This window comes from Lepisma saccharinum, chromosome 10 (genome assembly GCF_977018435.1).
Source record: "Lepisma saccharinum chromosome 10, izLepSacc3.1, whole genome shotgun sequence".
Taxonomy (NCBI): Eukaryota; Metazoa; Arthropoda; class Insecta; order Zygentoma; family Lepismatidae; genus Lepisma; species Lepisma saccharinum.
The window spans coordinates 36,030-158,525 of record NC_139238.1 but is presented as its reverse complement, the minus strand read 5'-3'; the positions used below and the strand labels follow the sequence as shown (position 1 = coordinate 158,525).

The 122,496-nt window shown below is 38.1% G+C and overlaps 1 protein-coding gene across 1 annotated transcript; it reads left to right on the top strand.

The window, feature by feature from the left end:
- The first annotated feature begins 2,860 nt into the window (after positions 1-2,860).
- Positions 2,861-85,728, top strand: LOC145993727 (putative cytosolic Fe-S cluster assembly factor GJ13047). The gene is made up of 9 exons (XM_083129463.1): positions 2,861-3,233; positions 9,622-9,717; positions 13,794-13,949; positions 16,630-16,744; positions 21,081-21,233; positions 33,120-33,368; positions 53,880-54,087; positions 77,775-77,932; positions 85,416-85,728. The coding sequence occupies exons 1-9, from the start codon at positions 3,168-3,170 to the stop codon at positions 85,655-85,657; spliced, it is 1,443 nt and encodes a 480-aa protein (XP_082985589.1). The 5' UTR covers positions 2,861-3,167; the 3' UTR covers positions 85,658-85,728.
- The last annotated feature ends 36,768 nt before the right edge of the window (positions 85,729-122,496 follow it).

Sequence of the window (122,496 nt, the reverse complement as noted above, 5' to 3'; positions counted from 1 at the left end):
TGCGAGCGAAGCGAGATGAAAATTTTATGAAATTTATTTTTATTTGCATAAAATTAGAAGTCGAGTGCCGTCAATGTTTGCCCTTCTCCCCTAGAATTGACTTCCATAGAAGGTGATAATGCCCCCCCCCCCCCGTGGTTGCGCCACTATGCACAGTAAGGCTAATCGGTACTATTTGCCTGCACCTGGTATCGAACCCTTGATTACAAAGCGATGACGTTACAACTAATGATTACCACTGTGGGGGGGGGGGTGGTATCTTCTGGATACTGAATTGAGTAGCAGGGAGCAACAGCTGAGAGACTTCGAAAGTTATATTAATATATGCAAGTAACTACTAAAAATTTTATATACTGTATTTATGGAGGCTATTCACCGGATGTTTACATTTCTGTGCTTCCTTGGCGCGGGCGGGAACTTTGCTTTCGGTTTTCAATAGAGTAACATGGAGTTCAAAGGTGTAAAGGCAGTGTCTTAATAAAAGGCGACAATCATTGCGTGGCTTTTGGTTACAACACGAGGTTGGGAACAAATATTTTTTTCTCGGGTATCCATACATAGTTTTCAGACTGATCCTATACGGAAAATTCAGTGAATTCAGGCAGTAAAGCGAAAAAACTGGATACATACACGAGGGAATAGGCTCTACAGTCGACACTACATCACCGGATTAAATCAAATGAAAATATTTTACGTGAATCGAAAATCATAATTGTCTAACGCACATGTGTTGAATATTTTTAAAAATTTGAAACTGTTTATAATCATCCAGAATTCCAAAAAAATATAATTTAATGTAATCAGTGTAAACTTTATTAGTAAAATTTGTACGAACTTCTAAACTCTTTATTTGAACGACACTCGCAAAAGTTAATAATAAAATACAATAACTGTGTGCTATTATGCACTGGAATAGCACTAATAAATAAATAATAATAATAAATTTACAATAAAGTTTATTTAATTCATTAGTTTAGTAATTTTTTATTGTATAACATATATAACAGTTATAATAATTACTATTATTTCTACTATTCTACTTTTATTACTAGCCTTTACCCCCTACAAAAATTTGACTACACAATGTCGAAAATTATACATTTTACTGTTGTAAAATTGAAGTATTTCTATGTTTATAATTTATGTAAGCTTCATTTCAAGTTGAAGAAGTCTTAACACGAAACTATTTGTAGAAGATCAATATTGTCTTGGACAAAACTACTATTTTTCCGTAAATCTTCACCCAAAGTATCCGGGAAATTGCCAATCTTTTCTAGACCTAACCTTTGATTCTCTATATCACTCAAAAATTTTAAGTGATCTATTTTGTATCTGATCTTTTTTAAGGAAATATGCTCAGTGGCGATCTGTATTCCACTTGTTTACATTGGTAAATTGCCCAAACCGGAAGTTCTATCCCCACCATTTATAATCGAATTATCTCATCGATTATTTTTTTGTTTACTCAGGAATAACCCCCATACAATTATGTATCCGTTAAAAGGTGCTTAGCACAATGCCATGAAGGCGTATAGGGGGTGTGGGGGTAACGCCCCATACTTTCTTGATCCGCTCGTCAGTGGGGGTGATGTGGGCGCCTGGGCTGCTTCCAACGTTAGAAAAGTTCCCGGACTTGAACCGGCCGGGGATTGAACTTGGGACCTTTAGCACGGTAGTCAGACGCGTTACCGACTGATACAACCGTTGATGACTTTAAACAGAAGTAGCAGGTAGCGCGTGAAGTCGATGCTGGTTGAACAGGTAGCACGTCACTCCAGTGGTCTTGCTACCTTGGTTTGCGTCCAATGCTGAGCGTTACTGGAGGCGCACAAAACTTCCGCGTGAAACAGCCCTGATTGTTGTAATTGTCCCATATTGTACAGCAAATAAAAAAAAAAAGTTTTTTAGATGAGTATTAACGCATGCAATATAAAGTAAGTAAAATAATAATGCAATATACCAATTCAAGCAACCAAAATAATATTGTTGTTACGTGTCTGCTTGTTCTGCAATGTGTGACATGTGGTAGAACCATAGGGTAGAACCAATGGTACAGTGGGATCCATGAGTATTACCTTGCAAATTGTCCATCACCATGTTCGTGCTCTTTATTTGACCCAATAACAGCTTCAAGAATTAAAAAAAAGCTCAAAACAAACTGTTGACAACTTCTGCAACAGCATACAAAAATATCCATCGCTTACAAACACATAGGGCCGTGTCCGGATTGGCAAGCGCTCCGCCCCGTACTCTCCCGTTGCTCTCGCCTGCCGTCGAAGTCACGTCCAAGTCGTCCGAATCTAGATGTCCCTTGTAGTACGGTTGTCACTTTTCTCGCCAGGTGTCATCCCGAACTTCACCAACAGCGCTCTGGGGCGCAGGCGCAATGCACGTAAGCAGAAGGCAGACGCCAAACATACATCCCAATTATTTCCACCTATTTACTACTCATATAAAAATGTAACATGCTATTTCATCATTTACAATTTTTCTACATTCAGTATTATCGATAAAATGTTAAAGTATCACTGAGTTTTACATCGTCTAATCAGAAAATGTTGGCTGGACAAAGTGAAAGTTGGAATATGGCTGCCAAGCGCAGTGCACCTGTCGCGCCTCTCTGCTCTCCCCTCCGACTCCACGTCTGCCGCGAATTCGGACAACGGAGGTTGGCTGAGTCCCCGGATGGAACGGAGCTCTATGTGACATCTGCTGGCAATTCGGACGCGGCCTAGGATGTAAGAGAAAAATCAATGAAAATAGTCATGGACAATTTGCACGGTAATACTCAAGGATCCCACTGTACAAAGAATAGAACTGTTTTGCGGGGGGCCTCCCTTATCGCATAACATTTGAGCAATTTTTCGTCTATGCTTTCGTTCTGCCATGAGGCGAGGAATGCCTACGTTGTTAGGATAGGTCTGAAAAATTATTATTTATGCTAAGATAACTAAACATAGCTAGTCTAACCTAACAATATAGGCATTTATCGCCTAGTATTACAAGCTTTCTCCCGTGACATCAGAACAGAACACAAGGTTGCTCAAGTGTTGTACGATAAGGGAGGGCTTGTTTTGTGTCATCTGTGTTTTGTGTGGACTGTAATCTGTGCTGAAGTCTGTTCTGTTGATATAAAAATGGAAGTGGAGTATCTCTTATCGTAGACTATGGCATCAAGATTTAGCGGTGTTTTACAGTTAACTGATTTAGATGATTTTATAACCCCTTCGCAGGTAGGTTTGTTCACAAGATAGTTTCCGTTACCACCAACCAACGTAGGATGGTATGTTTGAATATGGGATACAGGGTTGAAGGTTACACCATCACACATAACATATATGGCAATATGAATTCTTACGGTCCAGTACACACTACCCGACCACGTCCAATTTCCATCGATTATCATGTTAGATTTCACTACTGTAACAAAATTCATAATGTAGTATCGGCAATTATATACTGAATTAACGGAATTTGGAGGGCGTATTTTTTTTTTTACAACCTACCATCCTTCAGACAGTTTTCTTCATTTCTACAGAAGAAACTACTTAGTGTAATAAGTTCCTTTAGTATTGTCTAACATCGGGAAGGTGTTTTGTGTGAAATTCAGGTAAGTTTTCCGTATCCTGGAAACCGATTTCTTCAAATTTAAAAGTTTGGGGCTCATTTGGGGGCAGGTGACTGGCCAATTTCGAACATGCCTGTAACAGGGAGTCTATAGAGAAAGCCAGGGAGCTGGAGTGGAGGCAGGGCCGCATTAGCAGTTGGGGGCGGTAGGTCAATTATCCCAGGGGCGGAGCTCGGAACCGGTGGGAAATTTTGACTCAAAATTTTCAAACTAGAATAATGTTTTAGTTTAAATTTCCCACCAATTCCAGGATGGATAGCCCCAAAAACCATTCACGGAATGTTCCGCGAAGCAGATGGGTAAGTACGAATGTCAAAAATTGATAAGGTAAAAGTTTACTATCCTTCGGACACACATAAGTTCTTCGTTTCGTCAATTTTTGACATTTGTACTTACCTATCTTCTTCGCGGAACATTCCTTAAGGTGTATTGATGTTTTTTTCATCAAAGTATTTACAATTTTTCAGATTACGAGTACTCTTTCTCGTAGTCTTTTCACTTGCCTGAGAAACAATATGACAGCATACAAAGTACACCTTCCCACATAATCGTGCGTCATGCCTGTTTTTTGTCGATTTTCATTTGTTACGCAGTGTTTCAACCTTCGGAACCCAATAAATACCCGTGAACAAAGCTCATCTGCTCCATTTTTTTCCCCCGCATTGTTTTACGAAGAAAATTGTAATGTTTCGTTGTGCTATCCATGAATGGTTTTTGGGGCTATCCGCTCCAGGGGTAATTGACCTACCACCCCCAACCACTAATACAGCCCCACCTCCACTCTGCTCCGGCTTCCTCTATTGAGTCCCTGTTAAAGGCATGTTGGAAATTGGCCGGAATCACCTGCCCCCAAATGAGCCCCAAACTTTTAAATTTGTAGAAATCCGTTTCCAGGATACGGAAAACGTGACTGAATTTCACCACACATCCACAACACGTCATATTAGGCATATACCCACAGCACATTCCTTCTAACATTACATTCACTGCCACATTTTCTACATTCCTTTCTGTTCTTCACGATCCCCTGTTCAATTAAATTAAAAAATCCACTGGATCTTCCACACCCGGTACAAATTTCACCATGCATCCACAACATGTCATGTTTCTAACTTTCGTTGCAAACACAGACAGTTTGGAACACTAGATACCCAATGAACATGAACAAAACACAATCACGACGCGTGATGATGTATGAAGGTGTACGTGCCAAAGGCTATTGTCTGTCGGATAATTAATTTTCAACAATGAACATGAATTTCTCCTATCATACATCCCCACATCACACAAAACACCATCCCGATGTTAGACAATACTACAGGAACTTATTACGGTAAGTAGTTTCTTCTGTAGAAATGAAGAAATCTGTCCGAACAATAGTAAACTAGTACCGGAAACACTGGCGAGACCGCGTGACTTTCGACGCTTGCGCCATATGCAGGTACATAATGGAAGTAACAGCATAATGTTGCCGCTCTACAGAAAATGCAAGTTCCTTACATAAAAAGTGATTATTTCTTGTTCTGCAGCATTCTATGGTGAAGTTTTCAGTTTCCGTGAAAGAAAATACCTCAAAGAACTTCGACAATGCTACGGAACCTGATTTCAGTAAGTAGTTTCTCCTGTAAATTTGAAGAAATCCGTTCGGGCGATATCGCATATTTACCATGTTTCCAAACGTGCCTTTTTTTACGAGAATTTTTCTTCTTTTTCTTTTAACTATGCTTACCTAACCTAACCTAACCTTGCTGGAAATGGTCCGTGGGGCTATCATGAATGGTTTTTGGGGCTATCGTGAATGGTTTTTGGAGCTATCCATCATTGGTTCGTGGGGCTATCATGAATATTTTTTGGGGCTATCCGTCAATGGTTTGTGGGGCTATCAGTCAATGGTTCGTGATGACATGTAATAAACATGAAAGTAGGTATTTTTCGGTTAAGAAGGTTGAAACACTGCATACCCACTCCAAATCGACAAAACACAAGCACGACGCGCACGAGTGACCCAACCGGAACAAGGAAGACAAATAATGACTCGTAACATGAAAAGTTGACACTATTTTATGGAAAAAGGCATAACTTCACCTTAAAAAATCTTCCGCAATGTAGAATAGGCAAGGGTATAATTTAACAATACAGGGAAGTTATCCAATTTGTTTGAAATTTGGGCCTCGTAATCACGAATCTGCACTTAAAATTTGGCGCTTATTTGGAGGCAGGTGAATCTGGCCAATTTCTAACATGCCTTTAACAGGGACTCTATAGAGAAAGCCGGGGAGCCGGAGCAGAGCGGAGGCGGGGCCGCGTTAGCAGTTGGGGGTGGTAGGTCAATTACCCCAGGGGCGGAGACCGGAATCGGTGGGAAATTTGGACTCAAAAATTTCAAACGGCAATATGTGACCTTCAGTTGGCTATAAATTGGTAAATAGTTCTTTCTGCGCTCCAGATTTATGTTCTTCACAATTAGCATTACATAATGTTCACAAAGACAAAAACAAATTCCGAAACCGAGGGTGTAGAAATAAGAACTTAAATTAGATTATTTTGTTATTTCCACGTGTGAGCGCCAAATTTGAACTGCAGATTCGTGATTAGGGGGCCAAAATTAGTGAGTATGCCGAATTTCAAACAAAATGGAGAAATTCCCGGTATTGTAAAATTGCTCCTTAGTAAAATTTTCGGTAAATTTCTCGTAAGGGACAGATGGATCTCATTAAATTTACAGGAGAAATTACTTACCGAATGCAGTTTCGGTTAACTTGTGATAGGTCGTACAAGTGTTCTCTCTCATCGGTCAAGTTATTTCACCGTTAATTCATGTTTGTATGTGAGTGCTAATGGAACCTAACCTAACCTGTTAGGCATACCTCGTCCCCTTGATGGTTCGTGGGGCTATCGTGAATTTTTGCGGCTACCCATGGTTGGTTTTTTGGGCTAACATCAATGGTTTGTGGGGCTACCCGTGGATGGTTTTTGGGGCTAATGTCAACCATCCACAGGTAGCCCCACGAACCATCACGGGAACGAGGTATGCCTACGAGGTTAGGTTAGGTACCATTAGCACTCATTTTCACCAAAAAATACCTAGGGAAGGGGAAAAACAAGGAAGATTAATTACCCGATATCTCGAAAATGGCAATTATTTTTCAATAAAAAAAGCTAAATCCCTTGTTAAACAATCTTTCGCAATGCAGAATAGGTAAGTACGAATGTCAACAATTACAAAATAAACGACTTACAGACATTTTCCGGCTTTGAAAATTTTACCGATGATTTTTAGAATAACAGGGTGTCTACCCACGGACCATTTCCGGCAAGGATAGGTTAGGTTAGCATAGTTAATAAAAAAAAGAATCGTAAAAAAAAGGCATGTTTGGAAACACTGGGTGACTTTCGACGCTCGCGCCATCTGCAGGTACATAATGGAAACAACGGCATAATGTTGTCGCTTTACAGAAATGCAAGTTCCTTACATAAAAAGTGATTATTTCTTGTTCTGCAGCATTCTATGGTGAAGTTTTCAGTTTCCGAGGAAAGAAAATACCTCAATGAACTTCGACAATGCTACAGATGTTTTCAGTAAGTAGTTTCTCCTGTAAATTTGAAGAAATCCGTTTGGGCGTTATCACATATTTACTTCCCAACCTTTTGATACGAGAGTTTCATTACATAAACTATATTTTATTTTCTTATTTGCTAATTACCAACTTTACCTAAGTAGAAATCTTAAGAAAAAGTCATGAAAGTGTCAAGAATTTTGGATTTGTTATTTTGGTATACACCCTGAATAAGGATCAGAAACTAACTGCCTAACCTACCCACATACAATTAACTACCTTGACGAGTATTTTTACACAGAGAGAGAGAGCCATTAAATCTATCTGCCTGATCTAACAAGAACCCAAAATGAAAAATGGTTGAAAATATTTTCTGCATTGCAAATTATTTTCTCATGATTGGTAGTAGGGTGAGGAATACAATTCAATTTTGAAATGAATATGGATTAGTGATTGATGTTTGTAAAATGGTTTCGTATGATGTGTGAAGCAGTAAGTGTGCAGGAATTGGTTCCAAAGAGCAAGTTGCATCATGTTCTTCTTAAAGGTTTGCATAACCACTATTTATAGATGCAAAATAATCTAACTCAGTTATTTTTAGTAGCTATTATTTTATTTTATCTGCTGTTTTGTCCTGGTTTCACATGGCTAGTCACTCTACACTGAGGTTGTGTTTTTGTATGTGTATATTAGTATAGTGCGAGAAAGTTCTGGGAAACCAGAACAAAATGTTGCAAATAACATAAGATAATAACCACTAAAAATAACTGTGTTAGATTATTTTGCAAGTTGCATCATTCTAGTAATTATTGGCTGCTGGATTTGCGAATATATTTAACAAGATAACAGAACTTCATAAATACTAAGGTTGTCTGACTCAATCTACCTAACGTATGTAATGTATTTCTTCAGGTGGTGAGATTAATGAAATTGTGTTACATGATGCTTTAGATGTGTAGCATATTTTGACTTTATTTGTCTATGAAGCATACAAGTTACAAATGCTAATAATTTTTGTTGGTGAAACATGCAAATTATATGCATTCTCAAATATTTAAACCTTAATGCAATTAAAAACAATAATAATTTCCATGTTGATTCATTTTGTTATTTGCATGGAATATGACCACTTTTCGTGGGATGCCCCATGCAGGGCACGGTGAAAATAGCAGAAAGTGCCATAGACCAGAAATAACATGGTCAGGTAAATACCTGGAAAGACAAGCGCTGATGCTGGGCCGGTTGCTGCTGAGTCTCGTAGCGAATGTCAGGGAATTATCTGTAGTAATGTGTATTATTTATTGTGAATGTTTTGTGTCCTACATTTTGACACGGTGTCCTACATTTTAGGACAGCATGTCGTACATTTCCCTCATAGCGATCTGGTAACCCTATGTATTCAAAGGTCACAATTTAAAGCCTGGTGAAAATAGCATAAATGTGTTCTCCAGTCCACCAAGCACTTTACTTATCTAGGTTTCTACCACATTTCAAAATTATAAGCTTTGTTCAACTATGCTGCATCAATCAATACAAACGTTTTATCCAAAAATTTTGAATACTTTTTCTATTTTGTTTCTTGGATATATGTTCTTTTTTTGTTAAATATCAATTTCTAGAATGATTTGAGAAAAATATTCTGAAAAATCCCCACTGTGTTATAAGCTGTGCTAAGCCTTTTCTTTACAAGTTTCCTGAAAGTTTTGACAATTGTAGAACCTCACAAGCATTTAAAGCAATAATTTGGAACATTTTCTGAAAAACAACACTTTTTTACTTTTTTCGGTTGATTTTTCTTGAAAAAGAAAATGTGGGAAAAACATGACTGGGCCAACCTAGTTGTTCATGTACTTTCTCTCTCTCTCTCTCTCTCTCTCTCTTTTTCTCTCTCTATGGCAAGAATTTTGAAATGAGGAATATTCCAGCCTCCTTGGTGAAGTGGTTAGCACAGCATGATGCAATGGCAGTCATCCCAAGTTTGAATCCCAGCCTGGTCATAGGCGTTCTTTGTCCCTTCATCAATTTCATCATATCATCACTCATTCTCATCTTCATAATTAGCCAAAAGTGGCAGGAAAGCAAAGTCAAATAAGACAAATCAACAAGAAATGAGGAATATGACAATTGGGGTAGGCAGCGGGTTTGTGTTTGAATTTATTTATATATTGGCTAATCAGAACTGGACCTACAGTTTAAAGTGGAATCTGCATCGGGTATTGATCCTTGGACACCTTGATTGCAAGGCAAAGCATTGCCACTACACCATTGATTATTCACTGGGAGGTAGTGGGGGATATGCCTTTCTTATCCTCTTTTCCTCAGGAGAATTGGGACAATATAATCAAAATAGGTCTTGCAATTGTGGTGAAAAATAATGGACCGATTAAAATTTATTAGATAATTCTACAAAACCTATTCTATTTTATTTTATTGCAGGAATGCATCAAGCCAGTGAAGATTCAGAAGACATCACATGGGACAGGTGCAAAAATAAAAATTCAAGATGATGGATCATATATGCAGATAAGGGAGGTGAGTAGTAGTGTCTTAATGTGTGACAATTTTTTCTAAGTGGTACCCTAACTGTAACCAAGCAACTTAGTGCACCATTCACATGTTGAGGTGTTTATATTTTCTAGAATAACAAACCAAGTTTGATATTTGTATCTATTTATGATTGGTCACATATCTGCAACATTTACTATAATTAACGTTCTTGTCCAAGTTGAAGACACAGACCTTGGGCATAGTCCATATAAATTCAGGCTTGGGAGGTTACCTTCATAGTCTCAGATGTTATTGAATTAAACAAAAAAAAAAAAAGGTAAAGCGGTCCTCTGCATAGCACCACGCCATGAAGGCATATAGGGGGTGTGGGAGTAACGCCCCACACTTTCTTGATCCGGTCGTGAGTGGGGGTGATGTGATCAGCATCACGCCCTTGACCGCCTTTGCCCCCCAGGGTTTCCCCCAGGTACCCATGTTATTCGATGCTGGGTGGGTGCCGGGGCCGTTTCCATCGTTAGAAAAGTTCCCGGATTTGAACCGGCCGGGGATCGAACCCGGGACCTTTAGCATGGTAGTCAGACACATTACTGACTGAGCCACCGTGGCCCATTAAACATATGTTATAATTCATGACAAAGTAAGAAACCCGTATTTTTTTGTTTTGTCCAAAAAAAAAAAATCCTGGCCTGAGATACAGGCCGCCAAAGATGGCACCTTGGGCATCATTTCTCACATGCGATTTTCGGCAAAATATTAAAATGCTCTATATCTGGAATGGTTCAAGATATTTTGTTGCTGTTTTTGTATTTGAAAGAGAATAAGTTTCTGATTAAAATTATAACCTTCGTTTGGGAATATGTGTCCAAGTTCTCTTGCTGTAGGCTTCTGATTTTTTTTTAAAAAAATCAAAAATAATATTTTTTAAAAAAAATGCCAATCCCAAAAATTTTAATTTTTTTACTGTTGATCAGTACCATACAGTACTATATTCTCTGAAAAGGAGAACTTCCACTTTTGAGTTTAACAGGTTTTATAAACAATTGAAAATTTTGGCATACATTAAACCAGTTTCCATTACCACATTCTCACATATTGGTCTCATGAAATCAAAATCTAGTCTTATTTTACATGGCTTTTTAATTCTTCATAAAGATAAGTAACAGACACAGCTTTGAAAACATATTAAAGCTTCCAAAGCATACCACTTCTATGCACTCTGCTTAGAACTGAAATTAGCAATTCAATGAACTAAAAATTTGTTCAACTGCATCAGTATCTTCCGTTGATATTGAGTGATGCCTTCCTCTTGAACCAATAGGAACTCGGGCACCCAAAATCTTTAAAACATCGCAAATTGGAAGTGATTTCTGATGGTGCCCCTAGTCACTTCAAAAATCGTTACCAACTGTTTGATTTGACTAAGTCACTTGTGCCAATGGAGTGGGTATACAGTGCTACTGGTCATGGGAAGGGGCCTTGCGATGGTGTAGGAGGCCTGCTGAAGCACCATGCTACAAAACATAATCTTTCCAGCCCAAGTACAGCTGCAATTCAGAATGCCGAGGATTTTACAAGAGTGGTGAAGTCATACCCATCAACAGCCCTCATCCTGTTGCCCAAAGAGGAAGTTGAAGAATTCCACCAGCAGAAAATAGAAGAATGGTCCAACCAAACTACCTCTGTGAAAGAAATTCAGAAGACACATGTCTGGACTCACAGTGATGGGCGAACCTACATTGCACGAACTTCAAAGAGCAAGAAAGAAGAAATTTCATTTGTCCAACCAAGATCTCAGAAACGACAGGATCATAATCAGATTCACAACCTACAAAGAGGGATGTTTGTGGCCTGTGACTGGTGGATTGCAGAGGTTATAGATATCAGTTGTGAGTTAAATGAAATTGTCGTAAACTTTATGCTACCACATTGACCAGCTGCTGTATATAGATTTCCAGCTGCAAGACAGCAACACCACCACCAGTGCTCACTTCCAATTTGCGATGTTTTAAAGATTGTGGGTGCCTCAGTTCTTATTGGTTCAACAGGAAGGCATCACTCAATATCAATGCAGTTGAACAAATTTTTAGTTCATTGAATTGCTAATTTCAGTTCTAAGCAGAGTGCACAGAAGTGGTATGCTTTGGAACTTGCACATATATTTTGGAAGCTTTTGCTTTGCCTGCCTGAATTGATATGGACTGTGCCGTAGTAAATATGTACAAAGTCTTTTACAAGCAATTATTTGGGTGATTGTTGTGTGATGTGCATTACTTTTTAGTTGATGAAACTAAACTATTGTATTCTAAAATTTTGTAATTGCTTTTTGGAGTGAAAATCATGAAGAAAGTCAGAACAGATGAAAAACAATGGAAATGTAGGGAAAAAAATTCTTTTCATTCTAGTCTCAGTATGTAGTAAGTTCAATTTCATTCACAATTGGAATTTTTCTGTGCTCATTTTTATATTCTAAATTTAATCACCTCCGACAGGACATTTGCGAACAAAAAACATACGCTCTTTAAGTAGAGCATAATAATTGTTAGTGTTTTCTTCAAAAATTGACATTAAAAGGTAAAATACTCTTGTTTTAGATTGACCTGATATCACTACCTTGTCAGACCTTCCTTTCAGCAAGGTGCTGTCAATAATGGGGAAAGTTGTTTTAATTTCAAAAGCAGCAAGGCCCAGAATTCTTGGGTACAAATGGTTAAAAATTGCAAGTACAATGCCAAAAATGGTGAATACAAGACTAGTATCTAAAACAGAATTTTTTCCAATTGGGGGAAAGGGGGGGGGGGGGTTGAACAAAAGACCCATACAAGCGCAGTCGCGAACACACACACACACACACCTTGATGCACGGATGTAGTTAATACTTCATCCATGTAAAACTGAACTATTATTTCCATAGATTCCATAACTATGATATAAATGAACCGATTATAATATTAAATATCTGGATGACATTGACAGGAAACAATTATTTTATTACAAAATTAAATAATATGACAAATGCACACATTAAACAAACACTGTGAGGCTTATTTGCTGCTATCAATCAGTGGAATCTTCTTACTAGAATATGACAGATTGTTTACAACGTATTTGTGATGCTAGGAGTTGATTTCATAAGTAATTATTGGACTACCACAGCATAACAGAGTTTGCATTTGTTCTTACACAGATTTGATTAAAAAAACATACCAGCAAAATTAAGGAATACAAGTAATCAATGTTAAATGTAAATAATGCACAAAAAATTTCAGCCATTTATTGAACTGTCGATTTAAAAAATTAACTTCTGTCAGGGCAACATGATCTATAAAAATTATTCCATTTCAAAAATGCATGAGGGGCAATTGTCCCATAATACACACACACAACAATGAGAATTCAGTTCTCACATCCTAGCTTTTGGCTTTAAAAAAAGTTTCAAATTTGCATTGATTTGTTAACACACATGAAAACTGAAAACGATCAGCATTTGGTGCATCCAAATTACACTCAAAGCACCATCAACAAACATACTAAAGTTACTCTGTAAATCTTCCAATGCCTCCTGCACACTCACATTTTGTTTTCAGCATGCAATGCTTCTTCAAGAAGTGTGTCTTAGTGTTAACACTTTCAAAAAGAGATGCTGAAGATTGTTTTCACCGCCTGTTGCAGTAACACTTCCTTTCTTTCGAACAGTTTTGATGCAGTTCTTAGCTTAACAACAAGTCTCTTTGCAGGATCATTCAGCATTTTTGCAATTTCACACATTTCAAGTGAACACTTACATAGTCATTGAACTCTCCATATCTCGTTAATTGAAGTTTTTTGTTTAAGGTGCACAGTTGGGGATAGAGGTTTTTTTATTGTTTCAAGCTTAGCAATCAAATGTTTATTGACTGCTACCACCAGCTTTATGAAAATTATCTTATTTCATGAGATGTACTCAAAAGTCTTGAATAGGATCAACATTTTGTAAGTTAAAAATTGTATTATTTAGCTATCTCTATTTATAAACATTTGAGGCAAGTTTTTTTTATAGAGGCATAAACAGCATATTACCACTGTGCCATTTTTCTTAAAACTAAGTATTTTTCTCATTCCAGGGAGGCCAAGAGGAGAAATTGCAGAAAGTGGAAATAACACTGAGTGATTGCTTAGCGTGTAGTGGTTGTATAACGTCAGCCGAAAGTGTCCTCATTACACAGCAAAGCCAAGAAGAGCTATTGAGAGTTCTCAAGGAAAATAAGGAACTTGCAGAGGTAATGCCCATATTTTCAAATTTTCTGTTTTATGTCACGAGTAGAAAGTGGATTTTTAGGTGCTAGAAAACTTAAAATATTTATATCTTCTAAAAACACCGGAAAATTCAAAGTAAAAAAGATTTTCATTAAAAAAAATAACTAAATACTCACAAGTGAAAAAAAGGCTTTATGCATTCTGTTTATTACAATGAACAACAAATCATATTTCCATATTATTAATTGAAAATGCATGCCAATTTCTGAACGACCTTTCCACATCACAGTTGGGGATACACATACATATTTGAAGTAAGGGATGCCATGCTCACATCAAATATCGTCAATATCACATAAATGTTTACACAGGTTTTTGCCGTACTCTGTTTTTTTGTTCATTTCTTTACTTTTTATATTTATATATATATTTTTTTTTTTGGAATTTGTCTCTCAGCACTTGAATGCATGTCTCTTCCCTGATACGAGTTCAATAACATCCATCCTTCACTCTTTTGCAAAGCAGCAGTGTGGAAGTTTTTAGTTTTTTTCTGTCACGCCACACAGAAACCTTAGATTTGCAGATCCATCTTTCAATATATCTTGAAATATCGCAGTGGACGACATTCACAACACTGACAAAAGCTTGGAAATTATTTGTTGCGGAATTCCGAATAGGATAGTAATTTACTAATTTACCACTTATTTCATCTATTCAAGCATTAATTCCAAAATATACATTTACACAAATAATTTTGAAACCTTTTTTTGTTTGGAATGTCTAAAATTTGTACATTTTGTGTTCTTCGTTCCCTAGAAATACACAGTCTGACAATGAAGTAATGAGACTGATTTTATATTGTCCCACGTGTGCATTCTATCTGTGAAGTAACGCGTTCATGATGTAGTATGGTCCACAACCTGGCAATACCTCATGAACTTGCGATGTGCATGCTGGGAATTATGCCGCCATGTTGTGAGGAAATGTAAGGGTGTCGTCTCGTAATAGCTATGGAGCAGCAAGCGAACATCAAGTTTCATGAAAGACATTCTGAAAACTGCTGCGGGGATAAACATTTCTTGAATTCTATTGTTGTGGAGGACAAAACAGAGCATTTTCGTGTTAGAACCGACAAATCGCTGAATAGAAGTCACCAAATTTACCAAGAGGCAAGAAAATGCAGCAAAGGCATGTAATTGTTCCAGAGGGTGAAAGTGTAATTGGTTGTTACTATCGTAGTGCTCTGACCTTAGTAAACTGAACCGGACAGTTGGTTCCTGCTCCACGATAATGCACGGTCCCACAGAACAGTGGTTGTCTTATGTATTCCTAGTCCAAAAACAAGTGAGAGTGATTTATCCCCCTGCGATTAATTCCTGTTCCCGGAAGTGAAGCTGCTGCTGAAATTACACGGGTTGTGATGTCAAATCTTCAAGTCATACCACGAAGACTTGCAGATGTCATATCGTTGGCCAACCGTGCCAATTGCTGTATTGATGCAGAAGGGATGTTGTGTAATAAACAGACAATGTTCAATTATTTTGTTTCCTTTTCATCTGATAGAGCTGTCTCATTACTTAATTGTTGGACTGTGTATGTGTTTTATGTGCTAGAGGTAAAACTGTGCCTTTTTATGTGAAATAAGACTTCGCAGATTACATTGCAACCAAATGGTAGGCACTCCTGCTGAGTCTGTCCGACTTCCAAAGAACCGAAAGAAATGTTCTAACCTAAGAATCCGCTCCTTAGTCATGGGTATGCTTGATTTATTAGCCAACACTTTGTTGGCATATCAGTACATTGGTAAAATTGATAAGGAATTTTACTTACTTTATATTTTGTAAACCTTTCAATGAAGACACCTGTTATTGACCAGCACCATCCTTCAGCTGCCTTTACCCCCTCCCCCCCAGGAACCAATTAATTACAGGCTAGATCACCCCTGAATGCAGGGGCACTGTTAATAAAAATTGAGTCTACTCTGTTTATCTGTTTTGTAAACATTTAATAAGATGTAAAATTTCATATTTGTGCCATTTTGTTTTTTGTACAACTACAACATTTTCGGAACTTATCATGTTTATGCTGTATGAGTCGATATGGAACTTGTGTTGCTTGTTATTAATATTTTAATTTATAGAAGCATTATTTAAAGTATTTATGTACTTTGCAGATACAAATAAATAGGTACTGATTATGTTGTACCTAAACTTGTGTATTTGCTCAACAATTCTGTAGTCTTAACAAGTAAAGAACATACATGAACAATTTGCAAAGACTCAATAAATAATATTACAGAAATAACATATTCTTACTTTGTACCTTAGGTAGATATGCTTTTTCTCTCAAACTCTCCTTCAGTTATTGAACATAGTGTACAAATGACATAATTTCTCTGTGTGAGTACTTTGCTCATCTCGCTTGTGTCAGATATTATCTCAAACTTTCTCACCATATAAGTAGAGTGCAAGGGATGCATAATGCTGTATCCTCCACACTGCTTGTTGCATTGATTTTTTGGAATTGTAGGATATTCAGTGCTTGAAGTTTTGATTTATATTTTCAGATTCTTGAGGGTATGTGTGTGCTATTTAGAAAGTTCATGAAATCTTTTTGTAATGTTTACAACACTTCAGGTGCAGTTTATTACATGTTTGTAGAGAAATATGTTAGATTCTTTATTTTTTGTGTGTTTTATTCTAGGCTGGTAATTGTGAACAAGCAAAAAGTATTGTGGTATCTTTGTCGATTCAACCTGTACTGTCTTTGGCTGTCAGATATGGACTAACACCAGAAGATACAGCTACAAAATTAGCAGGTATAGTTCTGTAATGATTACGTAAATGTTCTTGGTTTGTTCTGAGAACTTTTACATTAGGGCTTGGTGCAAACTTTCATTTCTGGATGTATTTAATAGCTAAAACAGCACATTATTTCTCATTACAAGTGACATTTCTTCAACTTCTTGTTTGTATCACCTCCCCCCCCCCCCAACTAAAATATTTTGGATCGTAAGTGAAAAGAAAATGAGAATTCTTAATATATGTAGATGTGTGGACAGTCATACAGTATAAAGCAACCACAAACAAAAGAACCTTCGGCTAAAATCATTTACGCACCTTTCCCTTGATCCGTTCAGCTTGGACCTTGCCCCTCCCCACCTCAAGGGAGTACGGTGCACAGGAGTTGTGGATCTGCACAGATTTTTTTGCCTGTTGTTCCACTATAGTAACTAGCCCCCTCCCCCCTTTCCTACCCTGCTGTTAACATTTTAAACAAGAAATTAACTTTTACCCCAAATATGCTAAATATGCTCCACATCTTTTGTAGTTTCAAGAAACCTACTCAGAATGATATGAATCTCTTGACAAATGATTGGAAGAGTAAATTGTCAATATTAGCTTTTACTTGAAAGCAGTGGTGCAGCCAGGATTCTTTCTTGGAGAGCTTGGGAGGCTTGTGCATGAGCTTTTGTATTTGTTGGTTGATACAATTTAATAAGATAGACATACAAAAATACTATTTTGGACAATTGCTTATAGGTCTCATGGTTGAAATGTACCTCTGAATTGTCGGTGTTGACAAAGCATCACAAAGTCAATTTCAATCTACTCGAGAGAAATAGGGAACTTAATTCACTGATCAACTGTCATTCAATGAAAATGTGATTCAAAAAACTTGGTTCTCGAAAAGTTGTTGCCATACAGACACATGTTAATGGGCCTGGATATAATATTTATTTTTAAAAGAACTGAACGTAACATTTCTTAGGACTTTTTCACTACAGAACCTTAATCAAAACACTCACAACAAAACTGGCTTGGCAGGAATGTCCACACGACTCCAAAATGGAGGAATGAGTCCCAAGAGTCCCAAAATAATGGTGACATTGTGACAGAAGAAAACTATAATACAATGAGATTCTCTTATTTGCCTTTATAGCTTTGTCCTTTAATTTTTTAACAAAGAGGCCTTGAGTGAACATTGCAGCCCCCCCTACACGTTGCATTTTAGGGGTTGCGGGAACAGCTGCTGATTCATTGGTGTCAGGTCTCTGTAATCATATGTTTATCTTTTGTCTCTAGAGGTTATGGTATGTTTTCGTTTCTGAAAATACATCATCACTCATTCAAACACAGGATTTGTTTTGTGATTATCTTTCAAATTGCCTTTTGCAGAGCATTTTTGTGATTAGTCTAAATTTCATTTTATTTTCGAATACAAATTCTGTCATGGAACTAGTGCAATGAAGACAGCTCGAAACATCACAGTATGCCGATGGAAAGTTCCATTCAGGCGATTTTAATCTTGAAAATGAACAATGTTGCCAACCAGAGACCAATATGGATATTAGTTGAAGCAGATACAACTTAAACTACATGTGACTTAGAAGCAACATTTGATGTTTGTATTCCAACAATATTGAATCATTTGAAGCAAATTGACAAGGTAAAGCTGGATAATTGGTTTCCGCATACATTCAACAAGCACCTGTATAGAGGAATAGTTTCGAAACTTTCCTTTCTTTGCTGTCACAGCGTAAAGGCATTGCATCGTATTGTTATGAGTGATGAAAAATGGATTATTTTAGACAGTCGTAAGCATTCAGCACAATGGTTGGATTGCACCAAAAGGAAGCTAATTCCGTCTGCTTGGTGGTCAAGGGCTGCCATTATTACAGCTTCTTGAAACTTTGTCAAGCGATTCCTGCATATGCTTGCTACTACCATTTGGATGAAAAGATAAAGGAGTCTGCAATTAATCAACCAAGATTGGTCAATAGAGACAAGGTTTAACTTCTGGAACACAATACTCCACCATGTGTTGCGCAAACAACACAGGGGCTGGACCTGAAAACTCTCTGTCACACACCGTATTTACCAGACCTTGCATAACTGACTATCATATCTTCCAGGCAAGGAAAAACATTCAATTCTCAACAAGCTGTGTAAAATGCCTTTCGTAATTTCATTGCCACGTATTCTACAGGTTTTTTATACTTGAGATGGTAGAATTGCATCAGCAGTTTATGTGGATTCTTTGATGCTTCTGCCTCTGTTTGGGATATACTAAACCAAACTTTTTAATCAAATTCAGAGATTTCATATTTAATAACCTAATCATCCTGTTTTTTTTAACATTTCTTTTTAATCTTCACAGTTATTGTGTCTTGCCATTTCCATAGAATTTCCTGTTGTAGTTACACATTCTTCACTACATTTTTTTTTTGATCAAACTTATTTTTCTGCCCTAATGACCACTTCCTCAGAATTGGCTTAATTTTTATGGTAAATTTTAGGGATGGGCCGATATGAAATTTTGGCCGATACCGATAAAGTACCGATATAAAATTTACCGATACCGATAACCGATATTCTACCGATCCGATATAAAATTAGAAATGGTCCTTGAAGAACCTGAAATGATCATTGATCTCCTTAATAAATGCATGTTTCAAGGTGACTGCAGTGCAAAAGAAGTTGAATATTTAGACATTTACTTTTTTAGAAAGAAGGGCATGGAGATTATCCATGAAAATTACAACAAAATATTAGAATTTTGCACTAAATTATAAGATATTTATCGATATATCGGATCGGTAAAATAATCGGTAATTTTACCGATAAACCGATACACAGATATGCCTATATCGGCCGATACCGATAGAGTACCGATTAATCGGTCCCATCCCTAGTAAATTTAATTAAGAGTTTTCAAACTTTTTGTGAAATTGCACTTCAGATTAATTTTTGGTGGCTGCCAATCTCTATTTGTTTCAATTTTTTAATTTGCATTAGAAGATAACAGGTTGATGCTGGGATTTTGAATTCAGATGTGTGTTTGTTTTCTTTGGATAATTTTTGGGTTGAAAGGCATTATTTTGTTCTTTATTCTAGTCCATTCATTTGTAATGTACGTTGATTTTCTCACAAATCTCATTCATTAATTTTGTGTTGATTAATATTCATCCAGGGTATCTACTCACCGGGAATTATGTGTGAATTATTGGCTCCAGGAATTATGCGTGACTTCTACTTGAATTTTTCTCCGTATATGTGAAAAATTGCAACTTTTATTAATCCAAGTCCCATTGAATTTATACATATTCATATTCTCTGAGGCAAGTTTTCACAGTTAAGTTTTTTTATCAAGGAAATAAAAGAAAAGAAAGTTGCTTGGAAAATAAAACTCAATTCTCTCAGTTCGTTTGCTTTATTAGTTAGTGTCCTTTGCAGAACAATCAAGGTGACAGCCAGAAGATTATTGCAAGATATCTTGGAGTTGATAGGTAAATTTGAGTTTGAAATTCTTATACAATTAACAATTTTTTGTAGGTTAGTATATCCTGTAACATTTGTGACTTGTGTTTGAGATGTATTTGAGTCTGAGTTTGTGAAATGGCAAATGTAAACTCTGCACCTTAAATTAAATATTTTAAATATATATAACATAATTGAATTTGAATTTTTGGATAAATTGGAATTGCACAGACCCTTTATATTGTGGGAGGAGGTAATACGTAAGGCTGAAATTGAGAAAACATCTGCTTGTACCGTTGAATTTTTAGAAAATTCACCTTGAATGCAGGGAATTATACTTGAGCAGCTACCCTGTCATCTAAGTAAAATATTTAAAGTTCAACCTCAAAAGTTATTTATTTTATTATTTTGACATTCTTTGTGTTTTCCGTACATGTAATTCTGCAGTGTTTTTTTTCTTTCTTCTAAAACTGCAGCCAGTGGCTTGTTTGGCATGGCAAAGGGGAGGAGCTCAGCCGTGAGGTGATTAGGGGACAATCTAAACTGGTAGTTATGTGGAAGTTTCTATGTACATAATTAATTGTAAAAAATATCTCTCTCGCCTCCCTGATGGCGCAGTGGTAGCGTCGTCGCCTTGTAATAAAGGGGTCCTGGGTTCGATACCCGGTGGAGGCACAAGTGGTTCGGATCCCACTTTAAACTGTAGGTCCAGTCCCGATTAGCCTTACTGTGCATAAAGTGGACTTAAAACACCAAATCAATCCAAAATAGCTCTCTCCCATCCTTCATTGTGCATCACATATGGCTAATTCAGCAACAAACACATCCAGTTGCAGTAGAGATTTTCTTGCATCTTTTACTTTCAATCATAATGAGTAAATTTAATTATTTCAGGATATTTTAAGAGCCTTGGCGCTTCCATGGTGATTGAGATGAAAGTAGCTGAGGACATGTCCTTGATAGAAACGCAGAGAGAGTTTGTCGATCGTTATAGATCAAGGAATGGAGAGCCAGGAAGGATTCCAATGTTTGCCTCATCCTGCCCAGGTAGTGCTTTGCTGCTTTATTAATCTAAGGTTGCATACTTTAGAACAACAAGTGAAATTTATTATGGATATGGCTGATCTGATAGTGATCACTGTTATTCATTTGCTTCTAATCACTGATACTTTTGAGGGTGGTATGCTAAGGGTACTGGGGAAGGCACTGATGTTTCATTGTGTTTGTACCAAGACTCCTTCATTAATTCATCATTTATCATCATTGCTGATTAACCTAGAGAAGTAGGCAAGAGACATGAATAAGATATTTTTGTTTTAGATTACAGTACCACATAGTATGCAAAACATTCATTAATTCTTCACCAATGGGTCGTGTATGCACACACATAAAGATTAATACGAGGATACAAAATAACAAGACCATTTGTAAGATGGCTGAACGCACAATCTCGTAATAAACAACTTTACATCATGCTAAGTATGGTTAAAATTGCCTCATAGTTCTTTGAAAAAGTTTTGAAAACTAAAAAAAATATAAAAAAGAAATCCCGTTCCCAAAAGTAATTTTATAAAAACTTTTGTTTCTCCCTATTTGAATCCTATTTACCACACAGTGAAGAAAGTTGTTTCCTACAGTAGGAGATAAATATATATGCATAACAACTAAAATAAAACTATATTTACTTAGCTCACCACCTTGGCCTCCCTGATGGCGCAGTTGTCGCGTCATCGCCTTGTAATCAAGAGGTACCGGGTTCGATACCCGGTGGAGGCACATAGTGGTTCGGATCACACTTTAAACTGTAGGTCCAGTTCCGATTAACTTTACTGGACTTAAAACACCAAATCAATCAAATTTGCTCACCACCAGACTGTGGTACTTACTGACATCTATCATGCTTCTTTTTAAGTGCTGTATAATCCAGTTAAATTTTGTTTGCAATGCACAGTTGTAGAGCCATAACAGTACTTCATTTTAAATAATTTTTTTTATTCACATCAGTTTATTGTGGGGGCCACAGAGACTCTTCAAATATTTTTTTTCTTCCCCTAATTGTTTTTCTTTTCTTTGGGGGACAAGGTACCATAATTTGCCTTCCTACAAGAGCCGAGTCCTTTGAAGGAAAAGAAGACAACTGCAACTGTTTGTGGTAAATAGTTTCCACTCTATGAAATGTTTTGTGCTGTACTGCACATTTGAGAAGTGCATGATTGCAAACGTTAAAGGTCAGAATGACCCCCATTAGATAAAGGTTAATTTCCTTCCATAATTATAATAATAAAAGATGTGTAAATAACAGAAAATGCAAAAGGACCAAGGCTCAAACTCAGGTCTTTGGCCTTGCTGTACCAACTGAGCTGTGAATGAGGGTTTTTTTTGCCCGGGTTTTTTCGAAAAACCCAACCTGGGTGGGTTTTTCAGATAAAACCCGATAAAACCTGGGCAAAACTGGGTTTTATTAGGTTTTTCAGGTTATGTTAATAAATATATATATTTTATAAATGAAATACATTTTTCCCTGATAGTAATATATTGAACATTCAATTTGTATTGTTTTAGTTCACTGAATTAGACACTATTTAATATTTTCTATTAACATAGTTAAGAATTGACAATCAGGGTCTCACACCTTGAAATGATCAAACTAAAAACATACATAACCCGTGCAGCAACAGACCACTGAGGGCCTAGACGTACCTACCGACTGTCGGCCGCACTCCGTCCTGATCCTATTCTTACGGGGTGACGGGTGGTCAGCATAACCAGGTTATGCTACTCATTCGTAGCTACCCAATTTAATAATGATGGTGAGTGTTCACTAGTCTCATACATAGGCCGAAATCTCAGGAGAAATGCTGTTACATTTTCCCAAGGAGACTTAAACCTGCACACATCCCATAGATGGAGCCCAAAGCATGACCGCACAGCCACAGTGCGGGACAAATGAGTAAATTATCTAAAATACTATGTTCTGAAAAATTTGACCAACAGTTTGGTTCTACTCTTGCTGGATGGCGTAACAGTTAATATATCTATGACCAGTTCCCAGGGTTGCGCATTGCAATACTATACTATAGTGCAGGAGGCCTTAGAAAGAGCATTTCGCGGGCTAACAGCAGACGTCGGTCGCACACTATTGCCGATACTCTCGTGTCGTCTGCTCCTCAGCCGAACAAACAGTCAGAGGTAGCAAGAGCAGAGGTCATTCACCCTTCCAGCAGCGAGCTAGCTGTGGCAACCAGGCTCACTCATTTGGTTCTCGCAGACACACCCCCATATTGTCGTCTGCTGTAAGCCTGCGAAGCGATCTTTCTAAGGCCTCCTGCACTATAATACTTGATATCTGTGGTGGTTTAGTCAACCTCTGTGGTGGAGTGGTTAGCACAGCATGCTGCAATGCCAGGGGTTCCAGGTTTGAATACTTGTTTGGACATGGATGTTTGTGTTTGTTCCAATGATAATACAGAGAGCTGGCCCTGTGGCGGAGTGGTTAGCACATCGCGCTATGACAACAGGGGTACCGGGTTCGAATCCCGGCCTGGATATTTGTGAGCCTTCATTCATCAATTTCATCATATCATCACTCATCCCCATCTTCGCAAATTAGCCAAAAGTATCACAAAAAGCAAAGTAAAATAAAGCAAATCAATCAGTCAATAATATAGAGAAAATTGATGTGTGTGAAAATTGAGAAAATATAGGGAAGAGGGATACTCCTGCTTATGGGTATTACTTTTATTACAAATGTAACAAATGTAAAAAAAGAAAAAGTAGGCTGGCTGATTGTCATGCAGAAGACCCGGGTTTGAATCTTGGAATGGGTGATCTAAGGTCGGAATTTTTCTGGTCTTGTCCCTGCATGAAGCAACTCTGGAACTCATCCAGCCTCAAATCAATGGGTCGTGTGGGGTAAAGGCAGCCGGAGTTTGGTTGTGATCACATCACCTCCAAAATCGAAGAGATCAAGAATATGTTGGGCCCTATCCCCATATATGCCTTCATGGCACGGTGCTCTATGCATGGGGAACTTTACCTTTACCTACTATACAACATACAGTTGCTGCACACACACTTTTAAATCTGCTACAATACAGTTTGTTCACTGTTGTGTTTTCCGATTATTTTTGTGGATGTTTCAAGTTTAAATATCTCCTCTGTGTATTAACCATGCCAAAATTATAAGGCTGACATATTTGACTGATTTCATCCAAATGGAATACCGTATCCATCCTCCAAAATATCTGGTTGCTATGAAACTAACAGTTCCCATGGATAAAACATTAGTGGCCCCCATTTGGATCCCAACATATGCACTAAATTGTTTAAAAAATTATTTGTCAAGCCATAGCTTATGAAATGCCCTAAAGTATTTGTCTCCATTCTTTATGTCCAATAATGTAGTTTAGGCAGATATTTGAAAGTGGCATCAGAATTGGAGCTACCTCAGAATATGAAAAATTGAATTTTCATCCATCTTCATGAATTGCTTTCAACAAATTCAGATGCAAATTAAAATCATTCCCTGGGTGTATTTATTTGCGTCATGAATTTCTGCTTCAATACTCATTGGTGACTTTCCTCCACCCTTCCTAAACCACACACTATATTACAGAGTTTTTTATTAAAAACTTTAAGCTCAAGTAATGTTCTAACGTAGCTGAGACTTGGTTTTTTAATCTACGAAAATCTAACCTCAAATATTTGCATAACTTAAAGCTCTGGCGACATGGTAAATCAGTCTGTCGTCTACCATCTTTAAACATGGTGACAAATTTTTCTCAAATACAATATGACACCAATCCTTTAAGTTATCTTGTAACTCTAAAAATTGCAACTCAAAAGATTACATTTATGGCAAAATGTATGTTTGCGATTTTACCACCACTCCTCTCCTAAACTATGAAATTTAATTTTAAAAGTTTTACTGCAAAATTGTGGACCGACGAATTATCTACAATGACCGAGTTTAGTTCCTTATGCTCCGAAAATGCAGTTTTGGGGAGATAGAGAGCATGGTGTAGAGCATGCATGCAACATGAGGAAAATCAGTTTTTCATTCACCATCTTGAAACACATTGTTCAATTTCACTCACATGTAATACCATTGCAGTCTGTCAAGTTTTCTAGCTGCAGAGACATGTTATCATGGTCACTAAATAGATGACTTGTCTTTTTTTGCCCATCCTCCTCCTGAATCGTGCATTATGTTTCGATAATTTTATTGTGAATTTACAGTGCAAGTAATGTCACAATGCTCCTGAAAGTTTTATGCACAATGTTCGAAATTGTAGTCTCTAAGAAGGTTTGAAAATGTCAGAAATGGTCAAAATATGAAAGTATACGTATGCATTGTATTTACTTGAGTACCCCATACCCCCTATTTTTAAGAAGAAAAAAATGAAATTGTGGTAGATTATGAGAGTGCTCGACTTCTTGGGTATAGAGCTCCTAACCACAAATAACATTTATCCTACATAGACAAGGAATCCATTACGTTCAATCAATGCACTGAACTGGAGGGAGGGGTCACGGTCTCAGGCATTGGAAAGAAAACAGAACATTTGCACACATACTAAATTTTGAGAAATGGAATGAATCATTTGGAAAGTGTTAGGTTTAATTATACCACAGTTAACTTGATATGTTCTATTAAAGGTCTGCCGAATTACCTCAGACGTCGTATTATTTTACTATTAATATTAACTTAATAATACTCAGCAGTGAACGATGAGACTCGGTGAAGTACACAGACTCCTCTCAGGTACAGGGATAGTGTTAGGCAAAGACAATATTCACAGCACAGAGAAATAAAACCACATTACTGCCGTATATATAAATTGAAAAGTTTTATTTTTATTTAATGCAATTATAATGCAACTATACTTGAGACGAAGGCGAGGATTTCGCTTTGTCGATGAATTGACTCAATTAAAATGCATAAAACTCAATGCGTGGCTATCGGCAAGCCTATGATTGCATAGACCTAGCTTGCGCCCCGAACTACCACACCAAGAGATATGCAATGATAACTGAGCCAATATTTACTCTTTAACCTTATATTTCTAGATTAATCTTTAGGCTATCTTTATTATTTGATGTGGAATGGTTGCAGTATTGTGCATATCATCAATGCATGGCTATCGGCGTACCTATGTTCACATAGGCCTAGCTTGCGCCCCGAACTACCATACCAGGATGTATGCACAACACCGAGGAGTTCTTTTTAAGTTTAAAAGCTTCGTCGATCCGTGGCGAAAGTGTGTTGATTCTTATGCGACATCCTCGCTTTTATACTATTTTCGAGAACACAGATTAAAGTACAGATGAATCACTCACTATCTACAAAAGGATACTATCAACAAGACTGACATCTATACATCTTTAGAAATACAAATTCGTATAGAGCACTCTTGCAAACAAAGATACATTAAATTACTCATAACAGAGCATAAAATACAATAAACATTAAACAAAAGATATATATTACAAACAAGGTGCATTATTACCTTTAATAACAAAGAGATTACGCTTTCTTTTACAAAAATAAATACATTAGTGACATATCTTCTACTGATGACGTCACATAACAATGTGGATCATATCATCTGCCCCTTCCTTTCGGAAACTAAGTTTCAGGAAGGAAGTTATCTACCTGGAGGAAACTTAGTTTTAAATTACAAATTCTTTCTTTTTATCCTCCGAAAAACGCACCAGTTTTACGTTATCCAAGTTAACCTTACCATATAATTCTTTAGTCCTTGGAATTAGCAATGTCACAACATTATTTTCCACTTTGTCCACTAGATAAGGTCCTATCCACAACATAAATAACTTTTAAATGGTCCTATCTAATGAGGAGCTTAAGGAATGGTTTTTAACCATCACGAAGTCTCCAACTGTCACTGTCTTGGCGTTTCCCTTCTGTTTTAAATTCTTCGACAGCTTCTTCTTCTCCCTGACTTGGGCTAAGAATAATTTGGACTTCCAATCCGGTTGGGCTTCTTCCCGTTCGGGCCAATTGAAATGGGTTAGGATCTCTCTGGGTATGGGATGGTTGAAGAATAGTTCAGCAGGTAGTAGTCTCAGAAATGGAATAATTAATTAACCAAACAACTTTTGATATGTATCGAGATGCTTGGAGAGTTCTTTGTCGAAAATCAGCAAGTCATCCATATATTGAGTTAGATACTCTTCGGTTTCAGGACCAAATACAGCATGCATGGCAGCTATGAAAATTGACACAGCACTAGAGATACCAAAAGGCATTCGAGCAAACATCCACTGACGTCCTTTATAGGAGAAGGCAGTACATGGTTGGCAGTCAGTTTTTACAGGGATCTGTAAATATCCAGAAGCCAGATCCAGATTTGTAAAGTAACGAGCACCTTTAAATTTTTGTAAGGCATCCGAAATGGGCTCAACTGAATTTCGTGGAACACGTACAATTTTATTCAAATTTCTGAAGTCAATGCATGGGCGTACTGTACCGTCAGGCTTGTCGACTACAATTAAAGGGTTCAAGTAAGGGGAATTACAAGGCATTATAACACCCCATTGTCTCCACTTTTCTAATTCTTCCTCCAGGAGTTTCCTTTTTGCTATAGGTATGGGATATGGAGATCGATACACAGGTTCTGTGGTGGTGAGTTCAATCTCACACTGGAAGTTTTTTAATAGTACCTGGTCTCTCGGAAAATACATCTCTATGCTTCAATAAGACTTCTTTCAATTGGCTTCTACCCCTTTCGCATAAAATCTCATTCGCATTGACCTTCTGCAGAATGTCGTCAGGACTAGCCGTCCACTGATCGACATGGGAATCTTCACGGACATTTCTTACATACGTCCCTTTCGAAGATCCATTATTCACGAGGTCCTGCTCTACCGGAACTCCGTCTACGGTGAGGGATAACTTCTCGCGCTGTAGGTCAATTCCTGCTTCATATTTCCTGAGGAATGGGTAGCCCAAAATAAAGTCAGCTTCGAGACCCTTCAAGACAAACATGTCCTCCAATAAATTTCTTCCAGCAATCTCCAGATATACTTGTCTACATCCCACAACTCTAGTTTTGTTTCTCCCAGTGAAATCAGTCAGCCTAACATCTGGACAAGTTTGTAACTGCAATGACGGCAGCTTCTCTTTAATCTTCTTCCAAATGGCGTAGCTCATGAGATTACATTCGCTGCCAGTGTCCAGAACACAAATAAAATCGATGCCTGTTACAGTTGCTTTAATTAACGGAGCCCTGGGTAGTTTTTCCTTTCCAACTGCCTGTTGTGCTCTCTCTAAACTTTGTTCTCCTTCATTGAGAGTCAGCACAACAAAAAGATGATTATCTTCACTATCTATAACGCTGTCATCGGTTCCCAGAAAAGTCCAAGATTTTAGCCCAACCGTGATCGGGAACGAAGAATTCACGTTGGGCGACTGGCTAAATCCGACTGCATACCACTCGGATTAGCACTAGTCGATGGTGCCCAACAAAGGTCTCTTGTCATGTCGACACTTTGCCGTTGCTCGTTCGTCAAACGTGAAGCAGAAGGTTCAAACGGAGGTGCCGTCGCTCTGAAATTACTGGGTTCAGAGGCGTTACGTGAAGAGTCACGGGAATAGTCTTCTGGATCAGATCTGGAACGACGCGGCGCATGTGCGTAGTTGTTCCTGCCATCCCTTCTCGGAGGATTACGTCGTCTGTTGTAATTGGAATATCCATTCCTCTGGTTCTGCATAACTTGTCTGACTCTGGGTTGTTGGTTTCGACTCTGGGTTGTTGGTTTCCAATTCTATTTTGTCTGGGAGCATTTCCCTGGCCTGCACCTTCCCTATTCCACACAGGTTTCCAACTGTCCTGCTCTTCAAGCACCTCGAATCTTTTAAAAAAATCAGCAAGCTGTCGTACAGTTCGAGGAGAATTAGCCAAACTCAGACTGCGGGCTCTATATGGAAGCTGAGAGATAATTAAGTTCACTATCTCTGGTTCTACATAACGGGCAGACAGATTGCGGTAGGCTGAGTAAATGGACCATGCGTATTCTTCCATACTCATACCAAACTGCTTTGAATATCGACGAGATCTCACTGCTGTCAGCTGCCTTTCTTTGGCCTCTTCTGAAGCATATTGTTTGCGAAAACGACGGCAGAAATCAGAATAGGACTTGAACTCTAACTGGTTTGCTCGAAACCAATGCTCAGCCTGGCCTTTGAATAACCGAGGAATAATTTCCAATCGATATTCGTATGGAACTTGCATTAAATCAAAGTTGATATTGAGTTCTTTTAAATACTGTTCAGCATTCTGGGCTTCCAGGTCTCCCTTGAACTTGGACAAGGAATTAAGGTCTGCCATCCTTGGGGTTCCTGTCATCGCTGAGTTTGCGGTGGTGACTCATCTGACCCGCTTCTCACATTTCCATGCCTTCGTGTTCGCTTTCTGATATTCGCTTGATCCTGAGAGTACGAGCTGGTGCTGGGAACTGCTATCTTTCTTCCTTGCTAGACGTTTCCTCTTTGCCCCTTCTTCAAAACGACGATGCCGTGCCCTGGGAGATTCACGCTCTCTGTAACCTCTATCATCGCCCGAGAGACTAAAGGTAGGTGGAACTGCAGAGGCCACTTCATTAGCTCTTGAATCAGCAGTAACTCGTGGGCGACATACTTGTTTGTCTTTTCTAGTTCTCTCTCCACCTGTTCTATCCATTGCTTCATTTAGTTCAATGTTAATGGTTGGTAACACTGCACTCTCAGCAACCGCAGACGGGTGACCAGCTGTTCGAGATCCAGTTTCTGTTTCCGTTTGCCGGGAAACGTGCATAGTCTCTAACTGATTCTTAAGTTGTTCTACCTGAGTCTTTATTTCCTCAACATCCTTGCTTCTTTGAGACACAACGACGGAAATCTGACTAATATTTTCTTGGACCTCAGCCCGGAACTGTATTTTGTCAGTCTCGGCCTCAGCCAATATCTGTTCCATCGTCAGCTGTTTTTCAATAATCTTATTGCACTCCTCAGTAAATCTCGAATTAATATCCTCTACATCGATGCGAACACTTTCCGTGGCTTTATTAACATCGGCTGCCAAGCTACGCTGGAACTCATCAAAGTCCATCTCTCTAGCCTGCCGAATTTCTTCAGAGAATCGGGCCCTAGTATTCTCGTTCTCAGACTTTAGTTGTTGTATTTCACAGGCCATCTCGCCTATTTCAGCTCTTAAAGCTTTCATAGATTCATCGTGCTGCTTACCGATATCATCCTTTAATAGCGCACATTGTCTACAGATATCAGCTTTCAGTGCTTCAGACTGTTTGCTAATATCAGCCTTCAAGTTATTAATGGAATCAGCTTGCTGTTTAATGTCAGCCTGCAATGTTTCAGACTGTTTGCTAATATCAGCCTTCAAGTTATTAATGGAATCAGCTTGCTGTTTAATGTCAGCCTGCAATGTTTCAGACTGTTTGCACATATCAGCTTTGATATCAGCTTTCAGTGCTTCAGACTGTTTGCTAATATCAGCCTGTAATGTTTCCATACTTTCAACTTGTTGCTTGCTAATTCCTTCAATCATGGCTTTTAAAGCTTCAAACATATTTAATGGATCAGAGGTAATAGTTGTAGACAATGATTCACATTCTTTACAAACGAAATCGGTAGCTTCGTGGCTTTCAGATCGAACATCTAAGCCACAACATTCATAATGTAGAAACTTTGTACATTTCTTGCACACAGATGTGGGTTTATCTTTATCAACGTTCCGACAACAATCGGGAACATTAAGCTCTGAACTAGAAGCAAGATTTTTATTTGCGCTACGCAAATGTTTTCTTTCCATTTCAACGAAGTAGTTCTGTGCTTTTCTACAAATATAAAAGTTTAGTGCTCTTGCACAATGAATTTCAACTTTAAACAATTGTCTTGCCCTTGTACACTACAGAATCGAGCAACACGTTGAGCTGCCATTTGATACGTTCTATTAAAGGTCTGCCAAATTACCTCAGGCGTCGTATTATTTTACTATTAATATTAACTTAATAATACTCAGCGGTGAACGATGAGACTCGGTGAAGTACACAGACTCCTCTCAGGTACAGGGATAGTGTTAGGCAAAGACAATATTCACAGCACAGAGAAATAAAACCACATTACTGCTGTATATATAAATTGAAAAGTTTTATTTTTATTTAATGCAATTATAATGCAACTATACTTGAGACGAAGGCGAGGATTTCGCTTTGTCGATGAATTGACTCAATTAAAACGCATAAAACTCGATGCGTGGCTATCGGCAAGCCTATGATTGCATAGACCTAGCTTGCGCCCCGAACTACCACACCAAGAGATATGCAATGATAACTGAGCCAATATTTACTCTTTAACCTTTTATTTCTAGATTAATCTTTAGGCTAACTTTATTATTTGATGTGGAATGGTTGCAGTATTGTGCGTATCATCAATGCATGGCTATCGGCGTACCTATGTTCACATAGGCCTAGCTTGCGCCCCGAACTACCATACCAGGATGTATGCACAACACCGAGGAGTTCTTTTTAAGTTTAAAACCTTCGTCGATCCGTGGCGAAAGTGTGTTGATTCTTACGCGACATCCTCGCTTTTATACTATTTTCGAGAACACAGATTAAAGTACAGATGAATCACTCACTATCTACAAAAGGATACTATCAACAAGACTGACATCTATACATCTTTAGAAATACAAATTCGTATACGGCACTCTTGCAAACAAAGATACATTAAATTACTCATAACAGAGCATAAAATACAATAAACATTAAACAAAAGATATATATTACAAACAAGGTGAATTATTACCTTTAATAACAAAGAAATTACGCTTTCTTTTACAAAAATAAATACATTAGTGACATATCTTCTACTGATGACGTCACATAACAATGTGGATCATATCAAACTTTGTTCTACTTTCACGACATTTCAATAAAATGTACTCAATTCTCCTTTATAATGTTGTATACATAGAAAAATGTATTGTAAAAGTTGATCGTCACAGGTGAAACTATGTGGCTTGCCCACAGACGGAAGTGACTGATATGTGCTACCACATTTCAGAATGATAAGCCTTGTTCATTCAAATGTTTTATCTAAATATTTCAGACTTTTTGTTTCTTGGTTATATGTTCATATTATTTCTGTTAAAAGTCTATTTTTAGCATGATTCGAGAAAAATATCCTGAAAAAAAACCCACTGTGACTTGCACCACATTAATTATTTTGAGTATTATAAGCTTGGCTAAGCCTTTATTTTTACAAGTTTTCTCAAACTTAACTATTCTAGAACCTCATAATTATTTAAAGCATTTTGAGTGTTTTTTTCAAGGTGGGTTTTTCCGGAAAAAAAAAAAACACATGAGGAAAACTGGGCTGGGCTCACCTGTGCCAACCCTGCTATGAATCCCCTAGCTTCGCTGATTTTTTTTGTTCATGTCATTGAATTGTCTCTGTAAGTGCTACTGCAATGAGATCTGTTGCCTTCAAACACTGAAGGCATTGATAGTGCCTAGTTTCTCCCAGCGTAGAGTTGTAAACATACTATTTGGCATGCATGGAAGATGTACTAGAGCAATGGCACGGTATGCCAGAGACTCACGTTTGTGTCCCGGTCGTGCCTTCATTTTTTGCTGAAATTTCTACAAAGTACATCTCCTGTGTTTGCCAAACTAAGGTTACACAGGCTAGTAGTTACTGACAACTATCATGCTTCTTTTTAAGTGCTGTATAATCCAGTTAAATTGTGTTTGCAATGCACAGTCGTAGAGCCATAACAGTACTACATTTTAAATATTTTTTTTATTCACATCAGTTTATTGTGGGGTCCACAGAGGCTCTTCAAATATTTTTGCTTTAAATACAAGTTCTTCTCTGATTTTGTTCTTTTATGTTGTGCCCTTTTGTTTCAGGTTGGGTGTGCTATGCTGAGAAAACTCATGGCCAATTTGTACTTCCACACATTAGCACAACAAAGTCTCCGCAGCAAATAATGGGTTCCATAGTGAAATATTATCTGGGTCTAAGAGAAGGGAAGAAGCCAAGTGAAATTTATCATGTGACACTAATGCCTTGCTATGACAAAAAGCTAGAGGCGTCAAGAGAAGATTTTTACAATGATGTGTACCAAACACGGGATGTGGATTGTGTTATTACTGCAAGTAAGTTCTTAGTAATTGTGACCTTTAAGGGCTGTGACCTTTTTATGACTCATGATGTTTTCAAGTGTAAAGGTTGTAGAAGAAAATTAAGTTGTTTTTCTGTTTGCGTATGGCTTTTACACTTTTTCTTTGGGAGCATCAAGGTCTTGTAGGGAGCGAAATGTTTTCCCATGCCATAAAGCACAATTACAAGAAAGAAAATGTAAATTTTACAATAGAATTTCTCTATGGGCCCCACAATAAACTGAAGTGGGGGTATTATTACACTGAAAATCCTACTGCAGTAGATCATTGGAAAAAAAAAGTTTAAATGCTATATTGGAATTCTTATAAAAAAATAAGCAGAGTTTAAATACAGAGAAACTAATACTCACTTTTTCTGCGAAACTGTTTTATTTGTAGTTCTATTAATTTCAATGGCCACTGCCACCATCCTCGTTAGAACTTGTGGCGCTGTTGCTTGGTGTGCTTCTATTCTTCTTAGTTTTCTGGCTGTTGTCAACCGTCCGTCTGCATCCATGTCATCTGACATGCCTGGCGTTAACTGTTGTAGTAGGGGAAAGCAGAGTTTGTTCAAAAAAGTAATATTTTTCTGGAGATTTATGTACTCAGAGTAAGAACTTACTTTTCCCTGAAACTGGGTCTTAGTTGTTCTATTTTAGTAGCCACTGCCTCCATCATTTGGGGACTCGCTCTACTGTTTAGTGAGCTTCCAGTTTGTGTTTTGCTGCAAGCTGCTTGGCTAGCAGAAGGTTACCATAGGCACTGAGGCACACAGAACATGAGAAACTTGCTTGAATGAGAAAAAGTATAGGTTGCTTCTTGGGATGTACTCTTCGCAACACCTTATTTGTCCGCCTTGAAAAAATTGAAAGTCCTGAATTCGTAAATTTAGCAACATAGCACTTCAGAGCCAACAAATCGTATCGAATTTAGCAACAGATTTTCTATCTAGATGAAAACGCTCTTGTGAATATTTGTCATTCTTTCACATTCCATGAAGTAAGAAACCCTAAACCAGTATCATAATATGCAACTAAATAGAAAATAGAGGAATTTATGTGCCGTTTGAAACATTGAACTGGTTCTCCACCACCTGGAGAAAATTTACATAACATTTGAATGCAATGAATCAAATTTCTCTTGATTTTAGGGAAAATTACAGTAAAGATAATGGTGTTATAAGTAAAGATACCTTGCACAATTCCGGACTATTCTGCAAAGTGTGTCTTTTCCTTGATCTGTGGCGAAAAATGTTTAGGAACTTCGGCTCAATGTTCTTTCAACTGAGATCAACTTGTTTGACAGAGTTTCACATTAACCAACTGCTCCAGGAGATTAGTAGACTGTCATCTTGTTATACCTTTTCGTAAAGAATGAACGTCACAAGTTCAAATCCCACCATCTCCTTATTCTTTTTTTTATTGTTATTTACCGAGTACAAAGTGTTGTGATAATGTAATATAAGATTATATTAAATCACTGTAAATATTTATGCTATGCATACCTCTGGGAATGTTTCTGCTCATCTTGATTTTTCAGTGATTGGCAGGATTTTTAGCAAGCCCTTTCTTTTCATTCAGCTGTCAAAAGTTATGTTAACGCACATTAATAATTTATATGTCATAAATATATGTTCTTAAACAGGATGTTTTAATCAAGGTGTCCTGGGTTTGGTATCCGATGGAGGCTCATTACACAGTGGTTCGGATTTCTGTTTAAACTGTAGGTCCAGTCCCAATTAGCCTTTCTTTGCATAAAGTAGACTTAAAGCAACAATACAAGCACACACAAATACGATGTTCTTTGCTTGTGCTCTTCGCTGCAGACCTAAAATATATGTCGGATTTTCCATGATACAACCACAAATTTTAAGCTATATGCAATGTTCGAAACTACCTACCTCAGACTACATCGCATGTTTCTGCACATTCCAAGTTACCTTTTTTCTTACTACGATTAAAATGTTCGTCCGGAAATACTAGACGTAAATTGCATAAATATCAATGGAAATTCTCGTCCAAAGCCGTTTACATTCCGAAAAAGAAATTGCAAAGAAGCAGGTTTGAACCCACAACCTTCCATTTCACAAGTGAAAATGACCTCCCCCTACACCACACCATTCACGATATTTTAAGCACTCGCTTCGAGGGATGAAGACATACATTTCTGTTGTGGTGTAGTGCAGTATGAAGTGGAAAGTTTTAGGTGGAAAATGTGTGCTTGAGCCATTAGAATAGCTGGAGATTGCTTGTAGGATTAAACATTATGACTAGGATTCTGAAGTTGATGACCTAAATAATATTAAAATATGCCCTATAGAATGACCTAAAAATGGTAAAGAATTATTGAAAAGTTATTTTCGCTGTGAAAATGAAATCAAGTTTCATTCATAAAAGAATAGTCGAGTAATTCGCTGAAGCCCGTTCTTTGGTGTTTGATACTACTGAAGCAAAGGGGAAAAGAGCAACTAAGTGCTAATGTAGTTTACTTCATGGTTACATAAAATATACCTCAAGGTTTTTCTTTATAAATCTTTCATCTCCTTTCAGAGTGGGCCTTCTGCGATACTGTAGTTGGCCAGCAACTGAAACTACAGTTGTTTTTTGTGTACACCAGAGTGTAATTTCACTTAATATTGCCACTAATTTTACTTTAAAATGAAAAATGAAATGCTTCACACAAAGTATTTTAATTCATTGCCAAACATTTTAGTTAAGAATAATATTATTCTTGTAAGTGCATTTAAAATTCACGAAACAAAAGGGGAGGAGAAAAATAAACCTCAATAAAGAAAAATGCAACAAAAAGTGTTAAAAATATTGAAAAATAACCTAATAGCCAAAAAAAGGCCGAAAAATGCAAAAGAAAAAAAAAGATGCAAAATAAATAGTGTTTTCTGATTCTAATTGAAGGGAAACAAACGTACATGTTTTTAAGGGTCAGAAAAAAAATAACTTTCATCAACTCCGGACCCTAATTACTAATTACGACCATTGAAAAAGTTGGAGGGAAGGAGGCAGCTTACATAAGTTTTCCTTGCTGAGGGATCGTATCGTCCCACATCTTCACTTTATAATACAGAAAAGATCAGGTTCACGTTTCGAAAATGGCTTGCAGTTTTCCACCACGAAAATAGGTTTTTCATAGTTTGAAGTTTGTTATGATTCATTGCAAGGTTTTCCATCGTTTTAATTTCACACATATTTTATATTTCATACATTCAATATCCTTCTCCTCTCTCTCTTCCTACAGTCTTTGGAGAAAGACTGAAGTTTCTTGGCAACCTGGGTCTGTTTCAACTGACTCCTTTTCGCTTTTCTGTTCCTATGTACAACAAACAAGAAAAATCTTCAGAATTGAATGATTGCTTGTTCAAAACACGGCAATTACACACAATTTACAAAATGTGACAAAACAACAACAGAAATGTACGTCATCCTTCCCTTTCAGTGTTTCTCGATTTTTGCTGAATTCGTTTCCACTTAAAAATTTTAAAATGAATTAGCTGGAGAAGAAGTAGCATGCTTTATCATCATGAGGGAGGTCGTTGGTTCGATTCTCCACCTAGGAAGGAATTTTTTTTCAGGAGTATATCGTTGGCCGAAAAGTTTATCCACTGTGCTAAAAATATAACATTAATCTCTGTTTCACGAGGTGAAAGGAAATAGTAAGAGGAAGTTATTTTGATGCTAGGAGGAAATTACATGCCACGTGAAATGCGCAGAATCAAGTTGGTGGTGGGTTTGAATATTGCAAAGTTAGTAGAGAAAGTTTTTTTTTTTTTTTTAGATCTGATACTCGTACTTTCTGTTGAAGTTAAACAAATATTTTGGATACAAAGCAGTGGCGAATTAATGATCATTCTCAGCTTTTTGATTTTTTGTTTGTTAGTATATTTTTATCGCATCGGCCTCCATCGCAATAACCATTTATTTAGCAGCCTGTGTTAATTGCCGATTTACTATTACAACAGTCATTACAGTAATGCACTACATCACTCTTCAATATAATTGTATGTGTATGTGTTAGTATATCGAAATATCAATATTTTAGGTGTCAGTGAAGAACATAGACAATACATAACTTAAATAACATTACATGCAGCATCCACAATACATACATGTGAATTAATATTGATGTGTGTGTTAACACAACTTATGAAGATTAGCTAAAAGAAATAAGCTTTAACCTTAAAGGGAGAAAATGCGCAGAAATGTCCATCAGATTAATTTTTCAAATGTTCTAAAATCAACGGTCTGTTCAGCGAAACAAAAAAAAAAGGAGATGGTGGGATTTGAACCTGTGACCTTTTATGTATGATGAAAAATAAGGATACCAGCATCTAACCAACTGCTCTACATTAACTTACTGACAACATACCCTTAAAAACACATTGACGTTTATTAAAACACTCATTTCCTCCAGGTGGAGAAAAACTCTATTCAGTGTTTCAAACCCCTCTGATTTCAAGTCAAGCAAGCAGAATCGTAAAAATTCCTCAAAGTTATTTATCTAATTTATTATTCTGGGTTATAGTTTCTAAGTTCATGGAATATGCAAAATTGAAAACCTCTCTGCAGCGTTTTTTTCCTAGTGGAGGAACCAACTCGAAGTTGACTACTCACAGCTGGCTCTGAAGTGCAATGTTGCTACGTTTATGAATTCGAGATTTAGAATTCTTTTGGGGCGGTCAAATAAGATGTTGCAAAGAGTACATTCTTATTTTGTATTTTATATATGCTTCTAAAGAAAGATTCAAATTTGAAATTTTAAAGATTTTAACACCGAATAGAATAGAATGGTCTTTATTTAAGCAGGTGTGTTTTGGCCTCATGGGCTGTTCTAAAACCAACCCTTGTCAGAGATACAATAAATGAATAAAAACAAAGAAAGAGAAGAAAAAACATAATGATCATGATAATACATTAAGGATAATAATAAGATTATACATTGATAAAATAATACATTGTATGATATATGATATGATTTGATTTATTTCATTCTGTTGACCATTGTTGTTGTTTTCCACACATGGTATGGAACATGTTATTAGATTACAGTTTATAATTATTTTCAAGTAGGTACAAGATATTATACATATTATACATAACATTTAAAAACAATGATTACATTTAATTGATTTGATTAAGGATTCTTGGAGTTCTTCTTGTTTTTGCTAATGTTAGTTACAAGGTACGTTTACATTGATTTACATACACACAATAGATGAAATCAATACATAGGAGTTCATTCAAGATGCGTCAATTTGCAATTTATTGTCAGGTGCTCTTTAACAGAATAAAAAGAATAATCTAGTAGGTATTTTTTACATGCTTTTTATATGAGGTAGCCAATTGTATTGTTTTTATGTCACTTGGAAGCAGGGACCTGTAACGTAACGCAATTCATTGGTATTTGTCACCGTTCCACGTTATTTCCATACCGGGTACCGCGTACTGGCCCAAGTGCCGTGGACCATTCCAAGGAAAATACCAGAACCACTTAGTAAGGCGAACAGTAACGCTTCTGCTATACCGTTCCGTTTGTACCCGAGAGTGCTTCGGGGACGACAGCTTTGGGTACACAGAGTGGAACGTTAAAATACCCGTACCAGAAAGCATGGAACTTGTTCCTTCTCTGAATGCCGGTTCCGTTACGGTACGTACCTCTTCTTAGAATCATACCGGTACAAATTCATGTTGGGTATACCTGAAACTTTGGGATCAGGTACAATTGTAACAAAACCTATTTTCAACAAATCAAATGGGTATTGAATGGATCAGAAAATATATGTCACGTAACTCTTCATTTTAAAACTTTCATTGTTGAATTCTTGAAAAATCGATAATAACTAATATTAATGGAGGTTGTAGGCTATATATATATCTATAAAAATAAATATTGAATCGTGAGATTTGTTATTAATAATGTTACTTTTATATAACCAATACACGTAATATTAGGGTGCAAGGTGATGCCAACATATTAACAAAAATCTTTTCAAGCAAGATATTGAGAGTTCGACATGATGATGGTTTATGTAATTAGAATATTACCAACTAATACATATGGAAAAAAGGGAAAGTTAATGTACGCCATATTGAGAAATGTTGCCATCTAAGTTACAGATCTTAAATTCGGGTTGACCTGGCATTGCCAATCAATATGATTTTGGTAAAACTGGAAATTAGACGCCATATTGAAAAATGTCACTTCTAAAGATAAAGAAGTAAAATTCGCTATGACGGTAGCTTATGCTAATTACAGTATGGCAAATCAACATGATTGTGGAAAACCGGAAGTTCATGGACGCCATATTGAAAAATGTTACCTCTTAAGATAGAGAAGTGAAATTCGGTTTGGTGGTAGATCTTGCTAGTTAGTGCATGTTAAATCAACATGATTGTGGAAAACCGGAAGTCGATGGACGCCATATTGAAAAATGTTACCTCTTAAGATAGAGAAGTGAAATTCGGTTTGGTGGTAGATCTTGCTAATTAGAGTTGACGAGCTGTATCTTTGCGGGTGAACTTTGACCAAACCCGGTTGCGCAGTAGCAAGGGGAGGAGCTTAGTCGCTGCACGTCCTTCTCCTTGAGTTCTGTCCTTGCTGTCGACCAATCAAACGCTAGTAGGTGGCAACTACGGATATCTCTCACTCTGTCTCTCTGAGCATAATAGCCAAGTTCGCCCGCAAAGATACAGCTCCTCAACTCTAGTGCATGTTAAATCTACATGATTGTGGAAAACCGGAAGTTGATGGACGGCATATTGAAAAATGTTACCTCTTAAGATAGAGAAGTGAAATTCGGTTTGACGGTAGCTTATGCTAATTAGAGTATGGCAAATCAACATGATTGTGAAAAACCGGAAGTTGATGGACGCCATATTGAAAAACGTTACTTCTTAAGATAGAGAAGTGAAATTCGGTTTGACGGTAGCTTATGCTAATTAGAGTATGGCAAATCAACATGATTATGGAAAATCGGACGTTATCGGAAAATTTTACTTTAATATTACTCTTTTCCTATGGTCATTGCTTATAGTACAGGGAGGTTATTTCAGTCGTTCACCGTCAGACCGTCGGCCGTCGAGCGCCTCCTTCATGCAACAGTTCCCGGCAAATTGACTTACAGGAAGCCCGTAACAGAAACCGCTTGCTTTGTAATGTTTCCACTTTTCACAATTACAGTTACAATTACAATTGAAATAAGCACGTACCTTGTCGCAAGGATGCTGGAAAAGGTGTATTCCCAAATACAAATATTCCTGGCACCTTATTTCTGACATCTAATCTTGGATTAGACATCGCTATTTTATCCTCAGTATGACAGAAATGGAAGAGAGCATCCCGGCAAATAAAGCAAACCGAAAGCGTAAAATGATATTTAAAAGTAATAATAATGATGATCACTAACCTCCTGTGTTATAAGAGATGTTTCAACAGCAATACAACACGTTTCTTAGGTTCAAGAGATCCTGTCTCTCGTAATTGCCTGACCACTTTTCTGCAAGAATTCGTTTTCACGTAATTATCGTACATAAAAACTCTTTGTTCAAGACTATATTTGTTTAGCGGCATAACTAATGAATGAATAACAATTAACACACAATAAAGCACTAGCACTGAATAAATGAATAAAACCGTATAAAAAACACGCGTACTGATAAACGCAAACAGAAGTGTGCATGAGGGTACGGTACACTCAGTACGTCTGGTAGCCGACAGTGTTGCTAACCATTTTTCGGCAATGTCCCTACAACTGACCAAATGTCCCTACGCCAAGTAAAGCGACTAAAAAAAACAACACCTCATGAGCATGCAAAACAGAAGATAAAATATACACATTTACTTACCAAATCTTTCTGCTCGGTGCTTCCACAATTAATGAAGGAGCGAATTTACAATACAGGACCCCTCCCTGATTTTTGTAATATTTCGCATACTCACTAATTGAGGCCTCCTAATCACGAATTTGAAGTTAAAATTTGGGGGTCACGTGTAGAAATTGCAAAATAAGTGAAATTGAGTGGTCCGCGATCGGCACGATTGCTCATTGTTTACTGGAAGATTTTGTGTTTCCAATACTTAAAAACTAAATATACATTCCTGATATTACTACGACCCCAAATTTTAACTATGTTTGCCTATCCTATCCTAACCTAACCTTACCTGAATGGTTCGTGGGGCTATTCGTCAAACGTTTGTGGGGCTACCTGTGCATGGTTTTTCGACCCCAAATTTTTAACTATGTTTGCCTTGCCTAACCTAACTTAACCTAAACTTACCGAGAATGGTCAGTGGGGCTATACGTGAATAGTTTTGGGTTAATTGTGATTACGAACCGATAAAAAAAATCTTATTTTCGTAGCACTTTAACGGCAAACGTTCATCATCGAAGACGCCATTTTCGTATTCTGCACTTTTACGATCGATGCACTATTACCAAACTTACCTGTAATCAAATCAGTCCACACTCCACATGTTCTTCTACATCGTGATTGTCGCTGTCACATGTAAGCACCTTCTTTCGGCAATATACCGAAATCCATAAGTTTATTAATTAGCCCACGGCCATCCTCCTGCACACTCCACCTAACAATCTGTACAACATTAACAACATTTTTACTGTTCTCTTCCGCCATTCTTACACGATCCATGCTCTCCAAGTATGAAATCAACAGTGTGGCAACGCTGTAGACAGCGTAACTAATTGCGAACGTCGTCAATTGTTCATATCAACAAATATGGCTACCATACTTGTATACTGAGAATCATTGCGAGAATGAAAAAGCTTATTTTACAACTTATACACGTTAATGACCCAATTTTTTTACCTCACCCCAACATGTTAACTTGAGATAAATCATCACGACTAATTATTTCGTGAGTATAAGACGTAGCATAGAAATTACAGAATGGTCCGGTATTGTAAATTCTTGCCTTAATGAATAATTAGAGTGTGCGGGACAGAATTTTTTGGGTCGGGACGAAAAAATTTGCTTTTCACTTTAAGTGATTGTTTTGGCATTTCTAGATTAAAAACTTACAATTTCCGATAAGTTACAGAAACTTACAATGCAGAAAACGTCGAAAATTAACGACTTCTTAAAGTGACCATTCGGTAGCTATTTCCCGACTGTTTGGGATCCCGAAAAGTCGGGAAGTCATTTCCCGAAGTCGGTATCGGGACGGGAATTTTTTTCCCGATCCCGGTCCTGACTTTTCGGGATCCCGCACACCCCTAATGAATAACGTTGAGTCGTTTACTGTTGATTATGTTATTTGAAGTCATACATGCTGCTGCTGCCAAGAGATAGATGTTGGTTGGTGATGCTGTATTTCCTTCAGTCTTAAACAATTCTGGTCCCATTTTATTTATCTTTTTTTTTGTTTTTGTATCACTTAACATTGAAAATATTCTTTCCGTTTCCGCGTTAGAATGTGGCAATGTTAGCACTATTTTCGCGAGAGTGAAAATGTTTTCAAAAAATAACTTGCCTTGAAAGTTCTTGGTAACCGATAACATGTTTCAAAATTCTGATGGAGATTTGTTGGTTAGTTCTTTTTTCTCCTCCTCGCTAAAGTATCCAGATAAACTAATCCATTCATTCCAAACCGAGCACGAAGAAAGTGCAACTGACTGGCGAGTAAGCTTTGCACCTTTGCACAATAAAATGTTGTTTTCCAAGATTGAAAAAAGTCCCTACGTTTTCCCTTATTTGGTAAAATCTGTCCCTACGCGGGCGAAATATAGTGAAAGTCCCTATGCGTAGGGACATGTCCCTACGGTTGGCATCACTGGCGACAGGTGTCGCGTTTGTTCAGTATGAAGCGCCTTCTCGCGGCTGACAACTCCCCCGACCCCCGATAAGCTGCCGGCGCTGTCGCGACAACTGAGGATAAAGTAGCGATGTCTAATCTAGGTTTAGATGTCAGAAATAAGGTGCCAGAAATATTTGTATTTGGGAGGACACCTTTTCCAGCATCCTTGCGACAAGGTACGTGCTTATTTCAATTGTAATTGTAACTGTAATTGTGAAAAGTGGAAACATTACAAAGCAAGCGGTTTCTGTTACGGGCTTCCTGTAAGTCAATTTGCCGGGAACTGTTGCATGAAGGAGGCGCTCGACGGCCGACGGTCTGACGGTGAACGACTGAAATAACCTCCCTGTAATTAGAACATGGTAAAATTTATATGAGATTATAAAACCGGAAATCGATGGACGGCATAATGAAAAATGCAATTTATTAAGATGAAGAAGTGAAATTCGGTTAGATTATTGAGCTTGGTAATTAGAACATGGACAATGCATATGCTGTTGTAAAACTGGAAGTTGATGGACGCCATCTTGAAAAAGAAATACTTTTGAGTGTCGATTTAGTCTTTATTTATTAAAAATAAATATGAATGAAATTAATTATAAATTTCTGCAACTTTTACCAATCGCGTCGACGATGATGAGTGATGATTAGATGAAATTCATGAATGTGAATTGACACTCACATAGAACACCTATGTCAAACCTGGGACTCTAACCTGGCACTTCGTCAACTATAGCACTTTTACATTGATTGATAATAGTAGCCCTACATGTACAAATGACATTTATATTTTACATCTAATCTCTCACTTTTACTCGTTCCAATCGAGAAGTTCAAGTTACAATTCAATGGTTTGTGACGTGTTAAAAATTTGGTGCTTGCTTGTGTGTCACAAAGTGGGCATTATCATTACAACAAAAAATAAATAATTTTCTATACTACTGATGATATTTGTTCCAATGAATTAACAACACGAGTTTTGACTATTTGAAGTGCAAATATGTAAATCACTTGCAAGAATACATGACATGATTATTTTATGTAATTGGGAAGGCTGATGATTACATGAAATTGAAGAAGGGATATGTCAAGTTTGGACTCGAATCAAAAAGTTAGGTGGTGAGATCGTTGTTATCCACCATCAAACTGAATTTCACTTCTATATCTTAAAAGGTAAAATTTTTCAATATGGCGTCCATCAACTTCCGGTTTTAGCATAAGCTACCGTTGAACCGAGTTTCACTTCTCTATCTTAAAAAGTAACACTCTTCAATATGGCGTCCATCAACTTCTTGTTTTCCACAATCATGTTGATTTGCCATGCTTTAATTAGTATAAGCTACCGTTGAACCGAATTTCACTTCTCTATCTTAAGAAGTAACATTTTTCAATATGGCATCCATCAACTTCCGGTTTTCCACAATCATGTTGATTTGCCATGCTTTAATTAGCATAAGCTACCGTCACACCGAGTTTCAATTCTCTATCTTACGAATTAACGTTTTTCAATATGGCGACCAGCAACCTCCGGTTTTTAAGAATCTTATTATTTGCCATGCTCTAATTCCCCTAAACTACCATCAAACAGAGATTCAATTCTCTATCTTACGAATTAAAGTTTTTAAATATAGCGTTCATGAACTTCCGGTTTTCCAGAACCACGTTGATTTGCCATGTTCTAATTACCATAAGCTACCACCAAGCCGAGTTTCACTTCTCTATCTTAAAAAGTAACATTTTTCAATATGGCGTCCATCAACTTCCGGTTTTCCACAATCATGTTGATTTTTCATGCTCTAATTAGAATAAGCTACCATCAAACTGAATTTCACTTCTATATCTTAAAAGGTAAAATTTTTCAATATGGCGTCCATCAACTTCCGGTTTTTCACAATCATGTTGATTTGCCATGCTTTAATTAGCATAAGCTACCGTTGAACCGAGTTTCACTTCTCCATCTTAAAAAGTAACAGTTTTCAATATGGCATCCATCAACTTCCGGTTTTCCACAATCATGTTGATTTATCGTGCTCTAATTAGAATAAGCTACCATCAAACTGAATTTCACTTCTATATCTTAAAAGTTAAAATTTTTAAATATGGCATCCATCAACTTCCGGTTTTCCACAATCATGTTGATTTGCCATGCTTTAATTAGCATAAGCTACCGTTGAACCAAGTTTCACTTCTCTATCTTAAAAAAGTAACACTTTTCAATATGGCGTCCATCAACTTCTGGTTTTCCACAATCATGTTGATTTATCGTGCTCTAATTAGCATAAGCTACCGTCAAACCGACTTTCACGTCTCTATCTTAAGAAGTAACATTTTGCAATATGGCATCCATCAACTTCCGGTTTTCCACAATCATGTTGATTTGCCGTGCTCTAATTAGCATAATCTACCGTCAGACTTAATTTCACTTCTCTACTTGTTCTAAACGTAATGGTGCCTACTGTGCATGCCTCCTAGGAACAGGTTGCCTGAAGGACGAATATCGACCTTCTGCGCAGGTCGTTGTAATTAGTATATTCTACATGAGCTTGTTAAACTAATTGTATCTATTGTTAATAGTTTGCCAGAGTGACGTCTTCGAAATTTTTGCGTAGCTGATACCATTATTAACAAATTAATGAAAGATAAACTAGATATTATTTATACATATTTTTCGGATAAATAATTATCCAGAAAGATCACACATTAGTTTTTCTAAAGTTATTATAATAATTTTTTAAACAACGAAGTGTATATTTATCGGTATTCCATTTGCTGCTGTGGAATTTTGATTAACAGTAAACTTAATTCGGATACCCACAGTATGGTATGATACGTACTGTAAGTTCCTGTTACAAATGTTACCCGATTCATCCATTTCTATCCACGTACCGGTATTTTAATAACAAGCGCTGGTCATAGTGCTTCAGTACCGGTTACCAACTTGTGGTTCCATTTCGTACCCGGTAGCTACCGTTCAGGTACAGTACGTACGGGTACGATCGTACCCGTTCCACTCAGTACCTGAAGCGAATGGGTCGTTGAGTAACGGTAAGCCTAATTTACCCAGGTTGTAGGTAGGTCCAATCTGTCCGGTACTGTGTGGAACGCCAATGCCTTTGTAACGCATATCGATAGTTCCGTTCGTAACTTGACAGCGTTACAAGTTGGGTTACGTTACAGGTCCTTGCTTGGAAGGCTATCGAAACAGTGAACAGCCATGTATTTTGGTCCTTCCTCAAATAATGTGATGTTGTGTGATGGTATCATGAGGTTGCTGCATTCCTTGCATAATATTTATGTGAGGAGTTGTTACATTTGATGGAATCGTCACCAGCCTAAGGGAATCGTTTAAGTCTGTTTTTACATACATCAGCAGATGAAGTATATACAAGCATGGTGAGGGTAATATGCCTAAGTTTTTAAACAGTCTTCTGCAGGGTGTATTTCTTTTAGCACCTGCTATTATTCTGATTATACCGTATGCTAATAAAGATTGAAACATGGTGAAATATAGTATTTTCAATGTTTCTAAGTTTGATATTGATTTCAGTGTACTAATGGCAAATGTAATTTTGCCTAGTTTAGCGGAAAGGTGATCTATGTGTGGGTCCCATTTTAAGCTGTCGTGAATCCGTAGTCCCAGGAATTTAACCTAATGTAACATTTGGTTCATTTATCATTTTATTCCTTGTGTGATGGAAATTGACAGCAACAGTTTTGCTGCTGTTTAATACTAAATTATTATCAGAAAACCATTCACTGAGTTCGATTGTTACATGTTTGATATTAGAGTTAAGGGTTTGATCGCCACACTTGTATCATCTGCATAAAGAGTGTTTTTTGCTGAATTTAAATTTATTGGCAAATCATTAATATATATTAAGAAGAGTAATGGTCCAATAATAGATCCTTGTGGAACTCCACCTGATATTGTGCAGGGTTTTGAGACAATGCTAGATTGTACACCATCATCCTTTCTGTTCTAAACTATTTGCATGCATAGGATGTGAACCAATCATGTGCCATAATATTTTATTTTTTGTAATAGTTTTGCATGGGGTACTAGACTGAACCCTTTTCTTAAATCTAGAAAGAGTCCTGTAAAGTTTTTCTTATATATTCCAAATAATGAAAGATAGTGGATTCACTTAATTACCTTTGTGGAAGCCTTACTGAGTATTTGAAATATGTCGTTGTTTTTCTAAAAATGACAATTTGATTGTTCATAGTAGCTTCTAAAATTTTCAAGAATGGGGAAAGGAGAGGTATTGGTCTGTAGTTGGTTAAGTTATTTCTATCTCCTTTCTTGTATATTGGTATACTTTTGCTTCCTTCAGCTTTTGAGGAAAAACTCCTGCAGTGAAGGACAAATTGATTATGTGGCACAGTGGGATTGCAATATATTCTTTGCATTGTTTGACATCATAAGTCAGGATTTCATCTACACTACACGAACAAGTAGGTCTGAGTTTCTGTATGATTTTTTCAACCTCCATAGTAGTTGCTGGATGCAAGTACATTGTTTTGGTTCAAGTTCCTGATATCTTTAAGTTGTTTGTGTTGTGACTGGTACTAGTGTTAGGTGTGGAGTACATTTTTGCAACATTTGCATAGTATTCATTAAATAATGTTGCAACTTCGAGAGGCTCCTTTACTGTCTCAAAATTATGTTGTAGTGCAATATTTTTTTTTCTTTTGCTGCCTCCATGAAACTCTGTGTTTTTTACAATTGGCCATGTTGTTTAAGATTTATTTTCCGTATTTATGATGGTATTCTCATTGTGCATTTGCTTAGCCTTTTTTATTAATTTCCTGTAGATTGACTTGTACTTGTGGAAATATGATTCAAAATCAGCTGTGGCATATTTATCTTTTCTGATTCTGCTTAGATACCTCATTCTTTCACTAGATTTAATAATTCCAGGTGTTATCCAGACTCATGAATATCACTACACATTTCTTTGCGTAATAAATAATGAAAGTAATTAATATTTTGTTTGCTGAATGACCTTTTGCTTGCAACTTGTGTTTCTTTTTTGGTACTGTGTTTTGTTTTAGTCACTATGGTTTGTGATAAAGAAAACATTTGAGCTTGATGGTCAGAGAAATCTGTGTCAAATACAGATGTCTCACAATTATGTAGGTGTGTGTTTAAATGCTTGTTTAGATTTCCTTTTAGAAAGTCTACATTTAGATCGCCAATAACTGCTACAAGTTTGTTACTCTGTTGGTAATAATTTAAGATGATATCCAGGTGTTTTAGGAATATTTTTAAGTCACTGTCTGGGGTTCTATATACACATACAATAACCATGTTTTGGTAATTCAATTACGCATGCTTCGAAATGTTTTTCTATTTATTTATTCCAAGTTTCAGATACAGCACTTATGAGGCCATTTTACACTGAAAAACTCTTAATAAATCAACAAGAACAAGTCAAGATGGTTTTAGGTAAAAACAAAAAATGTAAATATAAACATGATAAAGACATAAGCAAGGAAACAAACAAAAGATTTACAAGTTCATTGCTAGAGAAGATTGGAAAATACTTTCAGGGGCAAAAATGTCTATGTTTGTGGCTAGTTTATTATAGAACTGGGGCAGCCTGTGGAACAATTGAGTGTTTCGGGTTGATCGAGAGGGAACTCTGAAATTGTAAGCAGAAATTCAGATCTTAGTTTTCCATAGACGATTTTATAGAAAAAAATCATATCGGCCATATCGTGTCGGGTCTGCAGTAACCAAATGTTCAAAGTAGTCAGGATGTCAAGTTTTTGAAGAGAAGGAATTCTATGACGAATAATGGCGGTAAGGAAGCCGAAAGATTTGTATTAGAAGCCATGGCCCAGACTGGAGACTTCAAGACTTCAAGAATCGGAGAAATGAATGACTTGAAAAATAGGCTAAGAGAAGTTGGAGTATCAATTTCAGTGAATCTGTAGAGGAGGCCTAAAGGCGCATTGCACTTTTAGTTGTAGCTGCGATGTGTTCCTTAAAGTTCAGTTTTTCATATATGATAACACCTAGATCTTTTTGGGTTGCAACTGTAGTAATATAATTGTTTTCAAGAACATAGTGAGAATGTATTTTGTTCTTTTTAAAGACACTGTGATGGAGGAACATTTCTGTGGGTTACAAAATTGTGTGCACTCATTTGCCTCTATGTCATTCTTTACATATATACATGACCCTCCCCTATTTATAGTTGGCCTAGCATAGCTACATAAGAGATAATAACCTGGGATATTTGTATATTTGAGTTCTTCTTGCTTTAGCCAATGTTCTGTGAGGCATAGTGCATCTATTTTTTTTTTTGAGTAATTTGACAGGTGGATTTCAAAAAACATTTTCTTATCTGTATTTAAGCCTTGAACATTTTGAAGAAATATGTTCAAGGTTTCTGACTTTTTACAGCTTACCATACCATCCAGTGTTCCAGTTACTTTACCCATAAAAAAGTATTATTATGTGTTATTGGTACTTTTCTCTCCCTCGTAGATTTTCGAAGGGTACCTTTATTGTTTTTAATTGTTTCTTCACTTTCACCATTACCTTTTATGTGGTTACAATGCCCTTATGCACAGTTTTGCTAGTATCACTCATTTCACACGCGACTTAAATAGTATCACTGAACATACAGTTGTTCTCTCCTCTGTTGCAGTAGTCCTATTTACGGACAACTTCACTTCACTATGGGGGGAGAAGGTTTCATTAATGGTGTTCATGTCACTTGCACATCATATGGATGATGTTCACAATCTTCTTTGATATAAAATCTATACTGGTTTTGTTCAGATGCATGCCGTGTGTCTAATGTGTCTAACTGCAAAACACTGACATTGTCGAAGGGATTGCACACAGATTCTAGTTTTTCATTCACTTTTTCAATGTCCTTATTTACACAGCTAGCATTTATGAGATCATGGCGTTGGAGGAGTTTTCCTATGATTACGCTGGTGTGAGTGAGGTTAGGTAGGTTGTGTTTTGAGTGTCCGGGTTACGTTGCCCCCTTGATTTTTTGCAACATCGTTTGTACCACTGATAACATAATCATCCAAGCCTAGAGTTTTGGAATCTTTCAGTAATGTTTCTGTGACTTGTTGCGAGGTTGCACCTGGTTTTATTACAACACTGCATAGGCTTTTTTAGGTTCGTCATGGATACGTTTTGCAAGTTTTCATCCGTGACTGTCTGCAGAAATGAGAATTTTGGTATTATCGTGTTGTGCACATTTTACACTGGCTCTTGGTACAGTTTTTTCTTTCACACGGCACAGCGCTGGAGGCCTGCACTTATTTGCACTGATCGAGTTGTACGCTACCTGAGCATTGTGTATCCCGTTTCTTTTACGATGCATTGAAGCTAATTCATTTGCTTCACTAGTCGAACACACACTTCGTTTACTTTTGTGATTCTGCCTAACTACATCACTCCAAGTATTACCTGGTTCATTTGTATTTTTCTCCTTTTCCATTGTTTCACGTAGACCACTCTCTAAAAATTTTATAATTTGGTCTTTGGATGAGATTTCAAGTCGTATTTTCTCGTTTTCGACTTTCAATTGTTTACACTTACAGCAGGTTGACATTTTGCTATTTCTTACCTATGTTTCAGTGCTGGTGTTGTGATACCTGCTAGATTTGTGATTTGTGTACTTTGCGATAAGTATTATATTGCAGGTTGACTTGTTTCTTTGCTAAATATATCTTAACATCAAAATTTTGGGCACATAAATTACGACGACTGGCACCTGTCTGCAATTTTTTTTTTATTGATTAGTATGTATACTGTGGAGTAAAGTAAGTAAGTAATAAGTCATCAGTAGTGTGTTTGCGTGTATGGTATGTAAGTTCAGGTGCAATTGTTAAGATATGTAGGTTAATGTAATTCTTAAAACTATGATGGCAAATAATGTAATGTAATGTAATGGTACATATATTCCAAATTTGAACCTGAAATGTCAGTTTTTGCACCTAGATTACATTTGTTATTCCTTTAATGTGTGTGTGTGTGTGTGTGTACATTTTCTGTTAGAAAATATAGGAGATAGTGTGTGTGTATATTTTCAGTTAAAAAATATAGGAGAGAGTCATTCATTTCTAAAACTCGACGTCGTCACCTTGTAATGAAGGGGTCCAGGTTCGATAACCAGTGGAGGCACATGGCACAGTGGTTCAGATCCCACTTTAAACTGTATGTCCAGTCCCGATTAGCCTTCCTGTGCATAAAACTCAACAACAAATGATATGAAACATGAGATGAACACTTTTTCTGCTAATACCTATGATTGTTTCTTGTATCTGGTGTTTTATTCCCATCATCAGCTAAGCTAAACTACTTGAAACATTCAATGCACAAATGTATACAGTGGAACCCGCATTATTCAATCTTGATGGTCCCAACATAGCAAAATGAGCATAAAATTTTCCTCGATATTACATTATCCTGCATTTTAATAATTTTAATTTCTTGGAGCTTGGTCCCCTGAAAAACATAAAATTGAGTTTCCACTGTATTTTAATGTACAAAAAATCAACACTTTACTTTTTTTTTTGCATGTGTTGCATCCACTGCTGATTTGTAACAAAGGGGTCCCAGGTTCGATCCCCAGTGGAGGCAGCTTGCACAGTGGTTTCGATCCCACTTTTAACTGTTGATCCAGTCCCAAGGAGCCATCAAATGGGCTTGAAGTTGAGTGGTCTCTGACATAGCACTCACCCATGCAAGTTACTTTACTTAGGCAGGCTCTGCCGTGCATAGAAATTGCTTCATATTAAACTCTTCGCATACTTTTCTTTTTTATTAATTGCATGCAAACACAACTCTTCAATCTATCCTTCCCTGTACACTGCACCATGCCATGAAGGCACATAGACACATTGAACCTGGGTCTCCAATATAACATTGATTAAATTCGTGTTTTAAGTCCACTTTATGCACAGTAAGGCTAATCGGAAATGGACCTACAGTTTAAAGTGGGATCCGAACCACTATGTGCCTCCACCGGGTATCGAAGCCAGGACCCCTTGATTACAAGGCGACGACGCTACCACTGCACCATCAGGGAGGCCTTCCATACGACATTCAGATGCCCTACCAACGGGATCACTGTGGCTTATAAGGAATTCAAATTTTGTCTCAAGTGTACATGCTCGTCTGCAACAGAACTTTTATCACTAACATTAGCAAAGCTCACCTATTACGAGAAAACTGTCCTGTGGCTGAAAGTTTGAAATGTGCATTTTATTCTTCTGTTATGCTGGTTAATTTGCAATTCTTTATTATATACTATATTATGTTAGTTATTCATTATTAGAATAGAAAGAACATGATTGTGATAACAAATGCTTCAGTGTAATGAAACACCGTGATGAACTTTTAATTCATAATAATTATTTATTAATTTAATGCTGAGAATATTGGTTCTCATAAATAATTCTATGTATGCAATTTTCAAAATATCCCTACACATACTATTTAACATTGATTGGTTGAAACTACATGTTAGCTCAGTCAATAAAGGTTTCGTAGGGAATAATTCCATGAAAACTGAATTTTGGTCAGTTGTTAGACCACTACTATACCGCGTTTGGTAGAACCTGTCCCGCTTCCCGCGCTAGGGAGTGCTCAACAGTTTCGGTGTCAATGAGAAACGAGGAAAAAATCGTCTGCTGGGCAGCGAGGAGCGAATGAAAGCCAGAAGAGAGGCGTTTACGTAGACGCTGTTGCGACGTTGCATATTTTAATTGGCTGCCTGGCTTTGACTTTCCCCAGCACGGAAACTGTTGAGCGCTCCCTAGCGCGGGAAGCGGGACAGGTTCTACCAAACGCGGTATAGGAGTGCAAAATTCTCAAAGTCCCTGCCACTCCCCCTAACTCCCTCCTCAAACCTCACATTCGCAGACTTTAGTTGCTGACCTATATCTCCATAACTAATGGTCAATGCTGACCTATATCTCCATAACTAATGGTCAATGCTGACCTATATCTCCATAACTAATGGTCATAAGCAGATAAGACAGAATACCTTATGTAGCCATTGGTTGGCAACACTAATGAGTCTTAGTACTCATTAGATTGACTAAAAATAGTTTGTTTGATTTTTTGCTACTATTTTTGCCATAATTTAAAAAAATCTTGTAACTTTGAACTACAAGTTCCAATGTATTTTAATCAAAGTTCCACCTCATAACGATGATCCTTGTCATAATCTGGTAGCTAATCTTGTTAATTAATGTACTTCCATACTTTTATGTATTTCAATTACGTATATACTTTTGCTACATAAAAATCCAGAGAGCTTTTAGTCTCAACTATAGCAATGAAGAATTTATAAAAGCATTGGAACTTAGGTTTTGGAGAGATTTTGCACTCCTAGTAGTGCAAAATGACTCTTACACAAGTGGGGCGAGCAATATATTTTTACTGCATCTTTTTCAACTCGGGTGCCATACAGAAAAATGTAGAAACCAATATAGTCATGGAGCAGTATGTTTCCATGATAGCAGAAGTTAATGTGTGTGTTTATATAAACTAAATGCTCATTATTAGTTAAAATGCCACATTATGTCATTTCTCTTGTTTGTGATATTCTTGGCATGATGAAACTGTGTCTTTTAAGTTTAAAGAAATACTATAGAAATTAATTCAGCTTCCAGTACATTCTTCTGTGAATTTATTTTCAGTTGAAATAGAGCAGATGCTAAATTCAGAGAACCTCGATTTGAAAGACGTTACACCACTGGATCTAGACTATCCATTTGATGGCTCTGGAAGGCAGATTGTAGGATGCAAAGGCTCAGGTTCTGGTGGCTATGCTGACCACGTCTTCATGCACGCTTGCAGAGAACTCTTTGCTCAAGACATACATGACTTGCAGTACAAAACTCTGAGGTAAATTTGGTTTAATTTAGTATGAAACAAGATTAGAGTTGGTCGCAGGAACTTTTAATAGCATCATCATCCTTAGTTACTATCTGTGCAAAACTATTTCTTAACTACCTTGGGTTTGATTCTGCAATATTTTGAATTCACAAAATTCAATCTTGCTATACAAACACCCGAGGTGATTCTTGTTAGTTTATTGGTGCGAAGAAGACTAAAAACAAAGAAAAGAATATTTGCTCAATAAGAGTAGCCTTTAAGAAAGCTGTAAATTTTAAACTAAACTCTTCACTATATTCTTTTTATTATTATTATTATTAATTTTAACAAAAAGCAAATGATGTGTACCAAGTGCATGATTGAAATTTATTGACTTCTCTTCAAGTGAGACTCATGACATAAATAAGCGAAGGCGTGAATAATATTGCCTTTGCACTTTGTTTACAATTCTGGTTTTGGCCAAGGCCTTGCAATCAAGGGGTCCCAGGTTCAATACCCAGTGGAGGCACATGGTGGTTCGGATCCCACTTTAAACTGATGGCCCAGTCCCGTTTAGCCTGACTGTGCATAAAGGACTTAAAGTCAATCAATCAATCTACCGTTTTTGGCTAAGATGCAAGGAGGAAGGTTATTTGTGTGTCATCATCTACATGTAACAATAAAATTCAGTATAAAATTCCCACATAATAGGGAATTTTTATTAAAACTGAAACAATTATTTAGCTTGTAAATCATTACATTACATTTAAGTAAGATTTGCATGCTTAATTAGGTCAGCTATCTCAAGGAAATGACCTGTTAACCCGAGAAAGCTAAGGGTTCGTCAAATTGATGACTTGTAAATACAAAAAAGATATCCCCCACGTTTTCTTACCACGTGTTTTCCTTGGCACCCTCAGTACCTTCAATTGGCCTTGAACTATAGATGAAGTGATACTGTCAGCGTTGAGTTGCTGTACAGTTGACAAATTATTTTATATTTTATCTGCATATTCGTTCTGACGACGCATTAGCTTTAACGTAATCAAATTTGCTACATCTATTTCTTGTTTCAACAAGGAAAAAATCAATCGTGTTTTGCAAAACAAAACTAAAAAATGTAGTTTTGCTGCTTTAGACAACTCATGGCACAGCATCCATCTATCAAACTTCCGAATAACCTGTGATAACCATCAAAGGAAAGGAGGATTACAAAAATGTTTTTCAGCCATTGTTCCAAAGCAGTATGTGTAGAATACCAAACAAATTGCTGTTTTAAATGTAACTGTGAACGTTAAATCATGTCAAAAGTTTTTTGTTCATTACTAATACTATCAGAAACAAATTATGTTATTAGCCAATTTTAATTGTCAATAAAACTCTTCCTATAAAGCAGAAGAGTAAGGTCGTCAAAATGACTACGCCTTAGCGTTTCTGATTTTTTCCTTAGCTCTCGAGGGTTAATGGGTTTGCAAAAGTAAATGGTAGTTATTATTACAGAAAATAAACATTAGAATAGTGATCAGAACAGCTCAAAATTTGTTCTTGTTGTCCTTACTGAAGTTAAAACTGCGTTTCTGCCCTCATGCAATAGCCATTTATTTATTCAGTACAAACATTATCACATGAGTAAGCAGTAAGGATTTGAGGTGCTGGTTGTAATATTGTGTATACTTGGGTAGTTTCCAATTGTCCCTCTTTCCTGTTTGTGTAACAGAAGTATCAGTGGACACTATGTAAGTTTGACACGTGCATTCTACCAATTTGCCAACCTACTGGGTACGTCAACCTCATTTTGAGTTTTAGAAGCTACAAAAAGTACACTAAAACATTTGGCTATCTTAATATTCAGGGTATTTCTTCTTCTTGATTGGCCTTGTACATAATTTTGTCTCCAGTACTTCCGCGATACTTCCTAACCTTTACTTTACACTTCTACTATTAATAATGATTCTCTTCACCCTTGCAGCTCATTCTCTCTATTCATCCTTTTCCTCTCTCTTTCTGTCCTTACTTTCCTGTCCTCTTAAAGCTCTCTCAATTTCTCATTACACTGTTTAAGCTTCTCAGTATGTGTATCAGTTAATTCTACCTTGAAATTCATAACCTTCATTTTTAGCTCATCACTTCTAGCTCTGGCTGTTGCTTTAAACTCTTCTTTTATTAGTCTCTTACTTCCTGCTTAACTCTTCTTTCCTAGGGCCTCCCCGATGGTGCAGTGGTAGCGTTGTTGCCTTGTAATCAAGGGGTCCCATGTTCGATACCTGGTGGAGGCACATACTGGTTTGGATTCCACTTTAAACTGTAGCTCCAGTACCAATTAGCCTACTGTGCATAAAGTGGACTTAAAACACCAAATCAAGCAAACAAAATTCTTCTTTCCTATTCACCAGTTTTGTTTCAAAGTAATTAATCTTCCCATACCAAGGCTGGGGTCAGACACATCTCTTTTCGCGACTGGCATGGGTGTGATGTCATCGGCTGACAAAACCCATACGGAAAGAAACGTGTTAACTGTTTGGAAAAACTGATCTGTTTTGTTCTTGTGCTCCTTTTTTCTTGTATTTCTGGATTGTTGGATTGTGAATTGTTGCAGTTTGTAATTTCTTCAGTGAGGTATTGTGACATGTATTGATCTGCGATGATAAAATTCCTTGGGAATCCACAACTTGCTATTTATGTAGCAGTAATGCTTCAATGACAAACGTACTTCAACTTCCATCCTCTATTGCTCTATTGTTTATTCGGTCAAATTTTCATCACAATTCACCCCCCCCCCCCCCCAAAGTTAAGTGGATGCAACCAGCTTCTTCAAACCAACCCACCTGTGGGCACCCCTGTTTCACATTCCACTGATTCATTTTTTAAGATTTAAAGAAAGTGACCCCCCCCCACACACTTTCTACAGTTTCATGCCCTTAAAAGTTTTAATTTAGTCAAAAGGTGTTTAGAGTGTTTTTAAAGTGTTTGTGGCATAATATACACAGAACTTCCTCACATTCCTCCTAGTGTAGTTCAAAAATTCATAAGACTCAGAACTGGAATCTGAATAAGGAAAATTAATGAAGAAATAAATATCAATAGTCGAAGCAAAGTTACCAAATTGAAGAAGTTAAGGTGAAAACATCTCGTCCCTCACTCCTAAACGAAAGCAATAGATAATTTTTCCCCCCTTTTATACATGTTCAGCATATCCATAACTTTTGCTTTCTACCATTATTTGTTTAACAAGACCATACATATTGACTTCAATTTTACATGATAATTTAGGTTTCACTGAGAAATGTGATGCCTAAAAACTACCAATCAATATGTGTGTTAACAGATAATATATGTGACGTGGGAGAGGGACTATGTGAAGTTGCACGCGGTAATTAACTGGAAGCGGCTCACGGCAACTCACTCTCAAAAAAAAAAAGGTTTTAAGACCCGCTATTCACGTTACAAGTTGTATTCCTCCCCTTTCTGCGTCGTACTTCCCGCACAAGACGCAGGAGTTTACGGGCGACGAGTACAAGAAGCACGAGACAAGAAAGGAAGGAGCCCTGAAAACAAAAGAAAATTTCGTGCATCGCACAACGAGCACGAAAAGTTTCGAAGGGACCAACAGCGAATAGCAAAATTAGCCTTCTTTGCTGTAATCGAAATCACTACTGGAATTCGTCCAACGTAACCTCCTTTCTCATTCTTGTAACTACGTTAACTTACTCTGATAATGCAAAGATTAACCACACATTTACATCCATCCTTTGTTTCGTTAAATTTAGGCTTATTTGATAACCTTTTCTTTACCATGCAATTCTTATGCTTAGAATGCGATACCAGAAATTAAGATACCACACAATTCAATTAACAAATATAATTGTATTCGTGATTGTTACTAAATACATTATTGAATACTGCTAACAAGCCCATAATATATATATATTGGGAATAATTTCATAATTTTAACAACACATCAATCACTTAACAGATTGGGCGACCAGCGCTCCATTTTACCATGTTACATAAATTCCCCATTCAATTTTAACAATCAAGCAAAATTTTAAATGTACGCGTCCGCTTAACAATCTTATTCCTTTACCTACGGACACCATACATGAATTTACATGCGGAAGTATTTATCTCTCAAGAACGTTGTACGTTGCATGTTTGGGCAAGAACGTCCCGTTATGACGGTTATTGTCATATGGTATCATAATATTACAAGAATGTAATGAATGCTGAGAACATTTAAATATTGTACTTACGTCCGTAAACCGGTATATTACGAAGTTCAGAAAATAACGCTAGATGGCACTATTTGTAATTCATTATAAATTGCAAAATTCTTAACTCACATTGTACGTAAATGTTATTTCGAAGTTAAATTCAAAGTCATGGTATTGCAAGTGCCATTATAACAAGTTTTAATTTCTGGTTGTTGAAGATCTGATTGTCATAAAATTTACCGCCAAAAACAGTTTGCTTTCGCTATGCACAAGGACATTTTGATGTGTCGGCGGCTGCACGCAAGGACAATTTGCAGTGATGGCGAAAACCTATAAAATTTACAGCGTAATATTCTCCATTATTGTGCTTGAATAAAATAACTATAATCAATTAAGTCTTTATTACATTAAGATTATTAATACATACATATATGAATATTTGTACTTAATATTATGTTCAGTAAAACTTCTTGTGTCACGCGGAAAACGTGATGTATAAAAAAGAAAGAGGGATGAGGGGAAGAAGAAGGGAGAAAGAAAAAGCAGGAAGGAGAAATAATGGAACCATGTGGGAAGGAATCCTCACTGATTAACTTACGGAAGATAAGTGTCCGACAGTGAAGGAAAGTACTGCACTTTGTACAACAGGAGATCGGCCGTTGGATCGAGCAATTGATGGAAGTAAGGTGATGCGATTAGGCAGTTCCATGACAAAGGTAGGGTGTGAAAAGGATCACATGACCCACCGTTTCAGGAGGTAAGCTGCAGCAGTTTAATCACTTTAATGAGCTCATGTTTATATACTCCAAAGGTAGATCTACCTAAAGTACGTTTCGAATAAAGCATGCTAGCATGTGTATCTAGTGTGGAAAATAAATCGAAAATTTAGCGTTCCGTATCTCGTGGTTGACAGCTAATGGCGGGCGATGCCGTTACATGTAAAAATGGAGTTTTCTCCAATAATTTGAACATGATCTGATACAATACATCCAGAGAACCTTGAATAAGTGCTTATCCTTATAATTTTAAATCTGGGTAATAATCAGAGACAAAAGGTATTTTATTGCATCTTAATTTTTGAAGGTCACATGTCGTAATGCAGGCATGTCGTCGGCAGAAAGACGAATTAGTGAAAATTTTGCATGGATAGTAAGAGATGTGCAATCACATGGAATTGTCTGTGTATAATTATCTGAGTTAATTATATAAACTTGACAAATTATAACCATGAATGAGGCAATGTTGCCAAATCAGACACACGGTGAAGATATTTAATTCTAATTCAGCTGTTCGTACTAAATTAAGTTACGAGCTGAATGCAAGTGAATATATAAACAGCTCCTGTTAATGATCAGGGAGAGGTGTAATTTCTCATGTGAATAAATGTTTAATTATTTCGAAACTTCTATTTCATTCTATATATGCTTACACAAATCGGTATGTGATAATTGCATGTTAAGATATTTTAATAGTGTGTGTTTTCTTTCAGAGGGAAGAACTTTGTGTGTCTTGCCAAAGTAACTCATATTATTTCATGCTTGTAATTGGTATGGCAATCAGCTAGGGAAAGGTCAGGTTGTTGGGTTACTACAAAATTTGGTATTCCGTTAGACAGGTTTGAACGGTATGGAAGTAGGCTGGATAAAACTTGTACACAGCATCACATACATTTGTACTAGCTCTGAATTTGATATCCAAGACTGAGTTATATGGTGGCTGACGGGCATACTCTTATTTGAATATTGATCTTATTGAGTAAACTTATATTATTCACATAAAAGGAATCCCTTTCGAGGTCAGTTGTCCTCCACAGTATATAACAAATCAGCGCTGCCAGCGTTACTAGGTAAGATTCGTGGGAGCTATCTGAAACATAAATTTGAAGTTGCTGTAATTTTGGTGTTGAGAGGATTGTTTGGATGCTCTCATGAAGTGATTGGTGCAGGTGGCCCTCACCTCTGATTACGGAGACATTAATTGGGTTCTGGACCATCGTAAAATATTATGAGACTCAATGATTTAGTTGTTGCGGTGGGGAACAAATAAATCTGAATAATAAGTTTGAACAATAAGTTAAAAAAAAAAAAAAAAGTGGGAACTGAAGAGGAACCCGTTACTTTGAATACCGTACTTGCCTTTATCAGGGAAAGTAGTCAAGCGTCAAAGGAAGGGACTGAGTTAACCCTCGGATGCATGTCTCTTTTTTTTACAACTTTACATATGTGGGGTCAATTTGACCCCAATGCAATTATGCATTGAAATAAGTACGACAGAGTAAATAGTTCAGCTAATATGGTTTATTGATCAATAATTTATCTGAATATAACATAGGAAACAATTACCCTTTTATTATTATTATTATTTAAGCCCCTCCCCCCAAATAATAACAATGTATTGACAATTCACTGTTCTACATATTAATGGTAGTTACACTTCGATCGCAATTATCAGAACTTCAGTTGACCTGAGAAACAGTATTTTAGAGATAACACAATACAGTACTTAATATTATTTTATCTAGAACAAATAAATTTAAAAAAATAAAAAATAAAAATATATAAGGAATAAAAAGAAGTATGTGCCGGCCTCTCATGGCAATTCAATACACCTCACTCGCATTCTGAACACACCACAATCACACTGCTGTGGACCTTGCACACAGGTTTCCCACATCTTCTGCAACGTTCTGTCGTCTTCCTGTCCTCTTGTTTTGTGCAGACCTGGCATCTTACTCTTTTCTTTGAAGATCTATCCTCCAGTCTCTGTGCCTGCCTCACTACGCCGCAAAGTTTCATTGCCTCGGTTACTGGTTTCTTCAGGTTCACGTTTTGGCACCTCCCCCGCATGTGAGGAAGAATCAACTCATTCGCCAACTCGATAAGAAACATACGGCGTCTGTGACTGACGCCTAAATTGTAATCAGAATGCTGTGACAAGTAGCATGTGTATGCATTGAGAATGCCTACATTGATTACATTATAGAAGAGGGCCATTGGCCATCGACGTGTCTGTCTTCTGCAGGTGTATGTTTGAACCAGTTTGTCTATGGCGTCCTCTCTACTCTTTGTTTGGTTGTAAAACTTTATGATTTCTGGTTTCTTCTTAGAATCATCATCATCAATGTGTATGTCATGATGCATGGCGCTGAGTAGAATGACATTCTTGTTTTTCTTCGTCACGTAGCTTACCAGGGTCTCATTTTCATGGAAGGCGAATTGTGAGGTGCAAGGCTGTCTTGTCTTGATATTGGTAAGTGCAGGTGGGATTTCAATTTGTTCTTCTTTACTGTCCAACAATGGTTATATTTTGTAACAGGAGATCGATAGCCAAGTCATGAATTGTGAAGAATTGGTCAGTTGTGATATTTCTTCCAGAGTTCCGCAGTATGTAGCACAGTTTCTTCACGACGTTGCTGACGAGGTTCTTTTGAACTATCTCTCCTGGCTATCGTACCAAGTAGATTAGACCGTCTTTGGCGTAAAAGTTATGAGCATCGCACAACCAGAAGATCTTGATGCCGTATTTGGCCGGTTTACTTGGCATGTATCGCACGAACTTGCATCTCCCACGGAAAGGCACTAACTGTTCATCAATCGTAAGAAAGGTGCCGGGTACCATGATTCTGCGACAGTTTTTGATAAAAAAGTGTCCAGATATATCGAAATGCAGCCATGTGATCAGTCTCCAGACGTGCAGCGACAGTATGTTTGTCATCAGATCAGAGTAGTCTTCTGATGTCTTCAAAACGATTTACTCCAAAGGTTGCTTTGTACTTCGGGTTGGAGAATTTGTTGAGAAATAGCTCACGAACAGGAACATCCCAACTTCTCTCAGTTGGTCTCGATCCGTGCCAAATACATCTGCGCATGCGCACTTTGCAGTGAGTCATGGCAGGGTGGGTAGTTGACCTTGAGATGATTTAGTTTAGTTTGGCCATTACTGATCATAACATGTAGGATCAATTTCCCTTTATGAATGTTTTCCTAATGTTTTCAGGCTGGGGTCAAAATGACCCCACACATGGAAAGGAGGGGTATTTTTAAAAAACCGTTAAAAATATAATTTAAAATAAATTGTAAGAAATTTATTTATACATGTTCATATAGCTGAAGTAGCATGGTAAGATGTCACAGAAAATCAGAATTATTTATTTAGATTTTATTATAATACCAGGAAATAAACAGACAGTGGGGTCAAAATGACCCCACACATGCATCCGAGGGTTAATGAAAGCAGAGCTGTTGGCTCTCACTAGTGAACTGGTGGGCAGGCTTCATACTGACTTAAACGAAACTAACCGATCTATGGCAGAGTTGAAACTGGACACGTTAAAGACAAGTGAGGGATTGCATGACCTGACACTGTGTGTGTCTCAGTATAGAATTGAGTGCATGAGTAGGGCAGAGGGATTGGAGAAGAAATGTGATGCCATCGCAAAAAGGTTAGACTTAGAAGTACAGGGTATGCAAGTTTCCATTGACCAACTGAAGTCTTATAGTAAAGCTAGTATTAGATCTTTAGAAGGACGGATTGTGGATAAAGTTGTAGATAGGAAAGTTCCATCAGTCCAGATCCCTAGGGTGTCTCAGGTGGTAAAAGCTCTCAGTGAAAGTGAGTTGTTGGAAATAAAAAGGGAGTCCCCTTCAACCTCACGGCCGGTGGTTAATATTTCTTCTGAACATCAGAGTAGTAAGGCTTCGGTGGTAAATAATGTGCCCGTAGAAGTTATGGTTACGTTGCGATCTCTTGAGGAGTCGATGGATAGGGTTGATCAGGTTCTGGCCAGATGGGAACGGCGAAATACCGGTAATGGTCGTGACTTTGGCGAAAAGCAGAGTAAAGTTCAGGTAATTGATCGGGAAGTGCCGGATTTTGTGGGAAGGAAATTTGTAGATAAGGCTACGTCCACAGATGATTCCGATACCGTACCTGGTAGGTTGAGTAGTACAGTGAAGCCACTGGCGGGCATCAGCGATTCCTGTGCAGAATCTGCATCTGACACTGACAGACCGTGCAAAAAGAGTTTCGTTTCAAACAGGAGAGGTTATATTAAAACCAGGCATAAAAGGGCTAAGATCAGTAGGTTTCAGGGAACAGGAAATGATCAGGAAAAGTCGAAGTTAGGGAAGGTGGATCAAGTTGATCCTAGCATTAGTCTTGGTTTAGCTCGAGGGAAACAATTTAGTATCAAGCCTCAGGACTTATTAAAATTTCCCAAATTTAACGGCTTGATCACTGATATAACTCCCACTGAATTCCTTGAAGAGGTAGAGGAACTCTTGGAGTTGTATGGAGTTGACCAAGCTCAATATATAAATTATGTTCCAAAACTCCTAACAGAAAGTGCAAAACTTTGGTTTTCAGAAAAGAAGTCGCAACTGATTTCTTATGACCTATTCAAAACTGAGTTTATCGGTCATTACGAAAGCTCAAGGTGGCGAAGTTCCTGTCTAGCTAAGGTTCTGAGCTCACCGTATCAGAAAACATCTGAGGAGAGCGTGTTGCTTTACTTCTCCAGGAACTTCAAGTTATTGCGTTCCATCCAACCTAAGGCTGAGGAGTCCCATATTGTGGCTCAGCTTGGCATGCTTTTGCCGTACAAGTTAAGGGAACATTTCGTAATGAAAGACATATCGTCTTTTACAGAGGCTGTCCATGTTATCGAAAATTTTGAATCACTTAAGGATGCAGATGTCAAAAAGGAATGGGTTCTTCCCTCCAAAAGTAAAGGGATAAAAGGGGGAATAAACAAAGTAAGGGTTAAGTCGCCGAGTCCTGAAAATAAGGGTAATCTTGACTCTCGCTTCCCAAAGAGTTCACCCAGGGGTTCATGGAAAGATTCTCAGAATAGTCCGAAGACCAAACGGCACATTTCAGGCAGGGGTAATATGTCTAGCGAATCTTCGTTGGGAAACGAGGAGGAACTCACATCGTAGGAGGTGATGTGGGTTTGTTTGCGGGTAATCCTCCCAAGGATCATAGGCCTTCGACATATACGCGAGTTTGTAGGGAAGTAGAAGACAGTTATCGAGGAATGGATCCGATGTTTGAAGACAAGCTATTGATAGGAGACAGCTTGTCAGTCAGGTTAGCGCAAACAATTGGAAATTACAAAATCACGTTTGACGAAAGAGGCTGCCGAAAAATAGGTTTGGCGGTAAGTGGGCAAACCACTGGGCAATTGATTGACAGGCTTCGTTCATGTCCGAGGTTGCCGGACGCAGTGATTGTTTTGATAGGAACAAATGATATTCTTCAATTCAAATCGGTAGAGGCCATCACAGAGAACTTGTTGGAAATTTTGAAACTGTTGGGGGAGCGTACAAAAGAAATTAACTGGTTGACTTTGCCACCCTTGGCACGTATCATGCGGGACAAAGACTCAGGTATCTGGCGGAAATGGCAGGGAGTCAATGAATTTATAATGTTGTTTCATAATGGTGAAAACGTAAAGGTTCATGATATTGCTTCTCTGTTCTTTAATGATCAGGGAGCAATTAAGGGGAATTTGTATGAAGAATATTTGGGTAATCCTTCTCGTGGTAAGGTAGACAAGGTACATTGGAATAAGGATGGGATAACACAAGTTATGAATTTCCTTCAAAGAAAGGGAGTGTTCAAAAGTCTAGGTAAGGTGAACTCCATCTGTGGTACTCAGTTCGTGGTAGAGGCGGAGGTTCACACCATTGAGGAGTATCCTAGTGATAGTCGACAAATATTTAAGACGGAAAACCGTCAGAGGTCCCTTACCAATGGGCAGGGGGTGAGGGCGTAAGATTTCAGCCTGCCATATTATTTGTAAATATTGTTGACAGCAGTGAGGAGTGTGATTTAGATGATGCCATGAAATTAGTTACCCCAATCAATGCTGGTCCGCAAAGTGGTGCATCAGCTTTGATTGACGTTACTATTTTAGGAAGGCCATATGTAGCCCTCTGTGATAGCGGTGCTGAGGTCAGTCTCCTTGAATACAATACGTGGAGATCGGTTTCGTCTTTAAGTTCTAGGCCCAGGTTGGAGTCTGTCGCCAACATCAAGCTAGTGGACTACTCTGGCACAAAATCAAAATCAGTTGAGGGTATCACTAAGTTGTATATTAATTTGGGCGGTTATGAATTCTATGTTCAATTAGTTGTCGTAAAAAGGTTAAGTGTACCTATAATTTTAGGTTTAGATGTCATTTATGGTATTCAAGGGGAATTAAATTTTAACAATGATGCGTTCTTCTATCGAACTCCCAATGGTAGGGCACTCCTAAAATTTACTCCGCTTATTGAAACAGGCAGCATGGAGCAGGATGTGTCAGTTTCTAAGTTGGTATTAAAAGATGTAATTTCAGGGAACGATGGGGCTAATTTTGCTGAAAAGGTGAAGGACACACTGAATTTGAAGGTTAACCTAAGTTCACGTTTCATTGATATGATCCTTAATTTTGAACCGATGTTCTCAGAGAAACCGGGTTTATGTGGTGAGTATGTTCATCGAATGGAATTGGATACCAGCGTGCCAATAGTTGCTAGGAATTACCCAATACCTTTTGCATATAGGGATAAGGTCAGGGAACATTTAAGTCAAATGTTAGCATGGGGAGTAATTGAACTCTCAGTTTCTGAGTATCGTTCGCCCCTACTAGTCGTCCCGAAGCCAAATGGGGATATTAGACTGTGTGTGGATTTGAAAAAAATAAATCAACACGTCAAACCTATGCAACTAACGCCAATGAAAATCAATGATTTGCTGACGTCTTTCATTGGTTGTCAATTTTTCACATCGCTAGATTTGGGAAATGCTTACTGGCAGGTTCCGTTGCATAAAGATAGCAGAAAATATACAGCATTCGCATTCGAGGGGATCCTCTACCAATTTAAAAGGGTTGTATTTGGGTCGGTCAATGGTACGGCAGTGTTCGTCGACGTTATGAATCGGGTGCTTGGGTCATTCCTAGAATTCGTAGTGGTGTACGTGGATGACATCATTATTAAGTCAAAAGATTTTGAATCTCACCTCAGGCATGTTAGTCTGGTGCTTGAGAGATTGAAACGTGCAGGTTTCACTTTAAAATTAGAGAAATGCATGTTTGCGGTTACGGAATTTAAGTTCTTGGGGCATGTGGTCACGACAAAAGGGTTTAAAAAGGATCCCTCGTATGTTGAGAGCATCGTTAATTTGCGTAGACCGGAAAATTTGAAACAGCTTCAAAGAGTTTTAGGGTGTTTCAACTGGCTATCCAAATATATTCCCAATTACGCACTTGCAGCACAACCTCTCTAAGCATAAGTCTAAATGGCATTGGTCAGGGGAAGCGGAGGAAGCTTTTAAGCTCCTCAAGACTTTAGTCGTTCAAGAAGTAACGTTGAATTATCCGGATTTTGACCACAAATTATATATCCAAACGGATGCATCTTTAATTGGAATTGGTGGTTATTGTTACCAAATTGTGGATGGTAACATTAAGCCGTTAGGATTTGTTAGGAGATTGTTGAAGACGTACGAGAAGTCTTACACGTCCACAGAAATAGAGGTTCTTGCCATATTGTTTACGATAGAGAAATTTTCTACGTTTCTCAAAGGCAGACAATTTGTCGTGGTGTCAGACCACAAGTCGCTCACGTGGCTCGAATCGGCTCACTCTTGGAACTCTCGTTTAACGAGATGGTTCATACAAATTCAGCAATACTCATTCAGTGTGCATTATTACAAGGGGGCGGATAATGTTTTAGCGGACACACTTAGTCGAAATTTTCCAAACATTCCGGATTCTCAGTTCTTGGTGAACGTATCTACGGTTATGAAAGCTGCTCGAGAGTTGTTTACCAAAGAAGAATTGATAACTTTGCAGCACAAGGATATAGGTTTGCTGGAAATAATCAATCACCTACAAGGAGTAGTTCAAAAGATAAATGCTCGTTCTAGGTCCTGGAAACAAACTTACTGTTTGAATGGTGGCGTACTCTACATCAAAGACTTCCATGACAATTCACGTCACAGAATTTGCATTCCCGTAAACTTGATAGGAAAGGTCTTAATAGCTTGTCACGATGACATGGGGCACTTTGGAGTTGCCAAGACTCTTGCAATGATCTATCAGGCATTTTATTGGAAAGGCATGAAATCTGATATTAAGTCGTACATTAAAGATTCTGATATCTGCCAACGCACCAAACCTAATAAGCATCCGGCCAAGTTCGTTGCTAGGTCGCATGTCACAGACAAACCAGGCCAGTTGTTATTTATCGATTTGCAAGGTCCCTTTGCACTAGGACTAAGGCGTGAAAGATTTCTTTTTACCGTGTTGGATGCGGCCACGAGATATTTAGTAGCATATCCGGTCGTTAACAGTAATGCGGCCACAATTGTAAATAGATTAACCAAAGTATACTTTGTTCATTTAGGTGTACCACAAAAGATAATGTCTGATAACGGACCACAGTTCAAATCTAAAAATTTTCAGGATGTCATGAAAAGCTGGGGAGTACAACTCCTGTACACTCCTGTGTACCACCCGTGCTCAAATTTAGTGGAACGGTATCACTTGGAATTAAATCGGCTGATGAGGGTACTATGTATATCCAACCATGCCAAATGGCCAGAAAGGATTCCAGAAGCCCTTAACTTCCTCAATGGTTCAATCTCCTCTCAAACGGGTTATTCACCAGCTGAGTTGAGGCTAAACATGCAAAAGAGTTTGACAAAAATACCGTTGTTGGGAGTAGAAACTAATAAGCTCACGTGGGATGAAAAATTGGTTATGGCAAGTTTAGGCAGTATCAGCAAAAGGCGGGAAAGGTTGAAAGTACTTAACGCAAGACATGTCACTAATCCTGTAGTTGACGAAGGTAGATTGGTCTTTGTTAAAAATCAAGCGCAGAGTGATATAGGGGATAAAGTTATACGAAAATATTGCGAGCTCTTTGTCGGTCCTTACCTTTGCGTAAAAAACAACAAAGATTCTACACTGTCTTTGGTAGATTGTATTAATGGGGAGAAAATAGAGAACCAATCAATTGAAAATTGTAAAATATGGAATTGTTCCGAGGACAAGTTGATGGTATGGATGAAAAAGTTATCAGATTTGGGATTAGAGGATACGGAAAAATGGTTGCAGATGATGAGAGATAGCATCACCCAAGGTGTTGCCATTAAGGGCAATCAAGATGAGGTTGGGGGTAGTGAGGACTGAGGTTTGAAACGTTCTCCTGTGGGTGAAGTGAAATTTGTACCTGCGGCGGGTAAGGAACCAAGTAGGTGCAGTTCTGCGGCGCACCAGCACAAGAGATGTGGGCCTGAAATTTTCTTTCTTGGGTTTGCAAGGGATTTCCTGATCTTAAAATTTTGGGCATAAATGGCAAAGAAGGGTTACATATAGGGCACGCACGGAGTTCTTCCTTCCGGTAAGGAACAATTGTATTGTACATATTGTATTTATATCAAGATTTTATGAATGTAATCATGCGTGTGTATGTTTTAGGTGAATATGTCCTGACGAATGGTTAGGTCATCTGGTGTAAATGTAAAATATATATATTTGATGATGTACAATTGTCGAAAAGGGTTGAGCCCCTTGTTGGGCGCCAAATATGACGGTTATTGTCATATGGTATCATAATATTACAAGAATGTAATGAATGCTGAGAACATTTAAATATTTTACTAACGTCCGTAAACCGGTATATTACGAAGTTCAGAAAATAACGCTAGATGGCACTATTTGTAATTCATTATAAATTGCAAAATTCGTAACTCACATTGTACGTAAATGTTATTTCGAAGTTAAATTCTAAGTCATGGTATTGCAAGTGCCTTTATAACAAGTTTTAATTTCTGGTTGTTGAAGATCTGATTGTCATAAAATTTACCGCCAAAAACAGTTTGCTTTCGCTATGCACAAGGACATTTTGATGTGTCGGCGGCTGCACGTAAGGACAATTTGCAGTGATGGCGAAAACCTATAAAATTTACAGCGTAATATTCTCCATTATTGTGCTTGAATAAAATAACTATAATCAATTAAGTCTTTATTACATTAAGATTATTAATACATACATATATGAATATTTGTACTTAATATTATGTTCAGTAAAACTTCTTGTGTCACGCGGAAAACGTGATGTATAAAAAAGAAAGAGGGATGAGGGGAAGAAGAAGGGAGAAAGAAAAAGCAGGAAGGAGAAATAACGGAACCATGTGGGAAGGAATCCTCACTGATTAACTTACGGAAGATAAGTGTCCGACAGTGAAGGAAAGTACTGCACTTTGTACAACAGGAGATCGGCCGTTGGATCGAGCAATTGATGGAAGTAAGGTGATGCGATTAGGCAGTTCCATGACAAAGGTAGGGTGTGAAAAGGATCACATGACCCACCGTTTCAGGAGGTAAGCTGCAGCAGTTTAATCACTTTAATGAGCTCATGTTTATATACTCCAAAGGTAGATCTACCTAAAGTACGTTTCGAATAAAGCATGCTAGCATGTGTATCTAGTGTGGAAAATAAATCGAAAATTTAGCGTTCCGTATCTCGTGGTTGACAGCTAATGGCGGGCGATGCCGTTACATGTAAAAATGGAGTTTTCTCCAATAATTTGAACATGATCTGATACAATACATCCAGAGAACCTTGAATAAGTGCTTATCCTTATAATTTTAAATCTGGGTAATAATCAGACAAAAGGTATTTTATTGCATCTTAATTTTTGAAGGTCACATGTCGTAATGCAGGCATGTCGTCGGCAGAAAGACGAATTAGTGAAAATTTTGCATGGATAGTAAGAGATGTGCAATCACATGGAATTGTCTGTGTATAATTATCTGAGTTAATTATATAAACTTGACGAATTATAACCATGAATGAGTGTGAATAAATGTTTAATTATTTCGAAACTTCTATTTCATTCTATATATGCTTACACAAATCGGTATGTGATAATTGCATGTTAAGATATTTTCGTAGTGTGTGTTTTCTTTCAGAGGGAAGAACTTTGTGTGTCTTGCCAAAGTAACTCATATTATTTCATGCTTGTAATTGGTATGGCAATCAGCTAGGGAAAGGTCAGGTTGTTGGGTTACTACAAAATTTGGTATTCCGTTAGACAGGTTTGAACGGTATGGAAGTAGGCTGGATAAAACTTGTACACAGCATCACATACATTTGTACTAGCTCTGAATTTGATATCCAAGACTGAGTTATATGGTGGCTGACGGGCATACTCTTATTTGAATATTGATCTTATTGAGTAAACTTATATTATTCACATAAAAGGAATCCCTTTCGAGGTCAGTTGTCCTCCACAGTATATAACAAATCAGCGCTGCCGGCGTTACTAGGTAAGATTCGTGGGAGCTATCTGAAACATAAATTTGAAGTTGCTGTAATTTTGGTGTTGAGAGGATTGTTTGGATGCTCTCATGACGTGATTGGTGCAGGTGGCCCTCGCCTCTGATTACGGAGACATTAATTGGGTTCTGGACCATCGTACCATTATACCAAGTTCATACTAGCACGAAAACGTACACTGGTTTATGACGTAGCTAAAGTTCACCGTGCAAGAAGTCAAAAGAAACAAGTGGGCCAATCACGGCCACAATTAACTGTGGGGATATATATATATATATACATATATATTAATCTTCTCGTAATTTCACTTATTTCATAAAAGTTATGCTAAGAGAAGATAGTAACCAGAACTTTTCGCAGCGAACGGCAAGAAAGGTTATCTTATTCCCACTTTCACGGTCTAGAGATTGTTTGTACATACCTCCCCACGAATATTCACGCCACATAAAGCTGCATCGTCTTCCTTCAACTATGGGCACCTTACTCCTTTTAACACCTTCTCCCCATTCAGCGATCAGCGTGGCAGACTTCCATTCAATGGTCGTGGTTCGGATACTCTGTTGCCGACGAGGACTAGATGACGGGTGCCGTGCCTGATGCGGGCCGTTCGGAGCGGGCATGCGAGGTAGAGCACGAAGGACGAACTGAACTGTCTGGTGCAGCGGGATTGCGAGCAGGCATAAGCCGCAAAATTTCACCACCAGGGCCAGCACCAGAGAGCAATCGAGGGCATAACGCTCTCGATAGCCAAAATTGACCTTGCAATTTTTAATTATGTAAGGTTTGTAAACACACAAAAGGGACAAACGTTACAAATACCCCCAACAAGCGAAAATCAATATCCCCACCAATACAAATAAGGCAAAGCACTGTTGCCAAGAATCTAAACGTGCCAATATATGTCCCTTATAGGTCAAACACATTAAATGTCCAAAATATATTAAGCTATTAACACAAACTCCAAAAACTATCAATACACCCTAGTGACATGCACATAATCAAAACCACAGATCAGAGACTAACTCTGATAAATTCAGAATGACATATTAAGTCTTTATAAAACAATGCTGTTGTCGTTGATCACATAGTTCACAGGACATCGTGTACGCCTCCCGGTCGATACACCTAGATTCCTGACCACTGTCGACACTGCTTGTAGAAAACGATCACACCACTGAATTATGTCACCTACATGGTCATAGCAATAGAGATGAAACATATGGCTACGCTGAATGTAATGAGGTTGTTAACCATAGTCTTTTCCAAAAGCGTACTCGTAGCACATCCATCCTCGCAGAAGTAAAAAACATAGAAAAAAAGGAAACACAAGAATAAAAGAAACGAGAAAAGTGAGAAGGAAGATATAAGAAATAGGAAAGGAGAGGAGGAAGATTACTACGAAAAGGAAAAGGAAGGTAGCACTATTACAAACAGATGCAAAATCGGGGATAACCATAGGATACATGACATAAACAGTGTCAACTTTCAATAAAGCCTAATAAGCAATATTACCAAATATTTCAAGAAGGGTATGTATAACCCAACCGTAATGACAAAAAAACTGATTTTAAAAATTAATACATTGATATAAATAATACACTTGCAAATATATATATATATAAAAAGAAATACATGATATATATACAATGGCAATGTAAGAATAAGAGCCAGGAATTACGCTGGACAAGGTAAGCATCACCATATAACAATATCAAAAGGAATAGAGAAGAACTCTATGATGAACGGTTTTCAGGGGAAGACTGAAACGTAACTGCAACCTCAGAATCCGATAAGTCAACCGGTTGGGGATCAGCTTCCATTTCCCGAATGATGTATGGTATGACGTGAGAGACGTGTGCCTTTCGGACCAAATCTCTGTAAGGGGGGTCAAGATATACTGCAAAGCCCTCAACAAAACCGACTCGACGTCGAGCAATTGCAAGGAAACAATTTTATGAAGTCTAAGTAAAAAGGTAAATAAGAGAGAGACATCTTGTCCATGCAACAATGGCACATCTTGAAAAAGAAATTTAAAAGCATTAAAGCGTATAAGGTCGCGCACAGGCGTTTGTGGCTGAGGCAACAATAAAGCACTTACAAAATCCAAGGTTGAAGGGGAGGGTGGAGGTAAAGGGGACGGAGCATAGGGAGGAGGAATATTGAATGTCATACTGCTAGCACGAAAGAAAAAGGAAATTTGTAAATATGTGAACACCCGGTATAAAAAAAACAGAAAAGAAAAAAAAAACAAATGCACGAAGGGAAAAGGGCAATGATTAATTAAAGGGTTACCATAGCCAAAAAGGCAAAGCTGTAAGGTAAAAAAAACCTCGAGAAAAAAGGGGGGATTAATGGGGGGGGAAAAAAAATTGTTGCAATTATTACAAAAAAAAAATATAAAGTTAATTGTTGGATCAAAAAGAAACCAAAGCTCTGCTGCCAAAAATTGTGACGTGGGAGAGGGACTATGTGAGGTTGCACGCGGTAATTAACTGGAAGCGGCTCATGGCAACTCACTCTCAAAAAAAAAAAGGTTTTAAGACCCGCTATTCACGTTACAAGTTGTATTCCTCCCCTTTCTGCGTCGTACTTCCCGCACAAGACGCAGGAGTTTACGGGCGACGAGTACAAGAAGCACGAGACAAGAAAGGAAGGAGCCCTGAAAACAAAAGAAAATTTCGTGCATCGCACAACGAGCACGAAAAGTTTCGAAGGGACCAACAGCGAATAGCAAAATTAGCCTTCTTTGCTGTAATCGAAATCACTACTGGAATTCGTCCAACGTAACCTCCTTTCTCATTCTTGTAACTACGTTAACTTACTCTGATAATGCAAAGATTAACCACACATTTACATCCATCCTTTGTTTCGTTAAATTTAGGCTTATTTGATAACCTTTTCTTTACCATGCAATTCTTATGCTTAGAATGCGATACCAGAAATTAAGATACCACACAATTCAATTAACAAATATAATTGTATTCGTGATTGTTACTAAATACATTATTGAATACTGCTAACAAGCCCATAATATATATATATTGGGAATAATTTCATAATTTTAACAACACATCAATCACTTAACAGATTGGGCGACCAGCGCTCCATTTTACCATGTTACATAAATTCCCCATTCAATTTTAACAATCAAGCAAAATTTTAAATGTACGCGTCCGCTTAACAATCTTATTCCTTTACCTACGGACACCATACATGAATTTACATGCGGAAGTATTTATCTCTCAAGAACGGGCAAGAACGTCCCGTTCTTCCTTTTACTCAATCAAACTATAAGACCAAAACGATCTTTATTTTAAGTTGCTCACCGTACTTTACTTTTATGCCTTTCTTTTTTTGTCAATTTCTTAGTGCATCATTAGTGCTACCTCAAAAAGGGACGGTATTGCAATTGGGATACATAAAGGCAAACTAAAGAACAAGGGGACCGCGATTATTCCATGTCCTTTTGTTTTAGTCGAGACTGGCACGAAGAAGCTCGCATTTAACGTCGGATGAAACAAAGCTAGTCCCACTTAGAACAATGAGTTCCACCAAAGGTTCAAGTCACAACTTTTACCAAAATCACACTTTATCAAAAAAAGGCTTCTTAACAAATGCCCGCACGCACTCTTCTTTTTTTTTGTGTATTTTCCACAAACGCAGATTTTTCCAAAAAAGGGGGGGGGGGGTTGCACAAGTTATACCAAGTTCATACTAGCATGAAAACGTACACTGGTTTATGACGTAGCAAAAGTTCACCATGCAAGAAGTCAAAAGAAACAAGTGGGCCAATCACGGGCACAATTAACTGTGGGGATATATATATATATATACATATATATTAATCTTCTCGTAATTTCACTTATTTCATAAAAGTTATGCTAAGAGAAGATAGTAACCAGAACTTTTCGCAGTGAACGGCAAGAAAGGTTATCTTATTCCCACTTTCACGGTCTAGAGATTGTTTGTACATACCTCCCCACGAATATTCACGCCACATAAAGCTGCATCGTCTTCCTTCAACTATGGGCACCTTACTCCTTTTAACACCTTCTCCCCATTCAGCGATCAGCGTGGCAGACTTCCATTCAATGGTCGTGGTTCGGGTACTCTCTTGCCGACGAGGACTAGATGACGGGCGCCGTGCCTGATGTGGGCCGTTCGGAGCGGGCGTGCGAGGTAGAGCACGAAGGACGAACTGAACTGTCTGGTGCAGCGGATTGCGAGCAGGCATAAGCCGCAAAATTTCACCTCCAGGGGCAGCACGAGAGAGCAATCGAGGGCGTAACGCTCTCGATAGCCAAAATTGACCTTGCAATTTTTAATTATGTAAGGTTTGTAAACACACAAAAGGGACAAACGTTACATATATAATCCAATTCTGAAGACATAAATTATCTTGGATCCTAAGTGAATCTGTATATATTCAGTCCCAGCTAGCTTCTGCGCATAATGAGGGCTCCTTTTTGTTCATAATTTCTGCATTGATTCTGCTGGGAAACTGTGGCGAGGAGCAATCTGTTTGCCCGGTGATGTCATGCTTTCGTCAAGGACCACATGATCAGGCATGGCTCCAGCCTTCTCCTTCTAATAGTCTTGGGTTAGTACACTTGAGCTATGCAAGCAAGTTGCCATGTGCAGGTTGAAATCATCAAGGTGTATGATACAAAATTATCTGGTAAGTATGTAGAGAGATGGTGAGAATGTTTTCAAGTGGAAGCATATCCTCCATTCCATGGAGTTGGGATTGTGGATACTATAGGGATTTTTTCATCACGCTTAAAGGTTTCCAAAGGTCTGCCTGCCAGCAGATAATCATCTTCATTGGCATACACAGGTGGGAGCTGATGGTGCTTAAACAAACCACCTCTGAAATTTTAAGATCAAAATTTTAAACTGAAAGCAGTAAAGAACTTGGGGGAACGAAAGTGACACACCCAGTTACCATTTTTGTCTCTAAACAACTTCGAAAATAAAGGTTAAAATTAAAATGGTCATGAAGTAATGGTATGTAATTTTATAATTCCATCCTCGCTGCAAAAAGTAATCGTGTGTATACTAGTGACCATCTTACTTTATTTTTTCTATATTAGTATGTTTATTGTCATGAAATCATGTTTCTAATATTTTTTCTATATTAGTATGTTTCTTGTCATGAAATCATGTTTCTAATGATGAGCTGATTGTGATGATTTTGCTCAGACATAAAGTTATGGGTGTCTTCTACTGGTGCTCCTCCTCCAAAGCGTGTGTGGGATGGTACATCAGTTGATAGAGTACTTGAAGCAACTACTTGGAGATTTTGTAAGGAGTGGTACCCTATGTGGAGCTTTGCTTTAATTAATTTTAATTTATGTTTCTGCTTTCCCCCCTAATATGTGAGATGTATAAAAAAGGAAAGTTAAAAATTGTACTTACGTATGTGAGTATAGTGCTGTTATTGTAGAACGACATTTCAGAGATTGACTATCTCTTTCCTCAGGTTCATATAAAAAACTAAGTACTTGGCATAGTACTGCATCAAAAATTTAATATGAGGATTGTGGTTAAGGGTTGGTTAGGATACAATTAAAATATTAAGTTTTTGCAATTAGAAGTACGTAAAAACCAAGTCGTTCCCTAAAAAAACTTGTACAGTAGACCTATTCACAGGTAAAAAAGTTAAAAAAGTTAAAAATCTAAAAACCCTGCATGAATCACAATGCAACCTGCAGGTTTGGCCTTTCCTACCCAACTGTGCTTCTCAATCCACATGAAGGTCAATTCTCCACAAATGTTTCCCCTCCCCTTAATTTTTCTCATTTCCCCTTATTACGTCACAAATCCAACGTAAATTCACGTTCCTCTCTTGCAGCTTGCATAACTTCCGGAGTGACGTGGAAACCGATATTGGGTTCAATCTTCCAGGCTTTGTCCCATTTTTTGAGGAAATTGATCCACCCTTCTTCCAAATTTCCTTCGTCCCTATTAAGATTATTCTTCCCCCCCCCCTACAAATATTCGCTGTTTCATACACGTTTCTTCCTAATTTCCTCCCCTCTTTTCTGTTGAAAAACAGAAGGGGGTTTATCGAATAGAATGCCAATGCGGGAAGGAGTACATAGGACAAACGGGCCGAAATATGGGTAAAAGATGGAGCGAGCATGAAAAGGACATAAGGGAAAAAGTTCCCAAAACAGGTCTCTCAGAACACAGTTTGGAAAGTGGGCATAGAATCGCAAAAAAAGAGATAATCAGAAAAGAGGGTAGGAAATTAGGAAGAAACGTGTATGAAACAGCAAATATTTGTAGGGGGGGGAAGAATAATCTTAATAGGGACGAAGGAAATTTGGAAGAAGGGTGGATCAATTTCCTCAAAAAATGGGACAAAGCCTGGAAGATTGAACCCAATATCGGTTTCCACGTCACTCCGGAAGTTATGAAGCTGCAAGAGAGGAACGTGAATTTACGTTGGATTTGTGACGTAATAAGGGGAAACGAGAAAAATTAAGGGGAGGGGAAACATTTGTGGAGAATTGACCTTCATGTGGATTGAGAAGCACAGTTGGGTAGGAAAGGCCAAACCTGCAGGTTGCATTGTGATTCATGCAGGTTTTTTAGATTTTTAACTTTTTTAACTTTTTTACCTGTGAATAGGTCTACTGTACAAGTTTTTTTAGGGAACGACTTGGTTTTTACATACTTCTAATTGCAAAAACTTAATATTTTAAATGTATCCTAACCAAGCCTTAACCACAATCCTCATATTACATTTTTGACGCAGTACTATGCCAAGTACTTAGTTTTTTATACGAACCTGAAGAAAGAGATAGTCAATCTCTGAAACGTCGTTCTACAATAAGAGCACTATACTCACATACGTAAGTACAATTTTTAACTTTCCTTTTTTATATTCTGGATTTGTGAGTAACACGCGACTAATCTACAAAATGCTATATGTGAGGTGTGTGAGTAATGTGGATAGTCTTATTTATTAGGAGAAGGGACGGAGCACAGACTGAATTAGAAAACATCAAGTGTCTATTTCCCTCTGACACTACATGGGAACGTTTCTACATTCCATGCTAAGGCTGGCTATACCTGCTAAGCACTCCCCCCCCAAAAAAAAAAAAAAAATTTGCACTCATTCTTGTTGTTCAGTGTATGCGATACTTAACATCTGTTCTCTTTGTAGGAATAGTGATTTTTGTGAAGTTGTATTGGAGAAAGAAGGAAAAGCTGTACTTCGGTTTGCGATTGCAAATGGTTTCAGAAATATCCAGAATCTTATCCAGAAGCTAAAAAGAGGAAAGTGTCCATATGATTATGTAGAAGTAATGGCATGTCCTTCAGGTGAGAGTTTGTAAAGATTTTTCAACAATTTTACACAAATCGTTAAGAGTATTCTTAACAAAGTATTAATCAACAGTAAAAAAAGTACATTTTGACAGAGTACCTCTTTGCTTATCTTAGTTTTCCTTTTGCCGGTATTGATTGAACCTATGAGAGACTTGTAATTTTACTATTAACCTGGTGCACTATCGAACTACTTCCCAGCACCCTCGGAATTCTATACTACTTTTTGCTCCATTTAAGTCACTACCATATTTATGCAATTCACCCATGCAAAATAATCTCATTTTTGTTCTTTGGATTGCATGGGGTGGGGAGTTGTTGTGCCTGAAACAGACCAGAAACTGATATCTTTCAAACTGTGTCAAACAGGTTGCTGACTCCACACCTCCCAGTCTTTCGTAGACAATACAAACAAAGCTGAAAAAAGGAAGATGGGGTAAAATATGCTTTACGAGGTCTAGTAGCACCAAAACAAGATGTGAAGTGGCAAAAAGTTATTAGGGAAAGTTTTGTCTCGATGCTGCCAGATTTTGTCAATGGTTCACTGGAAATCATGATGAATGGGGGGGAGAGGGATTAATAATCATGTTGGTTTTAATGTAGAATTTTACGAAGTATGGAAGTTTTTTTTTCAAATATAAGATGACCCTGTCTGTTCCAATAAAAAATTGCAAATGTTCCTTGAAAAATGCAAATGTATGAGATACTTACTTACCTGAAGGGGGGGGGGGGGAGTGTGCGGAGGCTGACAATTACAAGAACCAATTATTGCATGAGTCTCACATACACACACACAAGAAAAGTATATTAATATTGCATCAATGCTTTTTATGTTTTTATAGGAAATTATAACAATTAACAATTGTGCACTGTCACTGCTATGAGTGTCATATCGGAACACACATCCCAAGGGGGTGCAGCTGATAGGCCCACCATGTGAATTTTTTCCTCCTACATAAGTTACTTTATGATTTTATGAAGAAAAGTGATACATAAATATTGGGAACAATTTAATTTATTTTCAACTTTTAATAAAAATGTTCACAGTAGAAAAACAAAAAACTCAATATGCTGACCAAGGCAGAATTTATTTTATGTTAAAACATGAACTAAACATAACGTTTCAACCTTCTAACAAAGTCTTCATCAGACTCTGTACCAAGTACAAATGAAACAAGTTACAAAACAGGAAGATATACACAAAAATCACTCCCCACCAGACACAAGATTATTAGAAAGTTGTTTATCTGGAACATTCCTTTCCAGGTGTTCCAGAACTATTATTTCAGCTGACAGGCAATTTAGATAAACATTTCCTTATCCTTTCTTTCTTCTTCTCTCCTCTTTCGCTCTTGTCCTTTCCACTCTTTCTAACACCTTATTTCATTTTTATCTTCAGTCCCCCATTCCAGTTCATTGTCTCTTCTTCCCCTTTCTTCTCTATTTCCTTGGCACCTTCCATTTTCTCACTAGTACTCTCTTCTCCCTTCCTATCTGCTTAGTCTCATCCCACTCTATGTCATGTCCTGTTTCTCTTGTGTGCTTCATCAGAGTCTGATGAAGACCTTGCTAGAAGGTTGAAACATTACGTTTAGTTTATGTTTTAACATAAAATAAATTCTGCCTTGGTCAACATATTGAGTTTTTCATATAATGGTGTTATAGAAAAAAACTAAAAACAAGAGGTAGTGGGCCTGGCAGCATCCCCCCCTCCTTGGGTAAGCTAGGGTTAATCTATCTAACTAATGGGTTTTCCATTTCGACATTTACTTTTCCAAACCATGTCATATCATAAAAATAATAACAATGTGGTGCAATATTGCACTCAATTACAGACACTATGTATCCGATATATGGAGCAGAGACTTGGACAGTGACAGAGAGACAAAAGAAAGATGCAGGCAGTGGAGATGAAATTTGTAAGGAGTATATTGGGGAAGACTAGAAGGGATAGAATAAGGAATGAGGATATACAACAAACAGTGGGGGTGTGAAGCTTCAGGCACAGATGAGATGGTTCGGACACATGAAGAGGGTGGGTGCAGAAAGACTGCCAGTAAGAGCTTACAATGCACAAGGAGTGGGAGTAAGGCAAAGGGGAGACCAAGATGGTGGGATAGTGGAGAATGTTAGGAGAAGAGGAAAATATTCGAACAGTATGGAAGAGAGGAGTGGTGGAAGGCCAGGAAAATTTGGAGAGGTTTGACTTCTATGCCAACCTAGCCAGAAGCAGGAAAAGGTTAATGATGATGATGATGTATCAGATAGATTACGTTACTGATAGAATTGATAAATCATAACATAACATAACCGACTGCCAGTCTCCCTCCCACAATCCTACCTAGAGGTGTGGAGATCTTCAGCCGGTAATGGGATAACGTGGGGTCAGCACGTTGAACCCTCAGCCGTTAGGAGATTTCCCAGACCGCATTATGCTACTCACTCATAGCTCCCCAATTTCCTCACAATGGTGGTTTGCAACGGGTCCTATACACAGGCTGAAAATGCAGGGGGACTTGAACCCATGCCGTCCCACAGTCTGACTCCTTAGACTGCACGGCCATGGATGAAGACTAGAATTGATAAATTATATTCTTATATTGGTCAACAGTACCGATAGAGTACCAGTTAATCTGTCCCATTCCTAATGATAGTAAAGATGGGGAAATGGGGATGCCATGTTAAAATAAATTTTATAATAGTAATGTACTGGATATATTAGTACTCTGGTCAAAATATCATGGTCGCGGACTAGCAATGCAGTTTGGAGCTACATAGTACTTGCTACTTGTAAATAGGTTAAAGGTAATGAAAAGAGTAACTGAATCCAGCAAATAAGAACCCTCGTAACTAACTTTTCATGAACTGAATTAGTCAACACTAGAACGAACAAATATTGAGGGCAACTCTTCCAAATGTCTAACTCACCATATCCAGCCTTCATGCACAAGTTTTCCACCTAAAGGAAAACTCTTGATTAATACACATGAGTTACTTTACACTGTGAAGGTGCTTATGTTGAAATTTAACCCTGTATTATTTAACAAGTTTTATTTAAACGAAAAGAAAAACAAACTGTATGCAACAAACCAAAATACTGCCTTGGCCATGCCCAGTGGCCTTCATATGCTATTTCGTATTACAAATGAGAATAAATAAATACCAGTTTCATCCAGCTTATTTAGCTTGGGTAATCACGCACTTGTTATCAAAAGTCATTGGCCGTACATATTTTCCAACCGTTGATTCCCTTGCTGTAACTTGTCTTCTATTTACCAGAACATATGAATGAGAGTACCAACACGTTAAACGAGACGTCGTTCTCTGCATTCTTATTAATATAACTTGCTCCCCAAACGAAGTTCAGGAGATGGCAAACCAGTTCACCATAATTTTTTCATGCTGGAAGTTGCATGCTACTAGTGTGTGGAGGTCTTCCTGAATCCTGTGCCACACTTCTTACCTAATGTGGACATCACCATCAGTCTGTCCTTACCTCTGTGAAACACTAATTTTCACTTTCGTGCTTTTTCGCAATCTTCTCGAGGTTATGAACTACAAACCTCAAAGTCACTGATTCTCGCACATTCTCCAAAATCTGTTTTTTTAGTCCGAAAAAGGTTGAATTTTGAAGGTTAACTTTTACCCCAAATATTACGTTCTTTTCTTTTTAGATGCCATTCCCAGAAGCCCTTTTTTCTCCTTCCGCGTTCCTCTTCCTTCACACGCGTCACTGATAAAATTGTCAAAACTGACCCAATGGTCATGACACTTACTACTAGCACATAATATGTGTGTGAGTCACAGCTGAATACTATAAATAAGCTAAAGGAAAACAAACACACCAACTAATTATCGAAGCAGGATGCACTAAATATTTGTAACCAGCAACCAAACTTGTTTTTTCTTCGACCCCTTTTCTTTCCGCAGTAAGCCTCGTTCCGCAATCAATGACCACAAGAGTAGGCTGATTCCGTTCCAAGTCAACCCCCTTATTCTATGAAATTTTTGCTTAAATTTAAAAATGCTTAGCTCAAGATAAGGATAATTTTGAAGAATATACAAACAATGGCCAAAAGTGCACAGCGCTGCATTCTGCATCAATTAAATATGATAATATTACTCCGTGCCGAATTCTGGCACAAATAGATATACATTAATTGAACCCCCGGAACGAGCATAATATCTCTCGCACCACTTCCCAGTTCCTAACTGCACAACAAATGTACAGTTGCAGCAAGTATAGAAAAATACTTATAGGTTGTTTCTATCGGCCTGATAGGCGGAGTCCCAAAGAACTCTTGGAGTGTTATGATTCCACTTTGGTAGCTCTTTCCAGCCACGAAGTTATTTTTTGGGGGGATTTTAATATGCACATAAAGTGGAATAATCCTGTAAATGGCATACCAACCACTGGAGATGAAGACTGGTTCATAGACAATTTTATTCATGGACTGGGTCTTCTTCAACACAACATGTACAATACGAGAGAAGATAAAAACCTTGACTTCATATTGTCCTCATTTGAAACCTGTGACGTCACACCCTCTTTGAATCTGCTTGAGTCGGACCACGAGTCACTGTGCACTATCTTCGAAATCCCGGTGAAAGCGGGAGGCTCCCCTCCTGCGCCCCCCAGGCTTAAGATTCCGCTGTGGAAGAAAATGCCGTGGGACGCCGTCTGTCGAGCTATTGACCTTTTCAACTGGAACCTGCTTTCCGAAGGGACCGTGGCTGAGGCTGTTGAACTGTTTACGGACGTGATGCATGCACTAATTCAGGACTATGTGCCACATAAAACAATGAAAAGTAAAAAGTTCCCCCCTTGGTTTGATATAGAGTTGCAGCATCAGTTACATAACAAAAAGAGAGCATGGCAGCTGTGGAAAAGTTTCCCCAATCCCCCCCCCCCACACACACACACAACACTTTCAAAGCACTTCGTAAGCATAGCAAAGACCTTATGAAACAGAAATACACAGAATATGTAAACACAGTCACAAATGAACTCCATATTAATCCGAAGAGATTCTGGACATTGATAAATTCATGGAGACAAACCAAACACATCCCTTTGGAAGTAACACATTGATAAATTCATGGAGACAAACCAAACACATCCCTTTGGAAGTAACACACAATGGCATTTCAGCTGTTGGTAATGATATAGCTGAACTATTCAATCAAACATTCCAAAAAAAAATTGTTTCGAATGATGTTTTAGATCACTCGCTATCAAATCTATCTGTTGTATCCCTCATTCTACCGTCTTTACAGAACCTGGTGAAGTCTTGCACTTCCTTACATCCTTTTCTTCTCACCGAGCATCTGGACCAGACAATATTCCTACTATATTCCTTCAAAAAACAGCTCACTCACTAGCCACTCTTGCAATATTATACAATAGGTGCTTCTCAGAAGGCTGCTTTCCCACTCAATGGAAGAAAGCAAATATCATTCCCATTTTTAAATCTGGCAATGCAAACGATACTACATGCTACAGGCCCATTTCTCTCCTCTCCACACTTGCTATTGTCTGTGAAAAAATTTAAAAAATAGACTTCTGAAATTCACATCCCCTTACGTTAACCCAGCACAACACGGCTTTCTTCTAAATTCTTCATGCCTTACCAATCTGTCTTCTATGCAATCCTATGCCATAAACGCAATTACTAATCGTAATCAGTTGGATGTTGTGTACTTTGATCTGTCCATAGCTTTTGATTCAGTGGATCACCATTATTTACTGCATAAATTAACTGACAGATTTAATATAACTGGAAACACGTTAAAAATATTGAAAGACTATCTAAGTAATAGAGAACAACGTGTTATACTTCCTGGAACTCATTCTAACTGGCTTCCTGTTATATCTGGTGTGCCACAAGGCAGCGTTCTTTGCCCTCTGTTATTTGTATTATATCTGGATGATCTCGCAGACCTCTTTAATTCTCCCATCTCAAGCACAATTCTAATGTTCGCTGATGATAGCAAGATTATGAGAGAAATTAAACAGCCATCAGACATGCAATTTCTCCAAAATGACATCAACAAATTTTCTGAATGGTGTAAGCGATGGAAACTGTCCATAAACTCTTTGAAATGCTCTTACATAACAATTTCATTGAAGCAAAACATTCTTGAAGGTAATTATACACTCACCAACATCCCTCTAGCAAAAGAAGCACAACACCGAGATCTAGGTATCCTCATAGATTGTAAACTAACTTTCGATAATCACATATCAACCATCACAAAAAAGGCAATGCGTATGTTAGGCTTACTTTACAGATTCACTGAAATCCAGAACCCTAAAGCACTTTCCATTTACTTCAAAACTTTTGTGTCCTCCATTCCAGAATACTGTTCACCCATCTGGAACATGGCTGCCTCTTCTCATACCTTCAAAATCGAGCATATTCTCAGCTTTTTCCTCTCCATCATTCGATATAGAGTGCCGGCCCTGAGATACCTAAGAGAGATCTGCTTGTAAACTTAAACATAAATACTTCAGAATCACGTAGATACGTTGCAGATATGAAATTACTACACAAGATCGTTAATGGAAACCTAAGATGTAGCATCCCACTCCACGAACTCTTCCTCAAGAGTGCCCAGACATAAAACACAGAGCAAGGAGACTTTCCACACTGCAACTCCCAGACTATCACTCATACAACGTTCATTATTCTGTAGGCTACCGAACCAATTCAATATCATCTCAAACCAAGTAAATATTTTCAGTTCATATTCGTCTTTTATCACCAACTTAGAAAAAATTGTACATACGTAATGAATTGTGAAAGTAATCTGTTTACCTTGGTACTGTCTTGGCTTGTTTATGTTTATATTTATGTTTATTTTTTATTTATTTTATTTTATCTTGTTTCGTGTGTTTTTTTTAACACTAGGGTACTCTTTTACTGTTGTGTCTTTCCGGTTTAAAATGGCTTCTGCTGTACTGGAAATTGCAATAAATAAATAAATAAATAAATTACTGCTACAGGGCCAATGACGGTTTCATCATAAAAACTTGTGCATTCTGGAAAAATCAGGGTTCCTACATGAGGTCTAAATGTAAGTTTGATACACTGCTTTTCTTGCAAGTGCCTTACACAATTTTTCTCTCAAGATGTATCTAATGATATTCAATTGAAGTTTATATGACCTGTCAAAGATGAATATTTCTTCTTTTTTTAAACTATCATATCAATTTTCCTTGTCAGTACAAAATGACAGTTCAGCTACATTTTTTTTCCGTACATCAAAGGTATATTTGAAAACCATGTGTCTCGAAAGTTCCCTTACAGAAAGGCTTACATGCAAGAAAGGTTGCTGTCAGCTAAATGTTAAATGCATAATATTTTTTGTGATGTTTTCAATGCTTTTTCTCTTTTTTGTATGAATCCACTTCATGAATCTGTTTTTCCTTCTTTATTTATATTTTTCTTCTTTGCTCTTATTCATGACTTCCACACAGGTTGTTTGAATGGAGGTGCTCAGGTACGCCCTTCAAGTGGAGTGACGTCAAAGGAGTTAATTGTGCAACTAGAAGAAATGCATAAAAGTTTACAGAAGCAGATGCCGGAAGACAATTCTGTGGTACACCAGCTGTACTCCTCTTGGCTAGAAGGCATAGGCAGTGATAAGTCAAGGACTTTTTTACACACAAGCTATCATGCTGTAGAAAAAATGGCTACTGCTTTGAACATTAAGTGGTAACAACTGATTTTGTATAGTCTTAATACTGTGTAAATAATGTATCTGTGATTAAATAACTCGCTGATTCTTTACGTAATTGGAATTAATCACTACAAAATCTCAATTGTTGGCAATGATAAAACAAAAGAGCAGTACTGTTGACAAAATAAATTATAATAATTTTGATTATTTTTTTAACAACTAACAATAATAACTTGTGGAAATAAAAGAAGGAAAACTATAAGATATAGGCTACTCCATGTGAAAGCAACCAGTCATTAAATTATTAAATTTTTAAATTATTTGAGTCTGTGGTGGCTCATGGCTCCGAACATTGGTGATTGCAGTGATAAAATTAATGTGTGTGTGTGTGTCTATGTAACAAATGAGAAGGAAATAGCAATCATTTAAACTGGAAAAGTTTAAAGTTGCATGCCTGCAGGCTGCATCTTCAAGTTTGGCGGAAACTGAAGTAAGTGTTCGACCTGCAGAGTTGCAAGCTCCAGGGTGAAGATATACGACATGGAAAAGCATGGTTCTCTAACCAGGCAGTGAGCAGTGGGTTGTGTGGTAAGTGTGGGATGAAAATGTGAGAAAAGAGGTTTGGGAGGGATGGAAATGGGGGTTGGTTCAGGAAGTTCCTGTGTGGCCTTATTTCCAGGGATGTGGTTTCATCCAGCTTTTCCGTACTGAGATGGTGGATTGGGATTGCTGCATGGAAGAAATCATTAAAAGGGGGTGCCAACAGTGAAGTTCAGGTTTTGGGTCAAGAAAAGGTTGAGGGCTGTGGATGTTTACCCCAGGTAAAATCCACCACAGATATTGCAGATATAGATGAAGTTTGAGGTGTGAAAGGTTCCTTTTGGGTGGACAGTAATTTTGACCATGGTAGAAGTGTGGGAGGTGATGAGAATTGGACAGGTTTTTGCACCTTGTGATCAGGAGTGGGGTGAAGGGGTATTGTGCATCAGGATATTTGTGGAGGTTGGTGGGCACTTGAAACCAACTCTGGGCTTGACTGGAAATCGCCAGCTCAAATATTTTTTTTTTCCTGAAGTCAAATGACCACAGAACAAAACGCTGTGTTATTTTCTTCAAGATTTGTGGCTAACATTGTTCTCCTGTGTAGTGCTCACGACCTTGACAGCTGTGTAGTTTCTTAGTCTTGCATAGTGTTTCCAATTCAATATCATGTTTTTTAAGTAAAAAGAGTGACCTGTGCAATTCCAGCCCCTCCCGAGAAAATATCTTGCATACTCAGCGTATATAGCATTGTTACCACAATCATAAATCTAATACATGGAACAAACTGCCAGCCTGAAGACAAGGGAGAAGCAATCCACTTTAGACAATATCCTATTTAGGAAACTATGATAAATCCAAAGATAACATTTTGTGTAATAGAATCTCCGTGAAATGCTAATTTATTATAACATAAATTATTCTCAACTTAGTAGCAAATAGTTTCAAATACAATACTTAGCCATTTTACCTTGGAATGAACCAGCAAAGGGAAATAACAACATGATGGAAAGTTACATATGCAAGAGTAGCTCACAAATTCTTTTGCATAAACTTTCTAAAATTATACTTGATTTTTTTTTTTTTAAAAAAAAATGCTTTGACAATTTTTCTTAGCTTAGGCACTCATTTTCATTGGAAATTAGAACCGGCTTTCATGGCAGACTGGTTAGCACATCGTGCTATAACATCACTGGTCTTGCACTTGAATCCCAGCATGGGCGTTCTTTGTGATCGTCTTGGCTCTTCCTCCTTAAAATGTTTCAAATAAATGCAAACAAAAAATAGAACAGATATTGCAGAACACTGTAACCAACGTTGTATTTAAAAAAATATTCCTGAATGGTTGAAACAAAAAAATAAATAAAATAAATAATTAAATAAACAATCAAAATTTCTGACTGAATTTAAGAGAAGAATGCCCTAACCATTACTCCAGCTTTCTCCCTTCAACATGTTGTGCTGATGTCATTGCAGTGACATAACATGTTATGTCAAGCCACTTGTTGCAACTTTACATTTCAATTGACCTCTTGATATATTTCCCCCCCATAAATTATAGTCGGCACATATCTAGAAATACATTTCGTAGGGGGTTGGACCAATTCTCTCAATAATAGTAATAATAATTAATAATAAAATTAGAATAATTAAATTAAATTAAAACATTAATTAAATATGAAATTAATTTTCTATTATTGTTACATGAATAGGTAAAAATATGGTAACATTGTAGGGATAGATATAACATCACATATTCATCACCAAAATTTGTACATAAATGTAAAGGTTTAAAAAAAAAGAAGAGAAAAAGGTAAAGTGCTTCTCTATGCTTCGCACCATGCCATGAAGGCATATAAGGGGTGTGGGTGTAACCCCCATACTTCCTTGATCCAGTCGTGAGTGGTGGTGATATGATTATCATCACGCCCCTAGGTACCCAGGTACCCATGTAATTCGACGCTGGGTTAGAAAAGTCCCAGGATTTGAATCGGCCAGGGATCGAACCCGGGACCTTTAGCATGGTAGTCAGATGCGTTACCGACTGAGCCACGAATTTCATAATACCAATCCTTCGAGTCACGTACAACAATAGCAATTTCGATGAATTAAACGTTTCCAAGGAAGGTGTCATGAAATGTAAGTATGTAAAGTTGTTGAATTGTCCATAATTATTCATCAAAAATAAGTAAATACATCAATTAAATATCTGTTATAACATCACTAAGACTTCAATATACTCGTGATGTTTCTTTTCATGCATGAAACTTGATACAATGCCCTGCTATGTTGTCACATAGTGTAGGTTTGAAATTTTCAAGGGAGGGCTGTTTTTTTTCCAGGGCTGTACATTTAGTTATTTTTGTTCTTTCTATAGAGCGACCACAAGGAAAAAAAACCTTGGACGAAAAGTCCCCACGCAGCTTTCCCTTCTGTTCATCTCAGGCCATAAGGAAGCATGGTCCACTTCTCCCCCTCCTCTCCACCTGGGAAACGGTGCACAGGAGTCGCGGGTCTGCGCAGGTTTCTTTGCTTGTGGTTCCACTATAATTCATGGTTATATTGATGATGATGACATTATCCAGACACTGTTCATCATGCAAAATTTAAGTGTATCAATTTTGAATGATTTTCTTGAACTAGTGACTATGAAATGTGGTTGATTTACAGAAGGTGTTAGTTGACAGAAGCCCAAATATCACCTGTTGACAACTGCCTTGCATTCAGATAAGTTAAGTTTATGTTAAACTAGTTGATTGCCCAGGTATTTATTTATCCCAGTCTTCTATTAGACAGGAGAATAATGAATTCTAACTATAGTGTAAACCGAACTTGGAGTTGAACAGCATTGGGAGTGTCATTATTCATCTTAGCGACCCTGAAAACTATGAATTCCACACTACTGTCAGTCATGTTACATGTCACCTCTTTCCACACCCACCTCTAGGGGTGCCAGAAGTGTCTTGCAGTTGAACGGCATTGGGAGTGTTACTATTCATCTTACTGACCCCGAAAACTATAATTCCAGACTAATATTGGTAGTTTTCGATTATTTTTAAATGTCACCCCTTACCACCCCCACCCCTAGGGGTGCAAGGGGTGTTTTGGACTTGAACGGCATTGGGAGTGTCACTATTCATCTTAGCGACCCTGAAAACTATGAATTCCACACTAATGTCGGTCGTGTTACATGTCGCCCCTTTCCACACCCACCTCTAGGGGTGCCAGAAGTATCTTGGAGTTGAACGCCATTGGGAGTGTCACTATTCATCTTAGCGACCCCGAAAACTATCCACACTAATATCGGCCGTTTTCGATTATTTTTACATGTCACACCTTACCACCCCCACCCGTAGGGGTGCAAGGGATGTATTGGATTTGAACGGCATTGGAAGTGTCACTATTCATCTTAGCGACCCCAAAAACTTTGGACACATTCATAATGTTGAAAAATGAGGCAACAAAATATGGTCTAATAGTAAATGAAAGTAAAACAAAATATATGAAATGTGGGAGGAAACCAAATAAAGAGAATAAACTCAATTGTGAATACCAATAATTCAATAGAAGAAGAAATAAGAGAAAGAATTATAGCAAGCAACCAAAGCTTTTTATGCAAATAAAAAAAAAATATTACAAAATAATCTACTCTCAAAAAAATCAAAACTTAAGTTATATTGGACAATCATTAAACCAGTGACAACATATGCCTGTGAAACATGGATCCTGAAAGATAGCTTAATACTAAAATTTGAAAGGAGAATATTAAGAAAAATATTTGGCCCCTCCAAATTGAGCGATGGCTCTTGGAGAATAAAAACAAATGACGAGTTAGACCAGTTGATTAAGCTTAAGAATATAATTCGATTCATAAAAGCCCAAAGATTAAGCTGGTTAGGGCATATCGAACGATTGTCCAATGAGAGAACAGTCAAAAAGATCTATAAATGGAAACCATTTGTCAAGAGGCCAGTAGGTAGACCTAAAGTTAGATGGGAAGATGATGTTAGAAATGATATTAGAATAATGAAGATCTCAAATTGGAAGAAGGATGCCCAGGATAGAATTAAATGGAAGAAAATTGTTGAGCAGGCCAAAACTCAGAGAGTTGTAGCGCCAAATAATAATAATAATAAGATCACCCCCCCCAAAACACACACCCACACGCACGCACGCAACGTATCCAAAATATCTAATTCATTTCAATTAGAGGGTATATATCAGTGGCGTCTCGTCCCTTGGGGCTTCTGGGGCTTAGCCCCTAAAGAAAAATGGACGTATTCATGTAATTATCAATCACCATAACGCATAACTATCACACAGTCTTTTAAAAGGCGATTTTTACCCACGTAAATTCATCGTCTGTTGCAATGGATACGACAACGCTCCTAGCGGCATTGATGTCAATTATCACTTTCCGGGGCACGTCGCAAAGGAAGGCGTGCCCTACACCCACCTATGCTACAGTCAAGGTCACGTGCTAGCAGAGAGAAGAGGGGAGAGTGCAATGGATTTGACTGCTGATTGATTCCGTTGCGTCGCGTTAGATCTCGCGTGTTGTTCTGTAGTGTTTTGGTGGCTTTCATTCGCTATGTTTGAGTGAGTTTGGCAGGGTTGATGTTCGAACACAAATTGATGAAGGACATAGGCTGTCAATTACAAGACACAATGAATTTGTCCGGAAAAATAGGCATATATTAAATAGAATTATCGATTGCTTAAAATTCTGTGGTCGACAAGAACTTGCTCTACGAGGACATAATGAAAAAGAACAATCTTTAAACAGAGGCATCTTCCCAGATTTATTATCCCTTCATAGAAGAGGTAACTTCGTGTTCTTTATTGTAGTGAAGAGTTGAAAAACATAAACTCTATCAGTAGATTGCATTCATTTTTTATTTAAAATTATTTAGAGGTGTAACGTGATAGTCGCGTGCGTGACAATAAGGTCAAGATTTGAAAGGAAGGTGCAGAGGTCCGTGGAAAAATTCAATCACTCGCACGATAATTGAAGTAAAGAAAACTATCACTTACAATAGTCAGGAGTGCTTGTTGAGACTAATGACAGTATTTTGGACCGTCGCCTCAGTCTCTATTGCGAACCAACTTGACACACAAAAAAGGCAATTTGTCAATAACCAAACTTGAAAATACCGTAGTCAAATTAAGTCGCTTTCTCAATCAATGAAGGTAATCGCCTGTTCATCCAAGCATGGTCTTCCAATCACGTTTTAATCAAAATGTTTTAATGCAATGCATTCTAATTTAACAGATTAAGGGATAATTACTTACACTTAATTTGGTTTCTTGACTCAAGTCTAAATTTATTACGCACTACCTCGCAACGTAGAATGGCAGGCGTTTCCAAGTGTAACATATACATATATGATTCACAACAATTATTTCGTTCCACCTGTAACAATAACTGACTAAAAAAGGTACCAACAATTCTTCGTTACTGGTAGATCAACAAGAAAATATAACCGGGAATAAAACCCAGTGACTACCAATGACGTAATAATGCAATATATTAAAACAGGTCAAGACAAATCTATGATTGCATTTTTTGCACAACTCTTTCATTAATTACTAGTTATTCCAAAGAAAAAACCACCCGTTTTGACATTACATATTACTTTGGTGCTCATGCTAAACTCATTTGGTATATTGCGCGAAAATTATGTCAACTCGTGATTCTGTTTTTTTTTTGGGGGGGGGGGCGCATTAAGCTCATTGTCCGACTTGCCCACATGTAAGGTAAATTGAACGATTAATCTTTTTTGTCACTTTATGCAAAAAACGGGGGGGGGGGGGGGGAGAGTTATGTGTCCAAGCGACACTTTCTTTCTTCACTGTATCAACGGCAACATTGCGACGTCTAATCACAAAAAAAGGGAAGAGAACTCGTAGTTGTTTTACTTATAATTGGTTCTTCATACTTTGTGGCTTACTTATCGATTCAGTTTATCACTCCGCGTCGAAAGGAACGACAAGAGAGTCAAAGTGGCCTTCTCGTCCAAAAAAAACACACTTTCACAGTTCACTTATGAAAAGAGTCATTGGGTACATACCTCAGCTCGTTGCAACCGATCCACCCATGTTAACTGGACAATTCCTCTGGATCAAGGGAACACTGGAACGTCGTCAAATCGGCCGCTTTCTCTTGTCCGTCGAATAATATGGTCGTGTATTTGCTCTCGTCCTTCCTTCTCAGTTGCCGATCCAATTGTCCTTCGTATTTCGGGTTTTTTACCAGGCGAAACTAGCAAGTCGTCCTCGGTCGAAAATGGTTAATGGTAAAAGTAAATTCCATTTTTGCCATCCACGTAATTTGACGTTCGTTTATTCCCAAAAGACTCCAATGGCTCCTGACGTATTTGCACTAAACACGTACAAACCAACGTTTCCTCGTAATGTTCGACGAAATTAAGTACTTGGCGAAAACAAAAACTGCCATCGAAGAGAGAAAGGGAGAGAAGCACACTGAGTTCCGCGAGCCGCTACTTCTCTCGTAGTCCACTATGTCACGTCAGAAATCCCTCGCGGCTCGCGAGCTGAAAAGGAACTGCTGTTTTTCGTCGATGCAGTTCGTAAGCCGGGAAATGCACTAGAGACCTCTAGCGGTCAATCCATTAATCTTGAAACCAGACAGACGCGAAGCGTACCGGAATGACATGAGGAGAAATGTGACGATATTCGATGCGGGATTTTTAACATTATACTTAAAATCGAGTTCGCATAAAAAATCGTCACAGAGGGTACCTTTTCAAAAACAGTAAAAATGACAAACATAGTTTTAATAACTCCAGTGGCAACAGCTGAATCTGAACGATGTTTCAGCACATTGAAGCGTATTAAAACCTGCTTAAGAAATGCAATGAGACAAGACAGACCAAATGCCTTGGCACTTGCTTACAATAGAGATAGAATACATTTCAAACATAGAGGGCTTCAACTAAAAAGTAATAACAAAATTTGCTGAGCAGAAGAACAGGAGTCAACGTTCGTAGAAATAATACCTGTTTCTTTTGTAATCATGTGAATTGTCATTATATTTTAAATTATTTAAAAAAAATAAGTCCAGTTTTGTAGTTTAGAAGATAAATACCCATTTTTTTGTAATTCATGTAATTTGTCATTACATTTTAAATTCTTTCAAAAAAGTAAGTCCAGTTTTGTAGTCTAGAAGAAAAAATACCTATTTTTTGTAATTCATGTGAATTGTCATTATATTTTAAATTCTTTAAAAAATAAGCCCCGACCAAATTTTATGGTTTGGAGTTTTGTATTTGTCATTTTACATACTCGGACTATAAATACATCTATAAACACAAGTCTCAAATGTTATGGGATATCTACAATGAATTGTTAATTGTATAAGAATTTGAAACTAATTTAACTTATGAATTTCAAGATATGTTATCTTGCAATAATCTTTTGTTTGTCAGATATATTGTTCTGCAAAGGACATTAAGTTAACGGATTGAGAGAATTTGGTTTTATTTTCTATGCAGCTTGCTTTTCCTTCGTCGATAAACATGAAAGCTAAACTGTGAAAATTTACCTCTGGGCATTTACAATATGCATAAATTCAATGGGATTTGGATTAATAAAAGTTGCCATTCTTCACATCAGCAGAGAAAAATTCAAGTATGATTCACTCAGATTTCCCAGAATTCAAGGAATTCCCAGTGAGTAGCCACAATTTAATACATTATGATTGTGGTATGGGGGGGGGGGGGGGGGCTAAGAATGAATTACTACAGTCTTGAAATATAAACTAGTATCCTTTCAAACTACTATTCTATTAATAACTCACCTTCTCTATTTCCTGTGCCAGATACGAACTTATAAGAATGCTATTAATATGAATCCTGATGTGGTTTCACATACAACATTATATCCTCTGCAAATGAATCACCAGGTATTACTGGAAACTGCTGCTGCTGATCCACAATTTGAAAGCCATTGTATTTAAGCACTTTCTCAGCTTTGAGAGATGTCACCTGAAACAATAGGACTTTTACTATATTCTAGTTCATCTGCTAACATTCAAAATAAAGTCTTATTAACTGCAAACACTGGTAACAAATGTAATTCATTGCTAGCTTATAATCAAGAGTATTTACACATAACTCCATATATTTTGTAATATTAGTAATTACAAAGCTAATTCGTTAGAGGCAATTGTGAATATGCAGTTAGTGGCGGTGATTGGATTCCAAAACTAGGGGGTGGGGGGGGGGCAAGGACAGTTTACTTTCCCTTGGAAGATAAGGTTTAACATAGTGCATGTGCAGAGCAGGGTGCGAAATCCTTGGGGGGGGGGGACAGGAAGGATTTCCCCCCACCAAAAATATCCAGGGGGAGAGTTTTTATTATAACAAAATATAAGCAATTAGTATTGACTTCTTATGTACTATAAGAATAATATCGAAAACACAGAAAATAGTGCTGTTGTGTTGAATGCTTTCTCTTTCTTTGTCAAGATATAATTATTTCATTAACATATCTACACCAATAGCAATATGCACACAAGAAAACTAAAACAAGAATTCAAGTCAAATAAAATTATACATTCTGTTTGATTTATTATAATATAGATCAAATACTAAACAAAATTTATACATTATAAAACAATTTCAACTATTTTGTATTTTATCGACATCTTTAACCAGTTAGTAATAGGTTTGCTATTCTTTTTAGATGTGTGTTATATGTTTAAAAGTAACAAATTAATTCATTTGTATGTATTTAATAATAATGTTTTTTTAAATATTTAGTAATTAATAACATTATAAATATCCATATCATAAAAATTATACATATATATTTGTGTGTGTAGACTAAGATCTACCTCCCCCCAACAGTTTTCAATTATTTTGCACCCTGGTGCAGGGGCAACTGCCCCCCACGCCCCCTTCCAATCGTCGCCACTGCATGTAGTGCGATTGCATATGCAGAGGTCTAGATCTAGAGCTCTACCTGTTCCAGAATTGTATCTGTTGTTAAAAAGAAACTACATCTTGAAAATAACTCATTTAAAAAAATCAAAATCCTTCAAATAGTTTTTTGAATTGGTTATTCAAATTATACTTACATAATCCCACTTTTGGCGGTCCTAAAAAATAGCTTACGTGAGTGTGTGCACGCGACAGAAGCGTATGCAGGAGTGAGTGTGTGCATGAAGGGGGTATTAGTGGCGCGACTAGGCAGGGCAGTTGCCCCCCAATTCTCGCCACTTTTGCCCCCGCACTATGCTAAACCTTATCTACAAAGGGAAACATACTGTCAATGATAAAGATAAACCTGTACAATCATCACCATCAATCACTAGCTTTGCTCCCCCGCCCCCCAGTTTTGTACTTGCCCCCCGGTTTTGGAACCCAATCGCCGCCAGGAGGTTATTTCTAAAACTCTCCAAATTCAAATTGTCAGTGTTTTATTACACTTTAATTAATTAACAATACTTATAATTAATTAGTTTATTAATGCAGCCGCTGTTACTACTAATACCACTGCTACTATTAAATAGTATAGATCTACAAAAATATATATATAAAAGCAAAGCAATAGACGAAATTACTTTCTAGTCATTCGATTTATGACAAATTCTAGGAGCATGCAACTTTGTTACGAAATAATTGTCTAGGCAATGGCAGTAGCGGCTTCTGCCTGTTCGCACGTGCACCCCCAACTAAATTTGCAATGCAAAACATTATTATTATACTTATTTATTGAACTCCATCTCCTTCGAAACATCAAGTGTTCCCACGCCGCTTCACCAATAGAGAAGCGTGCGATCAGTGATATCAACCCGCGCTTTGGGGCTTGAACGCAATGTTAGTTGCGCTCCATATGAGACGCTGTTGAAGCAGTCGCGTAGAGGACGTTGATTGGGTCTTTCGGCTTGAGCGCCGTGTGAGGGGAGGTTGCATCATTTAGGAAGGCTGTGAACTCGGCGATTTGTGTGTGAGCGAATGTAGTGTTGCAAACCCAATTCCATTAGAGATCGTGTGACAGAGTCGAGCCAACCCATACATCATTGCAAATTGAGGGATTTTCTTTTAGAAAAGGGAAATTTCGATGGTATATTGTCCCTCCCATTGTGTCCCGTGCATGATAGGGAAAGAAAAGGGGGAAGCTGAGGAGGGCAACTGAAAGCGAGACGGGTGTTTTGAACATTCCTGATATTGCCTTTGCTTAATGCATCTTGGCCAAACTAAACGGTCTGTGGCGCAGTAGCCGAATTATCAACCCACGCGGAGGGAGCGTACATCAATCAGTCAGCTGTTTTGCATTGTGTGTTTCTGTTACCGAGTTGCAAAATTGTGTAGCGCTGTCAAAAGCTCGTGCCTGTTTCATGTTTGATTTCATGATGAATAGAGAAACTGTACATAGCGAAAGCAGAGACTTAATATTTAACGTTGTTGAATTTTTGGAGGGAAGTTAGCTACAAGGCCTGTACAACTGCAGCAATACATACAGAGCATTCCCTGACATTCGCTACGAGACTCGGTGGCAAGCGGGCCGGAGTTAGCGCTTCTCTTTCCCGCCGAACGGGGCCCGCGACAGTCGGCTATTAAAATTACAGTTTTCATATTGTGTACTAACCTTGACTACAGAAGGTGTTAAAAATGATGTCCCTCTGCTGCAAAACATTCCTGGCATCTCCGAAGGAAATTGGCATTTACACGTGTAAGTTCGTCTACTGAAATTCTCCAGATTTCTCGTACAATACTCTCTTTTAACTCACGGATGGTGTGCGGATTGTCTTTGTATACTTTATTTTTTAGATTTCTCCATAAATAAAAATCGCAGGCTGACAAATCGGGGGACCTAGAGGGTTTTTGAAACACCCGTTTCTTGTGAGAGGCGGCGGATATATTTCCGAGGAGACTGTTCTAACCTTTGTCCTATTTCATCGAGTTTTTCCTCAGTAAGTACACGTGTGGTTTTCTTTCCACTTTTATTCAGAACTGACCCTGTTACTCTAAACTTTTTTAGAGGTTTAATATAGTGGTCCTATGTGGAACCGGAACGCCAGGAAATTTCGTTGCAAAACGTCGTCGCACTTCTCCACAATTCCGCTTTCCGAAGTAACACTCGACAAGATAAATCCTTTGTTGTAATGTAAACTTTTGTGGTGCTATATTAAGCCACAATCTTCAACACACGGACGCGACACAACACAACTTCCTCAGTCTGCAACGTCAACAGAAAGGGAAAGAGAGCGAAAAAACAGACTGTAGCGTGCGACTGTCGCGGACCCCGTTCACTGGGTAAGACAATCGCTGGCGCCGGGCCTCTTGCCGCCGAGTCTCGTAGCGAATGCTCTAGATACGGTGGAAGGGAAGGAAAAATTCTGAAGTACGAAGCAGGGCAGTGTGAACCGAGTGAGTACTGTAATTTTCTTTAAGATTTATTATTCTCTTGATTTGGTTGGTTCGATCAGTCTGTCATTAGAAATAAACAACAGCTATACGACGCACGGTTTTAGAAGCGATATCGGGCGGAGCCACGCAGAGGGTGTGCGTGGCGACCAGCAAATGGCAGGAGTGCAACGTTGTACAGTTAGGAAACTCTGGCGCCAGAGTTAAACGTCGTGTTCTGTATTTTTCTTGCGCGCAAGAAGTTTTCATAAAACTCGCCACTTTACGGTTCATTATAAGAAGGGGCGCGACATTTTGAACCTGACTGTCCAAGTCCCATGAATTTCCGTCGCCTACAGCGGAGTTATCGTTTCTCGAAGAAACACGGGAATCAACACGTCTCTAAACACAGACACAATGACCCTTTCGTTTCCCTTCCGTGTTCCGTCTGTTGTTTTTTTCGTTGCCACCGTGTTGACCCCGGTGAGTTGTTGTGTCTTGGTAAAGCTATGGGTGTCAAATTCGACTGAATATGCACAATGACCTTTCATTGTCTTGTGTGTTCACAAACATTGCGAGTCTGGGTCAGTTTTGAGTTCAGCGTTTTCATAACAAGGGCTGTGTAAGATAATTTTACTCCTACGGCATGAAGAACAGTTGTGATTGATTGATTTTACTTCGCTTTTTCTGCCACTTTTGGCTAATTTACGAAGATGGGGATGAATGATGATATGATGAAATTGATGAATGGACACTCACAAATATCCATGCCCAGGTCAGGATTCGAACTTTCGACCCCTGGCGTCGTAGCGCGATGTGCTAACCACTCCGCCACGGGGGCCGGCGTTGAAATTGATGAAGGGACACTTACAAACACCTACGTATGCCCGGGCCGGGATTCGAAATCCGAGACTCCTGGCGTTGTAGCGCGTTGTGCAATACAGCCCTTATGCTCGATAGTTGTGAAATAGTGTGTGTGTTGCGTGAGTGTTATTTAATAATGTCGCGCCGGCGCCATTATGGAGTGGTTAGCATATCGCTCTACGACTCCAGGAGTCCCGGGTTCGAATCCTGGCCTGGACATGGATGTTTATGAACGTCCCTTCATCAATTTCATTATATCATCACTCATTCCCATCTTCGCAATTAGCCAAAAGTGACAGAAAAGCAAAGTAAAATAAAGCAAATCAAATGAAATTAATAAGGTCGCTCTCGAAACCTAGTACGTACCAGTAGTACAGGCACCAAGGGTAAAATACTCGTGTTACGTTCACAAGACAGAAATCTTAGTTTTAATGTTTATTCTTACTTCAAGGAATTGGCGTTCGCAAGACGTGCGTGCTGAAACAGAGTCGAGAACTTACGGCTAAAGCGTGTGATGTATGTGTGCATACTGTGTTGCGCATTATGAAACAGGGTAAAGTGGCGAACCCCTATTCAAATCTCCTGGGAAACATGCCAGAAAACAGAAACGAGAGTGATGATGACCTTGCAATTGCTCTGCAATAAATACGTACCTTCAAATTTCTTTCAGGTACGAGTTCCTCGTATATGCTGCAGTGATATGATATAATCCTGTGTATTATTATTTCATTGTACTGAAATATCACGTGCATGCATTATACCCATAAAAAGCTGAATATTGGACACAGCGAATTCTCTGTGTTTTCCTTTCGCTGGCAGTTGGTTTGGCAACAGCGCGACATCACTGGCTGCGTATTGACTGAACTCATGTTCCTTCTAAAAGCGTACGCCGTATAGATAGATTAAAATTGATTTCCTCCATGTAGTAGTTGGACCGGCTTCCTTGGTGTACGCCAATGTTATATTTCTCCTTGTTCATTAATATCAGCGGAGCGGAGGAGAAAGTTTTTATGAAATATTTTACAAATCGACAATAGTATTGATATTGTAGATCGGTATTTATATGTATTGGGTGATTTTGTCAGATTATAAAATTCTGAATCACATATTGCACAATAACATCGCTCTTCTCGTGGTTGGCTGGATATTTCCGAAATATTTGGAATTTGTAAAAAAATAGTTTTAAAAAAATTATGAAATATAACTATCGTAGCCTCATTTTCAGTGAAACTTGATGAAAACTTGGGTTGCCAATATATTAAGCATCAATATGTGCTCAAAAACGGGTGCTAGTGTTTGACAGGGGTGTTATAACACTTCTGGACGCGTGACTAAAGTGCGCACCCATAGAGTCAGACCAGGAGCCGCCACTGGGCAACGGGTATTGTATAAGATAGGCGAGACATTTTAAGTATCAAAGTAATAAGTACTCAAAGTATGGAACTCGTCTAAGGAGCCTCGGTGTGGTAGGGTGTCTGACAACCACGCGGGAGATCCGGGTTCGATTCCTAGGGTGGGTGATCTAAGATCGTAATTTTTCCGGCCTTGTCCCCGCATAAAACGGCTTTGGGGCTCACCCAGCCTCAAATCAGTGGGTATCTGAGAGCAAACCTGGGGTGTAATGGGGGCGGAGTGTGGTGCTGATCACATCATCCCCAAAATGGCAAATATCAAGAATGTGGGGTCCCACCCCTACACGTGCCCTCATGCTATATGCACGGGGAAATTTACATTACCTTTACCTATGGAATACCCAGGATGATGCCGAGGCGCGATGTAGAATACATGTTGCTAAATTCCACTGAGTCTACTTTGCGTTCAAAAGTACGCTTAAAAACATTGCCAAACATCTATCGCTTTTAGGTGATTCACAAAGCACTTCAACATTATTTAGTGATGTGGAGTGGATGTAGATTCAGCATCACTTGAGAGTTCACAAGGGGATGCGAAATCAGTACCGGAAAGAACGTTCGCAATAACGTCGACACAATGTGACGAAGCAAGGAATTTTCTCAATTTTCGCGAGTGTCACTGCGCGACTTTTTGCAATAAAAATAAATAAATAAAAAACAACAAAACATTTCATAATAGTTAGGGTTATTGTCGTTCTAATTCAGAAATTCAATCGTGCCACGGTAAACAATGAGAAGTCGGACTTGTGTTTCTAGTCTAAGAGTCTATCTCCCATCAATTGCTTACGTTGGTGCCTTAATGTTGCGATTAGCCTAAAGCAAATTCGATGATCATTCTTTGGTTTTCCTTTAATGCGAAAGTCTCAAAAGTATTGCAATTAACAATAAAAGGCTGCTGAACAGCCGAAAAAAATCAACACTTCAATATTCGTTGACAACAGTCACTACTATTTTAAAGGACATTATTGTGGTTTAAAGAAAATTCCGCCTATTGCTTGAATACAGATAAGTCTAACAATCAATCTGTATACATATGAAGGGCTCAGGTGTAAACATGGTTAAGTAACATTTTGGTCATTTCCGAGTTCATTAAGAAAAAATGTTATTAGATGCTATACTACTGTAGATAAATTGTTTATGCGTTGTGTTAATCAATTTCACAAGGCTTCATGGAGTCCAATGCAAATTGTATGACATGGTAATTTCAATCGAAAATTGAAGGATGTCACATTTTACTTTGTAACTCAAAATTTACCAAAATGTTACTTATCATGTTTTACACCCGAGCCCTTCACATTATATATCTTTATAAGAAAAGTTTGGAAAACTGGATGAATTATAAGGGTATGCCGTTATATGCCGTTAACTCCTCCAAAATACAGAATCAAGATAGACATTTTTACAAGGTAACTTTTATCACCTCGTATATCGCGACAATTTAGCGAAAGACATAAAATATACATGACCAGTGGCGTGCCCAGGATTTTCGAAAGGGAGGGGTTACGTATACTTTCTCCGGTAGTTAGCCCTAATTTTGCCAGCTTTTCCTACCTTTGACGTTCATTTTTTAGGAATAATGGGTAAAAGGGGCCCCACCAACACTCCTTTCGCACGCCACTGTACATGACATTCGATAAATATAGTCGAATAGAATGACAAAATTGACCATTAAATCAAAATGCAAAATGATATGAAGTACTCGTTCCAGGCAAATCAGGTATGAAGAAAATGTGTAGGCTATATGACATTGATAAGTTATGCAGAATTAGTCTTTAACAGCAAAGTCTAATCCAGATCACAGTCAAATGGAATTGTAGGCGAAACCAATATCGTTTCAAACGGTGCCGAAGTTGACAGAAGTAGGAAAAATGAATATGGAAGTGAGTGCAAAAGCATAACTAACCTTATCTTGTCCGTCGTTAAAACACTGTCCATAGGAACACAACGTGAGCAGGGACAGAAAAAAACACACTAACAGGGCGGTTTCCATTCATCAGGATTTATCTAGAAACAAGAAAAAGCTGGATTTAGACTTTTAAAAGCGCGAAGTACGAGATAAGCTACCCATTTGGAAAGTTACGTGAACGTTGCTTACCTTTGGTGTTTGGAAGGGGCAGGCAGAGATAGTGGTCGCCTCCAGGATCGCTCAACATAGTAGCAAATGTTGACCTGCTACGTCACACAGTTTTATGGCCTTTCCTGGATGCAAGAGTTGAGAAGTAGCGACGTTCTACCCGATAACAAATGAAGTTGTCCGGAGAGCAGGGACATATACTTGGTATATTAAAGTTGGTAAAGATGTTAAGTTGGTGCATAGAAACCAGATAAAATGGAGGAATGTGAGACGAAATGATAGTGAAAGTCACCTTAATGGTGAACAGAATAATTGTAAAATAGGCGATAAAAATAATGATGCATCTGCAGAAGTCCAAGGAAGATATTTAGATGAATTTGAATTTGAATTTGAAGTTAAAATTTTGGGTGCGTCAGCACTAAGGCTATTTTGCACCCGTCACATTATACGGGGTCCAGCCCCTTACACTTAACAACTCTAACGTTGCATAACTAAAAGCATAAAATATTCTGACTTTCGATAAAAGCTGAGGCTGTAAAGGAGCACTCTGTACAAATATGGACAACACAAACAAAATTATACTGGCCATGGGGCCAGTCGCCAGAGCCTTGTTAGTCTGCAGTCCAGGGTGTACTACGTGGAAGTGAGGTTGACTTTTGGTGCACTACGTGGAAGGAGCACCCATTGCACCCCTATATTTAGATGAGAATGATATATTTAAGGATTACGAGAGAGGAGACAACCATGAAGTGGTGGAAGAAGCTGCAAGAGGAAACATGGATTTGGATAGACGTGAAGTAGCAGAGTCAAGAGAGTTAAGGAGAAGTGAGAGGCAAAGAAAACCACCTGACAGATTAGATTTGAGTGATTATGGTAAAAAGAACTAAGAGATGTAATCAAAACTTTGCGAATGCAAAATTTCATCGACGCGGGGGAATGTCGTGTTTGTGACGCTGATTATGTAAATAGACTGGTTTATAATACTTTTGAAATTGTCCATATGTGGGTAAAGAGAGATTGTGTTTTGTCTTGTATAAATGGAGTTATTATAGTTTGTTGAATGGAATTTTGTGATCAATTAAATAATGTTGAATTAGGCGATCTGCGTGTGTTCCAAATACACAACACTAATGACAAATGTCACAACGTGGTCGATATACACCTCAATGCCAATAAAGTTTCCTTCGCATACTTCAACGTCTCTAAAGTTACATAATCCAAAAATACATTCGTATGTCCTTTTCACCCCTTTCAAAAATGCTGGGTTATGCAGCAAGAACACCAAGGGAAACTAAAACGGCAACTTAGTGAAGCATTGTGGCTGGCAAAAAAGTGGGGAAAGAAGACTGGTTGTTGGATAATTCGTACAATGCTTTGTTTGTACATATTGCTATCGATTCTGCTGTTATGAAAGTCGATCAGAGGCGGTTACATAGCATTAAATATTAAACACAACGCGTTTTTAATGATATGTTGTAAGTCAAAAACATTCCAGGACCTAGAATGTTCGTTTCCACCACTAGGCGGAGCTAGCTGTATAGCCTGCATGTTGCACGGAGAAATTTCCGATAATTATCGGAAATTCGATTATAATCTATTGCGATAATTAACGAATGAACACTGCTCATACAAGAGAAGAATTGAAATCGAGGAGAACACCGTCTTTCTTTATTTTCTTCGTGACTAGTTTCTAGGAACGGCGTCCACTAGCAGGTAAGAGCGAACGGCTACAATTTATTTGCTACACGTTCTGTACAGTGGGATGCGTAAGTATTGCCACGCATATTGTACACCACAATCAGCGGCGGCACCAGGATTAATCATCTAGGGGTGCGACGTTGAAAATAAGAAAACATGAACCATACATGCAAGCACGTATCAAAAGCTATATTTCGGAAGGATTCCGAACCAAGTGCCTAACATGTAATAATAATAATTATAATAATAACGTTGATAATGCATTAATAAGATTAATGTATTAATAATATTGTTATTGAAATAGGCCAATTACTAATTATTATGGTAAAGATGTATAACAGCTAGGCTATCTGTGAAGCCTGAAGCCTAGGAAGTAAAATACTGAAGAAAAATCTATTAGAAACCGTGATTTAACCTGATTTAAAAAAGAAGATAATGGCGATTCTGAAGTTGGCAACCTGAATTCTTAGGAGTTGGCAACCTAAATTCTTACTAGTTGGCAATCTGAATTCTTAGGAGTTGGCAATCTGGAATTTTAGGAGTTGGCAACCTGAATTTTTATAAGTTTGCAACCTGAGAACCATTGGGATGGCAGCGTGACTTCCTTGAAGACGTAAGAATGAGCTTAGTCCAGGTTTTAGACTCAGCATACGCCACTGATGTATTCATTATCTAGCTTTTAAGTGAAGTTAAAATCACTAAGATCTGCATAAAAAACTTCTCTCCTACGACAGAAATTAATGTAAAAATTGTTTAAAATGGATTATTTACTGAATATAAAAAAGGTTTTTACATCCAGCTTATGAAAAGGAAAATCGCTGTAAAAGTTAATAACTGTTTTCTGTTGAAAATACGTTTTGGAAAAATGGTGCACGAGCACCCCTTCGCACAACCCCCCCCCCCCCCGACCACCATGTTTATTCTGTGTTTTATGCAATGAGAGCTTCGGGAATTGAAACAAAACACCAAACACAATATCTGCACCAGCATTCTTAAAACTTACTAAAACTTGTACGAGACAAGAAAAAAGTATTGAAAATAGAGAATGGACAATTTGCCGAGCAATACTTGTATGTACAGTGTCTCTCAAAAGTTTTAGGACAACGACATTTTAAACTAGGCAACCCAATTTACACAAGGCGTTGTTGGGTTGCGTGTAGAGTTAGGCTCAATTTCAGGGTTGCCACATGCGCAATAGATATTTGTGAAATACGCGAAAGAAATGAAAAGAAGTATTTTTGTATAAAATTATTAAAAATATCAATATTATATCGCAAATGACGAATTTCTTTCTAAAAGAAAAGAAACTAGGTTTTCTAGTATTGCATCGCTGATGAGCCTAAGGAAAGGATAAGAGGTTAGAGGAAACAAAAGACGACAAAGGAGAGGAGAAAGAGAAAGCGAAAGGAGAAGAGGAAAAGTAGAGGAGAGAAGAAAGAGAGGATATACGAGGAGAGGAGAAGTAGTGAGAAGAAAGGAAAAATCGAGGAGAGATGAGGAAAATGGAGCAAAGAAGAGAAGATGAAACGGAGAGGAGAGGAGAGGAGGAGACGAGAAATATCAAATGAAAAGTTTTCAACATGTGCAATTCTCCGTTAAATGTTTTGGCCGATTCGTTCTACCTTCGTTTTCTTAGTTACAAACAAGTTTTCTTTGCACATTACATGTGGGAGGAGAGTTGCATCTAAATTTCACGTTGGTCAGCTCCTTCTACTTGCTTTCAGGAGCGACAGCTTGTAGGGTAATGGTTACCCTTAAGGATTGTCAATCTGATGGTCGTAGGTTCAAACCCCTCCGGTGGCAGAAAATTTTCGTAAGTTTTAGACATATCCCACTGTGTTCATTGTCCACGCTGTGTGAAACGGAATGATCCAGTTTGGAATTAACGATGGGGGGAGGGGAAATATGAAATTACAACATCTTCATTTCAACGAACCGAAAAATTGGATAATTCTTATAAATATTAAAATTACATTCGTGTTTTAGTGGTATAATCACAGGTAAAATCAATGATCTTACGTGAAAGATTTCATCTTGCTCTGAACTCAGCCAAAAGGCATATGGCACCGATCTAATACATTCTCCAATATGTTTCAAAACGTTATTGAGTGTTTTGTTTCATGTCGATAATTTGATCAATGCATCAATTCTTGACGCCGAGACGATATTTTCTCCAACTACCCCTTCTCTCCTTTCGTTTCAATTCTCTTCTATTTTCTCTTCTCCTTCTTATTCTTCTCTCCCCTCCTTCTCCTCTGGATTTATCTCATATCACCTTCTCTATTTTTCTCGCATCTTGTCTCCATTCCACTCTTCTCCACTCCTCTTATCTCCTTTCCTGTCTTAGATTTCCGACTCCATTGCACTCTTCTACTCTTCTTTTCATTCTTCCCTTTTACTCTCTTTTACTCTACTCTCCAATCCCCTCTTCTCGTCTCCTCCTCTCCTCTCCTCTCCGTTTCATCCTCTCTTCTTTGCTCCATTTTCCTCATCTCTCCTCGATTTTTCCTTTCTTCTCACTACACACTACAAAACTTTTGTACTTGATACAGAGTCTGAAGAAGACCTTGCTAGAAGGTTGAAACGTTACGTTTAGTTTATGTTTTTAATAAAATAAATTACTGCCTTGGTCAGCATATTTAGTTGTTCATAATCATGGAAACAAGGCTTAATGGTGTTATAATCGCCTACATTGTTCCTCTTCCTTCGCGGCTGTGGTACTCCTGCAATAGCTATTGCCTTTGCATAAATTATGTCAAATTGTTCTCGTTTCTTGGTAATGTCACTCTTGATACTTTCAATTTATTTGAGGCAAAATCCAATATCCACAGTTTTTCTTTACAGCACATTAAATTAATATCCCGTCAAGGAAAATATTTCGCCAAACAAGAGAAGAAAAAAGTTGGTTTTGAAACTGTCCAGGAATGCCAAGAAACCACCCGCAGAAGAAATTTTCTTCACTCTATTTTCGGACGTATTTTGTACAAGCCGTTCACTGTAGTTCCACCTGGTCTGAACCACTTCAGGTAACCTTGCTTTAACTATATCGGCAAGAGCCGCATTTCTTTTTGTCGAATGCGAAAAGAAAGAAGCAAGGCCACTTAGGGTCGAGAAAAACACTTTGCATTTAGTAATGTTGCTCACTGTTTGAGAAAGTACTAAATTTAAGTAATGTGCAAAACAATGAACAAATATTGCACTTGGGAAAACCTCTCGGACCCGTGCTTGTGTTCCCGAGAGATCCCTTGCCATTACGGCTGTCTGTCGTACGTTTGACACACCACGTTTGATTCCCACCCAAGATTTCGAACTGTTTCAACAACGTGGGCAGCAATTACAGCTGCAGTTCGGTTCCTGTTGACATCCTCAAACATCCAGAAACGCTCAACGTTCCTGAATTCTTCACATAACGAAACATCGTCGAAAGTTGCGATTTCCTTGATACATCCGAGGATTCATCGATCATAATAGCTAGGAACTTGGCTTCACTTACCTCGGCCTTAATTTCTTCCGTTATGACACCACTCGTGCTTTTAATAAGGTCATTTTGAATCTCACTTGACAAGCTAATAAATGTTGTAGAATTCTCCAAATGACTTACCACGAAATTGATGCCTCACTTTCATTGTGTCCCCGGAATGCTAATTCTTGACTACCAAGAAAGGTTGTTACACTTGCAAGACGCTTCAAAATATCGCGATTTTGACGAACAACTTTGTTATTGCTCTCGATTGTTGTGGTGATCCAGAGCAAAATACACACGAGATTTTCCGAATTCCTTCAGAGTTAAAAAGGCTCTTATGTGAGATTCTGCATTTTCATGTCTCTGCACGTTATTGAGATCACAGTATCCCTAACTTGACCACACGGACTTCGTCTTGTTCACGGCAAACAATATGCATGGCCAGCAATACAACCCTGCAGCGTTCTTCACAACCTGCTAACCAAATGATATGAACTTGTCGTACAAATAAATTTGGAAATGCCGCACAAAGCCCTTTGGGCTAACTTATTTGAAGTCCGGTAAATCCGGTGTTGGTCGTCCCCCTTCCAAGATTTTCATTTTGACACTTATCTCTCTCAAGCTAAACAAAGCAATTTTCAATTGCTCAATAATACACCCGCACTTTACCGTATCAACCGTTCCTAAATGCGCGTTCATTTCGATAAATTCACAACACAAAATACGAAGCAAGAAACACTCATTTTCTCACACGCTCTTTCCACAACTGCAAATGCAAGCATCCACACAAGATCACTTTGAAAATCTCTGAAACAACAAAAAGTGATACCAACCTATTCCCTTAATATTATCCCTCACGGGAAGGAAAGATATATCCGTTTGGAGATGGAAATTACATGATGGAATCAGATGCATTACAGCAGAAAGAGTATGCACATAATATCTAAGTAATAAAGTGTTATACAGTGGCGTGTCCGGGGCACGGGGTAGACAACCCCCTTTTGGCCCAGTAAAGGAACGTAAAAGGCAAGGAAAGATGACGAAATGAGGACTGACTACTAAAAAAATTCTGGGTATACCACTTGTGTCATAATAATAAAACTTAAAACATATTCTTGTGTTCATAATGTGCACAATGTATACGATTTACTTCTAAGCCGTGTACAAATATCAATTCGTAGTTCTTTCTCAGATAGCTTTATTTTGACCCCAAGTTTTATTCAATAGCCGTCAATTTATTGAATCCACGAGTTGTAAAATTTGTGAAACAGCTCACTTGAGTTACTGTGTAAATAATTTGGCAGTTACAAACACTGGTAGTGGTCAACACTTTTGACGTAATTTGAGCTGGACCAAGCTGGACGCAAGGAGTAGACCAAGGTCCGTCGAATCTCCCCTCCCTCCCTCCACTGGAAACACAAACGCTCGCCCCATCTCGGCGAATTCCCAATGTCAATTTTTTTAACGCGTTTTCGCGAAATCTAAAATAATTCGTAATATAAAATTATATATATGGAATTTAGAACAGTACAAAATTCAACTTTGTAAAATTTTCGAGCACCAAAATGGGTTATCCCCATGTATTTCGACCTGCTGAACACGAATCTGGCATTGGTTTTTCCACAGCACCCTCAGTTTTTGTGTAAAGTGTACTATTCGCTATGTAATGCTATTAGGTTTCTATGATGCTCAAACAATATGATTTTGTCTCTAAATACTAATATATCAACACAAAAGTCCGTAAAATGCTAGTGAAATATTTTTCATACATACCTAGATTACTTTTGGACGTTTGCTGCGCCTCTTATGGGTGCCACTACTATCCTGCAGTAGTGTCCAACAGTAGTCAGCCATCATACTTGTTGCACATTGCCCCTGATAGCGTTGCTCCAATGTAGATATGGTCTGATGAAATCGTTCCCCATGTTCATCGGAGACTTGTCCAAGAGCATCAGCAGGAAAAGAATTCAAGTGTGAGTGGAGAACGTGCATTTTTAAAGACATGCTACAACCGAGATTACGGTAAGACTGTAGCAGTTCGTTGACAAACACATCACTATTGTCTGCTCTCTTGTTTCCAAAAAAATCAGAACACAGTTTTTTGAAAAAATTCCAGCAGTCCAGTTCAAGAGAGCTCCAAGCTGTGACAAAATCAGGATCGTGAAGAAGCCGTCTAATTTGAGGGCCAACGAACACACCAGCTTTCACTTTGGCTTCACTCAACGCAGGGAATTTCTGACGTAAGTACATAAAACCAGGTCCATCTTTGTCCATTGCAACAACGAATGGCTTCATAAGTCCAAGTTTTATGTGAAGTGGTGGTAACAAAATGTCTTTCAAGTTCACCAATGGAACGTTTGCTACGTTCTTGCAACCAAGTTCCATTTGTGTACGGGCAGGCCAAATCCTTGTGTCGTAGTGACTTTTTCGATCACGGCTATCGCACTCACAAAGGAAACAGCAATGCTTTGTATACCCAGATTGTAATCCTGTAAGTATCCCAATTACTTTAAAGTCAGCACAGATTTGCCACTTGTGGATGTTATATTGAACTTTATTCAACAAAAGTTCCATACTGCTGTATGTTTCCTTCATTTTAGTGGCATAAGCTACGGGAATAGGAGGATAAACATTGCTATTGTGCAGGAGTACCGCTTTGAGGCTAGTTTTGGAGGCATCAACGAATAGTCGCCATTCCACTGGTATATGTTTCAGTCCAATAGCATTAAATAGACATATACATCATTGCAGTAACAGAGTGAGTCTTCCATGACAAAGAATGGTGTGAAGGCAGCCTGACGATTTCGAAAGAAACAAACCCTAGCATCTTTCTGTAGTAAATTCCACTGTTTCAGACGCGAACCCAGAAGTTCAGCTTGTGCCTTAGAAATATTCAGGTCCCTAACAAGATCATTCAAATCGTTTTGTGTCAGGAGATGTGGCGTCACTTCTTCGTAATCGAAATCAGAGCTTTCATTCTCCGTGTCTGTATTAGCATCGACCTGGGTTTCATCTTCCAATGACCATGTCTCTGGAGGAACGGGGACAGGTAAGGAGGAACTGTGCACTACGGGTCGAATAGCTGACTTGATGTTGGGATACTTGATCTTCTTTCTATCCTTGCCCTTCATCCCTGCTATTTTAATCATGCAGAAATAGCAATCATCTACGTGATTAGTCGGCTCCCTCCATACCATCGGGATAGCAAAAGGCATTGCAACTTTACCTTTGTTCTTCATCCAACCATTCAGACGAGACGAACAGTTCACACAGACAATATGTGGTGCCCATTTTCGACCCTGATCACCTAACTTGCACCCAAAATAAAGATCATACAATTTCTTAAGTACGGGTGTCACATGTCGTCTGCATGATTTAATAGTGTACTCCCCACAGATGTAGCAAAAGTTATTTGGATGATTTAAACATTCCCGTGACATTGTACGTACAAACATTAACACAACTGAACCAATAAAAAATTGACAACGAAACACTCAGCACAAGGTATATTTACATCGCACTAATCACACTCGTCAATGAACAGTCAAACAAAGGAAGTATTTCTTCACGACTGAGAACATGGTGTTCAGAAACAATAGACAATGAGTCAGATTCACTGTTGCCATGTTGTGTACAATCGATACGCCTTGCACGAAGCTCTTTCAAGGTACTCTGTACCAATTCTCCGGCTCATATCACATTTCTCATGTAAGTTAAACATTTGTCGAGTAAAGGAAAAGGAGGGGGGGGGGGTTTGGCTGATCCTTTGAGCCTAAGACTCCAGTGCATTCGTTCGAGCCCGCAGTATTAAACAGTACCAGTTGGGGGAACTTAATATGCGGGAACAAACGACACAATCTTCCTGTCAAGCGTAATATGTATGTATAGCATTGCTTATTATAACAATTCTTATATAATGAAATATTTTTAAAACTGTGGGTGCTACACAGAAACTAATAACATTTTCGTGCTTAGGGGGTCAAAATACATAAGAAACACCCATTTCTATTCTTGAAAGAATAAAAGAATTGGTCGCCAAAGGAAAATTCTCAAAAATACTTTGTAGGATATGGAAAAACCGGAAAAAGACCGTGTAGCATAAGGACAGGTCGGTAAAAGAACGGGTTGCCAAAAGACAAGTCTAAAAATACTGTGTAACATATGGAAAGTTGCAAAAACACCGGGTAACATAAGGCGAGATCGCTAGAAGAACGGGTTGCCAAAGGACAAGTCTCAAAAACACTTTGTGCCATACAGACAGGTCATAAAAATAATCGGTTCTATAAGGACACATTGCTAAATGAAGAAGTCTCAGAAAGACTGTGTAGCAAATGGAAATGCCGCAATAAGACAGGGTAGCACAAATACATGTCGGTAAAGGACAAGTCTCATAAACACTTAAAGAACTGTTTGCCAAAAACAAATCTCAAATATACTGTGTACCATATGGAAATTCCGCAAAAAGACCGAGTTGCAAAAGGACAGGTCGCTAGAAGAATGGGTCGCCAAAGGAGAAGTCTCAAAAATACCGTATAACATATGGAAAGGCCGCAAAAAGACAGGGTAGCATGAGGACAGGTTGCTAAAGAACGTGTCGCCAAAGGACAAGTTTCGAAGAAATTTTTTACTATATAGACAGGTCATAAATCTAGTCGGTAGCATAAGGACACGCCAACGGACAAATCTCAAAAAGGCTGTAGATCATAAGAACAGGTCGCTAGAAGAATGGGTCGCCCAAGGACAAGTCTGGAAAACAACGAGTAGCATATTGAAAGGTTGATAAAATAATTTGTAGCATATGGAGAAATCGCTAAAAGAAAGGGTCGCCAAAGGGCCAAAGGACAAATATCAAAAATACTGTGCAGCACATGGAAGGCCGGAAAAAGACCGGGTAGCATAAGGACAGATCGCTAAATGAACGGGTCGCCAAAGGAAAAGTCTCGAAAACACTTTGTCCCATATAAATAGGTCGTAAAACTAGTAGGTAGCATAAGGACATGTTGCTGAAGAACGGGTCGCCAAACGACAAGTCGCAAAAAAGCTGTAGATCATAAGGACTGGTCGCTAGAAGAACGGAAAGCCAAAGACAAATCTCAAAAAGAACTTTGTACTCTATGGACAGGCCGAAAAAATTATCGGTAGCATAAGGACATGTTGCTAAGGAAACGGGTCGCCAAAAGACAAATGAAGGGCTCGGTGCAAGAAGGAGCTAACCCTCAAAAGTTCTTTTCGAGATATTATCATTTGAAAGTTTGAAAAAATCCATAAATCTGAGTTTTGTTTGTATTGTCGTGTATTTGATTTCAAAAGAATGTCTGAAGTTTCGAGTTTACATGGACACATTCAAATGTGGTACAATTATTGCAAAGATGATTAAATTAGGTTTATTTCAGTTCATTGTTTCCCATTGTTGGTTAAATCCTTATTGCATCACAATCTTCGGAGTCAGTTCTGTGAACTAACAACAAACAAGAATGCATGACCATTACATTGTGAACAAAAATATACATAAGTATGAAAAATCAAAGTTAATTTTGTAGGTAGAGAAAAATGACATACAAGTTTAATTCATTTTCAGTGTCAGCCGAAATATTCTCAGCACTGTCACCAAATAGAGGCATATGAATGCAGGTCGCACAAACTATTCTCAATTCAACTGATCCAGTCCCTCCTATTGTATCAGTCATCAAGTCCATCCAGAATTTCTGCACTATCCTCGGCAGCTACTTCCGTCGGGCTGAGATAAAAATTATGGTATATTGGAGGGATGAATTGCAACAGGCCGCAAAAAGACCGGGTAGCATAAGGACAGAGCGCTAAAAGAACTGGTCGCCAAAGGACAAGTCTCCAAAACAATGAGTAGCATATGTACAGCTTGAAAATAGACTGGGTAGCATATGGAGAGATCGCTAAAAGAACGGGTCGACAAAGGACAAATCTCAAAAATACTGTGCAGCATATGGAAAGCCCGCAAAAAGACCAAGTAGCATAAGGATAGGTCGCTAATAGAACACGTGGCCAAAAGACAAGTCTCAGAAACACTTTCTACCATATGGACAATCGTAAAAATAGTCTGTTGCATATAGACACGTTGCTAAATCAACGTGTCACCAAAAGACAAGTCTCAGGAAGATTGTGTAGCGTAAGTATATGTCAATAATAACAACGGGTCGCCGAAGGACAGGCCGTTAAAGGAATGTGTCGCCGTAGGACAGTCCGCTAGAACAACGGGTCAAAAAAGACTATTCTAAAAAAGCCTGCAGAATAAGGACAGGTCGCTAGAAGAATAGGTCGACAAAGGACAAGACTCAAAAGCCATGTTGTAGGTTATGGACAGGAGAGGACGCTAAAATGAAAGTTCGCCAAAGGACAAGTCCCAAAAATACTGTGTAGCATATAGAAAGGCCACAAAAAGACAGCGTAGCATAACTTAAGGACAGATCGCTAAAAGAACGGGTCGCCAGAGGACAAGTCTCAAAAACATTGAGTAGCATATGGACAGGTTGAAAAAAGACTGGGTAAAATATGGAGAAATCGCTAAAAGAACGGGTGGCTAAAGGACAATTCTCAAAAAAACTTTGTACCATATGAATAGTTCGTAAAAATAGTCGGCAGCATAAGGACATTTTGCTAAAAGAACGGGTCGGCAAAAGACAAATTTCGAAAATACTGTGTAGCATATAGAAAGGCCGCAAAAATATCTGGTAGCATAAGGACAGGTCTCTAAAGAACGGGTCTCCAAGGAACAAGGATCGAAAACAATGATTAGTATATTTACAGGTTGTAAATACACTGGGTAGCATATGGAGATATCTTTAAAGGAACGGGTCGCCAAAGGAAAATTCTCAAAAATACTTTGTAGCATATGGAAAGACCGGAAAAAAGACCGTGTAGCATAAGGACAGTCGGTAAAAGAACGGGTTGCCAAAAGACAAGTCTAAAAATACTGTGTAACATATGGAAAGTCGCAAGAACACCGGGTAACATAAGGACAGATCGCTAAAAGAACGGGTTGCCAAAGGACAAGTCTCAAAAACACTTTGTGCCATACAGACAGGTCATAAAAATAGTCGGTTGTATAAGGACACATTGCTAAATGAAGAAGTCTCAGAGAGACTGTGTAGCAAATGGATATGCCGCAAAAAGGCAGGGTAGCACAAAGACAGGTCAGTAAAGGAGAAGTCTCAAAAACACTTGTACCATATGGACAGATAGCTTAAATAACGGGTGGGTAAAGGACAAGTCTTATAAACACTTTGTACCATATGGACTGATCTTAAAAATATTGGGTAACATAAGGACATGTTCCTAAGAATGGATCGCCAAAAGACTAATCTAAATAATAGAACGTCGCATACGGAAATATCGCAAAAAGACCGGGTAGCATAAGGATAGGTCGCTAATAAAACGGGTCGCCAAAAGATAAGTCTCGAAAACAATTTGTGCAATATGAATAGGTCGTAAAACTAGTAGGTAGCATAAGGACATGTTGCTGAAAGAACGGGTCGGCTAAGGACAAGTCTCAAAAAGGCTCTAGATCATAAGGACTTGTCGCTAGAAGAACGGGTGACCAAAGGACAAGTCTCAAAACACTTTGTACCATATGGACAGGTCGAAAAAATTGTCAGTTTCATGAGGACAGGTTGCTAAAGAATGTCGCCAAACGACAAGTCTCAAAAAGGCTGTAGATCATAAGGATTTCTCGCTAGAAGAACGAGAAACCAAAGGACAAATCTCAAAAATGTTGTGTAGGATATGGAAAGGTCACACAAAACAGGGTAGCTTAACCATAAGGACGGATCGCTAGAAGAACGGGTAGACAAACGACAAGGCTCAAAAACGCTGTAGATGATAAGGACTTGTCGCTAGAAGAACGCGTCGCCGAAGGACAAGTCTCAAGAATAATGAGTAGCATATGGACAGGTTGAAAAAAGACTTTTTAAAATATGTAGAGATCGCTAAAGAAACGGGTGGCTAAAGGACAATTCTCAAAAACACTTTGTACTATATCGATAGATCGTAAAAATAGTCGACAGCATAAGGATATGTTGCTAAAAGAACGGGTCGCCAAAAGACAAATCTCAAAAAATACTGTGTAGCATATTGAAGGGCCGCAAAAGGAACTAGAAGCATAAGAACAGGTCTCTAAAAAAAAAAGGTAGCCAAAGAACAAGTCTAAAAACAATGAGTAGTAAGTATATAGACAGGTTGTAAATGCACTGGGTAGCTTATGGAGATATCGCAAAAGGAACGGGTCGCCAAAGGAAAATTCTCAAAAATATTTTGTAGCATAAGGAAAGACCGGAAAAAGACCGCGTAGCATAAGGACAGGTCGGTAAAAAAACGGGTTGCCAAAAGACTAGTTTAAAAATACTGTGTAACATATGGAAAGACGCAAAGAGACAGGGTAACATAAGGACAGATCGCTAAAAGAACGGGTTGCCAAAGGACAAGTCTCAAAAACACTTTGTGCCATACAGACAGGTCATAAAAATAGTCGTTTGTATAAGGACACATTGCTAAATGAAGAAGTCTCAGAGAGACTGTGTAGCAAATGGATATGCCGCAAAAAGGCAGGGTAGCACAAAGACAGGTCAGTGAAGGAGATGTCTCAAAAACACTTGTACCATATGGACAGATAGCTTAAATAACGGGTGGGTATAGGATAAGTCTCATAAACAATTTGTAGCATATGGACTGATCTAAAGAATAATGGGTAACATAAGAACATGTTGCTAAAGAATGGGTCGCCAAAAGACTAATCTAAAAAATAGCATACGGAATGATCGCAAAAGGACCGTGTAGCATAAGGATATGTGGCTAAAAAAACGGGTCGCCAAAGGAAAAGTCTCGAAAACACTTTGTGCCATATGAATAGGTCGTAAAACTAGTACGTAGCCTAAGGACACGTTGCTGTAAGAACGGGTCGGCAAAAGACAAATCTCAAAAAGGCTGTAGGTCATAAGCACTGGTCGCTAGAAAAACGGGTTGCCAAAGCACAAGTCTCAAAAAACACTTTGAGCCAAATGGACAGGTCGAAAAAAATAATCGGTTGCATAAGGACACGTTGCTAAGGAAACGGGTCGCGAAAAGACAAATCTCAAAAATACTGTGAAGCGTATGGAAAGGCCGGAAAAGGGCAGGATAGCATAAGGACAGGTTACTAAAGAACGTGTCGCCAAAGGACAAGTTTGGAAAAAATCTTTTACCATATGTACAGGTTATAAACCTGGTCGGTAGCGTAAGGACACGTAATTAAAAGAACAGGTCGCCAAAGGACAAATCTCAAAAAGGCTGTAGATCATAAGAACAGGTCGCTAAAAGAATGGGTCGCCCAAGGACAAGTCTGGAAAACAACGAGTAGCATATGGACAGGTTGATAGAAGAATGGGTAGCATATGGAGAAATCGCTAAAAGAACGGGTGGCTAAAGGACAATTCTCAAAAACACTTTTTACCATATGGATAGTTCGTAAAAATAGTCGGCAGCATAAGGACATTTTGCTAAAAGAACGGGTCGGCGAAAGACAAATTTTGAAAATACTGTGTAGCATATTGAAAGGCCGCAAAAAAATATCTGGTAGCATAAGGACAGGTCTCTAAAAGAACGGGTCGCCAAGGAACAAGGATCGAAAACAATGAGTAGTATATTTACAGGTTGTAAATACACTGGGTAGCATATGGAGATATTGTTAAAAGAACGGGTCGCCAAAGGAAAATTCTCAAAAATACTTTGTAGCATATGGAAAGACCGGAAAAAAGACCGTGTAGCATAAGGACAGATCGCTAAAAGAACGGGTTGCCAAAGGACAAGTCTCAAAAACACTTTGTGCCATACAGACAGGTCATAAAAATAGTCGGTTGTATAAGGACACATTGCTAAATGAAGAAGTCTCAGAGAGACTGTGTAGCAAATGGATATGCCGCAAAATGGCAGGGTAGCACAAAGACAGGTCAGTAAAGGAGAAGTCTCAAAAATACTTGTACCATATGGACAGATAGCTTAAATAACGGGTGGGTAAAGGACAAGTCTTATAAACACTTTGTACCATATGGACTGATCTTAAAAATATTGGGTAACATAAGGACATGCTCCTAAGAATGGATCGCCAAAAGACTAATCTAAATAATAGAACGTCGCATACGGAAATATCGCAAAAAGACCGGGTAGCATAAGGATAGGTCGCTAATAAAACGGGTCGCCAAAAGATAAGTCTCGAAAACACTTTGTGCAATATGAATAGGTCGTAAAACTAGTAGGTAGCATAAGGACATGTCGCTGAAAGAACGGGTCGGCTAAGGACAAGTCTCAAAAAGGCTCTAGATCATAAGGACTTGTCGCTAGAAGAACGGGTGACCAAAGGACAAGTCTCAAAAACATTTTGTACAATGTGGACAGGTCGAAAAAATTGTCAGTTTCATGAGGAAAGGTTGCTAAAGAAGGACGCCAAACGACAAGTCTCAAAAAGGCTGTAGATCATAAGGATTTCTCGCTAGAAGAACGAGAAGCCAAAGGACAAATCTCAAAAATGTTGTGTAGGATATGGAAAGGTCACACAAAACAGGGTAGCTTAACCATAAGGCAAGGCTCAAAAACGCTGTAGATGATAAGGACTTGTCGCTAGAAGAACGGGTCGCCGAAGGACAAGTCTCGAGAATAATGAGTAGCATATGGACAGGTTGAAAAAAGACTGGGTAAAATATGTAGAGATCGCTAAAAAAACGGGTAGCTAAAGGACAATTCTCAAAAACACTTTGTACTATATTGATAGATCGTAAAAATAGTCGACAGCATAAGGATATGTTGCTAAAAGAACGGGTCGCCAAATGACAAATCTCAAAAAATACTGTGTAGCATATTGAAGGGCTGCAAAAGGAACTGGAAGCATAAGAACAGGTCTCTAAAAGAACAAGTAGCCAAAGAACAAGTCTAAAAACAATGAGTAGTAAGTATTTGTAGTTGTAAGTATATGGACAGGTTGTAAATGTAAATGTTGTAAATGTAAATGTTGTAAATGTAAATGTTGTAAATGCACTGGGTAGCTTATGGAGATATCGCAAAAGGAACGGGTCGCCAAAGGAAAATTGTCACAAAAATTTTGTAGCATATGGAAAGACCGGAAAAAGACCGTGTAGCATAAGGACAGGTCGGTAAAAAACGGATTGCCAAAAGACTAGTTTTAAAATACTGTGTAACATATGGAAAGACGCAAAGAGACCGTATAACATAAGGACAGATCGCTAAAAGAACGGGTTGCCAAAGGACAAGTCTCAAAAACACTTTGTGCCATACAGACAGGTCATAAAAATAGTCGGTTGCATAAGGACCCATTTTAAATGATGAAGTCTCAGAAAGACTGTGTAGCAAATGGAAATGCCGCAAAAAGACCGGGTACCACAAATACATGTCGGTAAGTTAGAAGTCTCAAAAACACTTGTACCATATGGACAGATAGCTTAAATAACGGGTGGGTATAGGATAAGTCTCATAAACAATTTGTAACATATGGACTAATCTAAAGAATAATGGGTAACATAAGAACATGTTGCTAAAGAATGGGTCGCCAAAAGACTAATCTAAAAAATAGCATACGGAATGATCGCAAAAAGACCGTGTAGCATAAGGATATGTGGCTAAAAAAACGGGTCGCCAAAGGAAAAGTCTCGAAAACACTTTGTGCCATATGAATAGGTCGTAAAACTAGTACGTAGCATAAGGACACGTTGCTGTAAGAACGGGTCGGCAAAAGACAAGTCTCAAAAAGGCTGTAGGTCATTAGCACTGGTCGCTAGAAAAACGGGTTGCCAAAGCACAAGTCTCAAAAACACTTTGAGCCAAATGGACAGGTCGAAAAAAATAATCGGTTGCATAAGGACACGTTGCTTAGGAAACGGGTCGCGAAAAGACAAATCTCAAAAATACTGTGAAGCATATGGAAAGGCCGGAAAGGGGCAGGATAGCATAAGGACAGGTTACTAAAGAACGTGTCGCCAAAGGACAAGTTTGGAAAAAATCTTTTACCATATGTACATGTTATAAAACTGGTCGGTAGCGTAAGGACACGTTCTTAAAAGAACAGGTCGCCAAAGGACAAATCTAAAAAAGGCTGTAGATCATAAGAACAGGTCTCTAAAAGAATGGGTCGCCCAAGGACAAGTCTGGAAAACAACGAGTAGCATATGGACAGGTTGATAAAAGAATGGGTAGCATATGGAGAAATCGCTAAAAGAACGGGTGGCTAAACGACAATTCTCAAAAACACTTTGTACCATATGGATAGTTCGTAAAAATAGTCGGCAGCAGAAGGACATTTTGCTTAACACATTGACTGCCGTGTGTATGATATGTCATACACATGGCTTCTTGCTTCTGGGCCACGTGTATGCTACTCCATACACAAACAAGAACCTGATTCTTGGCCGCGTGTATGGAAACGCATACACAGTTCAAGCAAAACTATATGACTGTTAAATAGCCATGGCGTACAGCTAAGATGGGGCAGTAATAATTTTAATTTCTGTAATGTCTTACAAGAGTAAAAAAATCTTCAAAACTTTATTTACGCTTACGTATTCTTTTCACTAGTACAAATGTATTGACAACTAAAAAAGAAGGGTAAATGTGTAAATACATTTTTTTCTGGTTGGAATTCACATCAAACGATTATACATTATGGAATACATTGCTAGTACATCATAATTCTTACAAAATGATTCGTTATATAATATTTCTTTGTAAACTTATGTTCCTTGTAGATATATAGATAGATATAAGGATGACATATTTTATACCGAACACTTTGGAAGTTCAATGATTTTTGTTGAAACACTCCCGTCCCGGCACATAAAAGGATTTTTTGGACATTTGTCAAATACTGTCTTCACCCACCTGGCAAACTTCCTCCCTGTCGAGTCAGAATTTCCACTTCTGCCATAGATTTTGTAGCAATGTTCACAGCGTCCTTGCTTCTTTCTTCCATTATCCCCTACTTTGTTTATCAAGTGATGAGTTTGAGTTTTTCTGCCTTGTTGAACAGGTAAAGTGAGTTTGCTGTCCAGGAGGTAATTGTTCAGAAAGAATATTTAGGATTACAAGTTTCCTGAATTCATTTATGTGTATGTTACTGGACTGGATGCAGTCACTGTAGAGAATGTAGGCATTCACGAGAGCCGTTCCCCATATAAATTCAATAATAACTTTCTTGTACCATTTTGTAGTCTTTCGTAGAGCATTCCCATATGAAGCGAATTGATCACTTACATCAATGAAGGACTTGAGAGTAGTGTAATCAATAATTGCGGTAGGCTTTCTAATTCCTGAACCACGTCTTTCTGTTACAGTTACCTCTTCAGCAGAGTGAGCTGTAGATAGAACTAACACATCTCTCTATCTTTCCACTTCAGAATAGTCACACCTTCCTGAGTTTCCATTCCTACAATATCACCTTTCCTAAATTTATCTTGAACAACATCTGCTGGCAAATATTTACGGTTAGACATAATTGTACCGATCAGATGGGTATTATTGTCAATGGCAAGGTAAGCAAGAGGAACGGTGGTGTAATAATTATCTGTGTAAAGACGCCGGCCTTCACCGAGAAGATCTCTTACAAGCTGTAACACAACAGTTTCAGGAACTGACATGTTACCGGCCGTTTATATTTCCAACATAAAGAATAATGTTCCATGTATAGCCCCTGCTGGCACACAACTTGAAAACTTTCACTCCGTATTTATTCTTTTTGGAAGGGATGTACTGCCGAAATGAAAGTCTTCCCCGCCATGGTATCATTCTTTCGTCGACACAATTTTTTTCCCCTGGTGTGTATATTTCTTGAAATTTTGAAATGAGTTTGTTGGTGATGTTCGTAATTTTATGTAATCTATCATTAGGGACAGCACGTGAATTGTCTGCAAAATGCCACATTCGTAGAAGCAGTTCAATTCTGTTTCTACTCATTATACTTCGGGGAAGAGGAAAATCAAACAAAGCACTAGTGCTCCAGTAGTCTGATAATTTTGGTACTTTGATCACCACAAAATTTTAAAACAGCGTGATATTCGGAAAGAACAAGACAAAATGTGGTAACACAAAGCGAATAATTACGTGTATGAAATCATATACACGTGGCATACAACGTCAAATTGAAAACCTACGCCGCGTGTATAGAAATGCATACACACCACAAAAACCTCCACAATGGGCTTAATTTCAATTGTATTGAGATATTATGGATACACATTTCATTCACAGTCGGTCAGTAACAAGAAAATCGGATTGGCCCAGAAGAGATACATTTTCAGTTACACGGTGGCAGTCAATGTGTTAAAGAACGGGTCTCGAAAGACAAATTTCGAAAATACTGTGTAGCATATTGAAAGGCCGCAAAAAAATATCTGGTAGCATAAGGACAGGTCTCTAAAAAAACGGGTCGCCAAGGAACAAGGATCGAAAACAATGAGTAGTATATTTACAGGTTGTAAATACACTGGGTAGCATATGGAGATATTGTTAAAACAACGGGTCGCCAAAGGAAAATTCTCAAAAATACTTTGTAGCATATGGAAAGACCGGAAAAAAGACCGTGTAGCATAAGGACAGTCGGTAAAAGAACGGGTTGCCAAAAGACAAGTCTAAAAATACTGTGTAACATATGGAAAGTCGCAAGAACACCGGGTAACATAAGGACAGATCGCTAAAAGAACGGGTTGCCAAAGGACAAGTCTCAAAAACACTTTGTGCCATACAGACAGGTCATAAAAATAGTCGGTTGTATAAGGACACATTGCTAAATGAAGAAGTCTCAGAGAGACTGTGTAGCAAATGGATATGCCGCAAAAAGGCAGGGTAGCACAAAGACAGGTCAGTAAAGGAGAAGTCTCAAAAACACTTGTACCATATGGACAGATAGCTTAAATAACGGGTGGGTAAAGGACAAGTCTTATAAACACTGTGTATCATATGGAAAGTCGCAAAAAGACCCATTCTTTTATCAACCTGTCCATATGCTACTCGTTGTTTTCCAGACTTGTCCTTGGGCGACCCATTCTTTTAGCGACCTGTTCTTATGATCTACAGCCTTTTTGAGATTTGTCCTTTGGCGACCTGTTCTTTTAAGAACGTGTCCTTACGCTACCGACCAGGTTTATAACCTGTACATATGGTAAAAGATTTTTTCCAAACTTGTCCTTTGGCGACACGTTCTTTGGTAACCTGTCCTTATGCTATCCTGCCCTTTTCCGGCCTTTCCATATGCTTCACAGTATTTTTGAGATTTGTTTTTTCGCGACCCGTTTCCTTAGCAACGTGTCCTTATGCAACCGATTATTTTTTTCGACCTGTCCATTTGGCTCAAAGTGTTTTTGAGACTTGTGCTTTGGCAACCCGTTTTTCTAGCGACCAGTGCTTATGAACTACAGCCTTTTTGAGACTTGTCTTTTGCCGACCCGTTCTTA

Coding starts and splice junctions, on each gene's coding strand:
- LOC145993727 (XM_083129463.1), top strand. CDS start 3,168: ATGGCATCAAGATTTAGCGGTGTTTTACAGTTAACTGATTTAGATGAT. Junction 13,950..16,629: donor AAAATAAGGAACTTGCAGAG/GTAATGCCCATA, acceptor GTTTTATTCTAG/GCTGGTAATTGTGAACAAGC. Junction 21,234..33,119: donor GTTTGCCTCATCCTGCCCAG/GTAGTGCTTTGC, acceptor CTTTTGTTTCAG/GTTGGGTGTGCTATGCTGAG.